This window comes from Canis aureus, chromosome 22, assembly GCF_053574225.1.
Source record: "Canis aureus isolate CA01 chromosome 22, VMU_Caureus_v.1.0, whole genome shotgun sequence".
Taxonomy (NCBI): domain Eukaryota; kingdom Metazoa; phylum Chordata; class Mammalia; order Carnivora; family Canidae; genus Canis; species Canis aureus.
The window spans coordinates 6,221,789-6,365,967 of NC_135632.1; the positions used below are offsets into that span (position 1 = coordinate 6,221,789).

Below are 144,179 nucleotides of genomic sequence, written 5' to 3' on the forward strand. Positions count from 1 at the left end.
ATCATCACATTGTATACTTTAAATATATGACAGTTTTGTGAATTATGCTTCAATGAAGTGAAAAAAAAAAACTATTTCCTTAACTAGTAATCTCACTTTAAATACTGCTCCTGCCCAGATCCTAGAAGGTCTTTGTTATTGTTGTTGCCATTTTTGTTCCCTATTGACAACTGTAATAGGTTTTCACCAATGCTCTGAAAGACAACACTTCCGTGTCCTTGTCTCCTGCTCATTAAGATTTTACTTCATAAAGGAGAGAGAAAGGGTAAGGGTGTTGGTCAACTTATGTCATTCGTCTGCAACAGCTGCTCTTCTCCTCCCAAGATTACAAAATCTGGGAAGCATTTGCAGGAATCTCCCTAAATATGTGTGTGTGTGTGTGTTGTGAGTGTGTGTGTGTCTTCAAAAAATTACAGTTTTAAGCAGGTTGTCTTTGAGATGACTTTCACAGAGTGACCTAGAAGCCCTAGTGAATCCTATCTAACTGGTCCTATGTTTCATTCACACTATACCGAGAAGAATTCAAAAGCAATGAAGAAAGAATGCTAAGGTCAATAAACTTCAGCTGGAATTCCAGCAGGGTTCATTCTTGTATTCATCGCTTTGAGTCCAATTTAATTCCAGGGTAATCAAAAGTTTGCCATGTGCCAAAGATCATGAAGCTAGAGCTCTGAGTAGGATCAAGGTGAAGAAAGCTAAATAAACTCTCTTCCGTTCAATCATAATTTATGTAATAAAAGTATTTATAGTTTAAAAAATATGTTTGGATTATGCTTACAATTTTATCTTTTTAAAGATTTTATTTATTTCAGAGAGAGAGCACCCAAGCATGACTTGGGGGGCAGGGGCAGGGAGAGAGAAGAAGCAGATTTCCTGCTCAGCCAGGAGACCGATGCAGGTCTCCATGTTCCAGTACCCTGGAATCCTGACCTGAGCTGAAGGCAGAAGCTTAACCGACTGAACCACCCAGGTGCCCCAATTTTAAAGGTAAAGTAATTGAAACATAAAATTACTAGCTGTATGATAAGGGAAAGTTCTTAGACTATTCTGGAGGCAATAATTTCATTTATGATAAAGGTATGTTAATACATACCTATTAGGGTTGTTGTTTGAATTAAACTCCTAATGAATATAAATAACTAATAATAACTCTAGGCATCTAGGAGGTCATCAATAAATGGTAATGTTATAATTGTACATATTATTATTAACATTACAGTAAGAAAGAAACACAATCAAAATTCATGCCCATATGGATCTGACTTAAGTATCCTCCATTTAAAAAAAATTTACCCCCTGATGCTGCCTGAACTGGTGGATTGAAATGTGAAGTGTAGCAAATTATTGAACGAGCCCTAAGAACTGCTCCAGTAAACTGGGTGGCAACATAGAAAAAGCCAAGACTGTGCAGTGCAGAAGATATAGATAGAAGATATATAGAAGATATAGTAGAATAAAAGTGTGATGACCATGGAGAATCAAATTGTTTACTAATGACCATTTTAAAAATGTAGAAAAGAGATAATGCATTCTGAGTGGAATCCTGTAAATTAAAGAAGTGTAGCTTTACAAAGGTATGAAAATGTTTTTGTTGATTATTTTCCCACTGTCCAACTAGACCACACTCTGTCTTTTAGATAATGCACACTATGTAAGAATCAAGGCAGTCAGGCTTCCAAAAGCAAGCTGATAGGAAAAGTCACCTCTTCATCTGTGAGCAAATATCAAATACAGAGAAGCATGCTGTGTAGGGCAAAGGTTAGAAAAGGACATTTTTCCCTTACATGGATCTAGAGAACTAAAACAGGAAATAAAAATAATAGCACATCAAAACATCATACACAACAGCATTGTAAAAATACGACATAAGAGCTTGCCTCTTATGTACTGGGTGATTTTTTCTGATAATTTCACTCATATTCAAACAAATTTCACCCAGGCAGGAGACATGTATAACTTCCAATGTTGCAGCTATGAATAAGTTTCCAAAACAGTAATGGAAATGCTTCTAAACTTTAAATAATAACTAAGATCTAAGATCTTATTTTCTATGACCCAAATAAGTGTTAATATTTAGCTCTGTTTCTAATAGCAAAATTAAGGCTTTTCTCACATGGTTAGTAAATGGTTGCAATTTGAGAGCTTATGATTCTCACCAATTCACTTCATATTACATATTTATTCAGCTTTTTAATTAATACCTATCTTTCTTTCCAAGGATTCAAGAATCTTCTCAGGCACTTGAAATGTTATTGTGGATATTGTAAAAGATCTTAGAGAGAGGAAAACATAATGCAAATGGTTGCATTTACTCCCCTCAGTTTTCAACCCCATCTAGGAAAAACAGCTGATTCCGCGCAATCTGTTTATTCAATTGCTCTAATTAGTTGTTGATGGACTAAAGGGATTTAACTTAATGAAGGCAATTTATTGCTGTAGAAATACACAAAGCCAACACTGACATAAATCTTGAATCATGCACATAAGCCATTCAAAATAAAGCAATTGTTAATATTGCAATGCAGTGCCTCAAACTGGCAGGGTCACTAGTTGCATGATGGGAAGCAGGAGAGAATCGGACTTGGAATTGGACACATTGGCTACTTCCTTTATGGCCTGACCCACTTAACTGTAGGTCAGGAGCACAAAATAATGTTGGGGAACTTAGACCCCACAGTTCTATCATGCTGCAACCTCCGAGTGCTGAGATTTTGAATGCTTGCACAAGGCTAATGAAATGGCTGATGTCATTACTTTTTTTTGTGATTTCCTCAGTATGAAATTTTTAGTTTTGTAGTTTAGGAAACATTAGAAGTACCATAGGATTTAGGATATGAGTTAGCATCTATGCCTCACTGAAGAGAGCGTCAAAACAGGCTGAACTGTGATCCATGCACCCATACATTTACAGGAATCTCTATCATCTCTTACAAAGTACATGTCCTGTCATCCCTTTACATCATACGTTGGTGTTCCATCATATACATATATCAAAATTTATTCACCAGGTGATGAATAGTTGTTTGGGTTTTGACCATAATGACTAAAACTCTTTTGAACACAAAAACAAGTATTTATGAAGATATATATTTTCATATTTTTTTGGAAATGGAATTTCTGGGTCATATAATAGGTTCTGTTTAACTTTATAAGAGATGGATAAACTGTACTAATGATTAACATTGCTAAATTTTTGTTCATGTGCTTATTGACCAATCATGTATTTTCTTCAGTGAAGTAGCTGCTTGAATATTCCACCCATTTTTTTCCTTGTATATTTTGCTTCTTGTTACAGAATTATAGAAGTCCTTTTTGTACTCTGGACTCAAGTTTATTATTACATATATACTTCTCAGATATGTTCTCTCAGTCTGTGGTTTGTCTTTTTATTCTCTATATCATGCCTTTCAAGAAGTAAAGGGTTTGAACTTTGATGAAGTCCAATGTATCTTTTTTCTTATTTTTACTTTTTAGTTATTTATTTTTTTAAAGATTTTATTTATTTATGTGACAGAGAGAGTGAGTACACAAGCAGGGGGAGCTGCAGGCAGAGGCAGAGAGAGAAGCAGGGAGCCTGACATGGAGCTCAATCCCAGGACCCTGGGATCATGACCTGGGTAAAAGGCAGATGCTTAACCGACTGAGCCACCCAGGTGCCCCACCCCCTGCTTTTTTAAATGTCTGGCACCTTTTTTCTGTCCCAAGTCTCATCTAAGAAATCTTTACCTAAAAAAAGTTGACACAAAATTTTTTTCTTGTGTTTTCTTCTAAAAGTTTTAAAGCTTTAGGTTTTTGCATTTAGATGTGAATTACAAAGAAGAGATGAAAAAATGAAGTGCCTTAGACTAAGGAAAAAAAATCCCACCTCCCACCTCCAAATGAGAAAATACACCCAAGAGGTGAACATTCTGTATATGAGTCATAGTGGATCATAGAATTTACTAAAATGAAGAGACTTAATAAAATGTGTACACTGCTCATTGGGAGGGTATGGAAAAGAGAGAAGCTCTACAGAGACAAGGGAACAAAGTGAAACAGAAAAGAGAAAATTTGTAAATAGATTCTAACTTTCCTTCTAACTAGTTGTTTTTTGTGCAAAATATAACAATTTTTACTTCCTAATTTGCTAAACTGTCACCTTTCTGAATATCTATTATAATGGCTTGATTATCTTAAATCATCCAAGTCATTTGAAATAGTGATCATTTAAGTCCTTTCCAATTTTTTACCTTTTAAATTTTATTTTCTTGCCTAATTGAGATAGATAGTATCTATCTAAAACAATGAAATATAGTAAAGGTGATAATGGATATCCATAATTTCTATATAATTTTAAAAGAGATTAGCATGAGGCAAAATTTTATATGGCAAATATTTATCCATATAGATATCCTTCTATTTTTTAACCCTTTATTTTTTAATTTTTTTAATAATAAATGTATTTTTATTGGTTTCAATTTACCAACATACAGAATAACACCCAGTGCTCATCCCGTCAAGTGCCCCCCTCAGTGCCCGTCACCCATTCACCCCCACCCCCGGCCCTCCTCCCCTTCCATCACCCCTAGTTAGTTTCCCAGAGTTAGGAGTCTTTATGTTCTGTCTCCCTTTCTGATATTTCCCACACATTTCTTCTCCCTTCCCTTATATTCCCTTTCACTATTATTTATATTCCCCAAATGAATGAGAACATATAATGTTTGTCCTTCTCCGACTGACTTATTTCACTCAGCATAATCCCCTCCAGTTCCATCCACGTTGAAGCAAATGGTGGGTATTTGTCATTTCTAATGGCTGAGTAATATTCCATTATATACATAAACCTTCTATTACTCTATTATTACTCTATTAATAGAGCATTATTACTCTATTACTCTATTATTCTATTACTATCACATAAGGATTATTTAAATTTAAAAATTGAATATTAATTTTATCTCTTTAAGATATTTAGAAATAAACATATGATTTTTCTCATTATTGCTAACAAAAATGTTGAATGATCCTTTCATTCCTGACATAAACACTTCTTAGTCATGAGGAATTTTTAAATGCTGGTATAATCCAAGTATTATAGAAATCATAAGTATCGATGGGAATGACCTAAAAAGACAGCATATTACAGTCAGTAGCCTACTTAACATTGAGATTATTGGAGTGGAATTTTTGTTTGTAAGAAAGTCCAAGACGTGATAATAAGGGCAAATAGTTTATGCAGAATGGAGGGCAAGATCATTAGGGGAAGCACAAGTCAAGTAAGTCCATGTTGCTGGTTGTGTTACCTACATAGATTCTGAAATCCCCAATAGTAATATTGAAGTATTGACAATGAGCTGAAAGGTGAAATTTTTGAAGCATGAGAGCCAGTGACTCAGGGGTCAACAGTTGACTACAAAATGGAAGGGTAATTGGTGATACAGTCTGTTACTATGATTCAGGAAGCCAGAAGGAGACAGAACTGTCTGGCAGCAGCAGCAATAATCAAGGAAGACATTTAGCACATGTTCAGCTACTATGGTATGACGAATGTGGGAAGAATAGAGGAAGCATGGTCCTAAGTACTGCATCTCAGATGGAAGTTAATGCAAGATAAAAGCTTCTGGATGCTGCTCATGATGATCCATGAGTTCCAGAAAACAGAGTGGAAAAAGATAATAGAAATTGGGAAGAGACTGGGGAAAGGACAGAATCAGAGACAAGGAATGTCTCACAGAAATTAAGGTGTGGAATGAGGGCAATTGGAAGTGATGGCCAATGTAGAGAGGGGTAAAGAGCAATTAAAATAGCCAGTCCTGGCAACTTCGGATCCAAGAAACCACATGGTAAGGTAGGAACACCTATAATTATTTACCTTATTTTACGGCATAAAAAACAAAGTAGGTAGCTTTAATAATGTATATTGTGTCATAACTTTTGTCCATGTTTAAATGAATCTTACAATTCCAAATTAAGACTATATCCCCACCTAGTTATTAACATAGATTACTTTTATTGATCGGCAGGTGGTTTGAAAAAGGTAAAAGAATGAGGCATAGAGATGCAAAAAAAAAAGAAAGAAAGAAAAGAAAAAAGAAAAGAAAGAAAAGAAAAGAAAAGAAAGAAAAGAAAAGAAAGAAAAGAAAAAAAGAAAAGAAAAGAAAGAAAAGAAAAGAAAAGAAAAGAAAAGAAAAGAAAAGAAAGAAAAGAAAAGAAAAGAAAAGAAAAGAAAAGAAAAGAAAAGAAAAGAAAAGAAAAGAAAAGAAAGAAAAGAAAAGAAAAAAGTCCTCTCCAACTGAGTATACAAATGACCCTATGATGCTCCACTGGAAATCATAGGTATGATTGATTTGTATACATATCTCGTGTAATATATGACCCTAAACATTTCTGTTTTTCCACTTTACTTAAACCATTTGAATTTGTGGCTTGCCAATTGCCTATCCACTTCTCACTTATGGTTTTACTTGAAAGAATACTAATTTTGTTCAGGAGGATGTGCCCAGGTTAAAAAAATGATTCCTCAAGCAACCCTGACAGTGTCTACAAGAAATGTAGTTCTATAAAATGAGACATAAAATGAGAAATATATTGGCCAGGCTTCCAGGACTACTCTGTTATTTTTCTTGATAGAAACAGAAATGAAAGTTTGTGGTTCTCCCATCCCAAGACCAAAACCTCTTTCTGCCTGATAATAGTTGAGCAGAAAAGTAAAGACTTGATTTCTGGTGGCTTCGAGAAACCACCATATTACTCCTAGGCTGAATTCTTCAATGCTTCCACAAGATCATCAAGATTGATAATTACAGTCACTACAATTTATTCTTCATGGTCTAGAGTGTAGACTAAATGTTTGTGTCCTTCTAAATTTCATAGTTGAACAGAAAGGTGTAGGGTATAGACAATGTTTGTGTTCTCCTAAGTTTCTTTTATTTATTTATTTTTATTTGTTTTTATTATCCTCCTAAGTTTCATAGTTGGTCATAGTATATACTATAGTTCATGGTCTAGGGTATAGACTAAATGTTTGTATCCTCCTAAATCTCTTACATTAAAGCCTACGCTCCCATGTGATGGTATGAAGTGGTGCCTCTGAGAGATAATTAGGAATAGGTGAACTCATAAGGAGTTAGTGCTTTTATATGAATCATGAGAAAGCTTGCTTCTCCTCTCTGCTTTCTGCCAAGTGAGGATACAGTGAGAAGCTAACATCTGCAATCCAGAAGACTCACACCAAAACCTGACCATGCTGACAACCATGCTGAGCCTCCAGAATATTAGGAGCACATTTCTATTGTTTATAAGCCACCCATTCTATGGTATTATGTTATAGCGATCCACACTAAGACAGCTCAAGAACACAACTTAATTTCAGGTTGCCTTCTACTATGCCCACATGGACATAAGAACTTTTAGAAATTCAAATTTTTGCCCACATGGACATAAGAACTTTTAGAAATTCAAATTTTTCTATTTGGTTTTATTATTTCTCCCATATTTCAAGCTTCGTTCACCACTACTACATTGTGGAGCTATTGTCTCCTACCTCAGTGTCCCTAATTTTTATAAGTATGGAGCTGCTTTTCCCCAAAGTGCCTAAAAGATCATTGGCATTAAATTTGGTAACTAGCAGAGGAAAAGCTTGTATTAAGAAATGATTTTTGTAGTGATAGAAAAATGGCATCATATTGAGGCAAATGCTTTGAAAGACAATTGGCACATAATTCATATTAATGCCTACAAAACAGCATTGCAAGCCTCTAAATCCATGCTGGGTGAAGCTCTGGCATTTCACGAGCTAAATGTGTTTAAAACTTTCTTCTCAATAGTAATACTGTAGGCAATTTAAAAACCAGGGCTGTGAATTACAGCTATAAGAAATGAATAACAGAAGCAGAAAAAAATATACAGGAAAGTAGATAGTTTCTAAAGTACAGAAGTGAGTAAACAGCATTTGGGACAAGAAATAAAGAATCCTCTGATTTAAAAAACTAAACCACATGATGGCTATGAAGACTTAGAAAGGTCACAAATGATAAACATCAACCCAAACATAACCCTTTGATTCTCACTAGTTTGTTTCCTATTTGAAGTTTACATACTTTTATGAACCCCTTCCTCAGATTTTTACTATAGATTTTCACTTAGCCAGTTCATATACTGATTTTCTAGTCTATCTGCAATTTTAAATCCAGAAAAGGAAAATGCTCCATGGAATCCATCCTCAATATGGTTATGGGTCACCTGAACCCCGGCATTCTGAAGTCGGGTGACATACATAATTCCATCATCTCTTAAGACATCATATTGACAGGTGATGACATAGGTCAAGGGTAAACTTCGCAGTTTGTTGTCATCAGCCAACAAGGGGGCTGCTCTCACATCTAGAAACCCCGGATATTTTTTAGCCAGCTCAGAACTACCATAAGTTGGACTTTTATAAAAGTATCCTTTCTTAAACTTCTCAGGGAGCAAGGAACTCCAATTAATAAATTTGTACAGATGGCTTGATTCCACTGGTACATGTTGATTGGAGAACATAGCTTTTACAAGAGATTTGTCCACGGTAAAGTATTCACTCCAGAACCTGACCATCAATGATTTGGGCAGAATTGGAAAATGTGAATTTTCCCGATATGATGGTAAATCCATATCAAGAGTCTGAAGGGCAGGATAAATTAAACACTGGGTCTTGAGGTTGATCTCCACATCTGGGTCGTCTATGAGCTGAAAATAATTTAAATGAGTTGCTCAAATAGTAGTTTTCATTGAAAAAATATTTTTATTTAAAAACAATAGATTGATATAAATCCAAAATCTCAAAAAGATAATCAGAAACAACAAAAATACATCTCAAAGAACTTTCTAATTTTCAGTATTATATTGAATATTAGATATATGTCTATACTTAAATCCTATGAATATAAACAAACTGATTTGTACGATTTTCCCCATAGATGGAGAAAGAGACCATCTAATGTGTGATTAAAATGCAAAATATTTACTCTGACAACTAGGAATGGCAATCAGAGGAAACATTTTTTGTAAGTAAAAAAAAAATATGTACATATATTATTATATCAACAGGCATTAACACTTAAAGGAAAAATCACATAATTAGGAACTCCAATTTGGCTCTGATACTAAACAGATAAATCCTGGGCAAAAGTCTAATTCATTTTAATATTTATGTTTTTAAATATTCAAACTACATTAGTGAATTAACATATTTATCTATAAAATGCATATATTTGGGGTATACTAGAAGTTTTTTATTAATAGGATACATGACCAAAAATATCTGGAGACCAATAATCTTGAGGATTACAGTCTAGCAGATGTTTTTATGTACATTATTTGGTCTTACAACATTGGAATGGCCCATTGTGTCTCATACGTTAATTAATTCCTCAAGTGTGGCCCCTGGACCACTAGCATCTGCATCACCTGAGGATTTATTAGAAATTCAAATTCTTGGGTCCTCAACCAGATTTACTAAGTCAGATAGGGAGGAACCAGCAATTTGTGTTTTAACAAGTCTTTCATGTTATTCTCATGCATGCAAAAACTTGAGATCTGCTAGCATAGGTCACAAATAGTAATTATCAAAGCTGTAGGTACTCTGATGCTTCTCAGAGTAAAGTATAATGTCTAAATTGAAGTCTATTTCTAAAAACTTAATGTAGAGTTAAAGAAGGAGAGCATTGTGACATTTTTTCCTTTGGTATACATTGTACACACACACACACACACATACATACACACTAGCAAAAGCAAATGGCAGCTCTGCTTATTTATTTCATTGCATTTTAAGCACAGCTAGTAATTAGATCTAGTTACTAAAATAAAATATGTATAAATCCATTACCAGATTGTTTTATGTAAAAATAACCATTTTATGTTGAAGAAAAAGTAATGAATTTAAATAATCATTTCAGTGTTTTGTCTCCTGTAAGATTACCACATTCCATTTAGCTCAATACCTAGTATGAAGAACACTGTTTACATTAGTAGAAGTGTGGTAATAAATAAGGGGGGCTGATTTTAGATTGAGTTAAGAAGAAATACAAAAATATTTTATATTTGACCAATAAATTCAACTCAACAGGTAGCTAAAATCTTTGAACATATAGATTTTAAAAAACTATCTTTATAGCTAATACACATAAAATCAAGTAAAGAACTTCATAATAAATATAAATGTAACTATGTTTAAGGCTCAAGATTTTCCCATACACCCTGAACTGACCACTCATCCTTCTTCTTCCCCATCCTTCATTCTGTGGAATTCAATATTGTATACTTCTTTAAAATTATATCATTTAATCAAAGCAGTTTATCTGATTAAGGACATTCCATCGATTCTTAGTGAACCAATAATTATTATTGTGAATTTTACTAAATCTTTTTCTGCAAGATGATCTATGATTCTGCTTCCTTTATCTATTAATGTGATAAAATTCACTTATTATTGTGTCTGCTTGCAAGTTATATTTTTATAACTTGTTATATTTTTCTCAGAATTTTTCCATTGAATTTAAATATTATTAGATATTTTTTAACTTCAAGAAGTTTTTCAAAATGTCTTTCAAAGACTACAATGTTCACTCATCAAAGACAAATTCTTTTTCATATTGAAGGCTCTGCAGTATTGTCCCTTTATCAATCCTGATGTTCATTACTTATGCCTGATTTTGCTTTTCCTTTTTTGTCTTTCCAGAGACTTAAAAATTTTATTAGTCCTTTTAAAGAATTAACTTTTTGCTTTTTGTTCATATTTCTTATAAGCCTTGGTTTTGAATATCATAATTTCTGTTCTTGCCATTACTATTATCTTCCTTCTATTTTTTTTTCTTGAGTCAGATGCTTATTTCAGCCTTCCTTTCCAATATATGCTTTTGAGGAAATACAATTTCCTAAGAGTATTGTTCTAAATGTGGGGAGCATATACAAGATATATATTCTATTAAATAGTGACCCATAAGTACTTAATGTATTTTTTAAATTTCCATACAAAGAAGCATATTTTCTTATTTGCCCTTTCTTGTTGATTTCCCAATCATTGCATTGTGGTTAAGAGTCCAAATGTGTGATTTAAATTCTGTGATTTTTTTTGAGACTTGCTTTATGGACCAGTATTTGGCCAATTTTTTAATATAATCACATGTACTTGCTTGTTTCCCTATTTTTTATAGACCCATCAAATTAAATGTACTGATCAAGTCCTGTATACCCTTATTATTATTTTTGCCTGCTGTCTTAATTACTGAAAGAGGTAATTTAAAATCTCTCATTGTGATTTTGAACATTTGTGTTTTTCCCTGTAGCTCTAGTATTTTCTTCATAAAATTTAAGGCCATATTATTAAATCCATACAGATCTAGAGTTGTCATACTTTCTTGGTGGTTTAACCTTTTTTTTAATGATATGATCTTCTTAATATAGTAGTAATTCTTTAATTTTTTTTTTATTTATGATAATCAGAGAGAGAGAGAGAGAGAGGCAAAGACATAGGCAGAGGGAGAAGCAGGCTCCATGCACCAGGAGCCTGATGTGGGATTCGATCCTGGGTCTCCAGGATCACGCCCTGGGCCAAAGGCAGGCGTCAAACCGCTGCACCACCCAGGGATCCCAGTAGTAATTCTTTTAGATGTTACTTTAGGTAACATCCATATATTTTCCATACATTTACTTTCAAATTTTCTGCTTACTCATATTTCTAATCTGACAAACTTGATCTTACAACCAGATTATTTAGACTACTAATATTTACTCTAATTACTAAAACAATTGATTTTGATCTACCTTATTTTGTGAATTTTCCTTCTTTTCTCTTTTCTCTAGTTTTGACTTAGATGAGTTGACATTGAAATTATTCTATTTTTTCCTTTTATAGTTTATAAGTTTTACCCTATTTCTATTCTTTAAATGATTACCCTAAGAATTATAATGTGTATTTGTAACCTCTCAAAAACAAATGAAACTATTAAAGGCCAATCTAAATCTTTACTTCTTCTTAGATAATAAAAAGAGCCGGTAAGACTTAAAATCTGCCCTCCCCTCCACTCTTGAACTGATTATTTGTCTTTCTTATATCTTATTATTTTAAACTCTCCAGGTTTAAGATTTATCCACATTGTAACCACATTCTTCCTCTTTGCTCCTTCCTCTATTGTTAACTTTTATCTGCATTTTCATTTTGTCTGAAATTATTTAAACCACCTTTTAGTGTGTTCCATTTATAGCAGTTCTCTTAGTTCTGGTTTACCTGAATATGCCTTTTCTCTTTATTTGTATGTAATATTTTTGTGCATCAAAGGATTTGGTTGCCAGTAATTTTTGTGCTGTTCTTTGGTAACATTCCACTAACTTAAAAATTACATTCTCACTACTGAGAAGTAAGCTGTCAGTATGACTTGCACTTCTGTGAAGGTACTCTTTCTTCTCTAAGATTTTTCTCTATTTCATTTTTTTCCCAGATTTAAAACAATTTTTAAAGTAATCTCTACACCCAACATACAACACCAAGATCAAGAGTTGCATGCCTTACCAACTGAGCCAGTCAGGCACCCCTCTATTTCTTTTTGTTTGATTTTGTATTGGTGGTTATCTAAACTTTTACTTTGCAGTGTCTATATATAGATTTCTCTCTAGCTACTTATTTATTTTTAATCTTTTAAAAAATATGTCTAGGGTTCATGAGCTTCTTTTATCTGTATCTTGATATCTTTCATCAGCTCTGCAAAATGCCCTATTATATTTTCAAACATTCCTTTCTCCCATTCTTTCCCCTCTCTTCTAGCATAATATTTAAAAGTCTATTGGATTTTCATACTGTGTCTGCTATATTTCTTCTCTTCTCTTCTGTATTGTCTATCTTTTTGGGGTTTCCATGCTTCATTTTGCATAATCACCTATGAGTCATATGACCCATCTGTCAGCTCATAAATGATTTCTTCAGCTATGTAAAATCACTTAAGCAATTCATAAAGTTTTTATTTTGATAATTTTATTTTTTAGTTTTGGCATTTTTATTTGTTTTTCAAAACTACTTTTCTGCTGAAATTTGCAATTATGGTTGTGAATTAATTGAAGAAACTAGGATAATTATTTATATTCTGTGGCTGATAACTGCAGTATCTGAATTTTCTAAAATGTCTATCTGTTGTCTGTTAATTCTGCATGCTTTCCTTCATGGTTTCTTGTTTACTTGTTTTCCTCGATATGTTTTATTCTGTGCGGGATACTGAATTCCAAAAATATTTGCAGGAATAATTTGAAGTCCATAACAATACCATATTTCTCCAGTGATAAGTTTTATACATTTCTATCAAGTATACTTGAATATTAACTGTTCATACCAACTTAAGTTCAAGGATTGAGATTTCTCCAAACCATCCAGGTGATGTGAAGCAAGGCTTCAAATGAATATGGGTCTTGTTTTACAACACATTCACCCCAACAGTGAGACTGTATCTCTTCAGGGCCTCACTTAAAGTCAGGAGTACTTCATAATTGTCCCCATTTTTTGGAGGCCCAGGAACTTGACTTCAATCTCTATCTAATCTTAGTCAAACAGTTTTTGTTTTTTTGATAGATATATCCCATTAGAGCAGAGAGGACATCAAGTACTAGAGTTATCTTTGTGTGTGTGTTTTGTGTGTGTGTGTGTCTTTAAAAAACTTTTTGGCCTAGAAGCTTCTCCTACCTTATTAGCAGTTTAATGCTTCTCAGATTAGCACAAGATATTTTAACTAGATTTTTCATAATTATGGGTCAGAATTCATTGGTTCACCATTATAGAAGCCTGAACTCCACGAGAGGAAGGGATTACTATGCAACGCAATAAAAAGGAACTGATGCTTGAAAAGATTAGGTAGCTTGTCCAAGGTCACAGAGCTAGACATTTCTTTAGCTCCAAAACTACATGTCTCCTGGTGTTTCCCTTGTACTGCATCAAGATGCCTCTCAGGGTGACAATCGTAGGCAATATAGAGGTAGCAGATATCTGTTCTGTAGTATATTTATAACAAAACACAAAATTTATATCTTTTCTTTGGCTATAAATCATGAGAAGGTATTTCTGAAGGTATCAATAGCCAAAATTTATATACTTTAAAATACGTGTACAAAAATGAATAATACAATCAACAAAATAAACAGCAAGGTTTGATTGCAAAATAAATTAATATGCAATATTTATGATTAGAGTTAGTTATTAAATTGCAGACATTCATTTATAAATCAACAAGGAATTCTTTTTTCAGACAGGAACATTGCTTCTAAGCCATCAGAGCCTGGTTTATTTCTTAGGTCAGATAACCAGCATCAAAAACACTCTCACTCATTACTAAACTAATCATGATCATATATCACTTTAAATTGATAGCTAATTCTCCAGTTTTAGCTAAATGTCTTAATAATAGTGTAATGGTTGATATCTGAAAGTTATAATTCCTTCTGCAAGGAAAGTATCTATAAACCTGCTATCATTTTTTGCTTATAGGCAAATTGAGTATTCTGATAATAATAGTTTTCATGTAAATTTTAGTATATTCCATGAAAGATACTGGAATAATCTGATTCTGTAGCTATGGTGACTGGTATCATTGATTGATTTCAGAAATACCAGCCCTAATAAAACTAAATAGTGTAGCACTTAGCTGACCATATTAATTATGTTTAAACCAATGATCTAGGAAGATCATTTTATTTTTAAAAATCTGGCAGAAGGTATGGGCACCTGGATGGCACTGTCATTTAAGCATCCAACTCTTGGTTTGGGCTCAGATTGTGATCTCAGGGTCGGAATCCTAGGGTCATGAGATTGAGTGCCACATCAGGCCCTGCACTCAGTGCAGAGTCAGCTTAACACTCTCTCTCCCTTGAGACGCCTTGGTGGCTCAGTGGTTGAGCATCTGCCATAGGCTCAGGTCCTGATCATAGGGCCCTGGCTGGGGTCGAGTCTCCCATTGGGCTCCCTGCATGGAGCCTGCTTCTCCCTCTGCCTGTGTCTCTGCCTCTCTCTCTCTGTGTCTCTCATGAATAAATAAATAAAATCTAAAAAAAAAACAAAGACTCTGTCTCCCTCTCCCTATGTTCCTACTTCACACCCACCCCCCAACAAATGCCCTCTCTCAAGTAAATCAATCTTAAAAAAGAAATCTGCAGAAAGTAGAAATAGAAGCACTAAGGATATAAATGTTCTTTAATACTTATCTTTATGTATCTCTGATTTCTAACATATGAACGTAACATAAGTGCTTTGATATTTTAATGTTTGAAATAAATATTTAAGTGTAAAATGTTTTTTAAAAGGAGCAAATCTAAGCAACATACCTGTTGAGCCACTGCTGCCGCCAAATTCCCTCCAGCACTGTCTCCAGAAATACCAATTCTTTCAGGATCCACACCATATTTATCAAGAACATCTTGGCGCATGAACCCCTTTAATGCATTATATACATCTTCAAACTGATTTGGAAAGTGATATTTAGGTGCTAGTCTGTAGCTGTAAGCAGAATAACAATATTCTTTAGCAATATTCTTTAAGTCAATTATTTTTCATTGAAAAATGTGCATCTGTGTGTAGGAGAGGGCATACTCTAACCGTAAAACCGAAAGTAAAAAAATTTTCTTTAGCAAACCTGATATTTACGGTCATTTTGAATCCAAACTTCGTTTTTATGATAATGTTGATATGAAAGCTTTTACAAATTTTTACATTTTGATACAAGTAACGGCTTGAATGTAAAACTTGGATTAGATTTAAGAAAAAAAAAAGTGATCACTTCTCTTAAGCTTTTACCAAAATGTGATTTTCTTTGTAATCATTATGCTTTATTACTAACCAATAAGTAGCAAACAAAGCTTAGGAATTATTCTATTTCAACTTAATCTAATAATCAAGTTGACATGCAGTCACTCTTATGGGATTTTTTTCATAGTTTCTTCATTTTTCTATTTATTCCATTGGGTTTGTTTTCTATTATTAATTATTGATCTAAAATGTTTCTTGAGGGCAGCCTGGGTGCTCAGCAGTTTAGCAGCACCTTCAGCCCAGGGCCTGATCCTGGAGTCCTGGGATCGAGTCCCACGTTGGGCTCCTTGCATGCAGCCTGCCTGTATCTCTACCTCTCTCTCTCTCTCTTTCTCTCTCTGTGTCTCTCATGAATAAATAAATAATTTTTTAAATAATAATAATAATAAATAAAATGTTTCTTGAGAATAGATTTGCTTGTATTCCTGTATGTTATTTGCTGACTAACTTCATTTAATGAAGGATTATATCATGAAATACACTATGTTAATTGTTTTAAATGCATTTTATCACCTAATTTTTAAAATAACTCTGTGATATAGAAAATATTATATGACTCCCAGTTTACATCTGAGAAAACTGAGCTAAAATGATATTCAGTGGCCACAGTCATCCAATTAATTCTAGAACCAGGCTTTGAACCTGATTCTCTGACTCCAAAGCTCCTATCTTACTCATTTTGCTAGTTAAGAGTAGGCTAGGGGTGCCTGGCTGGCTCTGTCAGTGAAGCCTCTGACTCTTGATCTCAGGGTTGTGAGTTCAAACCCCATGTGGAGCCTCTTAAAAAAAAAAAAAAAAAAGAGTAGGCTAGAAGTCCAACAGAGGTCATTTGTCCCTTAGATGCAGTAGTTTAATTTTATTGTAACAATTTTTTGACTTCCTGTTTTTGAGCCCCGTTTGACCAAACTGTATAACTCTTTTCTCTCTTACTCGTTTCTGGTCATGTCAAGATCACTTTAGCCTCATCTTCTTAATTTCTTTGTAACACTCCCAGCGTAACCAAAGAACAACCAAGACAGCTGAGAGCATCTCACTATATAAGGTATCTGGCTCAAACTCAAACAAATCAACAGTGCTCCTTACTTGGTTGAAATGACAACAGCATCAAGTCTATCAGCTGTCCGTCTTGACAGAGAGTCATAACCAAGAAAAGCTGAAATAAAGGAGAATAAAATCAAAATATGACAAATGAATTGGTGAGTGTTTCTATCAACAGAAAGCTTATCACTATACCTTATTCCTCACTGAAATGTTCTGGGAAAATTTTTTTAAGATTTCATCATAGCTATAGAATATGAATTCTTCTGCTCAGGGATCCTTTTACTATGTCGTCAGCTTTCTTGTCCTTCCCGATACATTAGGTGTTGAAAGAATAAACACATGCATATTAAATCCCTGACTTCCAGTAAGTCACAATCTACTAGGGACAGGAGTAGGGAGGGGCAAGCATATAAACAAAAAGCAACCATGCAAAATTTTAGTGTTTTTTTTTTTTAATTCGATTTGCCAACATATTGGCAGTGCTCATCCCATCAATTTTAATGGAGAGGTACACAAAGGGTTGTGTGGAAATAGCACTAGACTTTATTAAAACTGCTCCCGAGAGGGGCGCCTGGGTGGCTCAGTCAGTTAACTCCCTGTCTTCAGCTAAGGTCATGATCCCCACCCTGCATCAGGCTCCCTGCTGAGCCTGCTTCCTCTGCTCCCCCTGCTTGTGCTCTCTGGCTCTCTTTCTTTCTCTGTCAAATAAATAAATAAAATATTTTTAAAAAATTAAGAAACTGCCAGAGAAAGATAAAGAAAAGATGAAGTAGGGAATGCTAAAACCGGATTTATATATTCATATGTTCTAGGCAGACAAGAAGAAAAATGTGTTTTCTGGGGGTTTTTTTGGCCATGTGTATAGAGTCGGGATGAGTCACACATGTTTGCTATTGGGCTTGGGCAAGTGCTCCCTTTCGCAGATAAGAAAATTGTAAGAAGATAAAATGGAATTTGCCAGTAATGACAGGAGGGCCAAATCGTAAAGTGTTATGGGGGAAATCTCAGAATATATAGTTGTCACAAGCATTAAATCATGTGGACCATGAAGAGTAGATACTATCTTGAAATGATTTCTGAAGTAAGGTGCTGAATATTCCTAAAATATCACATACATACTAAGTTGTAAGCTTTTATTTAACATTTGCTGTAAAAAGTCATTCTTATATTTGGGATTAGAATATACATTTTCATGTCTTTTTAATAAAAATACAAAAATCAGGAAAATATCATTTTGTTTCAGAGCTCATTCTTATTTAGTTCCTTTATCCTGATAAGCTTATTCCCATTCTTCAGTAATACTTTGATGAGATTTTAAGGAAGTGCTTTGGGCAGCAGGGACTCATGGAAACCAACTGAGGCATAGCATAGTCAAATTTTGCCTTAGAAACCTCACTTCATCGCCAGCTAATGACTTCACTGCCTGTATTTATAGAAAGTGACAGACAGGATCACACCCCTTACTACTCTGATTTACATTTCCAGTCTACATCAATACCATCGACATCTCTTTTCCTCCTGTCACAGAGAAAGTGTTCCTCCTTCTATGTTTTGTTAGTACTTCTCCTCCAAACTAAGTCCAGTTTCTTCTCATATCCCCAAGATCATGCAAACCTCATTCCGTCCCCCAGCTAACCCCCATTCTTCCAACATACTTCTATTAACTGCCATCTTTACCTTCAGCTTATAGCCTCAGTGTCCATCGAAAGATGATGGATAAAGAAGCTGTGGTTTATGTATACAATGGAATATTCCTCAGCCATTAGAAACGACAAATACCCACCCTGTGCTTCAATGTGGATGGAACTGGAGGGTATTATGCTGAGTGAAATGAGTCAATCAGAGGAGGACAAACATTATATGTTCTCATTCATTTGGGGAATATAAATAATAGTGAAAGGGAATAGAAGGGAAGGGAGAAGAAATCTGTGGGAAATATCAGAAAGGGAGACAGAACATAAAGACTCCTAACTCTGGGAAATGAACTAGGGGTGGTGGAAGGGGAGGAGGGCGGGGGGTGGGGGTGACTGAATGATGGGCACTGAGGGGGGCACTTGACAGGATGAGCACTGGGTGTTATTCTGTATGTTGGTAAATTGAAACCAATAAAAAATAAATTTATTATAAAAAATATAAAATAAAATAAATCTGCTCATAGATCTTTCTTATGTAAATATAAAATGCATATAATATAAAAATGTACTTACACATAAAATAAGGTATAAGCTTTTATATAAAGGAACATTATATACAATAAAATATATATTTCATGGATTTATGTAAACATTAAAATGCATAAAATAAACTAAAATATCTATTTCTTTATATCAAATAAAGATAAAATACCCTTACTCAACTTTGGCTGCTTTTCCATCTAGCACCTTTTTCATTTCTTTCTTGTCTAAGCTGAATGAAAGACTAGAGTCATCATCTCCATTTCCTCATTTCATATCCACTAATCCATGTACTTCATTTTGGTTTTCATCATAACATTCCATTATTTCTGCAATTAACAAGTTAAATAATAAATGCTTATGAGACACTTTTCCTTCTGGCCCGAGATTTGCTATAGCAAATCATTATTCTCTTTCAGAAAGAGATCTGAAATAATTCCTTTAAACTAACATAGATCCAAAGAAAGGGATTTCAGACAGTCTAAGTGTTATATTATCTAGGATGTTTAACAAATATATCTTCCTGATATGCTGAAGTTAACATCTTAATAAAATATATGCTATATGGGGATCCCTGGGTGGCTCAGCAGTTGAGTCCCTGCCTTTGGCCCAGGGCATGATCCTGGAGTCCCAGGATCAAGTCCCACATCGGGATCCCTGCATGGAGCCTGCTTCTCCCTCTGCCTGTGTCTCTGCTTCTCTCTCTAGGTCTCTCATGAATAAATAAACAAAATATTTAAATACACACACACACACACACACACACACACAATATACAATAAACTAAGATTTTCAACAAAGGGCACATACCAGCACTCCCCAGACACCAACCACCACCATGAATATAAAATAAACCCCTTCTTAGTCTCTCTGGCTTTCGTTTTGGTATGTATACACGGACAGGAACATTGTTGAAAGTTGTCTCCATCACAGTGACATTTTCATCAGATGTGGGTGGAACTTCTTGAAGGTTCATAAAGAACATAAAAATGTTCATGAAATGGTTGACTCCCAGTAGTTCAGCAAACAGACTCTAAAGAGGTGGGGGAGAGTACACCAGGTTACAAACATCAAAGGTCAATGTTGTTTACAGACATAGAAGTATGTTGCATGCTCCCAATGGTCCTGTGTCAGATTGTCACAGGTGAATCTGCATGACACAATTAGAAATACTGGAGATTCAGACTTTTTACCACAATAGTTGCCTCAGATTAAAAAAAAAAGTAAAGAATTATCGAGGTATTACAACTTGGAAGGTTCTATGCTTCCTACTTTGAGTACAAAGACAAACAGGGTATGTTCCCTACTCTAAATAAGCTCAGCCAAGTGGGAGAAATGATATAGAGCAGTCATGAAGTAACATAACTGCATGTATCATAAACATGTACAATGAACTTTGGCAAAGGTCAATAGGAAGATAAACTCTAATTGCCTGGACATGAGACCTGGGGAGAAGTTTTCAAATAGTAGGTGAACTCTGTTATGCAAGAGTTTGGCCAAATAAAGGAGGAAATCTCACTTTGGGCAAATTTAAAGATTCCTACTGCAATTGGAGAAATGCAGGTAGCTTAGTAAAGCTATTAAATCAGGTCCACCCAAGGATGCATAAAAGACAAGGGACCCCAAGAGGTGAGTGTGAGCCAAACCATGAAGAATCTATCATGTTGGAATTCCAAGAATCAAAAGATTTGTTTTCCAATCCTAAAGTGGAAACATGTGGACTATGGTCCTAGGAGATCGATTAAAGAGTTGGGTCAACCCCTTTCCCATCATATGAAGATAAAATAGGTACAAAAGGAATAAGCAAAATTATCTGTTTTCAACACTGAATCATCTCCACCTTGTCTGTAAAAGGCATGTCAGGGAAATACATTTCCCAGACCTCCATGTCAGGTGAAATTATGCCACAAAGAGGCACTCCTACAAGACTGTGAGAGCAGAAATAAAGAAAAAGCCATTATTTTCTCTGAGCCCCTGTCGGTATTTATATGCATACTGACAAATACGTGGCTTTCCATGCCTCTGGTTGTTCTGAAAATTACCAGTTCGGTGCTGCAAGGTTGTATATCTCACATTCCATAATCTCAATGTATTCCTACTGATTATATATATATATATATATATATATATATATATATATATATTCTAACACAATGATAATTGGTAGAGAATATAGTCTAGAAGGAGAGTTCTCAGAAAGGAGAACATTTAAGACATGTGTTGTAATTAGATAACGACCTGGTTAGCTTTAAAGATACTAAATGGGGACTCCTGGGTGGCTCAGTGGCTGAGCTTCTGCCTTCGGCTCAGGTTGTGATCCTGGGGTCCCAGATCCAGTTCTGCATCAGGCTCCCTCCAAGGACCCTGCTTCTCCCTATGTATCTGCCTCTTTCTCTCTGGATCTTTCATGAATAAGTAAACAAATAAAATCTTTTAAAGATACTAAATGGTCTCATTGCCAATGTAAAATAGAACCAGTTAATGAACAAAATGTAGTAGCAAAATAGTTATTAAATGAATACCTGTAACAGTTCCTATTAAAGGAGAGTTTTGAGAGACCAAGTAGCTGTTGCAATAAAATGTTGTGAAGAAAATAATAAGTCAATCGGAGGACAAACATTATATGGTCTCATTCATTTGGAGAATATAAAAAATAGTGAAAGGGAATAAAGGGGAAAGGAGAGAAAATGAGTGGGAAATATCAGAAAGGGAGACAGAACATGAGAGACTCCTAACTCTGGGAAACGAACTAGGGGTGGTGGAAGGGGAGGTGGGTGGGGGTGGGGGTGACTGGGTGACGGGCACTGAGGAGAGCACTTGATGGGATGAGCACTGGGTGTTATTCTATATATTGGCAAATTGAGCACCAATAAAAAATAAATTTATAAATAAAAAAATGAGTTCAAGCACTGACTGAACTTGAAAGGTTACTGAAAGAAGAAATACATTCTCAAGGCTTTAGTTGATCAAATCAGTCAGTAAAGCGGATACTCTGTAAACTTTCCCTAAAAGAAATCTCATCTCTTACCTCTCTGTCTGAAAATAGAACCAAAGTTTGAACTTGCAAAGTATAGAATTGCAATGCAAGGTGAAGTCACTGTCTTGCCAGCTATTTTAGTTGGAAGTTAAAGCTTGGTCTGGCTTTCATTTGTAAATGATATTCTGAGTACTAGACTGGAAACATCTACAGGAGTACTGAACACCCTAAACTCCCAAATCCTATCAGGCCTCCCCTAGCCGAAGCAACAGAAACCAAGCCCATCAGTAGAAGCATTTGAGGAAAATGAGATGCTGAATTTCCCAGGTATTGTAAGGGAGGAAAGCCAAAGGCTTAGGGAAATAGTAATCTTGGATGTAATTTATTATTGCAGCCTACAACCCACCCCCATATTGTGTATTTCAGCCAAGTCCAGAAAATAATCTCTATACTAAGACACTGAGAAATGTATTGGTGAATGGAACTCTAGAATCTCAGTAAAAATACTTGCAATGATTGTCATCTATCGCCCAGAAATGACAGTGGAAGATTGTGATATTGATATGGATCTTCTGATTTCAATAGAAAGGATGAAATCCCAAAGTTATCACCCAAATAGCAGTGATAAACTATCAAATACAAGGCCTATGTAGTTACTGGAATGAGCAGCAGTGATGAAGTGAAACATAATTTCGGAGATCACTGCAGCAATAAAATGATCTTGATGTCTGAAAACAATGGCAGGGCAATCGACTGAAGTCTGACTTACTCTGCATTATTATGGTTTCTTACCCAATTTCCAGAGGTGAGACATTTAAGGACTCAGACTCGTTGAATGGAGGAAAGGCAGGGTCTCCTCAGGAGAGACTCACGCAAAACTATTACAAATATGTACTATACATCTTCCTCCTAGCATTCCCCAGGAGAACCAAGACCTTTGGTTTGGATGAGTTAATATTGAGGGAAAGGGGAATGCCCAGACTTTGGAAAGAGAATACTAGGCACTCATTCAGAAGTGCTATTAATTCCTGGGGACTCCAAAGCCACCGTGGCCTACAAGCAGAGTGGAAGCTTAAGGATATTAAGTATGAAATAGTGTTCTAGATTGATTCCAAATTGAAATGGGTCCACTGGGTGTATATATCCATGGCGGTGTTTATTTCCCCAGTTTCTCTCAATGGATAGTTGAAATAGACATACTTGGCAACAGGCAGTGTCCTTACTTTGGCTCCTTATTCCACTAATCAAGATTAATCAAGAGGGGATCCCTGGGTGGCGCAGTGGTTTAGCGCCTGCCTTTGGCCCAGGGCACGATCCTGGAGACCCGGGATCGAATCCCACATCGGGCTCCCGGTGCATGGAGCCTGCTTCTCCCTCTGCCTGTGTCTCTGCCTCTCTCTCTCTCTCTCTCTCTCTCTCTGTGTGTGACTATCATAAATAATAAATTTAAAAAATTAAAAAAAAAAGATTAATCAAGAGGCCCTCCATGGAAGTGAGGGCCAGGTAGAGACACCTTGAACTGCTCCTCCCTACTGAAATAGTAAAACAAAAGCAGTTATACGTCCCAGGGAATCACAAAGATTACTGCCACAATTAAGAGATCTGAAAAATTTAGAAGTCATCATTTCGGTTGCAAGTCTTAAAATGACAAAGATTCTCTCTCCCTAAGTACTAGCCTGACTCTTCTGAGCCCCCTTCTCAACTGGGCCTCAATGTTGTCCTATGAAAACTAGGATTTCATCCACTAAGGACTAAGGACTTCATCCACCCTCTTTCTTCTCATATTAACAAACCTAAAACATTAACTAGGTCAAGCTCAAGGTCCATCCCTAGGATAACTCTAGATTTCCTTAAAGGGCCTGCCTGAGAAAGCTCAACGCTATTGCAAAAATGTACTGCTGTTCTTAGCCAACACCCTAGAGACAAGCCCCTGATCATCCTTTCTGAGAGTATTTACTAAATGGGTTTACAATGGTGAATCCTTTCTCTGCCTCTTTGAAATGTATCTCCTACAATTTAGGAGTGTCTTTCTCAAGGACCTAAAAGCCATTCCTGTGGGATGTAATCAGTAGTAAGAACTGAAGGATAGAATTCTAACTTCCATAATTGCCAGTGCCCGGAAATGCATGTATAATAAGCAACCTCTTGTCACTTCTCATTTCCTGATCCCTGAGCCCTCCCTTGCTCCCTTCACTACTCCCATTCTCCCTTTAAAATACCCAAATCACCTCTGTGCAAACTGAAGTTGAAATTCAAAGCATGCTGACTCACTATCCTGTTCTAATAATATATTACTGATTAAAATCTGACCTTACCCCTTTTAACTGGTGCCTGGTTTTATTTTGTCAAAGAGTGTATCAACTATATGATATATACAGAGGACAGGCGACTATTTGAGAAAGACATAATTATCTTAATCAGGTAGTAAATCCAATTGTAGCTGCTACTCCAGATAGGATCTCTTTAACGGAACAAATCCACAGAGCCCCTGGCTTCTAGGACACAGCTATTCATTTGAGTCTGTCTCCTTCTCTACCAGTTAGCAAGGAAGACAGTGCACCATCACTGTCTTGTTTCAAGTCTCTAGGAACTCTCCTGCTCCCTGCATTATCTGGTCTACAAGGATTTGACTGTTTCCATATATTCCAGGACATCATACTGGTCCACAACACTGTGTCATCAAGCTGATACATCTGGTGATTGGGAAACAGCAAATACTATGCATGCCTTGGTAAGTCATATATGTGGCAAAGGACATGTAGTAAACTTCATGGAAATTTAGGGACTTGCTACTTTGGTTTCTAGGTGTTCAGTAGTCTGGGACTTCTTGAGATAGTATCTCCGAAGTGAGGAAAAAGTTGCTATATTTGTATCCTCACCACTAAAAAAGGGGCAAAATGCTCCATGACTCACTTCAGATTAAGGGAGCAAAATACTCTCAATTACTTATCAAGTAAGGCTGATAACTCAGCCCATTGGATTTTAGTGGGAACAAAAGATAAGGAAAGCTCTGCACCAGGTCCAGGCTCTGCTGCAAACTGCTCTGTCCCAGAGCAGATCCAGTGGTGATCAAAAGGTCTGGGGCAACTAGGGGTGTGGTAGGGAGGTGGTGGCAAGTTTTGTTAGGAATTCAGGAACTTCTGATTTTGAGCAAATATATTCCTATTCCCCTTCTACAAGTAACTATACACTCTCTGCGATAATGATCCTGACTTGCTTTTTTTTTTAGGCAATGGCAACACTTTGTACAAATTCCCAATGAGAATGCCTTACTCCTTCGCTAGTCATCTGCACCACTTTTGTCCTATAAACTTCTCATGTTTGCCTCTGCTTAATAAACATGTATTAATGAAATAGAAATATATTTGTATTTAATCATATATGTATATATGGTGTGTGTTTATACATGAGCATATATATATGACTGTGTATATGAGTAAAAATATACGTGTGAGTATGAGTATATATACATCACACACATACACACAAACACATATTTAAGTATATCATACTTTGGTGTGCTTTGTCTGCTTCTCCCTCTGCTTCTGCCCCTCACCCTGCTCAGGCTCTCTCTCTCTCTCTCAAATAAATAAAATCTTTTTTTAAAAATTCCAGGAGCAACAATCCCCCCTGGGGTCCCTTAGAGAAGAAAGCATAAAGGAGTCAGGATGCCAATGAAGTCTGTGCAGGGACCCAGGCCCACATCAGGGGAGTCCCTGGAGTGCAAGTTTCTTCAGTGCAAGTGAACGTAATGTAATTTCACAAAATATCCTGCATTGGTTCAGTGTGTGCAAAGTACAGTGCTAGAAAATGTATTGATGCAAGATGCCTGTGATAGAATTTTCACCTTCATGGACATTGGAAAAAATGGACATTCACATAAAGAACCTATTATAGAAGACAGAGTAAAGAAAGACTTTGAGTAGGGTGGTCAGGTAGGAAGAGGAGGGGGATCAATATGGAGACAGTATCTGATGGGTGCTTTTAATCTGTTAAATCTGTACATTATGAGTGTTTAAAAATTTTAGGTTTAGTAAGAGAGTCAAGACAATTTGATCAAAAGCCTGAAATAAATGAATGACAGAGTATTTACAAAAACCTAGAAGTTATCTCGAAGCTAACTAACCTTCTTAAGCTTTACGGTTGAATTATACTGAGTTATAGTGGGAATCTCTATTGAGGCTGCATTGTGGGGAGCTGTTTTCAGAACATGGTCTCCTTTCTTTATAAGAGTTTTAACAAGCAGCTTAATGTGTTCTAACTAGCTAACAACAAAATAAATGGTTTATATCATATATCATTAAATATAATGACCAAAGAAATTATTAAAATTAAAAAATTTTTAAATTGTAGGCATTGTGAAATAGCTGTGAATTGCACTGATAATAATCCATTTCTAATTTTCTAATTCACGTATTGAAGGTCATTTCCAGTAATTATCCTGTTTTATTTAGTCTAATGTTGCAGTAGAATTTGATCCAAAATCAATGTTATGATATTGTGGAATTATTAGATTTTCCTGAAGTTAAAAAGTTAGTTTTAAAAAAGTCAGTTATAATCAAAAGAAAGGATAAAAGACACCATGCAATCAACTAACAGATTGATGATAGATTGATAAATACTAACAGCTTCATAATACATATATTCACATGTATATAATGTATTATATGTATTTATATAGATCTTATTAATATCTATGTCTAATCCAAGTCCAAATCTGTATTCATATGCATATCCCTAGCTCTGTCTGTATCTATCTCTATAAAATTTACAGGTATTTTTACAGAAATTTGACTTGAACATGATTCACCATATTTATTTTATTCAGTATTGCCAACGTTCAGCTGGAAACTTTTTTCATGCAATTGTATCCAGCTGTAAAATCGCAAACATCCAGTGATACCAAAGGCAGTTGAATGGAGATAGATATAAATAACACTATACTTGTTGTTTTTTAATTTTTGCCAGATTTGTGCTTGTACCCATTCGATTCTTAGTAAGACCTGGTATGTAGTACTATATCCCCAGATATTCAGTTGAGTACACTGAGGTAGGGGAGGTTAAAAGATCTGTTCACGTCCACCCAGGCAATAAGTGCTGGATATGGGACTCAAGCCCAAGTCTGACTCTGGAGTCGAGTGTCACTCATGATTAGCTAATATTCTGTCCCTTAGTGAGCATCATTGCAAAAGGCCCATTGAAGACAGAGGGTGACAGCAGATGAGCCCTCCAAGATCCCTCAGTATTCATGGAACTTTTCATGGTATAAGAAATTGGGCAGAAACTTAACTCTCTGGTCACCTTGGGTCTGGCCCATCACAAAACATATACACTTCCAACAAATGACTGCCCTCATGTTACAATTGCAGCCAGGAGGGCAGTATTTCATGCAGAGTGAACTGCAAATGCCTAGTCCATGCTTATTTTTTAAATATTTTATTTATTTATTCATGAGAGACACAGAGAGAGAGAGAGAGAGAGAGAGGCAGAGACACAGGGAGAGGAAGAAACAGGGTCCATGCAAGGAGCTCGATGTGGAATCCAGGATCACACCCTGAGCCAGAGGCAGGTGCTCAACTGCTGAGCCACCCGGGCGTCCCACCTAGTCCATGTTTAAAAGGCTATGGGAGACCAATCATTCTTGCTACAAGTATGCTCAAGCCTTGTCCATATTCTGCATATACTTCCCACACAGACAGTGTCACATATGCTGACCATGCGCCCCAACACTTTGCTCTCTCTTACCTGCTCCTCCCTACAACTATGCAAGGGATGGAGACTCCTGCCTCCAGTGTACCATCTTCTGTCTTCTTTATTTCTACATTATTTATACAGAGCATTGAATAATATCCTCCATGTTTCTGCTGGGTATGATTTTTGTACAGCATTCCAACCAATTAACAAAAATGTTTGAAGGAATCCCATAAACATCAGGGCTGCTGACTTTAAATGTCAACATAGAAAAGTAATAGATTATAAGCATATATTTATTTAATTTTTACAAATTAGAACTTAAAACTTTGTACAACCTATGACACAAAGTAGTTGTCACAAAAGTAAATGATGCTAATTTAGTTGGCCCTCTGGCTTTAAATCAAAGTCAAATAGAGAAAATATAAGTCCCTCTTTTAAAACATAAATCACCAGACCCAAGTATTTTATCTGCTAAGAATGAGACTGGTTAGTTCAAATAAATATTTTTAAAATGATAGAAAATGATCTATGTTATACAAGATGAGAATTGTTAAAAAAAAAATAGTAATTATACCATGCTGTGTAAGACAGTACTAAGTATAAAATTTTGTAAGATGAGACTTTATAATCTTACAAGCTTTTGGATCCGACTAGGAAGTGTAATAAATATATACAAAAAACTATGGGGCCCCTGGGGGGGCTCAGTGATTGAGCATTGGCCTTCAGCTCAGGTCGTGATCCCAGGGTCTTGGGATCGAGTCCCACATCGGGTTCCCCACAGGGAGCCTGCTTCTCCCTCTGCCTGTGTCTCTGCCTCTCTCTATCTCTCATGAATAAATAAATAAAATATTTTTTTAAAAAATGAAAAGGACTAAGAAGTTACCAATGTGTTAAAAATATTGTACAGTGTCCCTGGAGTCTGAGTTGAATCACAAAGGTTTTATGGTTTCTTTAATTGTCTTTCCTTTAGTGAACTGTGATGAATGAGAGCAGTAGCTTAACAGACATATCTTCTCAGATCACTTACTCTCTTTGTATAACTCTATACCCTTAAAAGGAATTTTTTATGTAAATTTGAAATATCAGATAACAAAGAAGGAAAATTCTGACCAACTCTAGAATTTATATCCTTCAATTTATGGACAAAATTATTTCTTGTATCTTAATCTGTCATACAGAGATAGATCTAGCTCCTGAAGGAAAAATAATAAAATTGAATTTCTGATCATTCAAAGTTAAGAAACAGTACCTATGTCATTGGCTGCACCCAAGTTAGGGTTTTGCATAGGAAGGATACGCATTTGGCAACTTGGAAACTGAAATGACCATTGGTCCTCACCCCCTAAAGGCCAACTAGGGTTATCTTTGAGGCCACAGTAGCAAAAAGAAGTCAGCAGGGCTAGAGGAATCAATGCCAAATATAGACAAAGAACAGAGATGATAAACCTGGTATTTTTAAAAATGGCCTCAAACCTAGGAAGCTTCCAGTTGTCTCAGTGCAGCTAAGGAAAACTTTACATTCTGGTATAATGGTGGAAAACACTTTTCACAAATGCTTGTAATCCCTCACCCCAGTGGGTCTGACAGTATTATGTTATTTGACAATAATGTTATTTATTACCAAGACTCAATGCAATCTCCTAGTCCTTTCAAGGTAATGCTGAGAAATCTATTAGAGTTGGCATATTAGTTAACTATATTTGATATTTCTATTCCAGGACATAATGCTTCACCACAAACAAGTTGACAGTTGATTGTATTCAATGGCTTCCATTTATCTTCATCTCCAAATTATCAAAAGTTTGAATTACTACTCTTTATCTTAAGTTCAAATTGATTGGCGAAGCACAAAATATGACCCGATGGCATTAAATTCAACTGATAAACTGTTGGTTTTTTTTTCTTTTTGGTGGAGGAAAAGAGGATTGGCAAAAAACTGGCTACTTCATCAATGTGTGATGGACTTCACAGAGGTTTGGAAAGATGTCACATTCTATGGTAATCTGATGTATTTAATAAATAAACTCATTTTTTTCTTTAAAAAAAGGGAGTGAAGGCTTTAAGGTAAATCTACATTTTTCTTCTGTAGAAAACCACATAGAACAAGAGAGAAAACAACAAATCAATAATGACAAAGATACCGGTTACCTCTAAACCTTCCTGGGTAATTTCTGACTTTCTTTACTTCTCCCACTGTCAAGCCTTATAATGTTTTAATCCTGCTTGTGGGAATCTCTGATTTGGTGAGACTCTTTCATTCTTAAGAGAATAAATATATATGTATAAACTTAGCAATTTTGTGTCATAGCACAAAAACTGAAAGAAAAAAAAATATATTAACCCTACCTCTGTTCTCCAGGACACTCCTGTAATAGTTTGTCCAATAAAAGCCATCTCAGTCAAATAGAAATAATACAAAAGTTGTATATATATGATATTCATGCAAGGTACTAGGTACTATAAGAAAAATAACAGTTTCCAACACATGAAGAAAACAAATTAGAAACAAGTTGCTTCAAAGTGGATGAAATACATTACACAATATTGCAGAATGGATTTTTTAAATTATGTAAGAAGAAATATCACAAAGGAGAAATACACATATTCATGGAAGATATAGAAAGATACTTGGAGGTGATCACTTGTCAAAAGGAAGGGTGACTAAAATCTGGTACTGGTAGAAATTAGAAAAGGAATATAAGAAAGATAAAATAATTTCAGAAGTAAACATCAAATTAAAAGAAGCCCAAGGTATTATATATGATAGAAATGAGAAAAACAAAAAGAGGGGAAAATGTAGAAAAAGATGAAAAAGTACTAGGAGAAAAAAATGACATCGTTTTAGAAATATACAAAGACGACCGTATATGTATTTGTATGTGTAAGTATATATGTACATATAATTAATCTAAATAATAAAAGAAAACAAAACTATGAATGAAAATATTCTATTTTTCGAAATTCTTTTCCAAAATAAATATTTTAAATATAATTCAAGAATAATTTAGAAAAAATAAGACTTGAAACTCTATTCCAGTGAAACTGACCCAAATCTAACAACATATGTGCTAGCAAAATTATTACAAGTGATCAAATCACTAAAAAGAAAATGAAAGTAAGACATGCCTTGCACTTATTCAGAGCTACACTCAATTCCAGAAGAGAGCTTAAAAAAACAAAAACAAAAACAAAAAAAAACTTAAAAAAAAATATGCAAGGAAAGAAATAATGAGCCAGAGGTTGAATACCCAGGCTGTCCTTACTTTTATTTCATTTTATGTTTTATTTTGTTTTGCTTTTTGCCACAGAAAGCAATTTACTACAGAGATGTCTAAAGGAGAGTTTAAAGAATGGTTTCAATTTCACAGAATGAGCGTTGTTAGAAAAGAACCACAGATCTTCGAGGGGCAGCTTGGACACCATGGGCAGTCAGCCAACCAGCTACCCTGTTACCTTAGTAGCTCACACTTTTACAACTGGAAATTGTGTGCATCCAGTTTCCCTTGGCTTTTTACCAGCTGACTTGTTTACGAATATTTCAATACAAATGCATTTTCATGTCAGAATACAAGATTATCGCATAGAATTCTGTAGCTAATCACAACACTATTCAATCTTTTTATTTCTGAAGTTCATATTTAAAAAAAAGCACTGCATTGTGGCCCAGAATAAGATTTTTTTGTCTTCCTGTCTTTTAATATTTAAATGATTATGTCTTTTAAAATTTTCAATGAAAGCTACTTGACTACTTCCTCTATACTCATTCTGTTAGGGATCTGCATTAAATAGTTAAAATTAAAAAAAAAAGGTGTTAGCATCAGCAAGCAAGCAATAAGAACAAAATTTCCAAAACAGTAGAAATTTTTATAAAAACGATAATGCAAATAATTATTTTCTCCTGATTAAAATGTTAAATATTCAGAGCCAATAAAACTCTATACTTACCAAATCTGTTAGAATTTTCAAATACGTGGTCATGCACAGTAGTTTCCATGACTCTTCAATATTATCTGGGAGAGGAATATATATATAATATGCCCAGAAGACCCCCATGATCAGAAGCAAAATAGTCTTTCTTCCCATGATGGTTCCCTTCTGCTCTCTTGACTTGGCAACACACTAGATATACTTGAAATATTCAGCTCCTGAAATTTACACCCACGTTTGGCACCATCGTAAGGTGTTATCTAACTTCCCAAACACATATTTTACTGCTCAGGCTATCACTTCATTGGCTGGCCAGATACGATTATACTTAGTAAAAGTACAAAGAACTGTATTGTCTGCAAATTTTGTCATATCCAACAGCCTTCTTATGCTACCAGGCAGTCAGTGAACAGACACTTTTTGCACAGTTACTAGGTGAAGAATACTTTAACTATTAAAGAAAAGGCCATAATAAATTACAAGAATTTCAGGATATGCTTCAAATAACAAATCTCAGAGTGGAGGAGAATCAACAAATATTTTGAAGGTACTGAGAGCTTTTACAAAGTAAGATAGATATGGTCATGTGTATTTTATATTGCTTTTATTATCTTGCTACAATTGAACTTATCCATGAATAATGCCAATTATGTTAAAATTATACAATAATCACGGAGAGAGCTAATAGTTTTTGAGCACTTACTCTGATCGAAGCAAGTGGACTAAAAAAAAAAAAAATTAAATCTTATTTAATTCCAAAGTATTATTGTCACACGAGAGAGAAAAACTGAGGCAGAGGAAAGTTCAGAAACTTGTACAAGTTCATTCAATAGGATGGAGTGAAGCCAGTAGTCCTCCTCCATAAGTACATGTTAAATACTCACTTATCCCTGTCTTCAGGTTACAGGTAAATAATTAGGATTAAAAAGATTAAGTAACTTGCTACGGTCATACAAAATCAAAAAGCAGTGTCAAGAGACATTCACTGTTCACTAGGCATGTGCGCTTGCAATTTTTAGATCCCTTCTCTTGAGGTTAAGCGAGGTTATGGACCTAGTGCTGGCAAAAGGACGCTGATAGAAAGTCATGTGTTAGTACCACACAGAAGTAGTTAAGATCCACGAGACCTGGAAACTATCTTTTAAAATGAGAGTATCATAAAATGTGAGTTGTTTGGATTGCTAAGGGACCCAAGGTTTTAATTGGTCAAAGGCCATAAGAGTCTACTTCTGGAGCAAGAAAATTTCATGCTGAATTTAAAATGTGTGACTTCATCATCATATCACTTTAAATACATTGCCTCACTTGGTTCTCATACTGACACTAGAACATAGGAACCAATATTACGAAAGGTTTCTTTCTTTCCCAAGGTCACACGGTTATATATTTCCAAAGCTATCATTTTAGCCTTGATTCTCTGGCTCTGAGGTATATATATATATATATATTTTATTGGTGTTCAATTTGCCAACATACAGAATAACACCCAGTGCTCATCCTTCCCGTCAAGTGCCCACCTCAGTGCCCATCACCCAGTCACCCCCACGCCCCGCCCACCTCCCCTTTCACCACCCCTAGTTCATTTTCCAGAGTTAGGAGTCTTTCATGTTCTGTCTCCCTTTCTGATATTTCCCACTCATTTTTTCTCCTTTCCCCTTTAAAGGGGAATGGCTCTGAGGTCTTTATTCTTAAGTCGGCAAATCAATGAGAAGTAGGAATCCATAGGAGCTGGTTACATCCATAGAGTGTCACCATTTATTTTATTCAAAAAAATCTCTTGAACTTCCAGGACTTGCATCTCTTTTTACCCACCTGTATCTGTCCTTTTCTAACTATTCTCAGGGAACGTACTGACATCAGCTTGTCTTTCCATACTTAGTTCCATCTGGGACACAGATTTACTTTGGGCATAATAAATCATTCAAGAAAGCTGAGAGGACTTTGATAAATAGTGCATTTGGGTTAAAGTATAATCAACACTTCAATTACTTGATAGCGCATCAAGTCTGTCTATTGTCCATCTCGACAGGAAATCATATCTAAAGAGTTAAAAGAAAAACCACGACAAAATCAAAATATTAATCAGAATTAACAAATCGTGTGATTTTTTCTTCATGAAATCCCCCCATGATAATTTTATTTTTCTATAATTTACATAGAATTTCCAGGGAGAAAATAAGAGTGGTCTCAAACTTCCACTAATACTGCTCAGTAACTTGCTCCCGATTAACTTTCCTTTCCATTTCCACATTGGTTATTCCAAACAAGTTGCATTCTCTCAAGACCCAACCAAATCCTCTGCCAGCATTCAACATCAGGGTAGCTGCCTTCATTCAATGTGAATGACATGGTGATAGGTGCTGGGAATGCAAAGATTAAAATGTTTTCTGATTTCAAAGAGCTCATCTCTGTGGGGGCCATATGTTCAAGTCAACACTCCCCATTGAGGAGGGGAGGAGACTAAAGGAATTCTGTAAGTTTTGAAATATTTATGAAGGAAGATAAATATAAGAGTTACATAATATGCAAATCATAAAGGCTTGTGGCAAAGATTACACTGAGTCACTTGTTTGGGAAAGAGTGATGTGTTGGTGTGTCAGAGAAAGTAACACTTTCCAGCCCAAATTCTTTTCAAATAAGGAGCCCTGAAGAAGAGTCAGTAAATACACTTTTAGAGAAATTTCTGTTTAATATGTAACTATTCTTTCATACAGGTTTTGTCTTAGTTAATATACAACTTTAGCTAATGGAATTTTGTCCTATTTGTTGATGATTAATTAAACTGATTCAGAGCCGATGGACTTTGGGTGTTTGTGTTGGATAAGCACGTCCTTCTGCATTACTGAGGGGATTCCTGCATAGATAGAGGGGGAATGTAAAATGAACACTTTGGATTTATAATATCACTAATATTGCTTGCTGAACGTTGTACTTCACATCAACTGTTCTAACACTAATGCTCTGAAAGAACCATGATCTTAGTAATTGTGCTAAGTCAGATAGTTACTGAATGTAAGTGAAGATTTTTTTTTCTAGGCCAAAGAACAATGAGACTTGTTTAACCAATCATGTACAGACCTATAGATTCATTTGCCCTACACTTTGAGCTCATTTTCAGTCATTATCTAATCATCAGTTGCTATTACCTCCATGAACAATTCTCCTCTTCCTTTCTAGCTCTTAAAATTTTTGACTTTGACTTTTTCCCCTCAGGAAACTACTCAGTGCAAATCTTTTCTAGCATGTGTAATGTTGCGTGGCAATAAAGTGATCTTTTGAAAAATTTTCTGTTTATGTGTGTTCACTTGGGAAGACGAGTCGACAGGATGAAGTGACTATTTGAGACCCAGCTCAAACAGAAGTCATGTTGAGTGCCTATCCATGCTGGCAAATTGAACTCAAAAAAAAAAAAATAAAAAAATAAAGAGTGCCTATCCATGCTCTTCCAGGTTCTGAGCTAGGAGTTTCTAAAGACTGTTTTCATTCAGTTTTTACAACTATTTTATGAGCTGTGTATTAGTTTACCAATTCTTACTAATGGGGAAACTGAAGATCAGGGAAGAATAAGGACTTTGTCCATCATCACATAGTGATAAGTCTGTTAAACAAACATGATGCTTCCTAGGTCTTGACTTTCCTACCAAGAGCCGAGGTCTAAAATTAGATATGTTTGACTAGAAGACTTCTGCTCTTTCTTTTACTTTGGTGATTTCCTACTCTCCTCCAGCCTCAACAGAGTTAAGGAACATATTCCTTAACTAACTTCATTAGTAATGATGACTCACAGTGGGAGTTATATTCATCTGAGATGTTCAAGTGCCCCTTGAGCAAAGCATCAAATCCTTAAGAGGGCTGGCAGTGTATGTGGGGAGGGGAGGTATGTGGTATAAGGGGTACTATGAAGATTAAAAAAAAAAACTCTTAAATTATTCTGATATGGTCTTCCTTAGTATTAAGAATCCATGAAATATTATATTGTCCTGCTGCTATGAAAATGTTTAAAGTAACATATATATTAATAGGAGGAGGATGATGAAATACTCCAGTTGATAAAAGTGATAATCTAGATAAGTGATTGGGAAATAGGAGGTTGTATTTATGTTTACATCTGAGTCATATGTTTATATGGGTCAAATGTTTTTAAATGAGAATATATTATTGCAGACAAAAAAAAAAAAAAAAAAAGCTTTAAAAGTCTTCCTTAAACTTGCCAAAGGAGTTTCAAGAAAATAGAAGCTCCCAAGCTTGGACAGTGGCTTGGACAATCTCTTGTTTCCTAATCACCTAAAGCACCATGAATATATCTTATTTTGTTTCTAGGTGTTTCTACAAATGAAAAAAAAATGTAGGATACAGTTTTGGAAGAAACGAAATAAATATTAAAAATGTGAAAAAAATGTAGGATACAGTTTTGGAAGAAACAATAAATATTACTCATATATAAAAAACATAAAAGTAGAATACAATGCAAACCACCTTTTTTTCCTATCCTCTTTATGACTGATTTTAAGTATATTGTAAACAAAATTCAAAAGAAACCAAAATAAAATATCCATAATATACTATAATTACCAAACATCCCTTGTTAGCTATGAGTTTAATTCTATCAAGAATACCCTGTTTAGTGAAAATGTATACGTGAAAATTTAGTCCTTCATCTTTAAGGTCTATTTTTTTGTTTGTTTTTGCTACAGCATTACTAACTTAGAAACATAAGGAGAAGAAGGTTTTTCACCCAAATCTGTAAAGATAAATTCAGAAGCAATATGAAGAAAGAACTCTAAGATCAGCAACCTCCTACAGAGCAGCTCCAGAAAGCAAGCTCATCATAAATATCACGTTGTGGCCAGGCCAATGCAAAGTAGCAGTTGAATTATGTTAGAAAGCAGGGATCTTGAGTTTTATCTAAGGAAAACCAAAACTCAAAGAACCAAATAAAACTTCCGTTCTATCTCATTCTGTGTAATACATGTGCTTGGCATTCTAATCCAAAACTCCACAATAGGATACCTACTGTCATATTATGTTGAGCATTTTATGGATGAGGTAACGGACACTTACATAATTGCTACCTATGTGATATAATGAAGATTCCTGATGCAAGACTCTATTCATCTAGAATACAGGCATGCTAATACTTAACCTTCACTGGCTAGGTTCAAATTAGGTAATGAAGTTGGGGAACTTAGCATAGGTTTTGACACACAGTCAACAATAAATGGTAACACCACAGTTAACCGTTATTACTGTTGTTCATGTAATGACTATTATTGTTATTGTTATTACAGTGAGAAAAGGACACAGTCAAGATTCAAGCCCAGATGCGTCTGCATCCGTACCATGTATTTCCTTCCCCCGTGCTGCTGCCCAGACTCAAGGACTGGAGTAAATGGAAATTCAGCATTTTAACGTAAGTCATTTATGGATCTCTCAGGGCTCAGAAGTCATTATAAGAAGAGGAAAAGCCATGTCTGCACAGCAAAGAAAGAGAGGAGGGATAGAGGTATATTGACTAAAAGGTGTCAAAACCTTATTTTCTTTGTTTCTTATGAAGCAATCTTTTTTTTTTCAATAATTTTTGCCAATGGATAAAAGAGACCATGCACAAATTAGTTCTTCTAAGCAGAATTTTAAGATTTAAAGAAGTGCAGCTTGCATATAAACATGGAGAATTGTGTGGCTAAGCTTTCCCAGCATCCATCAGGGTCATATTCTTCCTTCTAGAAAACAGATGATATAAAAGACAAAGTAAGCCAGGCCTCCCAAAGGTGCTGAAGGGAAGTACCTTCTTACTCTCTGATGGGAAATACTGAGTAGAGATGGCACAGTGGGGAATGCAAGTACCTGAGGGAAAGAACGGTGCATTCCACGGCAAAGTAGCACACGTCTTTTCTAGGGGTCGGTTTCATGCTTTGTGTCTGTTTGCAAGATGACCCCATCCCCATTCCCCCCACCTTCCTGGAGGTACCTGTCCAGGAGTCTAAGACATCCTTTCCCAGAGTTCCAGAATGGAGACGGAAGGGTACTTAGAGAGACACAAAGAAATAAAGAAGTCCAGAATGATAAAATAGGGTCACCTTCAAATGAGATGAAGGCTGAGGACCTAGAAGTTGTCCTAATATCAGCTTCCCAGGTCCAGGCCCCATGAGAGCCTGCCGGTTTCCACCAGAGAGCCTCGATGAAGACTCTGTACTCCTCACCATAGGGTCGGTCACAAATTGTGCAAGGGGAAGCAGGGAAATTTGCAGACTAGGAGGGAGACAATTTGCCTGCTGGTTTCATGGACTATCCCCTAGATGTGAGCATTGAATAGACTAGAATCTGGCCTATGTATCCAACACGGACAGATAGATTTCTATTAAAGCTATCAAAACACGCATGATGTTTCATCATAATTATTCCTCTGTCTCCACGTGTTTATGTCTCTGTGTCTAAACTGTCTCAGATTTAACACTAAAAGTCTTGCATCCCGAGGAACTCCTCAGCCTTCAGAAAACCAGGATGGTTGGCACCCTAATAATGACTTTTCACAAGAGCCTCTTTCATCGTTATTTGCCTAATCCCTAACCTAGACATTTGGTACTTGTTTTCTGAATAAATTTGTATTTAAGGGTGAGAACATTTTGATGCCCTTTTCATTGAGAAAGATTTTAATTCTCTTTGTCTGTGTTACTGCGTGGTTACTTTCTAACAGCCCTTTCAAAAAGCTTTAACTGAATAGAAGAGATTTCTAATTATGCAAGATAATATTTTAAACATATTCTCCAAAGGCCTCTCCCTTGCCAGGGGTAAATAATTTGCTAGAAATCCCCCATGTACCTGACAACAAAATATATACTCATTATTTATAACCAGTTGAATAATTAAAATAGGCTTAAAGAAACTTTCTAATGAATTACAATAAATAAAAGAGACATCTAGTTCATTTTCTAAGGCCACCTCTATCAAAAATTTTCATCTAAAATTTGCTTCAATGTTTGATAAAATGCTATTTTTAAAAAGATTAAGTTAATGAAAGTATGTTGCCAAATAGGGCCTGCAAGATACTGACAAAATCTGGAAATTAAATGGTCTAGTGACTTTATTTCCATATGATCATTATCATAAAGGATATTATTTCAATTAAGAATAAATGCTTTGGGTCTTCAATTAGATAAAGTCTGATTAAGTGGTTAAAATAGTCTATTATTTTGATTGTTGGAACCTGCAAACCCAAAGCATTAAATGAGTTTGGTGCTTAGGGTTTTGCACCAGTCTAACACTTTGCTTCCCTTTGTTCATGTCTCCTCCAAGGTGGTGCATCCTCACTTTCTTTTGCCCTTCCCAATTCCCCCTCTTGTAAATCAGTTGAATTGAGGTAAATTTTATGTCAGATAAAATTCACATATTTTAAGCGTATAGTCTGAGGAGTTTGGCCAAACATATACAGCCTTGTTACCAACACCATGGTTGCTATCATCTCCCCTTTGCTCGAGGTATCAGTAGGCACCGAAATGCTTTTTGTCACTATAGTGTTACCTTTCCAAGAATTTTACATCAGTGAAAATCTACAACTGGTATGTATTCTTTTGCGTCTGGCTTCTTTCATTTAGTAAAATGTTTTTGAGTTTCATCCATGATATTTCATGTATCAGCATTTTGAGTTTTTTATTGTTGAATATTGTTTTACTGTATAAATATACACAATTTGCTTATCCATCCTTCAGATGATGGGCATTTGGGTTTTCTCTAGTTTGTAACTTTTATGAATAAGACTTATGTGAACATCTGTCTACAAAGTTGTTTTTGTTTTCAGAGAGAGGATGCAATCTGGCAGCAGAAGGAGGTGTTGTAGAAAGAGGAGGAGAGAGAGAGAGAGAATCTTAAGCAGGCTTCACACTCAGCATGAGCTCAATGCAGGGCTCAATCTCACAACCCTGAAATCATGACCTGAACCAAAATCACGAGTCAGATCCTTGACTGACTAACCCACCCAGGTGCCCATGTCTACAAAGTAGTTTTGAGGACATACTTTCTCATTTCTCTTGAGTAATTTCTAGGATGTTACTCCTGGGCCATACGTTAAACTTTATAAGAAATCTCTAAGGTGTTTCCCAATATGACTGTACTTTTTTCCAAAAAGTTTTAACTGCATAGAAGAGATTTCTAATCATGCAAGATAATATTTTAAACATATTCTCCAAATGTACAATTTGCATTCCCAGTAACAACATATGAGAGTTTGAGTTGCTTGCTCCGTTATCCTTTTTGACACTTGATATTGTCAGTATTCTTTTAATTTTAGCCAATCTAATGCACATGTAGATAGACCTCATTGTGGTTTGAGCATGCGTTTCCTTAATGACAAATGACAATAATTTTCCTGTATTGTTTTGTCATTTGTATGTTTATTTAGTGAACAGTCTCTTCAAAAATTTTGCTCATTACTTTATCTTTTACTGAGTTGAAGAATTTTTCACATAGTCTAATTACAGCTCTTTCTCAAATATGTGTTTATCAAGTATTTTTTCTCTGTAGCTTACCTATTTTTTAACACTGGCTCTTGAAGATAAAAATTTTAATATTTTTTCTTCTTTAGTTCATGCTTTTGTGTCCTAGTTAAGAAGTTTTGTCAGGAAAAAAAAAAAAAAGTTTTGTCGGGAAGCCTGGTGGCTCAGCGGTTGAGCATCTGCCTTCGGCTCAGGTCATGATCCCCGGGTCCTGGGATCAAGTCCCACATCGGGCTCCCTGAAGGGAGCCTGCTTCTCCCTCTGCCCATGTCTCTGCCTCTGTCTCTCATGAATAAATAAAAATTTTTAAAACCTTTGTCAGAAATCAATTGGCCATATATGTGTGGCATCTATTTCTGGACTCCCTTTTTAGTTTTATTAATGTGGCAAAACTAGCATTTTGTCCTGAAACTTCTAGCTGTTTTGTTCTCGGTTTCTCATATCAGGAAGATGATTAGCATCCACCTGGGTTTCCCTTCCTTATACCAAAGCTGTGTAGCCCTCACAAGGGAATAAGAACACATACAGGGTTCACCTCCTTTGTTTATGGCCACTCAGAGATCACCGTCCTTCATTTTCTGACCTCCAGTTTCTTGAAAACCATGGTTTCATATGTTGGGTCAAGTTGTTGTTTAAGCTATTTCAGGCACTGGTATGAATCCAGTCTCTGTTACTGCCATCTCAATAATCTACACAACTTATTTTATAGCTAAAACATGGTCTACAATGGCAAATTACCAACACATACTTGAAAGGAATGAGTATTCTGGTAATATCAGCTGGAGTCTTTCCTAAATGTAGTTAAGTCAAAATGGTTGACAATATTCAAATCTTCTATATTATTATTTTCTGTTTAATTTTCCAGCCAATTACTTTTTTAAAAGTGTTGAAATTTCCAACTATAATTATTTTTTGAACTATAAATGACAAATAGCATTTAGCTTCAGGTATACAAAATAATGATTCAATATTTGTATTATTCTTAAATGTCTTGTTAACATCGTCACCATATATAACTATACATGTTTTTAAAAAAGTAAGTTCCACACCTATCATGAGCCCAATGTGGGCCTCAAACCCACAACCCTGAGATCAAGACCTGAGCTGAGATCAAAACTCAGATGCGTAACCAACTGAGCCACCCAGGCACCCCACAAATTTTTTTTATCTCATGATAAGAACTTTCAAGATTTATTCTCTTAGCAATTTTCAAATATGTGATACAGTATTGTTAACTATAATTCAACTATAATTTTGGATTTGTCTGTTTCAGTGTTTAGGGTTTTTTTTAATAATAAATTTATTTTTTATTGGTGTTCAATTTGCCAACATACAGAATAACACCCAGTGCTCATCCCGTCAAGTGCCCCCCTCAGTGCCTGTCACCCATTCACCCCCAGCCCCCGCCCTCCTCCCCTTCCACCACCCCTAGTTCGTTTCCCAGTTAGGAGTCTTCATGTTCTGTCTCCCTTTCTGATATTTCCTAGTTGTATTATTTTTCCTTTCTTCCATTTGGAAGCTCTCTTAAGTGAAAAAAATATTTATGATTGTCATGCCCTCTTAAAGGATTAATCCTTTTAGCATCATAAAATGTCTTTCTGTATTTGTGGTAATTTTTTAAATGTGAAATCAACATTGTCTGATACTAATAAAACCAATCTAGTGTTTTAAATTTATGCTTCATTAGGGTTCCCACTAGTTACTGATGTGATTGAGTTCAAATCTGTCATCTTGCTAAATATTTCCATTTGTCATCTCTCTCAGATTACAGAAGTTTTTTTTCAATGACTCCATTTTTACCTCCATTAATAGCTATATCTCTGTTTTATATTTTACTGTATGCTGTAGGCATACTCACCTTTCAAACAATATTACACCACCTCAGAAGCTGTGTAAGAACAACACAATAACCTGCTTCCATTATTCCCCATCATACACTGTGCCAAACTTGCCATATATCTTACTTCTAAATATGTTTTAAATCCAATTTGCTTTTATAGTCAATTGCCTTTTCGTTGGATTATAAATAGGAAGAAATATTTTTAATTTATACACATATTTCCCATTTCCAGGAATCTTCGGTCCTTCATGTAGATCCTAATTTCCATTTGCTAGGACATTTCTTCTATCTGAAGAACTGCCTTTAACAATTTTTATAGTGCAGATTTGTTGGCTATAAATTCTCTCTCATTTTATCTGGAAAATATCTTTACTTTGATATTTTGTCTTAATTTTAAAATAATTGTTTTCCTCCGTGACGAAGTCTACATCGACAGTTTTTGTTCCCATTCAGTTTTTTAGTAATGCCATTACATCATCTTTTCCTTTCATATTTTCAGATGACCAGTCTGCATTCACTCTTATCTTTGTATCTCCCTCATGAGCCCTTTTCTCTGTGTTTTAAAGATTTACTCTGTTCCACTGATTTCCTGGAAGTGATCTTGATATAGCTTGCTGCAATGTTCTTTACATTCAAATTTGAGTCTGTGAGCTTTTTGGATCTGTGAGGTCTTATTTTTCATATTTGGGAAGATTTTCAACATTTTTTCTCTAAATATTTTCTTCTGATCCCTCTTTCCACTTCCACTTTTGGGAATTCAATTACATTTACATAAACAGTTTGATATTACTCCTGAAGTCACTAACTCTTTCTTCATTTTTCCTATTAATTTTGTCTGTTTCATTTTGGATATTTATGTTTCCATATTTTCAAGGTTATGGATCTTCTCTTAATCTGTTAATCTTATCTATATATTTTAAATTATAGATGCTATAATTTTCAACCTGAGACCTTCCACTTGAGTTTTTAAATATGTTTTTATATGCTTTTTCCACCTCTTTTTTCGTCATGCTCGTATTTTTCTCTAACTTCTTGAACATATGGGACATATTTATGATAGCTGTTTTAAAGTCCTTGTCTATTAGTTATACCATCTGTCATGATATCCAATAGGTCAATTATATAATTTTTCTTCTGATTTGAGTCATATTTTTCTGCTTTAAATACTTTCTCATTTTTTATTAAATGACAGGCATTATAAATTTTATACTGTTAGTTGTAAAATATAGTTTATGCCTTAAATAGTGTGGGGATTTTTGACATGTAGTTAAATTAGATTGCCTTCTTATACTCAGCATAATCCCTCTGAGATTTTTATAAGTGTCGTCTGTATCTAACAGGCTTTTTTAGATAACAAAGTATCTAAAAAACAAAGTTTTTATTGTGTTTCATCAGTGTGACAACTTCCTCAGAGTAGAATGAAAGGACTGTTTTTACAACAAATACTATATAAAAATAGTTGAACAGTAAAGGTATAGGAGAATGCTTATTTCTTCAGCAAATTCTAGCAAACAAGTTGTTTTTACTTTAAATAAAATTGGTTACTAGTATGAACACCATATAGTATTCGTATCTGCAAAATATAATACCAAGAATTTCTTTGTCAAATTTCCATTTAATAAACAGTTTTCACTGCTTTGTCTCATTTGAATTATTGTCCAAGCTTGTGTCAAAGCCATTGCCATTATTCATACATCATGTATTTTTCCCTAACTAAAGACTGATGATCTATCTTCCTAATGAAGGTCAGTAGTATTGTTACCTTACGTTGTGCTACAATTATTTTTTGTACAGGAAACTGAAAGATGTTAACATTATACTCTTGTAATTATTAAATCACTTCTATATTCATCATGAGATCTATAAATCACTTGGCAAAGAAACAAAATCTATTATCATGAAAGAATTCCTCATTAATCCACATTGCTGTCAAACTTTAAAAAGTTGAAAAGTTGTTTAGTTGATTCTGCACATCTAAATGTATGATATATGTTTAAAGTGTTCCTTTGGTAGTATTGCTCAAGATGAAAATCAATGATCCAATCACGCACTGCAAGAAATTATAAATAGTAAATAAAACTTAAAGTGTGCAGAGAAAATTATTAATAAAGAGCATGAATTAATAAAAATAAATATGAAATAAAGATCAACAAAAAGTCCTAACATCTTTGCAAATGGCATAAAGTGGTAAATCCTTCAATGGCCCATCAAGAAAACATAACAGAAATAAGAAAGAAGGCATCACTACAAAATCTACTGGCATTTGAAAAGATAAAATATTATAAACAACATTATGTCAATAAATTTAAAATCTCGGATGATATGGATAAATTCTTTGAAAAAAGTTAAGAAAGTCATCCAAGAATAAATTCAAATCTGGATGTCAATATAACTATAAAAGAAATTTAATCTCTATTAAAAAAAAAAACTACCAACAATGAAAACCATAGGCAAGATAGGTTCACTGTTGAAGTCTTCAAAACATTCTAAGAAGAAAGAATATCAGTCTTACACAAACTTTCCAGAGAAGAGAAAAAATATAGAGTGCATCACAAATCTTTTTTAAAAAATATTTTTATTTACTTATTTGAGAGAGAGAACACACATATCAGCAGTGGTGAGGCGGGCAGAGGGAGAAAGAGAAGCAGACTTCTCACTGAGTAGGGAGCCAGATGCAGGGCTCAATCCCAGGCCCCTGGGACCATGAATTGAGCTGAAGGCAGATGCTTAACTGATTGATCCACAAAACATTTTTATGAAGCCAGGTAAATTGGCCTCAATGCCAGGTGCAGGTGAAAAAAAAAAAAAAGAAAGAAAGAAAGAAAAGGGAAGTAAAAGAAAAGAGGAAAAAAAGAAGAGAAAGGAAGTGAAGAAGGAAGGAAGAAATTAACAGATGAAAATTTCTCATGAGTGAATACTGCAATTCCAAACACAAGGTTAGCAAATAGGACAAAAAATAGGACAAACTACTATGTGTATGTGTGTGTGTGTGTGTGTGTGTGTGAGAGAGAGAGAGAGAGAGAGAGATCACAAATGGGATTCATTTTGGTTATACATGTCGGCTTAGCATTTGAAAACCATACTAATGGAGGAAAATATAATAATAATAAATTACAGAAAAAGCAGTTGAAATAATTCAACATGCAGTAATAATGATAATCATAGTAATAATAATGAATCTCACCAAACAAGCAATAGAAAAGAACTTCCTCAAGGGTATCTCTGAAAGGCACTTGGATGGCTCAGTCAGTTAAGCATCTGCCTTCAGGTCAGGTCATGATCTCGGGGTCCTAGGATCAAGCATCCACATTGGGCTCCCTGCTCAGTGGGAAGCCCGCCTCTCTCTCAGCAGCTCACCCTGCTTGTGCTCTCTCAAATAAATACTTTTTTAAAAAATGTCTTTTTAAAGAAGAGTATCTATGCAAAACTCAGACATAATATATTATCATATTTAATAGTGAAATACGAAATACTTTATTCCTAAAATCAGGGGGAAAAAATTAAGATATTCACTCTCACCACCTTAACATTGGAGGTCTTAGCCAAAGCAGTAAGGCAGGAGAAAATTCAAAATCATACATATTGAAAAGGAAGGAATAAACTGCCTTTCTTGGAAGATGACATGACCATGTGAGAAGAAATTGCTAAGGAATTTACAAAGTCACAGTTTAATAAGTAAATTTAATGAAGTCTTAATATACGGATATTAAAATATCAAACATCGTCCCGTACACTATGACAAAAATGGGAAATAAAATTAAAACATCAAGACCATTCATAATAGCAAAGTAAAATATCAAAACCATAATTAAATTAACAAAAGATTTGTAAGATTACAACACTGAAAACATTGTCAAGACAAATTAGAAAAGACTTAAAATCAGTTGAGAGATATACTACATGCATGGATTGAGAAATGTACTAATTTTAATTTACCAGTTCTTCCAAAATTGATCTACAGATTCAACAAAATCTGACTTAAGATCTCAAATTTTTTTGGAGGAAAAATTGACAGGCTTATTATAAAATTTGTAAAACTAGATCAACATCTTTCTGAAGAAAAATTACACTATAATCCTATTCAAAGCGAAACTATTCTCTTAAATTCAAGCAAAAGAAAAATGTATTCAAGAAATAAAAACTGAGAGAAATCATTGCAAGCAAACATGCGCTACAGAAAATAATAAAAAACAGGTCTCCAGAAAGAGAAAAGTAAGATAATTTTGACCTATATGAAAGAATGAAGAGTTACAGAAAGATAATCATTTGGGTCAATATAGATGTTTTTTCTCATCTTCCAAATGCTTGAAAAGATAATCAACAATTAAAAAATGATTACTAGAGTGTTGCATTCATGACATATAGCATTGAAATATATGGTAACAATAACCAAAAAAGATAGGAGAGGAGATGGCGGCATACAGTTGGAAAGTTCTTCCAACGTACATGAAGTAGTACATTATTTGAAGTTAGATGTGATAACAAAGATGCATATTGTAAATTCTAAAGCAACTAACAATAAAACCCAGAGGTATATCTCATAACCCAATAGTAAAGAAAACAATTAAATAAAAAAAAACCTGAAATAATTTTTAAAAAGAGAAGGCAAAGGGTGGGAAAAAATCAAATGTAACAAACAGGAAACAACTAGCAAGATGATTTCATCCCATCCCTCTATGTTTCCAGATATTGTCCTATATATGTAATTTCCATGTTATCAAAAAGGATGTCTCTCTGACACCTCACATTATACAAAAGGTGTCTCAGCTCTTAAGATTAGCTACTGGACTTCTGTAACAGAAGATGGTTGCATCGGGGCCCAATAATAGACTAGCAATTGTTCACAAAAGTAATACTTTGCTACCGCATCACGTAGATTTTGAACCCAGAATCCCAAAAGACACCACTTGGTGGCAGTGCTTGACTTTATCTGCAAGTGTTAGGGACTATCTCCAAAGTCCGATATATCATTGGGGCAGGAGAAGAGAGAATAAATTACTTGAATGTAAGAGTCACATTTTTTTTTCCAAATTTAAAGAGAACTGTGAACTCAATAATCAAAGAAACTCAATAAATTCCAAGAGAATAAAAATATAGATGACAGCATCACATTTTAATCAAAATGCTAAAAAGGTTTTTTAAAAGAAAGTCCTCAAAAAAAAAAAAAAAAAAGTCCTCAAACTATCCAGAGATAAAAAGAAATATTGACTACAAAAGGACATAAATAAGAATGACCACGTGTCATGTCTGCAGGCTAGTTTTTGTTCTAGACTCTGGCCAAATTTATTAATTTAATGTACAGGAATTAGCAGGGTGCCTATGTTGGTATATACATCTAGCCATATCCAAACAGTCTGCAGGGACTGTGTTTATTTCCTAGTGTTCATCCAGCAGAGACTATTCTGTGCCATGTATCTCGAGATTCTGCATCAAGTTATTCTTAGAAAATTTACTGATTAGGTAAGTTCCTGTATTTTATCTATTTTTAATAACCGTCTTCAGCTAATCATGAGCATCAGTAGAGTCTTTGGCTTTCTCCCCAGTGAGAAATGATCCTGATACACTACTATAATGAAATACCTTTCTTTTAATATTCACTAGGCTAAAATTGCCCCTAACATAGTAGTGACAGTTTTTGAGAGAGGTCAGACCTCCGTGAGGGGAGATGATAAACATATAGTGGAGTCCCATCCAAGCGAAGGTAAATTGTGTCTGTATTTCTTCTCCAGTTGGTATACACAAGTACTAGGCCTTCCGCCTGGATGAACCACAGCTACTCCAGACACTACCTGAGCAAAGGTACCTCTTACCTTATCAAAAAAATTCAGAATTTGGGCAGGCCAGGTGGCCCAGCAGTTTAGCGCCGCCTTCAGCCCAGGGCGTGATCCTGGGGACCCGGAATCGAGTCCCATGTCAGGCCCCCTGCATGGAGCCTGCTTCTCCCTCTGCCTGTGTCTCTGCTCCCCCCCTCTCTGTGTCTCTCATGAATAAATAAAATCTTTTTTAAAAGATTCAGAATTCTATATATGCATATGCCTCTGTATAAAGATATATGTGCATTGCACAATTAGAAAAAAATAAGCAATGAAAAAACAAGGAAAACACTTGAATACATACCTCATGAAAGAGAAACACTTCAGACCATTAAAGCACAGAAAGATAACCAAACTCATTAGTATTTAGAGAAATGCATTTAAAACCACAAAAAAATACTATGTTACACAAATTTAATTGGCAAAAATGAAGAAGCTTAAATTACTAGAAAAGATGCAAATCAATGGAAATAGTCATACTCTGCTTTTGAGAATGTAAACTGGTACTGCTATTTTGAAAATAATACAGCACTAAATTTTCCATGAGTCAGCAATTCTGTGTGTGTGTGTGTGTGTGTGTGTGTGTGTGTGTGTGTGTGTATCTGAGAAAAACTTATATATGTGCACCTGGAGGCCTAGAAAAGCATATTTATAACAGCGTATTTTGTAATAGCAAAATAACATCCCCAAAAAATCCTCCCAAAACCTGGGGAAAAAAACTAAATACTCCAAAACAAGATAATGCTTAAATAAACTGTGGCATATTATCATTATAGAATATTTTATACATTGGTGAAAATGAATAAGCTTACATTTCATGCAATATCTATGGCTACTATACATACAACTGAGGGAAAATCATGTCTTGAAAGACTACATAATTCCATATTCTGCCCCTATAACAAGCAAATCCAAACATATTGTTTAGGACTGCTTATACACATCTTTAAAATATTTCTAATTTAAAAAAAAAGAGAGAGAATTTCACACCCCCAAATCAGAATTTTACTTGTATTTTAAGAGAAACAGAGACTGGATAGGAGAAACCTACAGGTAGATAAAACACATTGGTAATATTCGGTTGAAGTGAACATAATAGTGACTTCATGGTGTTTTATTATTAAGAGTTTCAAAAGAGAGAAGATAAAGAAGTTAATTCACTCTTGAAGGGCCTGGGTAACCTCTAATACATGTAAGCCAGATAGAGAGTCCATTTAAGGCCGTCCACACTTTCATAGGCTCTACCCCGCCCCAAACCCCTGTGCTGCTCAGCAGATGATTGCCCTAGCTCCTCAGGAAAAAGAAAAAGGAATTTTTTAAAATATAACTTCTTAAATGAGATTCATGTTCTCTACACAAACAATCAAAGTGTTACAGTTACCGATAAAAGTCTACAAAGCAAAAATGGAGGCTGGACACAAGTAGTGGCCAGGATGGTCTTCTAAGGAGAGGGGTATATATGAGCACAAGTCCACAGGTGTGATAGCCTGACGTGATCATAGGGTTGTAAGGTATTTTGATGATTAGACTGTGAAAGGCAGAAGGGACTCTGTGAAATACAAGCTGAAGGCTTCATCAGATTGATCATTTAGCTAATTGATAATTGACTTTGCTTTTCTAATGTATGCGCTAGAAATTGTGTGTTATTAATTCCCTTCTGAGACCAGCTTTACCTGCATCCCACAAGCCAGGATATGTATGTGTTTTCATTATCTTTCAGTGCAAAATACGTTCTAATTTCTATGAGTTTTTAACTCTAAGTTATTTAGCAATACATTTATTACTTTCAAACTGATGGGGATTTTCAAATTATCATGTTGTTATTAACTTTTTGCCCAATTCCAGGACACCTGGGTGGCTCAGCGGTTGAGTGTCTGCCTTTGGCTCAGGGCATGATTCTGGGGGCCTGGGATGGAGTCCCTCATTGGCCTCCTTGTAGGGAGCCTGCTTCTCCTTCTACCTGTGTCTCTGCCTCTTGCTCTGTCTCTCATGAATAAATAAATTTTTAAAAAATCTTTAAAAAAATCCTAGCCCAGTTCCATTATAGTCAGAGAATATGCTGTACATGGTTTCCATCATTTTAAATTTGGCAATTGCTTAATGGCTAAGATTTTTTAATGTTCATTGTGTACTGGAATGTGTATTATGACATTATTTCCTACTCAGTTCCATATGTGTAAATTATAAATCATTTTTATTAATTATGTTGTTGAAATCTTGTCTACTTCATAATTTTATGAAGGTAGTGGGGGTTTTTTTATATCATTTATTGAAAAAGGACGAGTTCAAGTCTTCCACTATAGGTCCTTAATTTTTGAAAATCTCCAAATCTCCCTTATGAGACCAAGTCTTATATATATATGATTTTTTAACCCAGTCAAAATTAATTTCAAATACAAAGACTGAATCTTACCTCCCAGAAAAAATATGTTGGGGTCCCAAACCCCACTGCCTGAGATTCTGACGTTTTTTGGAGATAGGGTCTTTATAGAGGCAGTCAAGTTAAAACAAGGTCATTAGGATGGGTCCTCATCCAATAGGATTGGTGTTCTTATAAAAAGGAGAAAATTCAAAAAAAAATTGAAGAGAGAAACACACATAGAAGGCCATGTGATGACAGGAGTTGTGCTGCCACAAGCCAGGGAATTCTCAGAGGCTAGGAGAGAGGGCTGGAACACATTCTTCCCTAGCAGCTTCAGAGGGAACATGAGCCTTTGGTCACATGATTTCAGAGCTCTGGGTTCCAGAACTGTGAGACAACCCATTCTTGTTGTTTAAACCACTTTGTTAAGTAATCCTAACATAAAACAATGCTGGAATGGGTATTTGAGAACACCTCAAAATTTGTTTACTTGCTTACATGTTGGTTATGTGCTTTGGAAGTCTATGCCTTATATGTTTCCAGGAGCACCGGACAGATTACCAATAAAAGTAACAGAAGACTCACAGAGCTTAGAGATGAAATCAATAATTTCTTTTATATAATTTCCCCAGGTACTACAAAAATAGATTACAGAGATATATCCACAAAACTTGGTCTAAGACACAAACTACAATGTGAACCTTTCTCTCGGTATGTAGAGAATATTTACCCTGATTATCATGTTCCAGATCACTATTTCTCTTTGGGACAAACTGTGGAAATTAATCAATGTCTGGATAACTTAGCTAGAAAGGAGAACAAAAAGCTTGGAGATTTTAGGAGACATGGTATGGGATATGATCAGATCTCCCCTTATATTAACCAATATAGAAATTAGAGTACACGACTTTTGCTTGGATGTTTCCAATCTTCTTTTAAAGATTTGAGAGAAGGAGAGAGCTCATGAGTGAAAACGAGGAGAGGGGCAGAGGAAGAGAATCTTCAAGTGGACTCCTCACTGAGCATGGAGCCTGACTGAGGAGGGCTCGACCCCAGGGCCTGTAAGATCATGACCTGAGCCAAAACCAAGAGTTGGATGGTTCAACCACTGAGCCATCCAGGTACCCCGATGTTTCCAATCTTGATGGTTTTGTCACAGTACTCAAATACCACCACATAAAAGGCAACCAATTTTGGGAATATGGCCCAACTAACCTTGTAGCGTGTCAACAGTCATCAATGCTGGATAAAGGCACTGAGTAGCCAAGAGCCCAGTGTCAGAGATTACAAAGGAAGCCTGTCTAGCAGTGGCTTTTACAAAATGTCTGTCTTTTGGAAATGTTCTGAGGCCAAATCTACAAAATAAATAAATGAGGATTGACTGGGCTGCCTTAGCATACATTTCTGCCACATTCATAAGTATCCAAAAAAATAACAATAAAAATTAGAATTAAAACCATAAAGGAAAAGTGCTTTCCTACTCTGCAGAATGTAAGGCTTTTCTGGAATTAAACTCCTTGAACTTTTCTCAAGCTGTGAGCTAGCCTTCCTGTGCAAGGATATGAAATTGCATGCTAGTGAGACTACACACTCATGCTCACAAAAGCTTAAAAGAGGCTTTCGGCTAGAATCACTATGAAGAATATTCAGACAGTGGACAATCAACAAAATGAGCTTTCTGGAGAGCTGCACCTTCTGTGGTTTGCTTGCATATCAGTTCTTTTGGTTGAATGTGCTGTGACAGTAAAGAGGTTTCCAAGAGGTTCCCCCCCCCTCATTAGAACTGGTGGCCAGTATAGTAAATGGTGAAAAAGAATTGGAATCAGATTCACTGTTATAAATTTTTTTACAATAACTTAAAAAAATATTTTAAAAGAATTGAAAGGAAATTAAATCAGAACTATGACAATATAATTTGTCATAGGATCAGCTTTCCATATAGATTTTATAAACCTCAAAGAAGAAATATAATGGACTCCAATGAAATTCACTTTGTTCTCATTTTTGATAGCCATAGAAGTTTTCCTATCCTTTGGGTGCTGAAAGTAAACTGAAGACAAACTGCTCTTTGCACATACTTAATTTCTTTCTACATTAAAAAAAAAGTATGAAAAATATGTATGAGTTTATGGACTGCTGAAATTGTCATTGTTAATTGCCTGCTGAAAAAAAAAATGTAGGTTTGACATAATGCCTGGTCTCGATTGAATAAGTCAGATATCTCTGTTGCTCTTGGGTCAACTGGCTGGGAAATTTGCACCATACACACAGACATACACACAAATTTCCTTCTATATTTTTAACTTATTTTTTTCATATATATTTTTATTGGAGTTCGATTTGCCAACATATAGTATAACACCCAGTACTCATCCCATCAAGAGTGCTCATCACCCAATCGCCCCAACCCCCCGCGCACCTCCCCTTCTACTACTCCTTGTTCATTTCCCAGAGTTAGGAGTCTCTCTCCTCACTGATATTTCCCACTCATTTTCTCTCCTTTCACTATTTTTTATATTCCCTGACTGAATGAAACCATATAATGTTTGTCTTTCTCCAACTGACTTACTTCACTCAGCATAATACCCCCCAGTTCCATCCACATAAAGCAAATGGTGGGTATTCATTGTTTCTGATGGCTGAGTAATATTCCATTGTATATAGAGACCACATCTTCCTTATCCAGTCACCTGTCAATGGGCACTGAGGCTCCTTCCACAGTTTGGCTATTGTGGACATTGCTGCTAGAAACATCGGGGTGCAGGTGTCCTGCCGTTTCACTGCATCTGTATCTTTGGGGTAAATCCCCAGCAGTGCTATGTCTATGTTTTCCTCTGTGAAATGTCTGTTCATGTCTTTTGCCCATTTCATGATTGGATTGTTTGTTTCTTTGCTGTTGAGTTTAATACGTTCTTTATAGATCTTGGATGCTAGCCCTTTATCTGATATGTCAATTGCAAATATCTTCTCCCATTCTGTAAGTTTTCTTTTAGTTTTGTTGACTGTTTCTTTTGCTGTGCAGAAGCTTTTTATCTTAATGAAGTCCCAATAATTCATTTTTGGTTTTGTTTCCCTTGCCTTCATAGATGTATCTTGCAAGAAGTTGCTGGGGCCAAGTTCAACGAGGGTGTTGCCTGAGTTCTCTAGGATTTTGATAGATTCTTGTCTCACATTTAGATCTTTCATCCATTTTGAGTTTATCATTTTGAGTTTATCTTTGTGTCTGGTGTAAGAGAATGGTCTAGTTTCATTCTTCTGCATGTGGCTGTCCAATTTTCCCAGCACCATTTATTGAAGAGACTGTCCCTTTTCCAGTGGATAGTCTTTCCTGCTTTGTTGATGATTAGTTGACCATAGAGTTGAGGGCCCCTTTCTGGGTTCTCTATTCTGCTCCATTGATCTATGTGTCTGGTTTTGTGCCAATACCACACTGTCTTGATGACCACAGCTTTGTAGTACAATTTGAAATCTGGCATTGTGATGCCCCCAGATCTGGTTCTCTTTTTCAACTTTCCCCCGGCTATTTGGGGTCTTTTCTGATTCCACACAAATCTTAAGATGATTTGTTCCAACTCTCTGAAGAAAGTCCATGGTATTTTACTAGGGATTGCATTGAATGTGTAAGTTGCCCTGGGGAGCACTGACATTTTCACAATATTAATTCTTCCAATCCATGAGCATGGAACCTTTTTCCATCTCTTTGTATCTTCCTCAATTTCTTTCAGAAGTGTTCTGTAGTTTTTAGTGTATAGATCCTTTACCTCTTTGGTTAGCTGTATTCCTAGGTATCTTATGCTTTGGGGGTAATTGTAAATGGGATTTACTCCTTAATTTCTCTTTCTTCAGTCTCATTGTTAGTGTATAGAAATGCCACTGATTTACGGGCATTGATTTTGTATCCTGTCACACTGCCAAATTGCTGTATGAGTTCTAGCAATCTTGGGGTGGAGTCTTTGGGTTTTCTATGTATAGTATCATGTCATCTGCAAAGAGGGAGAATTTGAACTAGTCTTTGCCATTTTGAATGCCTTTTCTTTCTTTTTGTGTCTGATTGCTGAGGCTAGGACTTCTAGCACTATGTTGAATAGCAGTGGTGAGGGTGGACATCCCTGTCATGTTCCTGATCTTAGGGGAAAGGCTCTCAGTGTTTCCTGATTGAGAATGATATTTGATGTTGGCTTTTAGTAGATGGCTTTTAAGATGCTGAGGAATGTTCCCTCTATCCCTACACTCTGAAGAGTTTTGATCAGGAATGGATGCTGTATTTTGTCAAATGCTTTCTCTGCATCTCTTGAGAGGATCATATGGTTCTTGTTTTTTCTCTTGTTGATATGATCTACCACATTGATTGTTTTACAAGTGTTGAACCAGCCTTGCATCCTGGGAATAAATCCCACTTGGTCATGGTGAATAATCTTCTTAGTGTACTGTTGTATCCTATTGGCTAGTACCTTATTGAGAATTTTTGCATCTGTATTCATCTGGGATATTAGTCTATAATTCTCCTTTTTGGTGGGGTCTTCATCTGGTTTTAGAATTAAGGTAATGCTGGCCTCATAAAACGAGTTTGGAAGTACTCCGTCCCTTTCTATCTTCCGTAGAACAGCTTTAGTAGGATAGGTATTGTTTCTTCTTTAAACGTTTGATAGAATTCCCCTGGGAAGCCATCTGGCCCTGGACTTTTGTGTCTTGGGTGGTTTTGATGGCTGCTTCAATTTCTTCCCTGGTTATTGGCCTGCTCAGGTTTTCTATTTCTTCCTTTTCCAGTTTTGGTAGTTTGTGATTTTCTAGAAATGCGTCCATTTCTTCTAGGTTGCCTAATCTATTGGCATATAGCTGCCATGATATGTTTTTAAACCATTTGTGTTTCTTTGGTATTGGTTATAATCTCTCCTCTTTCATTTGTGATTTTATTGAGTCTTTTCTCTTTTGTTTTTAATAAGGCTGGCTAATGGTTTATCTATCTTATTAATTCTTTCAAAGAACCAACTCCTGGTTGATCTGTTCTACAGTTCTTCGGGTCTCTATTTCATTGAATTCTGCTCAAATCTTTAGTAACTCTCTTCTTCTGCTTGATACAGGTTTTTGCTGTTCTTTCTCCAGTTCCTTTAGGTGCAATGTTAGCTTGTGTATTTGAGCTTTTTCCAATTTTTTGAAGGATGTTTGTATTACAATGTATTTCCCTCTTAGGACTGCTTTTTCTGTATCCCAAAGTCTTTGAACTTTGTATCTTCATTTTCATTAGTTTCCATGAATGTTTTTAATTCTTCTCTAATTTCCTGGTTGATCCTCTCATCTTTTAGCAGGATGCTCTTTAACCTCCATGTGTTTGGGTTTCTTCCAAATTTCTTCTTGTGACTGAGTTCAAGTTTCAAAGCATTATGGTCTGAAATTATGCAGAGGACAATACCAATCTTTTGGTATCAGTTGAGACCTGATTTGTGACCCAGTATGTGGTCTATTCTGGAGAAAGTTCCATACGCACTTGAGAAGAATGTGTATTCAGTTGTGTTTGGATGTAAAGTTCTGTAAGTATCTGTGAAATCCATCTGGTCCAGTGTATCATTTAAAGCTCTTGTTTCTTTGGAGACGTTGTGCTTAGAATATCTGTCATTTGCAGAAAGTGCCATGTTGAAGTCTTCCAGTATAAGTGTATTATTATCTAAGTATGTCTTAACTTTGGTTATTAAGTGATTGATATACTTGGCAGCTCCTACATTAGTGGAATAAATATTCATTATTGTTAGTTCTTCTTGTTGGATAGACCCTTTAAGTATGATATAGTGTCCCTTTTCATCTCTTACTACAGTCTTTGGGTAAACTTTAATTTATCTGATATGAGGATTGCTACTCTTGCCTTCTTTTGAGGACCATTTGAATGATAAACAGTTCTCCAACCTTTCATTTTCAGGCTGTAGGTGTCCTTAGGTCTAAAATGAGTCTCTTATAGACAGCAAATTGATGGGTCTTGCTTTTGGGGGGATCATTAAGCCCATTTACATTTGGAGTTACTATTGAAAGATATGAATTTAGTGTCATCGTAATACCTATTCAGTCCCTGTTTTTGTGGATTATTTCTTGGGGCATCCTCTTTCTTTTACAGGGTCCTCCTTAATATTTCTTGCAGAGCTGGTTCGGTGGTCACATGTTATTTCAGTTTCTGCCTATCTTGGAAGCTCTTTATCTCTCCTTCTATTCTGAATGACAGCCTTGCTAGATAAAGTATTCTTGGCTGCAGGTTCTTCTCATTTAGGACCCTGAATATATCCTGCCAGCCCTTCCTGGCCTGCCAGGTCTCTGTGGAGAGGTCTGCTGTTAATCTAATAGTTCTCCCCATATAGTTTAGGGATCTCTTGTCTCTTGCTGCTTTAAGGATTTTCTCTTTATCTTTGGAACTTGCAAGTTTCACGATTAAATGTCAAGCTGTTGAATGGTTTTTATTGATTTTGGGGGGGGGGAACCTCTCTATCTCCTGGATCTGAATGCCTGTTTCCCTCCCCAAATTAGGGAAGTTTAATTCTGTGGCACAGAGTACTGTTTCTGATTCTTTATTTTGTGGTGAGTTCTTCTTTCTAGTCATTTTTCTCAGTGCAGAGTGGCTGTATGAACAGGCTATATCAGGAATATCAACCATGACCTAGGTAAATTTCACCCTACATGATTCTGCTGAGGTCAGAAACCAGAAATTGAAAACAAAGATCAGAATGCAATAAAACAAAAGGACAACTAAAATGAAAAACAAATTTTAAAACAAAGTAGTAAAAAATAAAAAGCCAGGAATCCTAAAGCAGAGAGAAAAAAAAAAAGAAGAAAAAAATTGGGGGTACTGGGAGATGGTGGTGGTGATGAAGTTGTAGTGGAGGGAGAATGTAGTCTACCTGAGGGGTCCTAAAGGGTTATCCTCTTGTTTCTGAGTATATTAAGTTCTGTATGTTAAAAGATGCTCAGTCCCAAATTTACATAAACCAGTACTTGTAGAAGGCCCCAACATTGACCACCAAAACATAAATGAGATAAATGAGGGGGGGCAGAATGGGAATGGGGAATCTCACAGAATGAACCAGCATGGTATACTACTTGGTTATGGGTGCATGCTGGTCATGTTTTAACTTCTGCCATTGTAGAACAAAATGAGGCAGAGAAAACAAAACACACACACACACACACACACACACACACACACAAACATATCTTGTATAACTCCCAAAATTAAGTTGAGTATGTTGAAGGGAATCTAGAAGTGGAAAATAAATCTAGGACCTGTAATTGTAGAAATAGGAAAGTCAAAAAGGAAGCATCTTAAAAATGAAGAGATGGTAAAATATTGTAGTGAAGGTGGGAAAAGAGAAAAAAATAGAAATTTACAGTCTGATATCAAAATGAGTTGTACTGGAAAAAGGAAGAGAAAAAAAAAGGAGGGGTACCCTCTGGTTCCATATACTGTAAATTCCTTGACTTCCCCTGGAGCTTTCCAGTGCTGCTCAGTCCAGAACTTGCTCTTCCCCCGTCCTTCCAGCTGGTCTTCTGGGGGAGGGGTTGCTGGGCTCTCCCCAGGGTGCCCCTCCTCTCCTAGTGACCCTGGGGGACTGGAGGCCCCACTGCCCCTCCTGGGATCCTGCCCAAGTTCCCTGATGAGTTCCTTTCCCTCTGGGAAGAATCCGGGGTGGGTTTTTTAAAGTTCCTGTTTCTCCAGGGCTGGGCTCTCCTGTCAGGGGCTCCTCATGCCCCCCCCCCACTGGATTATTATTTTTTTCCGCCTTCCTACCTTGTTAGAAGTGAGAACTCTTCTCCCTGTAGGGTTCCTGCTGTTCTCTCTTTAAATCTCAGGTTGAATTCATAGGTTTTCAGGAAGGTTTGAAAGTCATCCAGGTAAGTTGGTGGGGCCAGGTGACTTGGGGACCCTACTTCTTCGCCCTCTTCTCCAACACCTATTTTTAACTTCTTAACCTGATTCAATTGGTTATATTTAATATCCAAGATTCATACTACTGTACTACAGATTGTTTTCACAGCAATGAATCTTTAGTTTTAATTTATGGTTTCACTCAACAAATGGCTTGTAGAAGTGATTTCTTATTTTGGTATTTTGAAATGACATATTTGACAGTTTAAAAAAAAACTGTTCACTCTATACTGAGCTGGGCTACACTGTTGAGTACATATTTAGATTAGAATGAATTATAATGTTGATCTGTTGCCTTTTTAAAATGTAACATTTGACAGAAAATGTGAAAAAAAAGGTCTTCCAAAATATATCTAAATTCTAGTTCCTATAAATGTTACTTTACATGGGGAAAAAGACAGGTATTTGCAAATGTAATTAAATAAGGATATTGAGATGGGGATGTTACGTTGGATTACTTTGGTGGACCCTAAATGCAAACACATGTATCTTTCTAAAAGGGAGGCAGAGGAGGCCACGTAAAGATGGAGCAGAGAAAGATTTGAAGATGCTAACTTTCAAGATAAAATAATCTGGCTACACCAAGGAATACTGGCAGATGAAAGAGGCAAACAGCCTCATCTAAAGTCTCCAGAGGGAGTGTGGCTCTTGGTGGCAGCTTGATTTTGTGACAACCCCCCCGCCCCCCCACCCCAGGACACTTAAGAGAAAATACTTCTGTTGTGTTAAGCCATTAGATTTGTAGTAATATGTTACAACACAGAAAAGTAATCAAATTACCTCATACTTTTTTTTTTAATTTTTCCTCTTCCCACTCACTATTGTATTTTCTGCGTCTGCCTGGAAACAATCTTGTCTAACTTGCCAGTAACCATTCTTATTTCTCAACTTTAATAGGTGCCGGTCCCTACTGGGATCAACATAATCAATTATAAATGAAGGGATTAAATGCATTTTACACATGCAGATTCTGTGAATCTGAAAAATCAACCAGTTCAAGGACATACAGTAACTTATAACTAACTTAAATATAGATTCAGATAACACAAATTACATTATTCTTGACACTACAACTACAAAAAAATCACAAATTACAATCTGTTACCTGATGGCCAAGTATATAAATATTTATAAATATGTATATGTCATGCATATTTATAAATTCTTATCTAGCCAACTAATATACATATCTCTTATCCTGAGACCTACATGTAAATACAGTGGTGGTGTCATAAATGATAAAGCTGCATGGATTCCATTCTCAATATGGTCATGAGTAACTTGAACTCCAACATTTTGAAGTCTTGAAACATACATAAGTCCATCATCCCTCACAATATCATATTGACAGGTAAGAATATAGGTTGGTGGCAAATTCTGTAACAGGGAATCATTGGCTAGTAAGGGTGATATTCTAATATCCATAAGTCCTGGAAATGAAAAATTATGTTTTCCAAGAATTGGTTCAGTATAAACATAACCCTTCCTATACTTCTCGGGTAAAAGAGTGCTCCAATTAACAAACTGAAACAGATGTCTTGATTCCTGAGGCATATGTTCATTTCTTCTCATCGCCTCGACAAATGTTTCATCCTTGGTGAGATATAAACTCACAAGTTTTATGGCCAAGTCCCTTGGTAGAATTATACCATGCTCATTTTCTTGGTGAGATGGCAGATAAGAATCAATTATCTGTAAGGAAGGGTAAAGTAAAGCTTGTATCTTGATTTTATGTTTAAATCCAGTGTCTGTCTGGACCTGAAAAAACATAATGATGTCCTATAAGCAAAGACCTCTGAAACACCACGAGGAAGGAATTTAATAATTTAAGCAATCTCGTGATAAATCTATACAAATTGATGTGATATTATAGCTATTTTCACAATATTTATAATGTCTTTCAGTGGTATGGAAAAATGTCAAACTCATTTCAACAGTAAAGTCTTAAAAATGTTGGTTACGTGTGCGAGAAAGGGAGAAGATACAAACTCTCAGTTACAAAATGAGTAAGTCCTGGGGATGTAATGTATAACATGGTTGACTAGTCAATTATCCAAAGTTCGTATATTTGAATGCTGTGAAGATAGTAAACCTTAAAAGTTCTTATCACAAGAAATACAATTTGTAGTCATACATGATAATAGATGTTAACTAGATTTACTGTGCTGCCAGTTTGCAATATGTACAAATATCTAATTATCATGCTGTACATCTGAAACTAATATGTTATATATAAATTATATATCTACAAATTTTTTTAAAAAAATAGACATATGGGCTGTACCCAAGAGCAATTTGAGAGACTGGGAACAATGGACATAGTGAGCTCCTCAATCTGAGGTAGTGACAGAGGTAGTAGTTGTGACAGTAGTGGCTTCATAACCACTAACAGCATAAACCCTCCTAGATTTGCTTTAGCAAATTGATGATTTATTGTCAATTGGGTTGGTACATAAAAGGGGTTCAGTACAGTGAGCAAAGGAGAATAAAATAGAGGGATGGGGGAGAGGGAAATATATACATATAATGTTGTTTTTGTCAAAAATCACCAATGCAAATAACCCAAGTAGTGTCTTCCTGGGGAAATTGACAGTATATAGAAGTTTGTGAAAATTCCTGACTCAAAAAAACCACAGTGAATAGAAGAAATAGATGTAATTACTAAATAATATTTTATCTTTATCTTAAAGTTTAAAAATTAAAATTAAAAATTAATATTACAATGAAAATATTTTAAAACTTTTTAAAGTTTAAAATAATATTTGGCTATTAAGTATGTTCCCAACTGTACATTTTAAGAAATATATTTAAGTGCAAAAGTACACAGACAAAAAGAAAAAGAAAAAAAAAAGCCAGTTAATAGGTAACTTACCTTCTGAAAAAATGGTAATACTTGGAAAACAAAGGGATAAAATTGATTTTTTTTTAAAAACTTGTTGATATTTACAGTTTGACATGCAAGGAGAAAATGTGTAATATTTGACAAGGAGCCCTTTTTTCTTTTTCTTTCTTCCTAAGATTTTATTTACTCATGAGAGACACAGAGAGAGGCAGAGACATAGGCAGAGGGAGAAGCAGGCTCCCTGTGCGGAGCCTGATGCAGGACTTCACATTCTGGGACCCTGGGATCACAACCTAAGCTGAAGGTAGATTCTCAATCACTGAGCCACCCAGGTGTCCCAGGAGCCTTTTCTAGAGGTGAAGGGTGTCCTGAGGTTCACCTATGACCCTGTGGACCATAGGCAAAACTTTGAAATAACCTCCAGGGAGCAAGTGTCTCAGCTAGAGCATGGCATCTGAGACAATGGCATCTGGACAAATGAAAAAACCTGCTGCTGCCCTAAGTGCAACACACCTCAGGATCCAGTCCTATGTACCTACAAGTCAATCTTTCACCACAGCAGCCAGCTAAACCCAAAAGAGTGAAAAAACTGAACTGTGAGAGGTACCTCAGAAAGGGGCATTGTATCCTATCGCCTCCAGGATGCTTTCCCAAAGTGCTAGAGGTTTCACAAGTTTAGAATGAAAATGAGCCAAAACAGTGTTTTCTGAATGAAACTTCTAAGTCTCTCCCAAGTGCCCTCAGGTCGATGATTTACTGAGCAAAAGTCCACCATTAACATCCCACTGCCAAAATCCCAAACCTAGACAAACAAACAGCACCACATACACAGGGAGAGGGCAAAAAGGAACCTACCAACACCCTTATCTGGCTCTCACTGCCCTCTCTGGAATGTCAGATGAAATAAGTTTTCCCACAAAAGTGACACCACTTACCACCTCTATGTCCCCATTACATCATTTGTTGCTTGGCCATTCACTGCCGCTTCCCATCCCCTGTCATCCTTTGAAGCTCATTTCAAAGTTAACCCCCTTCATTATATTGAAAGAGCACCTGCTGGTCAGATTCTCCAACTTTGGCAATTTTTCCCTGTTATCAGTCTGGTATGAATCTTCTCAGATGTTTTCTACACGTTTTATGTACATTAATAGTCACATATGTATGATTATGCCTGTGAGTACCTGACCAAAGTTCACTTCTCTTTCTCTAAACTCCTCTCAACTTCCAAAAAGCTCTCTACCTCTTTAAGGTCAATGATCATTTTCCCCTTATATTACAAAAATATACATAATGGATCTTTCTGCTGGATTTTGAGTTCCACAAGTGCTGATAATATCTAACTTATCATTGTATCTCTTACTGAGTCTAAAATACTGAAATGTTCAATATAGTATAGAAAAGGCAGAGAAATGAATAAATCAATATCGCTGCTCAGTTTATAATGCTCTGAAGAGGACACTATCCTTAGAATCAGAAATCAGAGGCTGTAAGAAGCAGTAAGAGACATATAACAAATAGGTCCCAACAATAACACTGAATTATTGAATTATCTATAGCTCTGTTCTTTCCTTCTTAGACCCATATGGACTCAAAGACAACTAGCTGATCAGAGTGCAAAAGTGCAAATGAGCATTGATACTGATCCATAAACATTACTACCAAAAGCCCTGAGTGGACCGTCCTTTAACAGAAAAGTGATTCTTACATGAATGGATATGAATTTCTCATTTCATATGGACCTAACTGCAACTCATATGTACCTGAATGCAGAAAATGTATAAGACATTTATCTCAGGACACTATTATTATTTTGAAAAGAACAAGAATGAAAATACAAAGTCAAAAAAAATTGAGAGAACATGTCTTGCTTGTTGCAGTATCCTTTGAGGTTTAAACACTGGTAATGTTTCTTGAATTGTCCGTTTAAATTTTTATTTTTCAGTATAAGAAAGACCTTTGGTAACTCAGTAAAAGGCTATGGAATGTGCTCAACAAAGCCCATCCTTATTCTTAATCCTTTTCAATAATTAACAGTATTTCAAGGAGAACACAATGGATAGGATGCATTTGAACTTCCCTTTTATACTTAAGTACCATTAATCCTAAATTCATGAAAACTACAATAGAATTCTCCCACATATAAACTATTCCCTCTGCCCTTCTTTTACTAAACCATGCAATTTGAGTCTCTAACTGGTTTTTCAAGTTACAGTTCATGCCACTGATAGGACTATCATGAGAGTAGTTTATTACCACCATGGTAAAGACTGATCTCCTAAGTCTGCATATTTGGGAACAAAATTTGGAACCAGTTCATAAAAGACTTCTCATCATGCTAAAAAGCTTGGAGTGACATGTGGGTCAGAGCTATTTTCACTCCTACATGAAACCTACTTGTTATATGTCTCTTACTGCTTCTTACATCCTGTGATTTCTGGTTCTAAGGATAGTGTCCTCTTAAGAGCATTATTGATTTATTCATTTCTCTGCTTTTTTAATACTACACGTTGAACATTTCACTACAACCAACCCCTATGAGTTGGGACCGGTGGCTGAGTGGTAGCCGATAGCAAAGTCAGAGAAAAGATGCTTCATGACTTTATGCCCTGTGCACAGAGGCCAATATCAGTCTACGGACTCAATGGCTTTGAAGCCCATTCAGAGCAGTTGTCTGTCAGATACTTATATCTGACATAAGGCCTGCTCCAGATAGTGTGAAGCATTACTGAATTCTCTCCCTTTCCCCAGATGCCCAAAGACCATCTATTAAGGCATGGCGCTTTCCTAGAAAATAGTAGGTTCTTCCTGCCAAGGGCACATACAAGAGTTCCTGACTGAGTCCCTCATTATCCACTATCCTTTTCAAACCAGTCACTGGTTTTGCAAGGGTCCTTACTATCTCCTCCCTGGTCTGGATGTGTGTTATTCAAAGTCCTGCATGTTCACAGCAACTTATCCATTGCCTGTCATCCACAGAAGGAGAGATGTGTGCAAAATATTAACTTATACATAGAATTCCTACACCGCTAGTACTAAGTCTTATTCACCAAACTTAGCAGATCTACTATTTTCAACCAGGTAAACCCAGTTCCACAGCAACTATGATGTTCCTCCCACTAATTTTCCTTTTCATTGACCACCCCCCACCCTACCTCACACCCAATTTCACCAATACACAGACAGCCAGTGAGTATTTGTGGGAACAATGAACCATTATGAAGGAATTCTGATATGAGAGGCCTTTTGGTCTCATTCTAGGGCGCATGTTCCAACGATACTGGGAGCTGGAGAACTCCCACGTGGAGCCTGCTATAGTCTGAATGTTTATGTTCCTCTAAGTTCATATTTTGAAAAATCTAATGACCAAGGTGATGGTATTAGTCAGTGGGGTGTCTGGAAGGTATTTAGGTCACTGGAGTGTAACTTTCCTGAATGGGATGAACATACTTATAAAAGAAGGCTCAGAGAGTTAGCTTGCCCTTTCCACCACATGAGGATATAATGAGAAGCTTGCAACCTGGAAGAGGGCCCTCATCAGACCATCCTGGTGCCCTGATATCAGACTTCTAGCCTCCAGAACTGTGAGAGATAAATTTCTATGGTTTATAAGTAACGCAGTATCTGCTATTATTTTTGAGCAGCCCAAATGGATTAATACAGAATCCTTCAAAAAGCCCAAAATAATCAACTTGCTTTCCTCCTTAAGGATTTATCCATATTATTATCTCAAATTAAGAAGATGTTTATGACTCGAATAAATAAAAATAAGGCATAAGTTACTTTAAAATTAAGTTGGATGAGATGGTGATGAAATTGCATTTAAATGCTATGATTAAAATTTTAATATTTGTTCCTTTAAATTAAAAATTAAGGGACTATGTCCAGAAAAGTTTCCTTGATTGTAGTGATTATTCAGATCCTTGTGACTGGCCACCAACTTTAGTGATTTTAGGACACATTATGTGATATTGCCAGAAAGTCTTCAGGAGAAATGTCTTCATTTCCTTTTCAATAATTAAAACATAATTGAAAAATAGACAAAGTCCACAAAACAAAATTATAGAAGAATCTATTTGACTTCTTAATCCATGAGACCAGCTTTTTATATTGTGAATTCTATATGTTTTTTTTTTCTTTTTTGGTATACATACTGGAAAAACAAGTTGAATATATCCTCTTGAAGTCTTCTCAGAGTACAGAACAATATTGATCTCTCAGTGATAGATTCTTATTGAAACTGAGTTTTTCAGGCCATCAATCTTTAACATATTATTAAGCACAAGGTCATGAGACTTTGGGGGGAAAAAGGTTTATAATATTTACAAAGTAAAAGTTGATTTTGATGACCCAGGTAAAGAACCAATCTAGTATGGGGAATAAAACTTTTGGATTAAAATATAACTCACATAGGAAGTTTAGCAGACTGTGAATAAGTAGCTTAAAGTATGATCATAAAAATAAACAAGAAAGCGTAAAGGAAGTCACCTTTTTTATGTAATTTAAGCTTATTGAGTTCTGACACAGCATTTCCAGTTGTAATAATCTCTTTGATCAGATATATCAGCAAGTTAAACAGATACTATATTCTTGTATAATTATCTAATTCAAAGAAAGGAATAATGTCAAATTTTAATTCACTGTAAGACAACTTGTACTGTCCACAAATTTTACTGAGAATTGCATCTGGTTTTGGTGGCTATGTTAATATTTAGGATTGCCCTGCTGGAAAGCAATGAGAGGTCTTCACATCTTGATGAATCTCTAGGACTATACCTGTCTTCATTTCAAAAGCTTTCCTCATTTACTAAGCCTGGGAAATATTACAATATGTAAACAGAAATTAGAGGTGTAGCAAGGTGCTTCTTGATTTGGCAATTACTGGATAGTTTTCAGAATTTCAAAGTCCATAAAACCAGTTTTAGGTGAAATTCAAGATTAGATTGCCAGGGGCACCTGGGGAGCTCAGCTGGTTAAGCACCTACCTTCAGCTCAGGCCATGATCCCAGAGTCCTAGGATCGAGCCCTGCATTGGGCTCCCTGTTCAGCAAGAAACCTGCTTCTCCCTCTGCCTGATGCTCCCCTGCTTGTGCTCTCTCTCTCTCTCTGTCAAATAAATAAATAAAATCTTAAAAAAAAGATTAAATTTCTATATGATGTGTCATAGCAATTAATAATGTAAAAAAGGGGATAGTCTGCAATTTTCATTCCCCACCACACGTCCCACCCTATCCCAGCAAGATCTTTCAAATAAGTGATATATTATTTCAAATACACAGAAAATTAGTTCAGGTCAGAAGAGGCCTCAGGAATCAACAAGTCTAATGGTATGCAACTTTTCTTTTTGGTAATGAAATTCTCTTTTATTTTTTTTCCCCTAAGAAAATGTATATAGAACTCTAAACATGAAGGGGATTAAAGTGAAACATCTTGGGCTGAAGGGAAGCCCAGGGTGCAGATTAAAGGTGAAGCCTTGCTAACAATTGCCATTCTGGCTCTACAGTAGGGCTTTGTAAATGTATGTGGTAATACAGAGAAATATATATGCATAGGTATATGTACATGCTCATACGTATATACATATATATTTGTATATGTGTATATATAAAATATTAATATGTGTGTGAATATAATTTTCCTGTAAGTAGTCTAACTTGATTATTTTATTTTCATTCTTAAAAGGAAATAATTTTTTTTAAAAGAGGGATATTGCAGGTTTCATGGAAATTTGGGAAGATAATCTATTCCCTGCTTGTGTTAAATCTAACTTTTATCAACCTACCTAGAGTAACTAAAGTGCTCACAGGAGATCAGTCACCAGATAGTGAGTATCCAATCAGAGAAATAATTAGGCAGTTCATCATTCAGGAGAGCTGACTTTGGCTGTTGCCCTAGCCAATATTAACCTTACAAACTCAAATCACTGAAGCCAGCTAAAGATGCTGATCATCAAGGTCTGAGAACCCCTGGAATCATCACCAAACTAGACCTTACAGATGAAGAAAGAGATGCCAGGGGTGTCCTAGAAAATAAGATACTGCCTCTTCACAGGGGTTACGTGAGAGGGTAAACAGAAGCTAAAAGAACATCATATGGTTTCACTCATACGGGGAATATAAGAAATAGTGAGAGGCAAAGGAGGGGAACTGAAGGGGAAAAATTAGAGAAGGTGACAAATCATGAGAGACTCCTAACTCTGGGAAACAAAGGGTTGCGGAAGGGAATGTGAGTGGGGGAGATGGGGTGACTGGGTGACGGGCACTGAGGGGGGCACCTGGTGGGATGAGCACTGGGTGTTATACTACTGTATGCTGGCAAATCAAATTTCAATAAAAAAAAAGAACACAGGTAGAAAGAAGGACATAAAGGCTGCCATATTGACAGACAAGAATCTGCTTCTCTCACACCCACCTCACAAACATATTGCTGATCAGATGGAGACCCCATACCTGCAGAAGCCCCTTAATCACCAAAATACCAACCACATTTGAGATACTCTGCCAAACTTCAGAAAGAAATGATAAGGGCAGTTGCTTTCCACACAACACAAAGTAGAAACCTAAAAAAAAACTTCGAGCCAGAAAACCCTATCAGGAAGACCAAAGCATTGCTACAGGTAGATCAACAATTTGCTGCAGACTCTGAGAAGAGAATCAAAGGGTTAGGGGATCAAGTAGATACTCTGGAACTCTCAAGAAGTGCTAAAATAAATTGTATTTTTATGAAGGCTTTTCTTCAAAGATTGTAAAGATGGAGTTCAAGTAGAAAGAATTGTGAAGAGGAATATCCTATGCAATCAAAAACATACACTGTATCAGGACAGGGTTGTTTTCTACAGACATGGCATCCAAGAAATAGTCAAAAGACGAATTGCAAAGCTGAGAGGGCCTTCCTTGAAGAGTGTAGATCTGGTAACACAAAAATTAATCAACACTGTCAAGATACCCCTCAAAATGGCAAACTTTCCCAGACCCTGAGAGGAAATGGAAAGGCTTGTTGCTAACCACATTTGACAGCAAGAAGTCAAGACAAAGCATTAGGTACTACTATTGATTGACACCCAAGTCTCCTACATCAACGCCAAACAGGAAGAGATTTCATTAACTTTGCAAATGCTCAGCAGAGGAGCAGTCAAGTTAGCAAGAAAAATACAAATGGAAATTAGGGTAATTTGCAGGGAGTAGCTAGCCACCAGCATCACTGGCATCATACAGGGAGGCTCTAAAGGATATTGGTTTGTCCTTACCACTGAGTTTTTCCTCATACAAAGATGACAAGGAAAAAGAAAAGAAGTATACACTTCCCCTGGGAAACCTGGAAGTTTGGGATGTGGACTTTTTGTCTAGCAAATACATGTTTCAATTCTTTAATAAAGAACAAAAGAATGTATACAAAGATTGTTGCTCTCTTGAGCTGGCCTGTGATTCACTGGAGGATGTAGGCAGCTAGAAGACCTCCCTACTAAGAACTGAAGTTTGTGCTTATGAATCTTTAACTGCAAATAATGAGGCTAGCCAAGCAGAAATCTTTTCCATGGATGCACAAGTGGAGAGACAAGTGAGGACCTTTCATAACCTAGTAGACTTCTACATATCTGCCATCCCAACATGTGATGACATCAAATTCCAAAAGTGAAAATATACCTTATAGTCAATAGTGTTAAAGCATTTATAACTTCAGAGCTCTTAGCACAGTTATACAGTTATATTCTTCAGAGGACCTCTGATGGAGGAACCTGCTGAGCATGCTCAGCACTGAGATGAGATGTTTCAAATGCACCAAACCCTTATAGAAGCGTTTGTGAGCATTGATGACATCAACATAGCACTCCCTTCCCCCCACCTCTGCTTCCTGTGGATGACTTCTGGAAACAGCAGTCCTGCAGTTCACCACCTCCAAGCCTCACAGCCCAAAGGAGGCAGACATCAAGTGCTCCCCTCACGTGGCCTACATGGCCCAATCCAACCAAAGGTCTGCTCCTGTCATTCTGTTCCTAGACCCTGGTCCCACTGGGGAGCTCTCCCAGTTCCATTCCAGTGGGCCCCTCACCTCTTTTTCCCAATAGCAGCAACTCATTGGAACATCTCTGCAAATTCCCTCTCAGCTCACAGGGGCCCCTCCCAGTGTCCTGAATTAGTCCCCCAAATTTTGAGTGAGGACAAACCCACACACAATTCTTATGAGTGTCTCTTTGTGTACCTAACATCAAGCTTTGGTGTCATGAATGAAGAAGCTGCCAATCCTTGGAGACTTGGGCTCAAGAAACATAGATGATAATTGACTTGTGTAACTAGCCTGTGTCTGAATTCTCTACAATCACATCCTGGAAATGACCTAACTTATTCCCTCCTTCAGAGCCCTCTAAAAGTTTGACTTTAACCAACTGTCATTTGAACAAATGATGAATTTATGTTGTGATTTCTGACTTCAGCTGTGAGCTTTCTGCTTTCCTCACCATTCTTCTCCATTAAAGAACAAATAAATTTATGATTAGGTATTCTGAAAAAAAAAAAAAACAGAGAAGTTGGAATGCTTCCCAAATGATTGAATGAGGCTGTGACAAGAACTTTTTAAAAAAAATAGGTATCAATCCCTCAAATCTTTAATTTTAGCAAATGGAAACCAGTAATATATAAAAATTTGTCATCATGACCAAGTGAGGCTCATGTCTGGAATGTAAGCATAATTTTACATCTGAAAATCAATTCACATAATTTACCATGTTAAAAGAATAAGGGAAAGAAATAACAAGTCATGTGTGTTTCACAGTCATGCATCAATAGATGCATTAAAAACATTTAGGAAATTGGGGGTACCTGGGTGGCTTAGTTAGTTAAGCATCCAACTCCTGGTTTCAGCTCAGGTCCTGAACTCAGGGTGCTTAATGCTCAGCATGGAGTCTGCTTGTCCTGTCCCTTTCCCTCCCATTCTGCTCCTCCCTAGCCTGTTTACTCACTGGAGATCTCTCTCTCTCTCTCTCTCTCTCTCAAATAAATAGATAGATAGATAGATAGATAGATAAATATCTTTAAAAAATTAGCAAATTTAATACCTATTTGTGCAAACACCATCTGCAAACTAGGAATAGAAAGGACTTCTTCAATCAACAAAAGCCAATTATGAAAAGCCTTCAGTTAACATCATATTTATTAGTGAAATATTGAACGATTTCCTCTTCAGATTTCCTCCTAAGCTATCAGAGCAAGACAACTGTATTCAATATCATCCTGAAAGCCCTAGGCAGTGCACCAATTAAGAAAAGTATAAAGGGTGGAAAGAAGGAATTAAAACTATTTCTAGTAGTGGAAGATAAGATTATGTAGAAAATTCTGGAAAATGTTTTTTAAAATATTGTAATTTATAAGTGGAACTTATAAAGATATGACTGTAAAAGGCCAATGTAAAAATCAAATTTCTATATACTGTCAAAGAAATGTTTGAAAAATACTATTTTACGTGAAAAATTTCCAAATAACTCAGGAATAAATTGAAAAAAGATTTGTAAGATATCTACACTGAAAAAGTAAAATAGTATTGAGGAAATTGAAGAGAATCTAAATAAAATATGAGCTATACCATGTGCTTTAATTGGAAGTATTAATATTATATTATTATTATATCAGTATCAATATTATCCTCAAATCTATAGATTCAATGCGTTACCAATCAAAATACAATCAGCCTTTCTATTTTAGAAATTGACAAGATATCCCAACATTTTGGTGGAAAAGATTTAGAGTAGTCGAAATAATTTTGAAGCAAGAACAAAGCTGAAGTCAAAGTAATACCAATGGAACAGAAGAGAGGGTTCAGAAATAGTCATATTATGGTAAATTGATTTTAGACTCAAGCATCACTGTAATCCAATGAGAAAGGATGGTCTTTTCAACAAATGTTGCTGGAAGAACTGGTTATCTGTATAAGAAAAAAAAAAATGCGTTTTAAACTTAACCTCTCAGAATAAAGACAAATAAAACATACCTGTTGAGTCACTCCTGCTGCCAAACCGGCCCCAGAACTGTCTCCTGAAATACAGATTCGTGTAGGATCTACTCCGTATTTTGCAAGAATTTCATCTTGGAGAAAAAACTTGACTGCAGCGAGGCAATCTTCAAACTGAACTGGAAAGTGGTGTTGAGGAGCTAATCTATAACTTAAAAAAAAATTCATTTTAAAAGTACCATTTATGGTTAGATCTTTCCAAGTAGCTTTTAAATACCAAATAAATGCAATTTAACACCAGTCTCTGTTGTTTAATCTTCCAAATATCAAACCTGAATTTTTCCACTGGCTCCTTATTCTTTGAAAAAAAATGAGAATTGGTATAAAGGTTTTCAACCTTGTGTCTAAGTTCCCTGGATAGCATTGTATGTGAGGAGTAGGGGATATTATGAACTCTCTAAACTGTAAGCATAATTTTTAGTCCGAGCACATTTTGGATCAGAGATACTCTACAACTTATATCATCTTCTCAATGTAACTGATGATCCAAACATTAAAAAAGCACCATGGACTTTTGAAGGCAGCAGATCTAAGAGAATATTCTAGGCAAAATGTTATATTTTTTCAAGGTCACTTAGGTAAAAATTCTACATGCTTACAATGTACAGACCTCACTATGGATAATGCCCAGGGTTGATTTTAGATGAAAATTTTGAAGTATAAATAATATTTTAAATATGCCAGGGAGGTTGCTTGTTTCTGATAAATACATTCACAAAGCAAACTACCACACCATTCTTTTGATGGATATAAGTGGCTTTTTCCCCCTCTATATGTGGAGCAGTAAAAATAGAATAATTCTATTAGCTATTATCTATCAGGACTTTTTCTTTTTGCTCTTCAGAATAAAAAATTTGTATTTAATATTAAATGTTGATGAGATAATACTTAAAATTTTATGATAAATATATTTAGAAAGTCCTAAACAAAGTATAGGTTAAACACATCCCAAAGATGTTGGTATCTATTACTTTCAATGCAGTAGGTTTAGACTTCTTTAGGGCAAAGAACAACACAAATTATAAGGATTTAATAGGATATATATGTCAGACACAAACATATCACTATATTAAAATAGATTTAAAGTGAGAAGGTTTAGATTACTTCAAAAGCTATGAAGGTAAGGGGTGTCTGGGTGGCTCAGTTGGTTAAGAGTCTGGCCTTGGATCAGGTCATGATCTCAGGGTTCCAGAATCAAGCCCCATATCAGGCTCCCTGTTCAGTGCAGAGTCTGTCTCTGCCTCCCCCACTCAGCTCATTCTCCCTCTCTAATAAATAAAATCTTAAAAAAAAAAAAAAAAGAGCTATAGAGGTAAAAAAAGAAAAAAAAATGTAATGTCCTCGTATTATAAATTAGAAGTACCCTTGAAAATAAGAAGTGTAGGAATGCCTGGGTGGCTCAGCGGTTGAGTGTTTGCCTTTGGCCGAGGGCCTGATCCTAGAGACCCAGGAATGAGTCCTATATCAGGCTCCCTGCATGGAGCCTGCTTCTCCCTCTGCCTGTGTCTGCCTCTCTCTTTCTCTCTCATGAATGAATAAATAAAATCTTAAAAAAAAAAAAAAGAAAAGAAAAGAAAATAGGAACTGTAGGTACTGAAAGTGGCCAAAATGACAACATTGATGATCACTCTTTTGGTGATCAAATTGTCACTTTAGTTGTTTTTCTGAACATTCATAGCTTCCTAGCTACAAAAACAAAACAAAGCAAAAAACCTGTCACTATAGCCTTTAAGAACTATTAGATTGGAATTCTCTAAGTATGTTTTTGTTACTATGGACTAGGGGAGAGGGGTAAGAAAAAAATTACTCTTGGAGATGTCAGCTTCAGAAATTTATACTGTACCATTCTAAGAAAGTAATGAACTGTCCTGAGACATTCTGATATTTTCTAGCAAAATCCAGAACGTAAGATCATTTTTCCTGAGAGTGGCTCAAGATTCTTAGCTGATCCCAATCTTTATCCCCCACATTACTCCAAATAAGAATTATAACAAAATAATTTTTGTTTGCCAACCCAAACACAACCTACCATCCCAAATGTGTAAAAATTCATTTATTTCTATCTGTTACCGGAGATACAAATTGGGACTTGAATTCTACACATCTAAAGCAACAGTGTTTCCACAAATGCTCACTCAAGAATGTCACTCAGAGATTCACATAATCCAAGAAGAATATGAGATACTGGATTCTTTTGGGTCCAAAAATAGGGGTAATTTAAGTTAAGCTTAAATTAACTTAAATAAATTTAAGTTAATAATTTCATGGTCTATGTTGCAATGGTGACAAATAAAATAGATTAATTTTTTAAAAGTTATATCTGAGTATAGTTGACTTGATTTGGAAATCAAACCTCTACTTGATAAAGGCAAAAAAATCATAGTAACCAAAGAAAATCAATCTCTTACTCCACTCCTACAACAACAGAATCGAGTTTGTTTGCAGTCCATCTGTTCAAGGAGTCAAAACCCGCATTTTCTGAAATGAAAAAATAAATGTCAAAGTACTCTCTGTAATTAAACAGCAACAGAAATGCTTATAGCTGTGAACTTGGAAAGAAATGCGATTTGGGTGTGTTATATAGGAACTTATATTTCCCACCCCATTTCTATGCAGAGGGACCAGAATCAGCATGAAACACTCTGCAGGAGTTTCTTCTCAGGCACTGTCTCCAGAGATGGAAGGATGTCTAGGCAGAGTGGTGGTTTTGAGGAAGAGAAACTAGGCTAAGCCCATTCTAATTTTTCTCTTTTCATCTGCTACCTATACACAAGGAGCCTGACCCCTGAGAACCTTCTGTGGCTTGTTGCATTTTATTCTGCTTGTTCCTTCAGGCAGCAAGTTTCATAAGGAGGAGGTGCGTGATTGATCAACAGGGCCAGCCACTATAGATGAGTTAATCTAACTCAAGAGTGTCATAATACCTAAATACACATTCTCCAAAACCTTCTTTGGAAATAATGGTTATGCTTTGACTGTCACTCACTCGAATCTTGTGTATGATCTTCAAGCTCAGAATTCAGGGGAGAAATAATAGATGTACTGATTCTCTAAAACCACAGCACTCAGTAATATGGTTCTTTGAATCTCCAAATTCTTTTAGTATGCCACATTATAAAATGTTGCAATAACCTTAGTATCTGAGACAGAGTCTTAAGGAAAAACAACTAAATTTTGGGAGAGCCTCTGGCAAGTCAGTATGTGGACTTAAATGTACATATCCATTTTGGCACACATGGCACACAAACCATAATTCATCTCCCGAGTACACACGCATATCTCATCCCAGGTACTTCCAAATCCAATTTCCCAATGCCCTGGCCACAAAACATTGTCAACTCTATGACATCTGCTACATCTGCTATTACTTTAGTTACTACAAGACCCTAGAAATTCAGAAAATTCTAGAGCTGTGATCAAATTCCAGACTTTTCCAAGATGCTTCCTGCACATTAACAAAACTTCAAATTAAAAACTAATTAAATACTGGGAGTGAATACCATGAAAACAGAAAAGTAAGTCAGCGAGTCTTGTAGGTAGAAAAATAATGTTTTCATTAAAGATTTAGTTGATGATTTGCAAGACGAAGCCATGGGTAGATGAACACCAAAATGTACAAGAACCCTCTGAAAGTCCCTCAATGATTTATTTCAAACCTGTCTTTATTTTTTATTTCCCAATACTTTCCACTTATCTTGCAACAAAGTCAGTTTAAGTGTTTTGTTTCCCATTCTTTATCTCCAACTGTCTTAACTCACTATATTTCCTGATAAAATTTGTTGGTTCATGTTTTTCTTTCTTCTATGTCCAATTATTGAATTTATATCACTTGAAGAACCCAGGTAGAAACAAAAAGATATTAGGATAGATGTCAAAAACAACAACCACAGTTCTATGTAAAAAAAAAAAAATCTACTAAAGAAATATCTTCTTATACTTCTTAGCTTTCAGCAAGTCTAATGGAGAAAAAAAAATAGGAAGCTTGGGAAACAAAGAAAGGAAACTGAAATTTATAAATACCAGACAATAGTTAAAATGTCTAGTCCTGACCTGTCACAAAATAGAAAGTTTCTCAATCTACAAACAAATAATGTGCAAATATAAAGCCAAGACCAGAAAAAATACACAACTGAAATTCAGCTGAGCAAGAAATTGGAATGTGTGTCCTAAATAATAATTCACATATTTTTAGGAATTGCAGATCACAATCATTGCATATGTCAATGAAGGGGTAATCAATCTGATATTCAGAAGCACTTCTAAGTATGTTTCCAACAAAGTATTTTTCCCATCTGTGAGCATTTCTCTTGTGCTCATTGAAGTTCCAGGTAAAATATATATATATATGGATACTTGGATATTTCATAGACTTTATAAAAGCTCTAATGGCACTAATACGTCTCTTTAGAGAAAAATGAGGTCAAATTGATATTTATCTTCTTATATATCTTATAATATCTTATAATGTATTTTATAAAGGAAGCAAAGTATTCCAACCACCCTAATGTCTGATATAAATTAAATTACAAGTGAAATCTAATTTGTTGAAAAGATTAAGGAGGTGAAAACGATATAAAAGGACTGGGAAAACATTTTGACTAATAATCCCTCTAGTGAACAACCACAGAATTTCCTTTTAGTAATCTAGTATATTTTTTTTTTCTCAAGACATTTATTTTTTGAACATTCATTGTATGGAAAATGCTTTGGTAGATGCAAAGAGGTGATTCTACTTCCTGGAGAGATGCTAACTGAGCACGCAACACAATTATAAAACAAAACAAAACAAAAAAGATTGTTGCCATCAGGTAAACACATGATGCAATGGGCCCCATAGCAACATTACTAAAACCTTTTAAAGCCAGGGAAGACTAGGGGCACCTGGATGACTCAGTCAGTTTAGCATCAGCCGTGGGCTCGGGTCATGATCTCAGGGTCTGTGATCAAGGCCCTGTCAGGCTCCATGCTCAGCGGGAAGTCTGCTGCTTCTCCTGCTCCTTCGCCTACTCGTGCTCTCTCTCTCTCTCAAGTAAATAGATAAAATCCTTAAGGAAAAACAAAAAAAGCCAGAGAGACTACATACACACATACACACACACTTACCTACAAAATGATACTTTATCTGAACATAAAAGGGTAAGCAGAAGTTTTATTAAAATAAGCTAGGAAGGATATTCTAGAAAAGCATACCAGAGATCAAAATAAGAATTCACAGAGAGTTTGGGAACTAAATATAGCTTAGTATGGTTGAAACAAAATTATGAAGGGTAGCGTTAGTAAGAAAAGTTAAAAATGTAAGAACCTGGAAACCTGAACAATATGCTAATGGTCTAGATATATGATGAAAGTCACTGAAGAGTTTAGTCAAATAAATCATATAACCATATTTGCACATTAGAAAGATCCAGCACACTAAGTGTAGAAAATGAACTAAGATTGAGCAGGAAAGAGACAGACAGAGACATCAAAAGGAATGTATGTAAAAGATCATGAGGTACTAAGTTGTGTTAAGGAAGTCAAAATGGAAGTTCAGAAGTGAAATAAATAGGATATGGTAATTTGATGTGAGTATCAAAGAACTATAAATAATTAACCATAACTGCTATTTACTGAGAGCTTTCAGGTATTGGTTTAGATGGATGGTGTTTTTTTTTTTTTTTTTTCTGAAGCCATTTGGACATAAGACAATAAATTGTGTATGGTCCTATTGAACTGAAATGTCTGTGATTTGTCCAGTATGTAAATGTCTAAGTGATATTTGTATATATGGGTCCAGGACTCAGGAATACTATCAGACAAGCATATTCAGGACTGGATGTCAGCAGAAGAAGAGAAGGGATTAGAAAAGAGGGTGTGTAGAATCGAAACCCAAAGGTAGGGAGAGAATTCTGGGAGACAAGAATATTTATGAAGAGTAAATATGGAAAATCTCTTATTTTCTTTGGTTTGTTTTTAAAGATCGTATGTATGCATGTATTTGTGAGAGAGAGAGAGAGAGAAAAAGCATAAGCAGGGGGAGGAAGAGGGACAAACACACTCCAAGATGAGCACAGAGCCCAATGTGGGTCTTGATCTCATGACTCTGAGATCATGACCTGAGCTGAAACCAAGAGTTGGAAGCCTAACCAACTGAGCCACCTGGGCACCCCTGCCTTGTTTTGAGATGAGAGACGAGAGAGAAAGATGAGAAAACAAGGAATGGCAGAGGAAATCGAGGAGATACTTTGTCAGAGAAAAAGGGAGGACCACTGCATGTCAAAGAGAAAAGACTAGTCTTCAGCCAATGTAGTGGATTGTAGAGATCAAAAAATTAATTAAAGGTGGGAAAATAAGAGGATAGGGAAGGACTAGAGCCTATAGGGCATAGAAATGGGAAGTGAAAATGAGACTGATTAATTACACTGAAGAGCATGTTCTGGGGCATCTGGGTTGTTAAGCGCCTGCCTTCGGCTCAGGTCATGATCCTGGGGTCCTGGGATCAAGCCCCTTGTCGGGCTCCCTGCTCAGAGGAGAGTCTGCTTCTCCCTCTCTCTCTGCCTCTGCCCCTGCTCATGTACCCATTCTCTCTCTCTCTATCTCTCTCTCTCTCTCTCTCTCTATCTCTGACTCAAATGAATAAATAAAATCTTAAAAAAAAAAGAGAACCAAATGAGGCTTAGAGAAAGGCAAAAGATTAAAAAAATCATTTATTACCTGTTTATATTTTCTTCAATTCTATTCAGTTTTTAATTAAATAGAATAGTGACTCCTTATGTATGAGCACCATTGTATCACAGGGTTTTCCAAAGTTCCATAAAAGAAAATACATTTCTGTTTTCTGTTTTGGACCTGCTATATATGCCTCTTAGAATGATCACCAAAGGTAAATAGGGAAACTAGACTTCATCAGGAGAATTTATTATACCATAGGTCTATTTTGTGTTTTCCTTTAAGAATCAAGACTAGCTACCATTCTAAGTTTCATCACTGTTGGCATTACTGTTATCAGCAACTGCAAATTCGACCTTGTAGCAACCAACAGTGTATGACTCTGATTTATCATTTAAAACATCTGCATCCTTTCAATGTTTCTGCTCCCAAATATATTCTTATCCCAAAGAAAACAAGTTGTATTAGTTGACTCATTCATATCCTACTTTCATCTGATATGAGCTATGCAATATAAAAGCTGATAAGAAAATGCTTAGCAAAACCAAACCAAACCAAAACTGAAATAACCATCTCCATGTCTTTTTTTTTTTTTTTTTTTTGCCAAACATATGTCTGTGTCTATCTCTCTACGGGATATCTAATACTTACAGCTACACTTATAACTATTGTATATAAGTATTCATATATGAAACAGTTCTTATATCAAAAATACACAGCCAGTTGTAGTTTTTCCTCATATGATTAACTTACTGAAGCTTCCAAAACAAAATGCACCACCGTGAATATAGATTACAGCTCGTCTTGGGGCGTCTGACTTTCTCTTTGGCAAGTACACACGCACTGGAACGCCAGAAAATTCTGTATCCATCACTGTGACATTTTCATCTGAAACTGGTTGGGTTTCATCCAGTCTGAATAACATGGAAACAAGCTCTTCATATTTTATAATACCCATCCGTTCAATACACATACCCTGTAAAGCAAAACAACATTGAACATTTTCATCCTTAAGTAACATCAAAAGCACCTGAAGAGAAAAGAAAAAAGAAACAAACAAAATAAGCAAATAGAATGTTTGTAACATTTCCAAATAATACTGCATGGATCTTATTCCATAATCCTGTCGAAAATCCCACATATTCTATATTTTAGATTAGTAACTGGTCATTCAAAAGCTTTCAGTTTACTGGCATTTTTTTTTAATGCCAGTTGTAATGATATCCTAATTGTAAAAATTCTTGTCTGAAAAATGTCCAGGTCTTGTACCACCTTTTCTTTTTTTTGTTGTTGTTGTTGTTTTTTGTTTTGTAGGCATGTTGCATTTTTCTTCTTTATGGTTCACTTTATTTAATCTGAAATTTTAAAGGTTGTCTTATGACCACACTACTAATTATTTAAATGCCCTGGTTTTCAACTCCAGATAGATTTGTGTCCTTTACCCCCACTCCCTGTCCCTCAAATCTCATATTTGAGATCACTGAAGAAAGCTCTTCCGGTATTTCTGACAACTTTTCTAGGATCTTTGTGATGTGTCAATGGACAGTTTATTCAAAAGAAGAACCTTAACAATTATATGGTCAATAAATAGTACATTAAAGAGCCTTTATTCCTACAATTATTTCCCAGAGTTTAAGGTATGACAGGGTCTCAGAGAACGCCTAATGCCTATACTTTGGTGATAAGAAAGTATACAGAAGCTCTTAAATTGCAGCCAAGAAATGTCAAAACCAAATCTGCACCCATTTTTCTAGACCAGCCTCTTAGACTATCACTTACTGACTATACAACGGGGAGCAAATTGCTCTCTACTTCAATTTTTCTAATGTCTACAATAATAAAAATAACAACAACAAATTCCTCAGTGGGTTGTAGGATTTAAGTGAATTAATGTACACAGAGGAGGGCCTAGCACATGCGTGCATTCAATAAGTGTGTCTTACTTAAGTATTCTTCACTAATAAAAATTCTTTTTTTAAAAGATTTTATTTATTTATTCATGAAAGACACAGAGAGGCAGAGACACAGGCAGAGGGAGAAGCAGGCTCCATGCAGGGAGCCCGATGTGGGACTCGATCCCGGGTCTCCAGGATCACACCCCAGGCTGCAGGCAGCGCCAAACTCCTCGCCACCAGGGTTGCCCAGTATCCCCATTTTATATGTGTATTTAAAAAAGGAAGTTAAAAAATAAAAATAAAAAATAATAAAAAAGGAAGTTTTTCAAGGTTGGACATGCTTTCTTCAACCAAACTCAGCCTTCCAATTTAGCATATGAGGGACATAGCAATGCATTTTATTTATCAAGGTTACTTTCTCAAAAACTTTAATTTTCACTTCCCTTTTACACATTAAAGAATTCATTTTTCTTCCAGGTATCCCAACTTTGATTTATGAAATTCGATACTGAGAAGAACAGAACTCTTTTCTCTAGAACAGCCAATGACTGTTAATTTTACTAGAATGGTCTTTAAATACACGGATGATTTTCTTGTTATCTTTTGAAGAAATAAAGAACCACCCATATACAATATAAAATCTTTAAAGTGTTTAATTTTATTGTAGATGGGAAATGGTGAGAATAATCTGTAGCTGAAAAAGGAAAAGCCTTCATGGAGCTGTTACTTGCTTATCCACACCTACTTTCATGTTACATTAAGTCCAGGGGGAAGAGCATTGGAGGAAGAGACGGTTATGGCAAAGTTCTGTGCTGCTACAAGTGATCAGAGAGGTACATATCAGGGCTTAGCAGACACAGGCAGGAGTTGGCCATGATTTCATAGAACTGCTGTCTGCTATAGGAAGTACCAGGGGATGGCTTCTCCCTCTGTTATCATCGATGGCTCTCTCTTCTCTAATCATTCACTGCTGCTAGGTTCTCCTTTCAGCTTCTTATTGTTTCTGTCATCAAAGAACCTTTTTGGGAGCCTTTTCGTTCTGCAGAAAGAGTATGAGCTTTGAAATGAGGCTTTTGTGGGTTCAAATTCTGAATGTCCCTTTCTAGCTGCAGGAGCTCCTCTGAACTTTTTCTTCCTCTGTGAATGGGTATAAATAATCAGAAGATGGGATGGGGGATGCACAGAGGTATATATTATAGAAACCCTATATATTCCAAAAGCTCAAAAATGCTAGCTTCTAACTATATCTCGCCTTTACCAAGGAGCTATTTTAGCTCAGATTCATAATCAACCTCCTATATTTCAAGTCAGACAATCTCTGAAACCTAGCAATTTAGAATTAAAAATAGCCAATGGAAACATTGAAATAGAGCCCTAAATTAACATCAAGTAACTACAAACACCTATACTATTTATCTGTATAATATATCTAAGTAAAACAACCAGAATCTCAAATGTATCAAATATAACTCAAACACAAGTTATCAAGTAAACTTCAAAGCTTTTCCCTTTAACAATACTACTTACACGTAACACAATATACACAATCTTTACAGTTAGATATAAACTCCTCAGAAGCAAGAATTCTATCTCTGTTTGCTCAGATGTAGATGCAGCAAGTTTATTTAGTTAAATTTATGTAATTGATGTCTTCTAACAAAGAAGCAATGGTTATTTATAAAACAGCAATTACTAAAAAGTTCACAAGCACAGATTTTTAGTCAACAAGGCATTACAATATCCAGGAAGAAAAAAAAAATGTTAATCTTACCATAAATGTGAAGGTTTTAGCAATTGTAGCTAAGGCCACTACTTTCCAGTACTCTTCAATGTCATCTGGTAGGGAGATATACAAATGAGAGGCGAAGAGAGCACAAAACAGCCCCAAACAGAGAGCTTTGAATCCCATGCTAGTCCTTTCTCCAACCTCCTGACAATGCTGAGGTTAAAGTACTTCCATTAAATACTAATAAGTAGCAGAACAACTATAGATTGGAAACCCCTTTGGGTATATGTGATCACCTTAACAGCGTGTATTTTTAACTCAAAAGTTATTGCATCAGTGGTGACTTGTTTTTGAAATAAACAGATTCTGAGACAGATTTTGTAATATCGTAGTCGGTGCTTATTTTGTTACCAAACAATTAACAACTCCCACAGTGTTTCTTCATCCTGCCATAATGTCATCATTATCAAGTAACTTAGTTGTGAAATCAGAGCCTATATGAGAGCTCTTAATACACCATAAAGTGAAATTTTGTGAATGGTTGTTTGCATCATTTTGTAGGAAGAGGCTTTAAAAAAAAATTAGTGGACACTTAAGTCAAAGTCCAGGTTTGTTCAACTAGCATGGATTACCACATTAATAGACCCTGTGTGCTATGGTAGATCAAACTTTGAGCCGAAAGATAAGGCATGTGAAGGCATGTCCATATGCCATTGTTCATCAGGTTGGAACTGTATAGTCTTAGGTAACACAAGGCTCAGTATAAACATCTAGGAAACACTTCTTTTTTTTTTTTTTTTAATGATTGTTCAGTGACTTTGTTCTTATGGTGGTAAATTTTTAAAATCAATCTAGACCAAGTAGCCTAGTGTAGCAGGCAATATTGAGTGCAGATATTGGACTTCTGCTTGCTGCAACCAGAGAGAGACCCTATCCACAAAGCTGATCACTTTGACATTCTTTAGAGATGCAAGTAATTGGATATTTTTTGTCCGTTATGTCAGGACTTAGGAAATAAAAGAATAGTCACAAATCGATAAACCTGCAATTCTCAAACTCATTACCAAAGATTGGTACTTAAAGAAAGTGATTTTTAGTAGAAGAATAATCAGGGGCCTAATATTAGTATATATTGGGCCTCTTGAAAGCATTAACTCCAAAGTCTATCCTAAATTTCTCTATTAAAATTTTTATTTAAAAAAAAATAAAAAAATAAATTTTTCATTTTTATTCACTTACATTGAAGTCTTCCCTGAATCCCTTGGGCATAGCTTAGTAATATTATTTACTATTCAATCTGCAACACTATTACAAGTGAAAGAGAAACTATTAATAACATACCTAAACTCAAACTGTCCTGGATAAACTAATATTAATAGATTTACCCTAATTATATAACTCTTGTATCAAGTTGAATTTAATTTGTGTGCCTGCATTTCCGAGTAGACTGTAAGACATCATACTTTTTTTTTTTTTGTCTTTGCAACCTGTAAGTGCTCAGTGCTTTGCAGGTAGAGGTGCTAAATACATATTTTGATTAAATTAATGGATAACCAAGTTGATTGATTAATTAATGCCTAAGGATATTAGGAAGGGGGAAATCTCAAATCCACCAGCAACAATGAAGTTTGAATACTAAAATCTAGAGTGGTCATTGATGACAAAGACTGAGAGAAAAATAGAGTTAAGGTTAACAAAGTTTCTGCCCTCACACTACACCTCTCTCTCTCTCTTTCTCTCTCTCACACACACACACACACACACACACACACACACACAGAAAGGGGAAAGGGATGGGGAAGAAAGAGAAATAACGTTATCAGGCTGCAGCTGTGTAAAGATGAAGGCCCTAATCAGAAGTTTTTAGGAGAAATAGTCAAGGTAACATATACCAAGAAGCTTAGAAAAGGTATCTGGAATCTTTCAAAAGCCAGATACCATGTGTCTGACATGGGTTTTTTTTTTTTTTTCATATTTGGAAAGATAAGCAGAAGTATCTGATATAATGACTGAATTTCTTTAATCAGATCATAGCAATTTGCCTAACACATGGTAAGCAAACATGGAACATTCCCTGTTGCAGTTGTCATTCTTAGTATTATTATCAACATTATTGCTGGGATCAAAGAAAAGAGGCAACTTTAGAGTATGGAATATTTCAAAAAAGATCCAGGTCTATGTAGTGAGGCTACAGGGAGACTTTAGATCTCTGACTGGAGTCAAAGGTTAAAACATCTGAAGAGCTAGAGAGAGAGAAAATATCCTCAAAATTTGTCCCATGTTGTATTTCTAGAGGTACGGGCCTTGGTTTCTGAAGATCTCCAACTTTCACAATTTTCCATGCCCCTTGGGTCATCATTGTTAAGCATGGAAGGAAAACAGATCAGATGCATAAAACTGGTAGGAAGAAGGATAAAACTGGTAGCATCTTCTCCCAGACTCAATGGCTGTGGGTCTTTTCCTACTTTATAGAGCTGTCAACAGCACCGCTTTATGTCTGTCTTTAACCTTTATCTTGTTTGACTCACTACATGAAAGAAAGGTAAGACTTTTATTCACGTCATAGTTTGGTTTGGCAGTTTTGGGCCTTTGGCTTGTGAAGTTAGAAAACACCATGCAGGGATGCCTGGATGGTTCACTGGTTGAGCATCTGCCTTTGGCTCAGGTCGTGATCCCTGGGATAGAGTTTCACATCAGGCTCCTGCACTGGGAGAAGGAGGAGCCTCTGCCTATGTCTCTGCCTCTTTTTGTGTGTCTCAAGAATAAATTAATAAAATCTTTAAAAAAAAATAAGAAAGAAAAAAAAAACACTGTGCACTCAGTTCAGAACAAAATGCACTCAGTTTCCCCGTAAGTTTCCATCACATGATACCATTTTCAGTCAACTGATACCTGTGGAGCCTTGGATGCCCTTCCCATGCCTCAGTTCTGTCCAAATCAGACCATCTCAAGCATCTTTATTTTTTTCCCATTCCCTCCAAGATAAAATTCACATTTCTCAGTAGTGCATTGTATGTTTCTAGTCATCTTCACAGAGTCTCTCCTTTGACCTTACAATCCAGGCCAGCTTCAATGGCTGGAAGTTATCCTATAGCAAAAAGCCATATAAGCCCTCTAGAGCTTTCATCATATTTCTTTTCCTAGAATGAGCTCCTCAAGTTCTCTGATCCTACCTGCTTATCAAATACTTTTCCTGCTTTTAATTTCTAGCTCAGTCACTTCCAGGTTGTTTGTTGTGATCTCTCACAAATAAGTTGATCAATTTCCCTTTCTTTACACCCTCCTAAAAAGAAGTATAGACTTGGGGATCCCTGGGTGGCTCAGCAGTTTAGCACCACCTTCAGCTCAGGGTGTGATCCTGGAGACCCAGGATCGAGTCCCACATCAGGCTCCCTGCATGAAGCCTGCTTCTCTCTCTGCCTGTGTCTCTGCCTGCCTCTCTCTCTCTCTCTCTCTGTGTGTGTGTGTGTATGTGTGTGTGTGTCTCATGAATAAATAAATAAAATCTTTTAAAAAAAGTATAGACTTATTCCATACTCCTAGAAACACCAGACTGAATTTACATAGTGGGCATGAATCTCGATCTTTTTTTTTTTTTTAAGATTTTTTATTTATTCATGAGAGACACACAGAGAGAGGCAGAGACACAGGCAGAGGGAGAAGCAGGCTCCATGCAGGGAGACCGATGTGGGACTTCATCCCGGGACTCCAGGATCAGGCCCTGGGCCAAAGGCAGACACTCAACTGCTGAGCCATCCAGGCATCCCTGAATCTCGATCTCTTAATGGTATGTGCACACAAATATTTCTTTAAATCCTATTATGGACTGAATGTTTGTGTTCCCCCAAAATGCAGATGTTGAAAACTTAATGATCAAGTGTGTTGTGAAGTGTGTTAGGAAGTGGCTGTGTTAGAAAGTGAGCTCTGGGAAGTTGATCGGGTCATGAGAATGAAGCCCTCTCATGAGTGGGATGGTGCCCTTGTAAACAAGACCTCAAACAGTTCCTTTGCCCCTACTGCCATGTGAGGACACAGTAAGGAGATGGCTCTCTATGAGCCAGGAAGCAGGCCCTTGCCAAACAGCAAATCTCCTGAACCATGATCTTGGATTTTCTTGACTCCAAAACTATGAGAAATATGCTTGTTGCTTCAGCTATTCAGTCTATCATTTGTTTTTGTTTTTGTTTTTTAACAGCAGACTAAGACACACCACAAACAATATTAGCATTAATGCATTATACCAGTGAGGTGTTGCAAATAAAACATAAATAAATCAGGGACAAGACAAAGATCCTACTTTTAATGCTAGTGGTTAACATTGTACTGGAAGTTCTAGATAGAGCTACCAGATAAGAAAAGAAACTAAAAGTCATCCAAATTGGAAAGGAAGAGGCAAAACTATACTGATTTGCAAATGACATGATCTGATTTATAGAAAACTCAATAAACCTACAAGAAAGATACCAGAACTAGTAAAATAATTCAGCAAAGTTGCAGAGTAAAAGATCAACAAATAAAATAAGCTGTTCACTACCAGTTACAATCTGAAAACCAAGAAAGTAATTCTATTTACAATAGCAACTAAAAGACTTAGATACTTAGAAATACATCTAACCAAGGAAGTTGAAAGGCTTGCATGCTGAAAACTACAAAAAAACTCCAGAAATAAACTAAAGAAGACATTAAAAAATAGAAAGACATCACCTGCTCATGGATAGGAAGACTTAATGTTATCAAGATGTCAATACTACTCAAAGTAATCTATAGATTGAATGCAATTCCTATCAAAATTCCAACAGCCTTTTACACAAAAATTGAAAAGCCAATCTTTCAACTTATATGGAATTGCAAGGGGCTCCAAATAGCCAAAACAATCTTGAAAAATAATAAAGTAGCTCCAAATTCCCTATTTGGGGCCAGTGGAAGTTACTACCCAATCAGAAAATATGTGAAAACAAGCCATTCTATTTTTCAACACTTTATAAAAACTAAAGAAGGAACCCTGTGATATTAGAAGCAAATATCTGAACTGTCTCTTTCTACAAGTTAAAAAAAAAACAAAAAAATGGTAAAGAAAGGTATCAAGGTCCCAAGCCTATACAAAATAACTATACAACGTAGACAAGGAAACTAAATAGAAGAAACAAACAAATAAAAGCCATTTATATGAAAAAATGCAATGTGGAAATAAAAAAGGAATAAAAATTTAAATATCAAAAAGAAATAAATAGTATTCAAAAGAATATGACAAATATTAAAGATAGGCAAAGAAAAGACAAATGTGGACAATAAGCAGTCATTTAAGAAAATTAAAACAAGGTAACAAAAATATTAAAAACTGTAATCAAAGAAATTTTCCTGAAATTAAAAAAAACCTTGCAAACATATAATGAAAGATTGTTCTGTGAATCTGAAAATGTTGAACCAGAATAGCCAACAAGTTATATTCTTGTAAATTACTGTACTGTAAAGAACAAAGGAAAAGAAATTATTTATATGTTCAGGCAAAAAGACCATTTGGCTTATGAGGAAAATAAATTAAATTATTATCAGATTTAATGATCATCTTTATGTCAGAAGAAAATATAATACATATGTAGCATACTTAATGAAAATATGTGAGTAAATAATTTATTATCCAGAATTTTTCAACATATAATGACTCCGTGTATTGCACCAAGAGTGCTTACCCTAAGGAATCTCGAAGAGAATGAGCTTCATAAAACTAAAATTTAATAGACATTATATATACTGATTAACATTATTGAATATATTGTTACTGTAAAATTAATGTTCAGGGATGGTTACAAAGGGGGAGGATATAGTAGGTAAGGGCATTTGTAATACTGTAGATCTATAAATAACTTATTAAACTCAACAGCAAAGAAACAAACAATCCAATCATGAAATGGGCAAAAGACATGAACAGAAATCTCACAGAGGAAGACATAGACATGGCCAACACGCACATGAGAAAATGCTCTGCATCACTTGCCACCAGGGAAATACAAATCAAAACCACAATGAGATACCACCTCACGCCAGTGAGAATGGGGAAAATTAACAAGGCAGGAAACAACAAATGTTGGAGAGGATGTGGAGAAAAGGGAACCCTCTTACACTGTTGGTGGGAATGTGAACTGGGGCAGCCACTCTGGAAAACTGTGTGGAGGTTCCTCAAAGAGTTAAAAATAGACCTGCCCTACGACCCAGAAATTGCACTGCTGGGGATTTACCCCAAAGATACAGATGCAGTGAAATGGCAGGACACCTGCACCCCGATGTTTATAGCAGCAATGTCCACAATAGCCACACTGTGGAAGGAGCCTCGGTGTCCATCGAAAGATGAATGGATAAAGAAGCTGTGGTCTATGTATACAATGGAATATTCCTCAGCCATTAGAAATGACAAATACCCACCATTTGCTTCGACGTGGATGGAACTGGAGGGTATTATGCTGAGTGAAGTAAGTCAATCAGAGAAGGACAAACATTACATGGTCTCATTCATTTGGAGAATGTAAAAAATAGTGAAAGGGAATAAAGGGGAAAGGAGAAAAAAATGAGTGGGAAATATCAGAACATGAGAGAATCCTAAGTCTGGGAAACGAACTAGGGGTAGTGGAAGGGGAGTTGGGCGGGGGAGTGGGGGTGACTGGGTGACAGGCACTGAAGGGGGCACTTGATGGGATGAGCACTGGGTGTTATTCTGTATGTTGGCAAAATGAACTCCAATAAAAAAAAAAAAAGAACCCATTTGCCACAAAACAAACAAACCAAAAATAAATAAATAAATAACACTGTAGATAAAGTCCAACCAGATAAATGAAGGAAGAAAAAAAAGAGTAAAAAGACTGTCGTTAGTAATCAAAATTAGTGGTGATGGTGTTCATATTGTTATTCTAAAAAAAATTGTATACAGTATGGTTATCTTTATATATTATTTAGTTAAATAATGGCATGCTTCATTTAAGGCAAGATAAAATATTTATTTTCTTTTATTTAATACCACTTTTCAAGATAATGAATTGATTCCTTGTTATCTTCAGAATGTAACCAATTAATTAAAAAATATCAATATAAAAAAATATCAATACAGACTTGAGAATTCAAGCTTATTTTATTCATTAATTTTTTTGAAGAGAAAGAGCGCTTGAGCTAGTGTGGGGGAGGGGTAGAGGGAGAAGGAAAGAGGGAATCTTAAGTAGGTTTCATGCTCAACGCAGAGCCTGATGCAGGACTTGATCTCACATCAAGACCTGAGCAAATTCAAAACTGGATACTTAACCACCCAGGAACCCCTGATTAATTTCTTTTTTTTTTTTTTAATTTATTATTTATGATAGTCACAGAGAGAGAGAGAGAGAGAGGCAGAGACACAGGCTCCATGCACCGGGAGCCGGACGTGGGATTCGATCCCGGGTCTGCAGGATCACGCCCTGGGCCAAAGGCAGACGCCAAACCGCTGCGCCACCCAGAGATCCCCCTGATTAATTTCTTATTAAAGTAGTTCACTATTCCCTCTTTGGGCCAGTGGAAGCTCCTTTCAGTCTTCTTGATATGACTCTGAAAGTCATTGAGATCTTCCTTACAATCTGGTATGTCAATATATTCCAAGCTCATCTTACACATTCCCTGAAAGAGATCTGGAATTACCTATTCACCCCAAAATCCCTGGTTTTTCTTCAATATCTTATTTATTTTAATGACGGTGATTTTTCAATACCACAATCTGAGGACTAGATTTCTTCAGTGGACAAAACTTGGAATTTTATACAAAACAACCCAAATGTCCAACAATAGATAAATGGATGATGAAATCATATATATTTTTTTCAAATATTATGCACCCCTTAAAAATAAGGAAATTCTGTTACATGCTACAATATGGATGAAACTTGATGACATTATGCTAAGCAAAATAAGTCACAAAAGAACAAATTGTGTTAGATTTTACTCATATGAAGTATCTAAGGTAGTCAAAATCATAAAAATAGAAAGTAGAAAACTATTGGCAAGGGCTAAAGGAAGAGAGGGAATTAGTATTTAGTTGGTATAGAATTTCAGGCCTGCAAGAGAAAACAGTTCTAGTGACCTGTTGCACAACAGTGTAAAGATATTTAACACTACTACCGAACTGTACACTTAAAAATGGTTAAGATGGTAAATTTAATGTTATGTATTTTTTACCTCATTTTAAAAAACAGGAAGTAGTTCTCATAAATAGAACCAAAATAAAAAGTTGTTTTAATGTAGCTTCAAAAGAGTGGCACCTGGGTCACTCAGTCACCCAGTTTGGGCATCTGACTCTTGATTTTGGCTCAGGTCATAATTTCAGGGTTGTGAGATCGAGCCCTGTGTCAGGCTCTTTTCTGAGTGTGGATCCTCAAGATTCTCTCTCTCTCTCTCTCTGTCTCTCTCTCTCTGCCCCTTCTACCTCCCCCATCCCGTGCCACTTCCAAGTTCTCTCTCTCTCTCTCTCAAAAAAAAAAAATATATATATAGATATATATAAATAATATATATTATATATTGTAAATATTTAAATATATTTATAAATATATAAATATATAATAAAATATATATATTTAGAGAAAGATGATAGAGATAGTATCAAAATAAAATAAATATAGTCTAATAGGATTCTTAAATATCTATCCATATATTAGTCACAAAAATAAAATATAAAATATAGTACACAAAAATTATGGCATTCAATATGTGACAAAGATACTTCAGGAAATTATTAAGCTGACATAGCTATATCACTATTAATCAAAATAGACTCTTTAAAAAAAAATAGACTCAAGGCAAAAATCATTTCTGTACATAAAGTCACTACATAATGATACAAAATTTATGCACCTAGATGATAGATCAGTTCCATACTCTAATAAACTACCTCAAAATAGGAAAGAAAAAAACTGAAGCAGAACTCCAAAAGAAACTGACAAAGGTATAACATTAATATAAGAGAATTCTAATACGCCTTTACTATAATGAAGAAATCAGGTTGAGAAAAGTTTCAGGAAACATGTGGAAGATTTTTACAGCACATTAATAAGCTCAGTTAATGGTATAAGTAGGCTGTTTCATCCAACAATTAAAGAATATGTACTCTTTTGAAGTGCATGTGGACATATACAACGAATTGATTACATGCTATGCAATAACTCTAATTTCAAGACATTTTATAGGATTGTAACATCATGACCATATTCTCAAACCTCATCACAATTAGGTTAAAAACTTAAAAATCTCTAAACAACCCAGATATCAAATAAGACTCAAATAAAACAGAAAATATTTAGAAATAAGGAGACATTGACAAATACAGAAAGCCTTTCAAACGGGGAAATCTATATTAAATTCTTATCTAAATGAAAACAATCTTAAAATGTAGGAGTTATGCATATGGTGAACTCTCCCTTTTTTCCTAGCCACTCACCATTAAGGCAATAAATGAATAAATGGCTATAGAGAGGCAATCTATGCATAGGAAGTTACATACATGTGCATTCATATTTACCTTTTTCTCTTTATCTCAGTGGTGAATTCACAGAGCAGTTGAGTAATTCTTAGGAAGTAAATCAAAAGCTGAATGTGTGCTTCTCTGGTGTGTGTTTGGGGAAGGTAAGAGGTAACACCATCCCGGCAGAAGGGAATCAGGCATGTGAAAGATCTTGGTTTGGTTGCCTAATTATGCACAGCAGCTAAGGACACAGAGAGAAGCCTGGAAACAAAGACAGACAGGCTTCATAAACCAAATGTAGGAGTGGGAACTTTATCCTAAAGGAGTTGGGGGAAACACTGCGTGATATATAAGGTGATCTTATGTTCCTCTTGCCTGAGGTCATCACAGCCTATTTCCCTTCACCTTCACAGTTACCTTGGTTTGTACAATAAATTATTTGGTCCACCACTACCAAGGGGTTTTGGGTAAATAGGTCTGGCCCAGTAAAGTTAGGCTGATAGGGGAGAGGGGAGAGGGGAAAGGTACTGAAACAAATACTCAAACACCCACAGAAGATCTGATGATACTGAATGGTGTGTGATGCAAACCCCAGCAAGAGGGCAACTGCTCTCCTGTTGCATCATAAACGTGAAACCAAAATGCAGAAATTTCAAACTAAATCCCCACTGTTACTTGGAACTGTAGAACCATACCTGGAAATTTATTATTTATGCGAGGAGGAGAAACAATAAAAGCTAAAGCCAGTGGAGGGAAAAATTCTCTAAAGGCCTGATATTTGAAGGAAGCCATTTTGGATTTCTTTGCAAGTCAGCAGGACTTTACATAAACTTTGTTCAAACTGAAAGCCTGATCTATGCCTCACCAAGAGAGTGTAGGTTGTATATCTGCTTTGCAAAAGAGTAGCCTGAAGGAAAACCATCCTGTCCTTAAGGTATCACTCAATGCCCCAATTCCCGGCATTCCTTGATGTTAAAACATGTGATTCCCGTCTATTTGTTAATCTAAATTCTTTTGAACATTTTAAAAATGTACCAATTGCGCATTCTCTGTAAAAACTTCATTTTCTGTGAAGATCGTGTTTCCTAGGCAGCTGTCCTAATAGGCTCAAAGAAAACTAACTTTCTCTTAGAAATTCTAAAAAGTTCCTTCATAGTGGGTCAATGGGCCCATCATAAAGCTAAGTGGCTGAGAGCTTGAGCCAATAGGAAAGATGCTCCTATCCACTGAGAATGGAGTGAGGAGGGGTCTGCTCTGTGTCTTTCTCTAAAATTGGCATAGGCTGCCTGATGGAGCAGAACAGCATCTGGGGCTCAGCCACAGAAAGCTACAAAGTTGATCGAACACTACAGTTGTCTTCCATCCCACTTTCTGCAGCCTCTCCCCCAGGCACCTTCAAAAGTCTGAAGCCTCCCCTCTTCCCCCTTCCCATGACCACCCCTTCTCAGACCTTCCCTTCCCTATAGGACTTACACACTACCTAACTCATCTCTAATTCTCTCCTTCTAATCACAACCTCCTTTCCTTTAGAGCAGCTGATATGATGTGTTATGAAAACATGAACACCAGGCAAAAGAAAAAAAAAAAAGAAAACATGAACAGCAGCAGCAACAACAAACTAAAATTGGATGAACATGTACATGTGTCAAACTGGTGCATTTTGATTGTAGCAAACACAATCATCACTTTGCATATCTCCCATCCTTCTAAATATCTGATTGTTAAGCCTCAAAAACATGATACCCTATTTTTGAGATACTTCGCTTCTGACTGCTAATTTTTATTATTGTTGTTGCTCTAACTGTATCTACTAAAGCTTTCCAATTAGCTCATCCATCCACCTCTATATACCTACAGATATAATTCACCTTATGGTTTGAAGAGTAAAGAACTTTATCTTCACCCTGTCTTTCCTTTCACTCTAGAAAAAAATATTCACTTCACTTAAAAACAAAAACAAAAAACAAAAACAAAACAAAAACCTGTTATATAGCCTAAAAGACACTCTTCAGGTCATCTGCTTACACTTCTAGTTTATCTGAGCCTAGTCTTTAATTGTCTTTGAAATATTTTACAATTATGCATTGCCTACATTCAGCACATTCTCTACTGCTCGTCTTTGAGCTGTTTTTATTATATTGGTCCTTTGGATTCTCTACTAAAGAAGTTGTGATGTGTGCCTGGTGTCTTCATTGAATTAATTAAAATATCGTTTTTAATAGGTACTCATTTTGTATCTGCATGAGTCATAATTTTAAGATATCTAAAAGTTATCATCAATGGCATAGACCTTTCCAAGCCCTGGTTAATCACCATAATATTTACGCATCAATATGGTGGTTTATAATACTCATAGCTACAATGCTTTTATTTTATATTAAGCTTTGTAATGAATTCTGATGTTTTAAAGAGCTTTATTAAATTCTTATAATATCAACTTCACTTTGACCCTACCCAGAGTTTCATAGGCTGATTACCTGTTATGTAGATATTGTTACATTATTACTCATGATGGTATACGCTTGAAAATGATGGAACAATGAATATATTTTCTAGGTTTTGAAGCTTAGTCAATAAGGATAGAACATGGCCGGTAGCTCTAATATCTGAAAAGATTCTGAGAAGCGACTATGGGAGAAGTCTCTCTCTTTCCCTGTCTTTTGGTCTGGCTCCAAAAAGAATAAGTCTTGAAATAAGATACAAGGTCATCTGCTATTTTATATCAACATCAAGTGGTGCATTAGTTTTAAAGTTTTATCTCTAACCCAGATGAACCAAATTCAGCACGTGATGCATCCTAAAGCCATATAAGTTTCTGTAACCTTTGTTCTTTAGCCCTCAGGACTCCGTAGAGCACTGCATCAGTGATTTGTAATTGGCTCCGACAATTTGGCAATATTTTAAAATCCTTGAAAAAGCAACAGAATGCCTTTAGCTAACATTCATTTTGTTGCTATGATTTTCCTCAGTTCAGTCAATCTTCTCTGCTCCCTCACTCCTAAAAATAAGAGACTGAGAGTTTAAGTACTGATGAGTTGACGGCTTTCAGGGGCATTACGTAAGGTATCCCTTCCTTCTGGCCCAAGCTTTTAACCAGATTCCCTTATATTGCATTCCCACCAACAGTGCAAGAGGGTTCCCCTTTCTCCACATCCTTGCCAACATTTGTTGTTTCCTGTCTTGTGAATTTTAGCCATTCTCACTGGTGTAAAGTGATATCTTATTGTGGTTTTGATTTGTATTTCCCTGGTGACAAGGGATGTGGAGCATTTTTTTCATGTGCCTGTTGCCCATCTGTAGGTCTTCTTTAGAGAAATGTCTGTTCATGTCTTCTCCCCATTTCTTGACTGGATTGTTTGTGTTTGGGGTGTTGAGTTTGATAAGTTCTTCATAGATCTTGGATACTAGCCCTTTATCTGGTATGTCTTTTACAGATATATTTTCCCATTCTATAGGTTGCCTTTGAGTTTTGCCTGTACCATTGAGAAAATGAGATTTGTGCCTGCTGCATAAGTATAGTACTGTGCTATTGGTACTCTACTGGAAGTCTCTACTGCTTTAGGAGGGAATACAAAATGAAAAAGAGATCAATCCTTCCTGTGAGGGTCAAAAAGGCAACATGAAGGTAGGTAAGGTTTGAGCTGAGAAATTAAAATTCCACAGAGGGAGAAACAGATGTGACAAAAGTTCCAGTGGCCTCGTGTTGTTGATGCCTTACGGTGCCTTCAGTAGGTGAGGCTGGCCTGGATTATAGAGTTGAGACAGGAACTCCATCGGGCCGGACAGATGTAATGTGTCTGATATTTGTATTTATCATGGAGAAAATTGGGAGAATATAACTTATTACAAACTTGTTTGAAAACCCCTGTGTGTCTCGGGAAAACTCCCAAATCTCCATGGATATTTGCTTAACACAGTTTCCATGCGATGGAAACATCTCAGAGAAGATGTAATAAACACATTCTGCCCGTACTGGTTTTCATGTTGCCTCATTAACTCGCACACACCAAAAAAAAAAAAACTGTCTACATGTTCCAGAACACTCTTGCCCTTCTCGTTTTCAGGGAGAAGAACAAGTTAATTGTTAATACAGCCAAAGAACAATGATGCTGGAAGCTCCCAAGTGAGATGGGGGGCCTGGGAGAAGATGAAATGAGGCTTAAGCCTTCTATATGTCATGCATGTGATCCTTTTGCCCTCATTTCCTCACCATGTTATTTACAGGGACGTGTGTCATTGTCAGAATAAAAGATCACTGACATCAGACCTGAATCTCAAGAATGGCAAAATAAAGTTTGTGCATCTTGCCCATTCTCTACTTTTCCAGCTCCCTAGATCCTGGTGCCCTGACACTGCTCTCTGGCAGGCACCAGAAAGCTCTCAACTGAGGGACATGCTTCAAAATAACTGCCTTGCACTCCTCAAAACCACCAAGGTCATCAAAGATGAAGTCTGAGAAACTGTTATAGCCAAAACAAGCCTAAGAAAATCTAATTAAGAAACACAAGGCATTAGCCTGTGTATGATCCTAGAACAGAAAAGAGGCATTAGGTTAAGAAGTAAGAAAACATGAATAAAGTATAAACTCCAGTTAGTCATGTTTCAATACTGGCCTGCAAATTTTTAACAAACATACAGGAGATATTAGTAAAAGGGATTACTGGGTGTGGGGTATATGACAACTCTCAGTACCATTTTTGCAGTTTTTCTGTAAATCTGAAGCTCTACAATTTAAAGGAAGTTTTAAAATTTAAAAAAAAAAAAGTGCTGGAGTCAGGACCTTGGCAAATACCACTGCCCCCCATGATAAAACCGCAAAAATTGTCAAAAAGAACCATAAACCAAAAGTCAAAAAAGTGGCATATTGAGTGTCGGGCTTTGGAAAGTCGCATTCTTCTCTCACCTCCCTGAGTAACACAAGGTGAAGTTTAAAGCCATCCGTTGAGCAGCGCTGCTCCTGGAAAATGGCTTGGCAGAGGATGGGGTCAACTTTATTGCTCCTTCAATTCATACAACTGATTTGTTCTCCCCTTACACTCAATACTGATGACCTGAGGGACACATGTCATTGCCAGAAGAAGAGAAAATCTTTCCAGACACACAGCAGGGTCTAAATGGTGCAAAGAAGAACAAGAGTTTTGTGTATCCTCTCTTGAGCTGCACCCCCAGAAGTCCCCCACGGGTCATTTACTAAGACCTGTGCCTCATGGAGGACCCCGCACTCCTTGGTTTATTACTTGGTGTCAACTGCAAGACCTGATAACATTTCTAATTATGAGAATAAATAACAATCCCAGGGTGCTTACTATGTGCCAGGCAAACACATGAATATGATTAGCATGATTCAGTCATCACGTCACGCATATTTTCTCCTCTTTCTAAATGAAATGTATTTGGTTATTCTCTACCTTTCTTAGGGCAAGAGATGAGAGTGTGTTGTAACAATAATGCTGGTGAGTGTGTCACTTATCACACTAACTGCTGTTATAACTGCCAGTGGGCATGTGTGTAGCTGGTATAACAAGTTACCACCAATTTAGTGCCTTAAAACAACGCAAATCCATTACATTACAGTCCAGTAGATCAGAAGCCTGAAATGCCTGTCCCTGGGCTGAAATCGGTGTTGGGACAGCTGCCATTCTTCACCGGGGTTTCTAGGGGAGAGTCTGTTTTCCTGCCTTTTTCCTCTACTTTCTAAAAGTTCTATGTACTTGGGCTTCACAGTGCATCACTCTGACAGTGATTCCCCTGCCTCTGTCTTCCATTGTTTAGAGAACTTTGTGATTGTATTGAAACTACCCAGATATCCCAGGATAATCTCCCTATTTTAGGTGGGATGATTAGCAACCCTAATTCCTTCTTTTTGTGTAACACAACGTGTTCATAGCTTCTCAGGCTTAAGAACATGAACATCTTTGGGGGGCCATTATTCTGCCAACCACAGTAGTTCATTCCAAATTCCAAATCTATTTAAAATTTGAGTGAATGAGCTTCAATCATTTCATGTCCCAGTTTGGAAAGTTCTCAGACACCTACCCATAATTTCTTTTTATAGATTGGCCCTTTCATCTCTACATACCTGCGACTGCCATTTGACCTCACAAAATCACTCTCTTTTCCTTGCCCTCTAATTGGTAAGGTGGCTTCAAGACAGGAAATGTGTTTACTATAACCTCTATTTCACTTCTTGGCCTCTCCTAGTGTTAATTCCAAATGCTAATGCACTGGGTCGATTTAATATGGTCCGTGTCTTTGTCCCTTTAGTGAATTAATTAGCCATTTTAAAATTCATCTTAAAATAAAAAGCACATACTACATGCAAAGTACTAAATGTTTAGGTGTTAGAAGAAAAAAACCTTATAATGCCTTCCGTCAATGAGTTTATCGTCCATTTGGAAAGACACAAATAAAACATGGTAAAGTGTCATGATTCCATAAATGGCATGAGTACTGGTTAGTTAGATCTGTAAAATATTATGAATACTATTACTAATAGTGCTTGTTTCACTTGCAAAAGTGCTCTGGTTTAAATGATAAATTATGCTGCCTACGTCAATCTAAATTCCAAACAATAATATATGACCATGCCCCATGTCCTTTCTTGCAATGAATTGTTATCAAAAGTTTTATTCTTTACCACCATTAACAGGTGATATATAGTTTTTATTATAAATTTAATTACATTAACTATATTTCTTTTTTTTTAATGTTTTTATTTATTTATGACAGTCACACACAGAGAGAGAGAGAGGCAGAGACACAGGCAGAGGGAGAAGCAGGCTCCATGCACCGGGAGCCCGATGTGGGATTCGATCCCGGGTCTCCAGGATCACGCCCTGAGCCAAAGGCAGGCGCCAAACCGCTGCGCCACCCAGGGATCCCCATTTCCCTTTTTTTGAGTCTGATGATTTTTCATATATTTTAAAATCAGTTTTATTTTTTTATTTTCCCATTCCTTTTGTCAATTTTTAAAAAGGGGATTTTTGGTCTTTTTTCTCACTGATTTTTGATAGTTCCCATATGTAATACGTAAGTCAGAATTTTATTTATGATGTAAGTAGCTCTGTTTTGCTTCAGCAGCTTTTTTAAAGTAGTATTTAAAAATTGTGTTTACGTGCATGTATTTATGTTAGGTTCAGCTGAGTTTGACAGAAAATTTATAGTTTGTCTTCATGAGACCAATTCTTTTTTAAAAACTTTAATTCCAGTCAGTTAACATACAGTAGTATATTAGTTTCAGGTGTACAATGTAGTGATTCAACATGTCCATATATCACCTGGTGCTCATCATGACAAATGCACTCCTTGATCTCCATCACCTATTTCACCATCCCTCCACCTACCTCCCCTCTGATAACCATCGGTTTGTTTTTTTATAGCTAGAAGTCTGTTTCTTGATTCGTCTTTCTCCCTTTGCTTGTTTCTTAAATTCCACATATAAGTGAAATAATACCGTAGTAGTTTTTCTCTAACTTACTTCACTTAGTGTCATACTCTCCATCCATATCATTGCAAATGGCAGGATTTCATGCTTTTTTCATGACTGGATAATATTCCATTGTGTATTCTATTTCTTCCTGTTTCAATTTTGGTTATATATATATATATATGTAATTTATATGTTGCCAGGAATTTATTCATTCCTTTCAGATTGCCCAATTTGTTGGCATATAAATGCTCATAACTGTGATCTCTCCTTTTTCATTCATGATTTTATTTGTTTGGGTCCTTTTTTCTTTTTGATAAGTCTAGCTAGAGGCTTATCAATCTTACTAATTCTTTCAAAGAACCAGTTCCTAGTTTCATTGATCTGTTTTTTTTTTTTCTATAACATTGAGATCTGCTCTAGTCTTTATTATTTCTCTTCTTCTGCTGGATTTAGGCTTTATTTGCTGTTCTTTTTCCAACTCATTTTGGAATAAGGTTAAAACATGTATTCGAGACTTTTCCTGCATCTTGAGAAAGGCCTGTATTACTATATATACTTCCCCCTTAGGACCACCTTTGCTATATCACAAAGATTTTGAACTGTCTGTCGTGTTTTCCTTTTGATTTGCTTCCATATATATTTTTTTCATTCCTCTTTAATTTCTTGGTTGACCTATTCATTCCTTAGTAGAATTTTTTTTAACCTCCATGTATTTGTGGTCCTTCCAAATTTCTTATTGCAATTGACTTCAAGTTTCATATCATTATGGTCTGAAAATAAGCATGGTATGATCACAATCTTTTTGTATATCCGTATTGATTGAATACCTGGCAGTGAGTACTACCTCCTGTTCTTTCTTTTGGGGGCTGAATTTCTCTGTCTCATCATCTTGTCCAGAAAATAAAGGAAGAAAGTAAAACAACAATAACAACTTCAGGAAGTGTTTCTGGTGTATGCTGTGTGTACACTCTACTGTTGCATTTTGGCTGTTGTTTTCCACTGGTCCATCTTCTACAGAGTTCCTTCTTGCTTGTAGTGGGAAGTGTTGGGACCTTTAAATAGGTATGTTTTGATTCATTTGTTGAAAAGAAAAAGAAGAAGAAAACGAAAGAAAAATTCATCCAATTTTAGTTTGTCATTGCCGTTGTCGTTCATGTTTTCATAACACATCATATCAGCTGCTCTAAAGGAAAGGAGGTTGTGATTAGAAGGAGAGAATTAGAGAGGAGTTAGGTAGTGTGTAAGCCCTACAGGGAAGGGAAGGTCTGAGAAGGGGTGGTCATGGGGAGGGGGGACGGGGGAGGCTTCGGACCTTTGAAGGTGCCTGGGGGAGAGGCTGCAGAAAGTGGAATAGAAGACACCTGAAGTGTTCAACCAACTTTGTAGCTTTCTGTGGCTGAGCCCCAGATGCTGCTCTGCTCCGTCAGGCAGCCTATGCCAATTTTAGAGAAAAACACAGAGCAGACCCCTCCTCACTCCATTCTCAGTGGGTAGGAGCATCTTCCCTTTGGTGGAAACTGTCAGCCACTTTGCTTTGTGATGGACTTTAGCTTTCATTGTGTTACCTTCTTGATGAAATATCAGGGTGTGACTCTACAGTTCTAAATACAAAGTCAGGCTTTTATGATCCTGGGAGCCTAGTTTGTGAATCTCTTACCTTCTGGTTTTAAGCTTATAAAGCAACAGGAGGACAATTGTTGCACTCTCTCCCAGGGTTTGTACAATTCAGTGTCATCTGATCTTCTGTGGGTGTTTGGGTGTTTTTTTGTTTTTTTTTTTCCCCCCAGTACCTTTCCCCTATCAGTCTAGTTACAGGTCAGAGATATTGTTATCCTAAAGACCTTCATAGATGAATAACCAAAAAATTTACTGTACAAGCCAATGTAATTATGAAGAGGAGAGGTTGTTGTGAACATGGATGCAAGCACAGAAGGAAGAAATTGTGACAACCTCAGGCAGAGAGAAACATATAATCACCCTGGATAGCATAAACCATTACCCCAATTCCCACAAGATAAAGCATAAACTTCTACTTATGGCCTACACAGTTTCTGTGCCTCATATCGATTTATCTATCTCTACATCCAGAATTACACTTTGCAATTATCTAGAGTTAGGCAATCAAAATAAACTTTCACATGTTGACAACTACTACTTCTTACTCTCTCTCCATAAACACATGGGAAACACTCAGCTTTTTTCACATCCAAGATGTACTTGCCTACTCTGTGATGCATTTTTGTGATATTCTCTTAGAATTAACCACTTCCTGCATTTGGTCTACCACTGGAATAAAGGGAGAAAATACATAAATGCACAAACTTATATATTCATTGACATAAATTGTTTATATCTGGGGTTTCATTATTTCAATAGTAGTGGTAGAGAGGGAGGTTGAGTGTGCCATAAACCCCTTTTTATCTTTCAAGTTGCATTGCATATGAGTTAACGTCGTCCTCAACTGAGTGTTTTGAAAACATTTGAATCATGCTCAAGGTATTTCCAAGAGCCCTTAAGATTTTCATAGATTTAACCAACTAGTAAAACATCACAACCAAGAGCCAACTATTTTGTGTATTTTATATACATCTTGATTTGAATTGCCAACTATTTAATATTTTTGCATCTATGTTCATGTGTGATGATTTTCTATAATATTCCTTGGAATGTCTTTGTCAGGATTAGATATTAAGGTTATACTGAACTCTTAAAATTAAGAGAAAATCTTCTTCTCATTATATCATGTGGAAGAGTTGGTGTAGTATTGTTCTTTTTATTTAAATGTTGGTCATTGGCATGTGTGCCATAAGCAGTGTTGTCCAGAAGCAAATCCATAGACAAAGTTACATGTCCCAATAATATCTTCAAGAAAATGTTCTCAGAGAAATCTGTAGGATAATGCCAGAACCAGTGAAAGAAAGGTGATCAAGCCATGTAAGTATATGGTGTTGGGCTATGGCCCTTACAATGTAGCTTCAGCCTGACTCTACACAAAAATTCTGGAGTGTATGTTGCACTGCAGAGCTGTCTGGACTCCAGGCAGTAGAGCTTCCATAGGACTTTTCTTGACAAAATGCAGCTAAAGCGTAAGTGGTGGTTGTTGTGGTATGGAATTCAAGGCAATATGATTGTTTAAATTTGATGTTTGTCTATGTGTACTGGTTCAGGATTCCACAGAATGTCTTCAAAATGAGTCACAGGTGGATGTCTGAAACAGAGCATACTCAGCCCAGGATACACAAAAAGGAATCTAAGTTCTGAACAGCTCACCTGCACAATCCATTACTGTACACACATTGCACTGCAAAGATCACCTGAATCCCAAATTTATCGTCTTCAGCTATAGAGATTATTCAAGAAAGTACCATGTTTTGAATGATTCCTATTCTTTTAAATTTGTTAAGGTGTTTCACGGCCCACATTGAGGTCATCTTTTACATGTGAGCTTGAAGAGAATGTATTTTGCTGCTGTTGAATGAAATATTCTATAAATATCAATGAGGTTCATTTGTCCGATGGTGCTGCCCAGTTCAACTATATCTGTACTGATTTTCTGTTTGCTAGATCTGTCAATTACTAACAGATATGTTAAAGGCTTCAGTTATAATAGTTGATTTGTATATTTCACCTTACATTTCTACCATTTTTAGATCATATATTTTGACTCTTTATTGTTAGGTCCATACATGTTCAAGATTCTGATATCTTTTTAGAAACTGACCACTTTCTTATTACATAATACTTATTATCCTTGATAAGTTTCCTTATTCTGAAATCTGCTTTGTCTAAAATTATAATAAATGATAAATGATATAAGTGATAAATATATCATGATAAATGATCAAGGATATGATAAATAAATAACAAATCCATGTTTCTTTTGATTCCACATTAGCATGATGTATCTCTCTCTCTTTACTTTGAATCTGTGGCTTTATAACCAATGTGAGTTTCTTGTAGGTGACAAAAACCAAGTCTTATTTATTATCCACTCTGACAGCTTTTTTGTTATTTAGTCTATTGATATTTAAAGTAATCCCAGGTGTAGTTTTATTAATATCTATCATGTTTGTAATCATTTACTGTTCATTACTCTTATTCTTTGTTTCTTCATGTCTTTTCCCTCTTTCCTCCCTTCTCAAGATTTAATCAAACGTGTTATATGATTCCCTTTTCTCTCTTCTCTTAGCATATAAATCACATTTCTTTTACAAAAACTTTTAGTGGTTGCTCAGAATACATATTCATAACTATATGTTTTCAAACAACACTATAGCATTTCACTTTTTATATAGGCACTTTATAACAATGTTCTCAATTATTCCCTCCCATCCCTCATAACGATATCACTCATTTCACTTATCCAAAGTTATAATGATAAAATATATTGTTTCTCATTAATTTGGACAGTTATCTATTGATTGATTAAGAATAAGAAGAAAAAAGTTTGGTATTTACTTTATCCTTTCTCCGACACTCTTCCTCATATAATTTTCCTTATCTTTGGAGAACTTTGAACATTTCTTTCAAGGAAGGTCTACAGATGATAAATACCTTCAGTTTTTGTTTGATGAATTCTTTAATTCTTCTTTACTTTTGAAGAATACGTTTGTTAAATGCAGTATTCTAGTTCTTTTTTTTTTTTCCTTCAATGCTTTAAATATTTCATATGACTTTCTTCTTATTTACATAGTCTGCAAAGAGAAGTCTGGTAGAATTCTTACCCTTGTTCTTCTTTGCATGGTGTTTTTTCCTCTGACTTCCTTCAAAATTTATTTTTTAAATAAACTTTTAAAAATATTTATCCCACTTCATGTTTGCTGAGCCTTCTGGATATGTGGTTTTATGTCTACTATTAATTTTAGAAAATTATTAGCCATTATTATTTTTTTTTTTTTGCTTTCTTTTCTTCTCTTTGTATACCCATTAAGTATATGTTCCATCTTTTATAATTGTCCCACAGGGCTTAGGTATTCTCTTCCATTTTTTTTTAATTCCTTAGTTGTCTTTACTTTTTAGTTTAGGAACTTTCTATCACCATATCTTCAAGCCTCCTGATTCTTCTTTTGGCTTTGTGCAGTCTACCAGTAAGCTTTCAATGCATTCTTCATTTCTTTTATATTGTTTATTTCTTGAATTTCTTTTTAATTCTGAGTGCTTTCATTTCTTTGTATATATTATCCATCTGTTTTTGCATGTTGCCTACTTTTCCTTTAGATTCCTAAATATATTGATCATAGTTATTTCAAGCTCCCTGATAATTCCAAAATCAGTATTCTATCTGAATCAGGCTCTGATGCTTTGTCTCTTTAGACTGTAGTATTGGATTTGTTTTTGTTTTAGTGACTCTGAATCTCTGAGCTGTTACCTTTTGGTTTTTTAAAAATTTTTATTTAAAAAATATTTTATTTATTCATGAGAGACAGAGAGACAGAGACATAGGCAGAGGGAGAAGTAGGCTCCGCACAGGGAGCCCAAAGTGGGACTTGATCCCACAACTCTGGGATCAAGCATGCCCTGAGCATGAAAGCAGATGCTCAACTGTGGAGCCACCCAGGTGTCCCTGAGCTGTGACCTTTTAAGATATTTTTTAGCCTTTTCTCTTTTCTCCCTTTCTACTTCACATGAGAAGATTAAAGGGAGCTGAAGTTGGCTAATTACTCTTCCTCAGGTGAGAGAGGTCTTTTTCATTGGAAAGGAGGTTTTTCCAGATATAAAGAATAATCTGAGAAAATTTCAAAAAAATTTTCTTCTCCCCCTACTCATGATTGGAATAATTTTTTTTTCTACTCTTTATCACAACAACGTACTGAGTGGCGCAGGGTAAGGGGGGTGGAGTCCTGAATGTGACACCCATGAAAGTACCGTGAACCTCTCATCTCTGGATCCCCAGATGGTTTCAATTCCCCAGTTTGTCCACAGATCAAGCCATTTGTCAAAATCAACATTTAAGTCTTTCTACCAGTTCCTGGCTCCAGGGTCTTCTGCCTCCGATAATCTGATCTTGGCTGTGATTCTTTATACTTGCATGTGTGTCCAGATTTAGGAAGCTGTTTTGCTCTGTGATCTCAATTCTCTGGTGCATCTAAGAAAAAAATTATTGGCTTTAGGATTGCTTGGATTTTGTCTTTTTGTAAAGATTGTATGATGACTTGCAAGCTCTTTACATGTTGGAGCTTACTCTACAATTTTTTTTTTTTTTAAGATTCCATCTTGATAAACTGAAAAATGTTTTGAGTGTATCTTCCACGATGTTCTGGAAGAGTTTGCGAATATCATTTTTAATCATCGGTTCCACTGGACAGGGGAAAGGTGGGCCATGAATGAATGGAATCTGCGGAGGCACAGACCAACATGCTCCCTCGCCTTGTTGGGTGAACTTGGACTTTCCACTCCTGGGACTTGGTTTGAGGATCAACTTCACACACAGGGAAGTCCACACAACTCCCAGAGTACAGCTGGGAAGACTGAGGCCCCATCCCAGAAAACTCAATTTACCCAATGTTTATAAAAATGCATTTTAGATGCTTTTCAGAGTCATAGAAGTATTCCTTGAAGGAAGGAAGGAAGTCTATAGGGTATATTGTCTGAGCTGGGGCTGGAATGAACTTACCTGCATCATCTTGTTGCCATGCTGCTATTTTTTTTCTCTAGTCTTGGGGTCCCTAATCTGCTCACTCTCTTCTTTCCAACTTTTAGAGTTTTCCTTTGTTTACTTCTTGCATTGTTTCCAGAGTTTATAGTTGTACTTAGAAGAAGCAGGAATAAATGAGTCTATGCCATTTTGTTCAGACTGGAAGGTCAATTTGGCTCATTTTTATATCTTCCATGTTTCTATGTAACCTATAGAACATTTCGGTATACAGGTATGAATACTCTCCTAATATCTTTGGCTGCTAATTCTGACATTTGTGCCAGTCTGTTCAGTTTTGACTCATTGATTTATTCATTATGGGTTTCTTTCCTCAGTATATCTGCATGCTAGGTTATTTTTTTATTGGGTGCCAGGAATTCTAAATTTTACTTTTCTGCATGCTGGATATTTTTGTTTTAATAATTTGACTCTTTCAGTTCTTGCTTTTAAGATTTGTTGAGCAGAACCCACACGATGTTCAGGGTAAAGCTAATGATTCACTGCTCCTGAGGTAAGGCTCCTCTCTGTTTTCTACCCAGTGCCCCACACATCTTCAGATTTTCCATAGGACTCTTAGAACAGCTATGATTATTGGCACTCTGCGAATACTAATCACTGTTAACCCTAATTTTTTCAAGTGGTTCTTTCCTCTGCCTCTGTTATTCTCCCTATAGGCATGTGTCAGTCAGTACCCAAGGAGGACCTGCTGTGGATCTCAGAAACTATTTTGCTGTGCAGCTCTCAGCTATGGTCTTCTGTCCAGTGAACCACAGCCACAGTGGTGTCTAGGGACACCTAGCTCTGTATCCTCATCTTTGGGTATCATCAGGTTTCTCCTGGTTTCCCTTCTGTATGCCACCAGAAACTCTCCCAAGGCAGTAAGCTACAGTAATAATTGGACTCGCTTGGCTTATTTTTCACCTTTCAGGATTTAACACGCTTTCTTTTTCTGATGTTCAGAGTCTTGAAAACTATTGCTTCAAATATTTTCAATTATTTTGTGTTAGATTTTCTTCTACCTGTGTTACGAAGTTTATATCTGCCTATTATTCCATTTGGGGCAAAAAACTAATAGATTTTTAAGTGTTTGCTTTTAAAATTTATACTCAAATTCTTTGTTACTAGCATGTGAACATATATGGGACCTGTAATATTTATATTTTATTCAATGATGTTGCTAAATTTACATTTCAGTTCTAATGGCTTGTTTACATAGTCTTCAGGATTTTCTGTATGTATTAGTGTATCACCTGAGAGCAAAGAAAGATTTGTTTTCAGTCTTGATGCTTTGTATTACTTTGTCTTGACTTATTTTACTGGATTCAGCTAATAAATAACCAATAAACAGTAGAATAAAAGTAGTGGGAATGAATATACTTAATATGTTTCCAATCCAATTTGATTTCTTCTTGCCAGATGGCATTATTCTCTGGTATAATTTTTTTTCTGGTATTATTTTGGTTTTTCTTTCAGGATTTCTTGCAGTATGAATGTGCTGGTGACAAATTAGCTTTGTTTATTTTTCCTCCATTGGAGGATACTTTTTAGATGTATAGAATTTTATTTTTAAATATTTTATTTGTTCATAAAAGACAGAGGCAGAGACACAAGCAGAGGGAGAAGCAGGCTCTCTGCAGGGACCCCTATGTGGGACTCGATCCCAGGACCTCAGGATCACAACCTGAGCCAAAGGCAGACATTCAACCACTGAGACACCCAGGCATCCCAGATGCATAGAATTTCATATTAGCAGTTTTTCTGATTCAGTATTTTAAAGATATCATTTATTGCCTTCTGGTATCTATTGCTTGGTATGTAATATCATCCATCTTTATTATTGTTTTCTTTAGTAATATGATGTACCTTCCCCCTTAGTTTCCTTTAACACTTGTAGGAAGGCATGCAAAATTAAATTGATATTTTAAAATGTTGTCTTTTCCATTATGCACATGTTGGATTGTTCATATTTAGCTTATTTTCAGTCTTTTCTTCCTCTTCCACTCATGTGACTCTTATTCTTTAACTATTTTAGAATGATCATTTTTCCTGTCAGTCTGATGCTTAGAAATACAACAAAGCTGGGTTGCAGTAAAAAATTATGGCATGGGAAATAATATAGCAATTACAGTAACAATAACAACTTCTGTTGCAAAATGAGCAGAGAAACAGGAAGGGTCCTAAATAAACTATTCTGTGATAAAATTCCAAAAGTGGTCTTAGGAAATGGAAGTCAGAAAGATAGAGAAAGCTCCACAAAGGACTGGACAAATGTCAGGTTTTGCTCGATTTTGTATCCATTTTGTCTAATATTGAATTTAGTATTTATAAGGCATACAATAAATATTTGCTTAATGAATGCCTCTCCCATGATCATACAACAATATGGATCTAAATTTTTCATGTGTAACTTTAGGTAAACATTCAAATAGTTCTGTACTGGATGATTTAATTCTGGAACTTGGACTAGAATATCAGGTTCTTCTCTTCTCGTGCAAAGCTTAGTGGCTCACCCTGGATTTTAATTTTGTTAATGATCGATGCTACAGGCATTAGCTTTGAGGTTGACTAAACATTACCTGACAACTATTTTTTCTTAAGCTTCTTCTCACCGATCTTTGCAAAAAACTAATGGGAGAAACAGACTTCATGGCCTGTCTTGTGTTCTGCAAAGACTCTCTGCACAATTTGTTGTGCTGGGATGATTACAGGGTCACAGAGTTAAAAACAACCACCAAAAAAAAAAAAAAAAAAAAAAAAAAAAAACCACTTCTGCAAGCATTTTAAATTATTTACTATTCTTACTATTCTATCAAGATACTTAATTGGATCTACGGTGAATTGTGTTTCAAATATACTGCAAAATTGTTAAAAAACAATTGCCACTATCACTGTCAATGCTGAAACCAAAAGTTGGAGTGCCTTGTTATAAGTACATACAAACTGCTTTCGATTAGTATTTTGAAAGAGACTTTGGTTTTCTTTTAGGACAAACTAGCCACATAATACTAATTTAATTTAATTATTATTTTAAAAAATATTGTATTTATTCTTGAGAGACAGAGAGAGAGAGGCAGAGACACAGGCAGAGGGAGAAGCAGGCTCCATGCAGGGAGCCGGACGAAGGACTCGATCCGCGGTCTCCAGGATCACGCCCTGGGCCGAAGGTGGCGTTAAACCCCTGAGCCACCTGGGCTGCCCTGATTTAATTATTAACAAACCAATTTAATCTCTAGTACAAAGCAGAGGGCAATAAAATTCTTGCTGATAAGAAACGATATCTAAAGATATATAAAGATAAATATACCATATGTTGTGCTAAGAATAAAAGAAATAAGATTATCTAAATGGAAAATTTGGAGATTGTTAAATAACTTGATTATTTTTGACATTTCTGAGAGAACCTGGTTTCATATATTCTCTTAAAACTTACATGTATATATATTGATCATGCTTATATTTTGATATATTGAGTATCTTTACTGTTTTAATGTCTTTCTTAGTAGTTATCAAACTTTTTGATCACAGGAACTATATAAATTATTAAAAACCCTAAAGAGCTTTTAAATAATATTTATCAATATTTACTGCATTAGATACTGACTTCATAAAAAATTCGACTTACTAATGATGATGGTGATAATTTAATTAAATGTTAATAAAGATAATAATTTTATTAAAATTCAATGTTTTTAAGACAAGAAAAATTAGTTATGATAATGACACTGTTTTCCATTTTTGCAAATCTTTTTAATGTCTCGCTTTATAGAATATAGCTGGATTCTCATATCTGCTTTTGCATTTAGTCTGTTACAACATTCCATTTCTTATTATAGCCTCTGGAAAACTCCACCACTTATTCATGAGGGAATCTGATTGAAAAGAAAAGGCAGGAAGTGTCAGTATTATGCACACTCTCTGATCAGGTTTTAGAGAACCACAGGGATTCCAAGACCACACCTTGAAAACCACTTGTTTATCTTGAATCCTAAATTGCTGGATTTGGGATTTTTTGTGATAATGATAGAATTTCAACTCAGATCTACCTCATAAAAAAATATTTGCTCCCCTGTCAAAACATGCTGCTATCCGGAGGTTTGTGGGTGACAGTGACAATAGGAAGTTTTAGGGAGAATGCATCAACAGGCAATAAATGATCAGAGAGCAATGCATGGTATATGTGTGAGGCTACCTAGTGTGCTACACAGGGAATAGGAGAGATCTGTCAAACTAGACAGCTGGGATATCTCCTGCTCAAAATCCAAAGTATGCTAAGTCATTCCTGGCCCCATTTTCCCCCATTTTATTGCTAATGCTTTATCTTTTCATTCACTGTATGAGGAATAGGTACATGAGCAAGTGCTAGCCTTATAGAGAAACTAAGTTAGCTTCTCAAATAGCTCATATTTTCTTTCAACTTGAGTAAACTAAAGCTTATTTCCTCATCAAAGTTAGCACATTCTGAAAGCAGACAGCTGTAGAATTCAACTTTTACTCTATCATAAGCAAAACAGAAATAAGACATTGCACATCTAAAATAGAACTGTCTACAATGTACACACAGACATATGAATTATGCTAGCAATTGATCAGCTTCTACCTGTTAAAGCCATAACCATTTTGTCACTGTCCTATCTGAGTTATAGTGGCTCAAGTGATTTCCAGAGAGAAGTTTAATTTTTTAATAGATGCCAGGAAAGCAGACAGTTCTTGCTTGATTAATTGGTGTGCAATAAATATAAGACTGTGCAGTTACACATTCAAATTATAGAAGAAGAAAGTAGAAGAAAGAGCATGAGCTTCAAAGCCAATCAGATCTTGACGGGATGAGCACTGGGTGTTATTCTGTATGTTGGTATATTGAACACCAATATAAAATAAATTTATTAAAAAAATAATAAAATTATATTGTGAAAAAGAAAAGAGCCTACTTAATCCTTTCATGGCTCGCTTCTTCCATTCCAAAATAAGAAATGTAATCCACGTGCTGCAGCTTGACTATAACAATAAAATTTGTGTGTTCTAAGCATCGCTTAGTAATGTCTAAATGGTAGTTGGTTATCACTCATTAGAGAGCTAGTCAGCATCTACTCCTTGGAGCTGTGAGAGATGAAGAGCCAAACTTTATAAAAGTTACTTTTAAAATGACATATTTACTAAATTGAAAGGATCTTCACTATAATCGTTTTCAGCTAGCAATGAAAAGATTTAAGAATACTTTTAATATACATTAATAATGAAAAAAGCTAAAATGTGTTGAACATTTAATGTACCCTGACCAACTTTGCTTTCCTTAAAAGTATTTAACATTTACAACTGCACTTTGAAGAAGTTGCTTCCAGTATCCTCTTTTAAAGATGAGCAAAATGAGGCACAGGGAATAAGTAAAACAATGACTTACAGTTAATCATTTGTGGAATTGGGACTCAGACCCAGACTGTCTCACTTAAGATGCTATTTTTTTTTTATCATTGTGCCAAATTTTACATTTAATTTTAACTTTGCGTATAGTAAAATCTCATCTGTTCATTGACAGTTTTATGAGATCTAACATATGTGTAGACTCAAGCAATTACAACAATGAAGTTAAGAAACACAATCCTGCAAAATCACCTCTATGCTGCATTTTAGTAAACGCTTCCTCATCTTATTCTCCTGGTAACCACTTGTCCTTGTATGTCCTTATACTTTTTTATTTCCATTGCATCATATAAATGGATTCAAACTGCATGTGGCCTGTTGAGTCTGACTTAATACACTTCACTTAGTATAATGTGTTAGAGATTAAGCCATACTGTTGAGAGTAAAAAAAATCAAATCCTTTTTAAAGCTGTGTAGTATTCCCTCATACAAATGTATCAGTTTGTCCACAATAAATAGTTGAAAGATATTTGGGTCATTTTCACTTTGGAGTGGATATGAATAAAGCTGATAAATCATTCAAATACAGGCTTTTGTGTGGACAAAAATTCCAGTTTCTGTTGGGTAAATACCTAAAACTGGATGTATTGGGGGATATGACATAGTGTGTATTTAACTTTACATAAAACTACCAAATTGTTTTCCAAAGAGCCCATCCTGTCTTGTATTCGCATCAGTAGTGTATGAAACCACTAACAGTTCTGCACCCTGATCACTTAGTATTTTCTATTTTTCTTTTAAAAATGCTAATTTTTTTAAAGATTTATTTATTTGAGAGACAGAGGAGAGTGAGCTTGGGGAGGGGAAGAGGGAGAGTCCCAGTCTCCCCACTGAGCATACAGCCCAATGTGGGGCTCCGTCTCACAATCCTGAGATGATGACCTGAGCTTAAACCAAGAGTCTGATGCTCAACCAACTGAGCCACCTGGGTGCCCCTCTGAAAATCACTCTAATATAATGGTACAGAAATATCTCATTAATATACATTTGCATTCCCTTAATTACTAAAGATGATGAGTATCTTTTCATGTACTTATTTGCTGTTTCATATTTTTGGTGGTGATGTGTATGTTCCAATCTTTTCCTTATTTCAAGAAAATTGGCTGTTTTTTGTCGAATATTGAGAATTGTCCTATTCTGGACACAAGTCATTTGGCAGATGATTTGCACACATTTTCTCTTAGTCTGTTCCTTCTCTTTTTATTGTCTTAAGTTACATAACAAAAGCCATTAATTTTGTTGAAATCCAATTATTTTAATAAAAACTTTCATGTAGCTGAGTGAAGTAAGTCAGTCGGAGAAGGACAAACATTATATGTTCTCATTCATTTGGGGAATATAAATAATAGTGAAAGGGAATATAAGGGAAGGGAGAAGAAATGTGTGGGAAATATCAGAAAGGGAGACAGAACGTAAAGACTGCTAACTCTGGGAAACGAACTAGGGGTGGTAGAAGGGGAGGAGGGTGGGGGGTGGGAGTGAATGTGTGACAGGCACTGGGGGTTATTCTGTATGTTAGTAAATTGAACACCAATAAAAAATAAATTAAAAAAAAAAAAACTTTCATGTATTATTTTTTAGTATTGTACCTAAGAACTTTTACCTAACCTAAGATCACAAGGATGTTCTTGTCTTCTAAGAGTTTTGTAATTTTACATTTTACCTTTAAATATTGGGCTTTGTTCTTCATTTTCAAAATCATTTTGTCTATTATAATTACTCTTCCTTTTCATAAAAATACTTAAATTTAGCTTATTGGTGATCAAAAAATCTGATGAGATTTTGACTGGGATTAGACTGATTCTATAAACCAGGTTAGAAGGAATTGACGTTTAAACAATATTAAGTTATCTGATCAGTGAACATGTAATTTTCAATTTAATTAGGTCTTTGGTTTCTTCCTTCCGTGTTCTACACTTTTCAGCAAATGAATACTGCATGTATTTTGTTATATTTGTAACTAAGTATTTTAATTTTTGGTGCTGTTGCAATTGGTATTTTTAAATTCTGATTTCCATTTACTCATTGATAAATTTGAAATAAAATTGATTTTTATATTGACTGTGTCCTTTGGTTTAGCTAAACCTACTTATTCATTTTAAGAGTTTTTAAAATGTATATATCTCATAATATTTTCTACCAAGATAATCATGTTGACTGAAAACAGAAAGAGACTGTTATTTCTTTCTGATCCATATAAACTATTCTTTCTCTGCTTTAATGCACTGTTTAGGACATCTACCCAAAGCAATATACAGATTCAATGGAATCTCTATCAAAATTCCAATGAAATTGTTCATAGAGATAAAAGAAACAATTCTAAAATTCAGCGAACCACAAAAGATCCTGAATAGTCAAAGCTATCTTGGGAAACAGAGTTGGAGGCATCATCCTTCCTGATTTCAAACTATATTACAAAGTACAGTAAGCAAAACAATATAGTATTGGCATAAAAAGACACAGACTAATGGAGCAGAACAGAAAATCCATAAATAAATGAAAGCATATACAATCTACTAATTTTTGATAAAGGCACTAAGAATAAACCATGGAAAAAGGGTAATCTTTTCAATAAGGGTGTTGGGATAACTCGATACCCATATGAAAAATAATGAAACTGGATTCCTATTTTATACCAAATACAAAAATCAACTCAAAATGGATAAAAGACTTACATGTAAGATCTGAAACCATGAAAAATCCAGGAAGAAATCATAAAGAAAAAGCTCCTTGACATTGGCATTGGCAATCATATTTTGAGGTGACACCAAAAGCGTGAGTAACAAAAAAAGCAAAAATAGACAAGTAGCATTACACATCAAACTAAAAAGTATTTGCACAGTAAAAGAAACAAAATGAAAATGTAATCTACAGAATAGGAGAAATATTTGCAAACTATGTATTTGATAAAAGTCAATATCTAAAATACATAAAGAACTCATAAGCTCAATGGCAAAAAAAAAATGTGTTTTTTTTTAATTTGGAAATAGGAAAGGGCTTAAATACACCCAAAGAACATGAGATATACGCCCTTTCAAGTTGATTGCAGTATTTTTCACAATAGCCAAAATATGGAAACGACTTAAATGTCATCAGTGGATGAATGGATAATAAAATATGCATTATATACAGTGAAAAATCTTTCAACCTTAAAAGAGAAGGAGATCCTGCCATTTGCAATAACATAGATGAACCCAGAGGGTGTTATGCTAAGTAAAATAAGCCAGATGAGAGAAAAAATAAGAACTACAGGAATTCACATTTATATGGAATGTAACAAAGTTTAGTACATAGAAGCAGAGAGAATGGTGATTACCAGAGGTGGGGTGGTGGAAGCGAAGATATGCTGGTTATGTAGGATGAATAATCTAGAGATCTAATGTTCCATATGATGACTACAGTTAATAATATCATATTGGATACTGGAAATTTGCTAAGAGTAGATTTCAAGTACTCTCACTATGTACACAAGAAAAGATAACTGTAAGGAGATAGATATGTTAATTAGCTTACTAATCATTTTGCTATGTATATGCATATCAAGTCAGTATGTAGTACACCTTAAACATATACAATTTTTATTAAAAATATTTTTTTAGTTTTGTAATATCTGGCAATTTTATCTTTTGTTCTTGATTCCTAGTTTAATTATATTATAGTCAGACAACATACTTTCTGTGATTTCAATTTCTTAGGTTTGTTTAAAGACTCATAATGGGGTATATTTTAAAGTATGTATGTATATATGTATTTATTTACTTACTTACTTACTTATTATTTGACAGAAAGAAAGAGAGAAGCAGGCTCCTCGCTGAGCAGAGAGTCCGACAAGGCTCTTGATCCCAGAATCCTTGGGACTAAGACCCCGGTGGAAAGGAGACACTTAACCAACTGAGCCCCCAGGCGCTCTTCCTTCTGAACTTCTAAGGAAATAAAGTACTCGGGTAACGAAGTTGAGTGTTTTCTCAATATATTAGGTTTTTCTCCCATTGCTTGGGAAATACGTCTTCCTTAGTCCATTTTATTGCCAAGTAACTCATCAAATGGAATATACTAATTTTCTAGGTGAAGTGGCATCTAAGTCCAACTTCTTTGTGAGCCAGGATAAATTAAAGCTTGTTTCTTTTTTTTTTTTTTTTTTTTAATTTCAGGATTACAGTACCTGTGCAGAGGCTGCCAAAAACAGGATTGAAAAAGGTCATTCCAAACATAGATTAGCTACAGCATAAAACTACAAAAAGTATTATAATACTTATTAATATTTTTATAATTTTGATGAAGTCTCTCAAGTACATGGAAACTATCATAACTCTAATACTATTTTTATAGATTTTCTAACTAAAATTATGAACATATATACACATATGTATATATGGGATCAGGGCCCCCATTTCAAAGTATATGTATATTTTTAACATAAATAAATATAATAATAGAATATCATGATCATGGAAGCTAAGGAGAAATTCCCAATTTCTGATATATTCCAAATGCAAACTGGATTTCCCACACCCAGAAATATTATATAATAACTTCCCTTCTTGAGAGAGGCTATAGTGTGATAGGAAATAAGTGGCATAAATCATAGGGGAGAAAACTGGGACATAATTCCCATACTTTTGCCACTGATACAAAGTCCCTCTTACTATTGAGTATCCATTAATTTTGAAGGTAGTGCATTATATTTAGAGCCTTTTCTCCACTTTTCAGAGAAGGAAAGGCTTATCCTTAGCTATTGGGTAAGTAGAGCTTCCATACATTCCCCTTCCTTTCCCCCTGTAAGATTGGAAGAGGGAACTGAACCAGGTCTGTAGTCTCCAGTCCAGAATAGCATCTGCAACAATGGATTCTAGACACATTGATCTACTTGCTGCAGCTCTGAGCAAAAAGCTCAACATTTGGAGGATGTGTCTTTTAGTTAAACTCTCACCACAGGTACTGGCTACTTCCAAAAGAGGGAAATAAAGTGAAATCCAAGAGGCACCTCAAGAAGAAATGGAAACCAACCACCTCCACTACACTCTCCCAACATGACAGAGATTCCACAAGTTTACATGAAAATGCACAAAGTTTTCTGACAGCATTATCTCCTGGGTTCCTTATCTCTCCCCTAGCATTCTCAAGCAGGTGATTATCTGAACTAAGAATATTAGCCATCAACTTCCATTTCAGAAGCTATTGGGAAGAAACTCAGTGAATATACCAACTGACAAAAGCTAAAGAGATTTTATTTACACCCTTCTCGGGCAGATTCTGTGGCTTCAGAGGTATAAAGAGCATTCATTCGATTTCTTCCTTTGCCAAATCATTTTGAAGTAAAGATGGAAGTTGTGCATTTGATCTAATCCTTAGCAGGGTTGAGGGGGGAAAAAGTAACTAAACTTTTATTACAGTAGAAGTTGAAGAAAACCTTAAACTTTAAACCAAAGAAACCTAGAAGCAATATCAGTCTATCCAATTATTAAAAAAAAAAAATGGTAGAAAAGAAAAAGGAGCAGCCTAAAGTACCTCTGTTACCATGATGCATTGGACAACTGTGTTCCTTTCTGTGCCAAACTGCTGAGACTAGTTTGCTGAGATGGTGAGAATCTCTCCCCTCTGGAAACACATGGTAAGTACACTAGTCTCCAAACAATGCTGCTTAGCATTCAGACTTTTCCAAGGGTGGACACCAAACTCTTCAGAGATACGTGGGAAACCATGAGTGGTCATCGTTTACTTGTCCCATGAGGGCTACCCAAGGAGGCTTCCAATTGTCTGACCTAACCTGAGCCACTGGCAACCTAAAGAAAAGCAATGGAAGTTCCTAGCTGGCTCCCACCATAAGGCAAGTCAGAAGATTGCTGAACCAGGACCCACCTAGAATCCTGTGATAGTGTCCAGCACATTCAACACGGCCAGCTGCCAGTGAAGTCTGTGGCATGTTCTAGGACATCTCACATCTGACGGTCTTTCGGCAAGGAAGTAGTTTTGTTCTTCATCACCGGCGCCTCAATTCAACTCTTCTAGTAGTTCAGGGAATGTTTTGTCCCAGGCCAGAACTGGTGGCAGAGCCATGAAAGAACTCCAGTTTGCATATGGACTACTGAACTGTTATTTCCTCAAAAGCAATTTTTCCAGAGCATAGAGAGAAAGAACAGTATGAAGGTGAGCCTACAAAGTCCATTTCATCAATTAGAATTAGCTTAAAATGTTGTAGGCAGTATAGGAAGGACATCAAAGTTCTTTTTTTCTCACCAACAGCCACCAGGATGAAGGACCAGCGGCGGCCCAAGGAGGCAGCAGCAACCCTTTACCCTGGCTGCACATTACCAACCCTGGTGTAGCTCACAAAGCAGCAGCCACAGCCCAGGAATCCTCTCGTGGGGGGGAATGTTGACAGGGAGAAGGTCACCTAACAGATGGGGATAGTCATAACTGCAAGGCCCCTTAATGGTTCCAGAAAATTGCCTTCAACGCACTTAACTATCTGATTAATATCTGGCTCTAACCTTCCTTTAGGAAACTGAATGCAATAGCTTTCTTTTCCCAAAATTACTTCATTTTTCCTGACTCCACTATATTGCCTGTTATCCCAGTGCTCAATTATAAGACTTATGCTTTCAAAAGAAAAAAAAAAAGTCAGAGAAAAACACAAAGAAACCAAAGATTAAGACTGTAAATGCATATGAAAAAGAAATAAATGAAATAAAAATATATTTTATGAATATTAATTCCAAATAAAACTATAGAGACATCATTGCATAAATAGTGCCTTATCAGAATCTTAAAAAATTAGCTAAGAGTAATTTCATTAAAAAAGTCATCATTATGCTGGCAGTTTCTTTGATACCTGGCCTAATTATTTTTTAATTGTAGGCTACCTGAAAAATAACAGATTTTATAATTCTGTTTTATTTTCTTAATAGGCTTACTTTAAAAAATTTCATTATTTCATTTAAATTTTTGAAAATTATTATGTTAATTAAGAGGCCAAATTCTCTATTTTTCACTAAAAAGTGTTCATTTCCTTCCTTAAAAAAAAAAAAAACCTAGAAAAAGGATATAATTCCCATACTTTTGCCACTGATACAAAGTCCCTCTTACTATTTTTGCCCAGGCTTTTTAGGATTGTATGATATGTCATTGCTGAGTACCCACATAAAGGAAACTTAAAAAACTTTGTGGGAATTTATAAGTTATACCATGCTTGTTTTATATTTTTGTATATTACCTTGTTAGTATTTTTTTTTACCTTGTTAGTATTTTATAGAGTATTAAAAAACTATGTAACCCCTCTGCTTTAGAGATAAGAAAACTGAAGCCCAGGAAGTTTGATTGAACAAATTTGCAAAGCTAGGAAATTGCAAAGCTGGATCTAACACCATTTTTTAGGTCAGCATTCTATCTGCTTTAAAAAAACACAATTAACTTCTAAATTTTGTGAAAGAGCCTACAGGAATTGAAAAAAAAAAAAACCTATAGGAATTGAAAAAAAAAAGATTAATGAAGTCAAGATAAATCAGAAAAGGCTTTTCAGAGGAAAAAGAACTTGACTTTTACTGTGAAGAATTCTAGGATTACAGAAAAGTGAATGAGGTATAATGAATGTGAATGACAGGCTATGTAACCTCAAAGGAGCCATGTGTCACATTGGCACTTGGAGCCCAAGATTTTCTCATGGCAACATTTTTTTGGTAATGGTGCCCTGGATTGATTCAGGGAACTACCACTCCTCCCCTTGGATGGAGCCTTTGAAAGGGCTGTTGATAAAGAAGCTGCCCTCCTTCAGTCAATAGATGGGAAGGTAGCCCAAATGTTCAATCAGGTGCTCATTCACTGGGATTTGGATCTTAGACAGAAATACAAAGTACAAGAAAGTTTGAAACTGGTTTATCCCCACATAGCTGTGGGGGAGTGATCCTGGAAGTCACTCTAGTTACTGCTACTGAGTGCTTATTGCCTTAGCATTCTAGAAGGCTACCAGCTCCCACACATTTTAAAACGTGGCACTTTGGCTCTCCTTTCAGTTCTGTGCTATTCCCCAAATCCTACCAAGATGTACTATTACTTTTTCCTTTCAACTAGCCATAGTCACATGCTAGCACTTGCAACCAATATAATCTACTAGATACAATGTATGGGGTGGGAACATGTTCCCATTTTCTTCTCAGGTAAAGAAACTGGGCCACACAGGGATTAGTTTACACTGATTAGATCCAAAGTCCTATTGTATATTCTGACAAAGTCAGTCTACTGTAGTCACGCTCATCTACAGCTTTTCTTTCCATGGTTTCAGTTACCTGTGGTCCACTGCAGTCCAGCAGCAGAAGATCCTCCTTCTGATGTTCATCAAAAGATCATAGTAGCCTAGTGCTACGCCATACTGCCTACCCCATTCACTCACTTCATTTCATCATGAGTGCCTTCTATCATCCCCCATCACAATAGGCAGCATGAGTACAGCACAATAGTTTGAGAGGGAAAAACCCCATTCACATAACTTTTGTTATATCATTATGATTGTTCTATTTCTATTATTAATTATTGTTGATGATCTCTTACTGGGCCTAATTTATAAATTAAACTTTCATAGGTATGTATGCATAGATTAAAAAACATAGTATATGTAGGGTTTGGTACTATCTACAGTTTCAGGCATCGACTGGGGATCTTGGAATGTATACTTAGTGGATAAGGGGGAGTACTGTATAAATTAAATATGTCACTGAATCTTTTTGTTTTATTAAAGTTTTTATTTATTCAGGGGCACCTGGGTGGCTCAGTGGTTGAGCATCTGCCTTCTGTTCAGGTTGTGATCCTGAGTCCTGGGATCGAGTCCCACATGAGGCTCCCCATGGGGAGCCTGCTTCTCTGCCTCTCTCTGTGTGTCTCTCATGAATAAATAAATAAAATATTTTTCTTAAAAGATTCATTCTTTCGTTTGAGAGAGAAAAAATCCATGAATGAGTGGGAGGAGTAACGGGAGAGGGAGAAGCAGACTCCCCACTGAGCAGGGAGCCCATCGCAGGGCTCGATCCCAGCACCCGAAGATTATGACCTAAGTTGAAGGCAGATACTTAACCAGCTGAGCCACCCAGGTGCCCCTGACATTGCATCCTTATAAATATTTTTCAGGAACTGTGATTATTTTCTTTATTTTCTGACATAGTAAAAGATATAATTTCTCTCCTGGAATCACAGGGTGCTGCTATAAATCCATCCTGTCAGAAAAAATATATATATTATTTTGTCCTCAGTAAGCAAAAGCCATTCATTTATTAGACCAATCCTCCAATTAATTTTCTTCTTGTCTCTGCTTTTAGAAAGTCCTGTGCACATACAAAAGCATGAAAATGAAATGATTTTAGAAGGATAGTTAAGTAGGTTTTTTAATTAAGAAAATAAAAGTAAAATCTTAGATTTGTATATTCTGAGACTTATATTGATAATGAATTAAACATCAGAAAATATTCAAAACTATGAGAATTTTCCCCAAATTAATGTCAGACACCAAACCACAGATCTAAGAAACCCAAAGAATTCCAAACAGGAAAAATGCCCCCAAAATTACTCCTGGCGTATCATTTTCAAACTACAGAAACCGAACATTACAAAAAAAAAAAATTCCTCAAATAATGCAGAAGAAAAAAGGCTTTACCTATGGTGGAAAAAAAATGAGAATTACTTCTGACTTCTCTTCAGATGTAGGTAAAAAGAAACCAAGCAAATACGAAGAGAATGACATGAAATACTTAAAGTTTGAGGGGGAAAAAAAAACCCACCACCCTAAAATTCTGCATGCTGTGTAATTTATTCTTCAAAGTGAGATTAAAAAAAAAAGTGGTGAGATAAAAATTTCTGCAGAGAAATAAAAATCAAAAGAATTTGTTGCCAATAGACCTGGCTTGTAAGTAATGCTGGAAGAAGTTCTTTGAAGAACAAGAAAATATAGGTCATAAACTCAGATCCACATAGAGAAAGGAAGAGCATCAAAGAAATAAGTGAACGGAACATCAAAACTTCTTCTTATTCTTGACTGATTTAACAGTTTATGACCTGTTCAAAATAATAATAGCAATGTATTCAATCATGTATGCTTATAAATATATCTTATGTATATGTATGTTTGCAAATGGTTATGAGAAATGAATGACAGCAATTATACGAAGGACAAGAGAAAACAATTAGGATTATTTTGTTAATAAGTCTATAGTGACTATAAGTTAGTCACACAACCTGTGAAGAAGTACAGTATGATCTGAAAGTGGATTTTAAGTAATTGTAAATGGATATTGCAAACTCTAGGGTGACCACTAAAAACAGTTTAAAAAGTAGAAGCAGCACTAATATGCTAAGAAAATACAGAAAATAAAATCATATAAAATCCTCAAAACCAGAGGATTCTCAAAACCAGGTAGAAAAGGGGCATGAAGCAAAAACAAGAATAAAATAAGGGCAACAAATAGAAAATAGTACCAAATACAGTAGACATGAATCTAATTCTATCAATATTCACTTTGAAAACCAATGATCTAAGTGTGTGAATTAAAAGACCAAGAATGTCAGAATGGATCAAAAAAACAAGACTCAGTTATATATTGCCTATAAGAAAACCACTTTAAATATGAAGACATGCAGAATGACAGTAAATGGATGGGGGAAAATATACCACCATTCAAACAAGCAAACAAACAAAAAAAGAGGGGTAGCTATATTAATTCCAGACAGACAGACAGAGCAGACATCAAAGCAAGAAAAGTTAGCAGGGATAAAGAAAGGCATTACATAAGTAAAGGGGCCAATTCTCCAAGAAAACACAAAATCCTTAACATGTATGCATCTCACAACAGCATCCAATTACATGAGGCAAAAACTTAAAGAACTACAAAGAGAAGTAGATCAATCTACTACCCTAGTTGGAGACTTGAATACCTCTTTATCAGAAAGAAACAGATGCAAAACTAAGTATGTCCGTATCACACAATCCAGTAATTACATTCCTTGGTAATTTACCCAAAGAAGTTAAAAACTCATGTACATATAAGCACCTGCACACAGATCTTTACAGCAGCCTCATTCGTAATTATCAAATCTTGAAAGCAAACAAGATGTCCTTTAGTGGATGAATCGCTCAGCCAACTGGTACATCCACACAAATGGAATATTATTCAGCACTAAAGAGAGATGAGCTATCAAACCATGAAAATACACAGAGGAAACTTGAATTCATATCACTAAGTGAAAGAAGCCAATCTGAAGAAGCTACGTCCTATATGTTTCCAACCATACGACGTTCTGGAAAAAAGATGGAGACAGTAAAAATGTCAGAGATTTCCAGGTCTGATGAAATCATTAGCATCCTAGAGACCGACTGGAAAGCAAGGCCTTTTGGTGAATGCACCAACCTCTGCCTCTAGACTTCTTCCCAACCTACTCTTACCTATGGGATCTGGGCCTGAGCTGTGGCCTCCAGCTCAGCCATCCCTGCAGCAGACTGGCTGCCCCTACAGCCCACATCCTTCCATCCCTGCCATTTCTCCTTCCTCATGGAGTTTTGTGCAATTCAGAGTTTTTCCAAAAACTGACCCTTATGTTTGTATAGCCTTCAGGAGATTGTTGTAGTTGAGAAACCAAGGACCTCCCTCCCTTCAGCCCTGAACATGTTCTCCCTCTGATTCCAACCCAAAGTTTTATAAACCTTTCTAGTTTACTACTCAATAAATGTGTGGATGACTTCACCCCCTTTACTATTATACATTCCTTTTTTTATTTTTAAGATTTTATTTATTCATGAGAGACACAGAGAGAGAGGCAGAGACACAAGCAGAGGGAGAAGCAGGCTCCATGCAGGGACCCCAATGAGGAACTCAATCCCAGGACCCTGGGATCACCACCTGAGTCAAAGGCAGATGCTCAACCACTGAGCCATCCAGGTGTCCCACTATTGTGCATTCTTAGAGTCCTATTTCAGCTTTACAACACAGAAATGGTGGGGGCAAAAGTATCAGTGATTGCCATGAGTTGGGGTAGAGGTGGGGGGAATGAATAAGCACAGCACAGAGGAGTTTAAGGGCAGTGAAAATACTCTGTATGGTGTTATAATGATGGGTATGGGTCCAATCCATTCGTCCGAACCCATGGAATGTGCAACACCAAGAGTGAACCTAACATGAATCACAGACTTTTGGCAGCAATGATGTGTCAGCATAGGCTCACCAACTATACCACTCTGGAAGGGGATGCTATTCATGGGGAGGCTGTGCATTTGTGGGGGCAGGGGGTGTATAGGATATCTACTATCTTCCTCTTAATTTTGCTATGAACCTAAAACTTCTCTAAAAAAAACATAAAAACCACAATCTTTTTTTAAAAATTTAAAAGTAACCATCAGTCCCTCTAAGTTGAAGGGCCTATGAGATAACCCTTGAAAGCTAGCCTACCAGTTCCTCTGTGAGAAAGCCACTTATCCACTTCTTCCTTCACTCCCCCTTAAATCAAGGTGTAGTAGCCTCAATGAAATCTCTGGATAGGGAGAAGGTAAGGCATTCAAAGTGATTAGAAAAAAAAGGGGGGGGGGACTCAACAAACATGGGGCTTTCAGCAGAAGGTGCCTAATGAATCTGATTGATAGTGTCAACTCTTATGGGAAGCAGACAGGATGTAAAGGAAGCAGCTCATAATGGCTGTCAAGAAATGACTGTTCAATGTTCAGCTCTTTTGTAAGCCAGTTGTTGAATCCAGCCATTACAAAAAATACTGACGTACAACTAAATTATATTAAAGATAATACTCAAAACTGATTACCTCCTGATTAGCTTTATTACATTTACTATTATCTATGCCCATGGGGTATTTATGGCTCTAGTATCTACATGGCAGAAAAAATATATGATGGTGTGTTACTGCACATCTCATCCCAACTTTGTGTTCAGTTACTTCACTTTGTGTTCAGTTACCTCACATCTATCATTTGTACTCAGCCAGGATTGTGGTATTTACAGCACTGAGTCAGCCAATACCACTAATCAGGACTTTTCTTGCAGAGCCAGCTGTTCCGTGTTTACCGGCACACCACTCCCCCTGCTTTACCTGCAGGTGCTGATCCCCACTCTTAACTGGCATCAACCATCCACCGCTGACTCCACCTAGTTTCTTGTTATCACTATCATAAAATACAAACCCCCTTAGGAATTCACTTTCTAGGTTGTGACTGCTTCTGAATCTCAGCTTCTTCCTCTATAAACTTTCGAATGTATTGAGAGCGTAGTGGAAAATGAAGTGAGATACATCAAAAACTTCAAAGGAGCTCAAAGGAGCTCAAAAACATTACTTCTTGCCCTATCTCCCCCTTTATGGGTATCTACTTTGAACTCAAGGAACAAGAGGACGACCCTGAATAGTAAGGACACTAAACAAATATCAAACAGAATAAACATAAATAAGCTACAGACGTATGTTGTAGGGGAATATTAACGAAACTTTGAGCATGATGAAGATATTTAACAACTCACAAACTGCCCCTCAGGCAGTTCCTTTATGCATGTCACAATATCTGTTATCTTTCTACATGTGTTTATACACCATAGGGGGCAAGGATTCTGCTGAACTCTTCCACACAACACCAAGTAAACATATGTAATTTGCCAGATTTATCCTAAAAGAGACTCTTTCAAAATGCAAATCATTATAAAGACTGCACATGTTCACTTGTGGTCAACAGGGACTTCCATGCCTAAGGCGGCAAGGGAGGAACCTTACCATAAGTGCGCTAGTATTTAAATGAGATCTATGGCCGTCACTTCCAGCATTCTGGAATGTTATCTAGCCTGAATGCATAAACATCATAATCAAAGAGAACTTGTGAGTCAGTGCAAAGCACTCAGCTTGGCACTGTGATGGTCCAATCTCTCTGGCACAGTGATTCGTTTGACATCATGCCATGTACCATGAACATTGACTAGCAGGTCAAAAGTAAAATCCTCTCAGGTAATATCATCATCTTAGTAACCTAGACCTACTGTTCAGTTCCAAGGCTGACAGTGACAGTAGTAACTGCTTCTGCAATTTTACAGACTCTCCGAAATGAAGTGCAAACCAAGTATGTGCCATTAGCATGTAATCAGTACTCCTCGCAGCAGGCTTTCATCCTGGGACATGTGCCCAGGAAAACTTCTTTATTTCTGGGAAGAGAAGTAGAGCACTGAATAAACCAAGAAGTCTAACTGGATGACTGGTTTGTGGCAATTTTTAGTGAGAAGAGGTTAAAAAAAAAAAAATCTGTCTCTTAAGATCTAGTCGACTTCAGGCTAATGTCATTGAAAAGAAACATTAACAGTCAAAAAACATTGCTTAAGTGCAGTGAACTGAGCTATGGATAAGAAAATAGAAGGTTCATTCTTATCCAAGCTCCACCATTCATTCGTTTAAATCTGAAATATTTCTTCAGCACCTACCGTATGCTGGGCAGTCTGTGCCTCTTAGAAAGTTTCTCTATAGGAAAATCAATTATTCTATAAGCAAATAATTACTGTCTATTTTGCACTAAGCTCTACATTAAGCAAAGGATTACAACGGCAAACGACAACTGGTACAGTCCACACCTGCCTAGAATTTGGTGTGCTTGTCTTTCTGAGTTTTACTTCCCTAAGGTGAGTTTTTTGGGTTCTGACCCTATAATTTTTCATTTAATTGGCGCCACTCCCAGGTTTTCCTACTAATTTTGCAGCCAAATCTGCTGCTATTGTCACTCCTCTTTCTGTTTTTACCCCCCACCACATAATTCCTCATTGAAAGCCTGCTTTCTTTCCCTCCTTTGTATTAGTTATAAAGAAGTAGTATCACTGTTCTGAGACATTTAAGGAATATAATCAACACATGCAAAATAGTCAACACAAATGAACAGATATTTTTTAACTAACCAGAATATTACTGGTTTTGTGTGCTTTCCATTTTCCCTGCTTTACCCAGCACCCCCTCTTCTTCAGTGGCCCTGATCCTTTTCCCATTTAGTCAGCTAAGCTCTTATTTTCCCACTGTCTCAAAGATGAGAAATTCCTATAATAATTACTTTTCGTTCTATAGGTCAGAAAACCAACGTGAGAATTCTATCTGCTAGGAGAGTTCGTCTATATTATGCATTCAAAAAAGAAGGTAAAAGCAATGGGAGTAAATGAATCCATTAAATTCACTGCGAAGACAGCCTTGGACCAAAACATCAATTATCTTATTTCTGTGTTTTCTCGCTTTAATGGGGGAATAAGCAGAGGAAGGGAATGTCATGATGGTGCTTTGGGTCCTCAGGGATGTGTGTGGATTCAGAATCTGTCCCAGACATCCCATGAAAGAAGTGAGTATCTTCCTTCACTCCATGCAGCTATTCAGGTAAATGGCCATATGTCCCTTTGGACAAGGGCTAGAAGACTCATTATTCAACACATACAACAACTGTGGCACTGCAGGAACCTTCCTAAAATTGACTCCGTCTCTCCTTCGGTATGTAGCTCTGAGTCTAAAAAGTGGTTAGGCTAACAATATTGGGTCAGGGATTGGAGCAGCTGACAGTATCTGTTCATCTTTATCTTTTCTGAAACTAGATAAATAAATACATAATCAAGAAAACCCCTATGAGCTAAGATAAACATATAATCAAGAAAACTCTTAAGAGCTGCCCACAAATCTTGTCCTTCATAGTTCTTTTTTTTTTAAGATTTTATTTATTTATTCATGAGAGACAGAGAGAGAGCGAGAGGCAGAGACACAGGCAGAGGGAGAAGCAGGCTCCCTGCGGGGAGCCCGATGTGGGACTCGATCCCGGGTCTCCAGGATCATGCTCTGAGCTGAAGCCAGGAGCTCAACTGTTGAGCCACCCAGGCATTCCTGATCTCTTGTTTTTGAGAGCATCACAGGATAGTTTTGTTCATCTGGGGAAGATAAATCCTTTTCACAAACCTATAGCCATAGTTTTGGTAGAAAATGGCAAACATAACTCTTTTTCCTGCTAATCAGGGATAGACTTTCTCCCCATATCTGCTTACCTGGAGACGCTTCAGAGCTAGGGTGAATTGATTATTTCCTGTGTTGATCAATATATGCATGAAGCTCATGACACCAAAAAACACAGGAGACTTCCAACTATGAATGGAATCTTAAACATCACAAATCATGATGCTGCTGCGCCAGTTTGAAATAAAACTTTTATGATTTAGGTGAGTTGTAAAATACTTGAAGGACTTCTAGGTTGGAAATTAAGAGAGGTAGCTCTGATTTACAGAGGCCTCTAGGCGATTTTAGGTTTTACAGCTGCTATGCCCTTGGATTTGGCTATGGTTTCACCACCTGTGGGGCAAAGGTGCTTTCACCATATGGTCTGCCCTCAAGTTTAGCCTTCTGGGAGAGTCTCTCCTTCATCTTCCAGACAGGATTTAAACAACTTACACATGCTCTGGTTACCCTTATAAATCAGGAGACCACATAATCTTTCTCAAAATAGGGACATTATTAAGAGTAAAAATGGTTAATCATAGTAGGAAAAATGGGCATGAGGCAGGACTGATCTGGACAAATCAGGACTTTTGGTCATTCTAATTGTAAATTGCTTACTTGTTTCTGGACCTGCCCTTCCAAAGAAACAATATTTTGTTTGTACTAGGCACTTGTAAATATTGTAATGATTTAATATTAATTAAATTAGTCTGATTAATTAGTCTAAGGAGACTAAGCAGGGCAAAGGCTCAAATCCACCAACAATAACAGTAGGTGGAAACTAGGACAAGCAGAGATCAGTGACAAAGACCAGGACAATTGGCAAGAATAGAGAAGTCAAGAAAATTCTAAACAATATATGCACCTGACACACACACAGACTGTAACAAGTTAAACCATGGTTGCTTTCTATAGAGATAAGTGGGAGAATAATAAAGCATCAGGAGATGTGGTCCAAACAATTTAAGAAATTAAGAGAAAAATTTCACAGAAAATTTATCATGTAGTTAGTGTTTGCTTCACCTTGTATTTCAAAGAGTGGGAAACAATATGTAGAGAATGAGTATGAATTAATCAGATAACACAAACTGACTCATATCACAAAGCATTGATTATTAATATCATCGAAATTAGTGCTAAGGCTAGCTACTCTGAAAACAGGAGATTTTGATTATATCAAGAAGAGGGGAGATAACTGGGAGCACTATTGGAAGAAGGGGTAGGTGTCAGTTGGGTGGTCGTGAGGAAATTCTAGAGGCATCCAAATGTACCAGCACCTGGGAAGCAAAGAGAACCAGGTACCAAGCCAATGAATGTCAACACAGGAAGGTAACCAAAGTGCCATATAATACACATCTTTGCCTTAATGCTGGGAAAACCAGACCTTCCTATCTGGAGTGTCAGCAAAGCTGATGTCATTGAGAAGCTACCCGGACTCCAGGGTAACTCATGTGCCTTTCTCACCAGCTATATTACTATTCATTGTAAAGACCTCGTTTCCCTGTGTGCCAGCAGTGTGCAGAATATAAATGTTTGGTACCTATCACACAACAGGGTAAGTTTCTTTAAATAGAGGATTTTTAATTTTGATGGGAACCTAAATACCTCATAGAAAATTGATAGTGCTTTGCCAGAGGCTTTATGATTGCCTAGTCAGGTTATGAGTGATTTACCGGGGAGCTCACACAGGGCAGAAGGATAAAATTTCTAAAGGCAATAATTGTGCTCACAGGGTTTCAAAGGCTGCTCTGAACCCATAGCAGACCCCAAACTTAGAAGCCCCACTTTTGCTACTACCAGGACTTTTTGTTTATTTTCAAAAATAGGTTTCACAAAGGAAAATAGACAAATAGACTATAAAAGGGGCTAAAAGAAATTTGACCGGGTTATGGGAATTACATAACAAAACAGTTCCCATCCCTATTTGTCTAGTTAGTATTGTGTCATCAACAAAATCTTCTAAATTAAAGATTTTAAAGACATTAGACTTTTACTATGCCTAATAAACAGATGAAATTATTTAAAATATTACAGAGATGTGCTGTTAGCAAAATTCTTTACAAGTCACTTCCAAAGTCAACGCAGGAAGATTTCCCTAAATCCACCCTCCAGGAACCAGTTAGATTTTGGAGAATTAAGGGCCATGAAAAGTAAAAGATTTTGTCTAGTTACAGTGTCTATGATATCTGAATGGCTCAGGCAGTGGTAAAGCCTTAATATATACAGATATAGGGGTAAAGCCTCTTGACATACATAATTCTCACGTTGGCACACTGGAGGATTTAGTTCTAGAAAGTTATTTCTACTGTTGTCCAGGAATTATACAAATGTTTGCAGATTCCTAGGTCTCCATCCTCTAGACAAGTAGAACAAATGAATCAAACCATAAAACTAATCATTGGCAAAGACTCTGCAACTTCCTATGATAGGAAAACGTAGAGCTCTACCAAAAGCCTTATTAAAATTAGAGCAACCCATACCTACAAGCAAGCACAGATTCCTTCCCAGTGAACTCCTATATGGCAAGCCTATGGATTTTGGTCTGAGACTATGTCCTGTGCCTACTTTAACTAAATCCTCTTACAATCATTCCGGTACTTAAAAAGGCATCTCTCTTTTCTAGAAAGCCTGAAACAAAGTCATAAACACTTGGAATGACCCACTGGAAAAAGACTGCTGCTCCTGTTGACCAAAAGATTTCCTCTACATGATGATGTTCCAGAGAAAAGATGTCACTGTCCCGATAAGGACCCGTTCGAGTGCTTCTGATCACTGACAGCTATCAAAGTAAAAGAAAAACTCAGCTAATTGGTGTTTCCCATGGGAACAGGATCCTTAGGAGGACTGGACTGCACATCCCACCAAGGACTTGAAATTTTTTAAACTGTTGATACTGAACTCAACTGAAAGAAGGTATTCTGGCTAATTTACTATTATTCTAGAACTTTCATGAAAGTGAAATTGTGAAAATTTGACTAGGATAATCCTTTCAACAGTATTGCAAGCATTCAGTTTACTTAAGTTTGTTTGGAAACTCCTAACCATTGACAATCTTGAGTGAACCAGGCCTGCAAGACCATAAACCAGCTAAGCCTCTATGATCATAAATCAGTTTGAACACAGAGGCATTTCTTAGAAAACCTAAATCAGATAGCACACTGTGGGTCCTTACCCAATAGAAAATAGCCCATAGCATTTTGAAACCTGTTTTTCTCCACATTTTTATCACTATTCTCAGCATAATCCCTTCTAGAGAACTATAAATTACACCATAAAAAGAATAGTTGACAGCTTTGAGTATTCAGTCTATCAACAAATGGTCGGTAGTGTCAAAAGGAAAAACAGGAAGTATTTTCCTTGTTATAATAAAGGATCAATTTGTCGATCACAAAAACCACATTGTATTAGTCTCTGTCTTTCTGGAAGTTCCTGGCATAGTCCCCTCTTCATAGGCACACACACAAATTCTCAAATTTGAATTTAGCTAACTTATCAGGGAGGGGTTATAAAGTAAACTTTTAACCATCCAACTTTTAGGATTTAGTGTTAAGGCACCAAAATATATATTAAAAACAAAGAAACAAAACTTAGTAATGCCTGGACACAGAACAATGAACGTTCAAAGATGAGATTTTTCAATCTAATCATGTCCTTGTCTTCAGCCTGGCTCGACTTTCTATCATATTATGTCAATCCCTCTTTTACATATAGACTCTCATTTATTGCTGCTTTACGGAAAACAAGACCATGAAATTCTTTTCGTAACACATCATGTCTTCTGCATGTTCAACCAGTGACGATATGCACATATAACACAAGATAATTTACATTATAGTTATTTTAGGAACTCAGTGAACTCAAAGTATTGAAAAATCTGTTCGCAAACTTTAGATTTCTTGTTTTATGAAACATTTTGTAATTGAACTAAATATTAAATGAACCACTGAGAGGCAGTGTAGTACCAAAAATTATCCTTTCTTCCCAGGAAAAGATAGGTTTCAATTTTTGTTTTGAATCCGGAGCACACTAATATTACTCTCAAAGATTTTAGTGCACATAAGGGATGAGAAAAATCATCTGTGATATCTCATTCTTCCTACTGGCTCTCTGTACGACCAAAAAACAAGTTATTTTGGAAACATATCTTGGAAAATTGAAAACTGTGCCATTAAGAAAAATGGTTTCACAGCAAGATCACAAATGAGTGAATACTCATTACCAATGAGGACAGGAAAGGGAAGGATCTCACATTTGTTAAGGAACTTAATTTGAACCAAGCATCTATTTTTATCAAGTACTTTTACTGAACCAATTCAGTTGAAAAACCCTGAAGTGAGTAAATGATCCACAGTGAAGGTAAATGGGAAGATCTGTGAAACTAAACAAAACACAATCAAAGTAAAACGTTTTAGTGTTAGAAGATCATTCGTTTAGTTTCTGCTCTGTCTGCAGGCGATACTGTGCCACTCACTACATGGCCTCTGAAAAGAAAACTCAGAGGGGCACAAGCACCAACAATAATTTTTTTCCTCTTGCAATGTTTTGCAAAAATTACTTCAGAATAACTTAACCAAAAAACAAACATAGAAGGTACTTAAAAAACAAAAAAATGACCAAAGCTATCGTCTGTTCAAGATGGGAAAATAGTAGTTTGCTCACTTGATTTTCATACCTGTAAGTGTCAATGATCATATATTTATAGTCATCGGTATTTCAAAAGTCAAGGAATTACCACTTACAGTAATGACTCAAGTTTTCACTTAGAGGCTAGTGCTCTACACACTGTTTTGCCTTATCTATTCACTTATTTAGAGAAAGAGAGAGAGAGAAGAGAGAGAGAGAGAGAGAGAGAGAGAGAGAGAGAGAGAGAGAACCCAAGTAGGGAGGACAGAGGAAGAGAGAATTTTAGTCACAGAGCCCATAATGGGGCTCAATCTCACAACCCTGAGATCATGACCTGAGCAGAAATTGACAGATGTTCAACCAATTGAGCCATCCAGGTGTACCATGTGTTTGCTTTTTAAAGTTTATCCAAGGACACAAATTGCTTTTTTTCTACTGTTATATAAGATGCTGGGTCAAAATGCTGCAGGGCAAGGCAGCCATTTCACTTCTCAGTCTTCGCTTCTGTTCAAATCTCACTCCCACAAAGTGAAGTTTTGGCCATATACGTTTGTTTAGCTATTTTCTAATTCAGTATACATAATTGGATGTTTTGTTTATTTGGCTGCGGTATTCTTTAATTGTAATAAAAATATCCTTACATATTCTTGTCAATATGGTAAACATAACTAGATCTATATAAAATTAGAGCTTCCTATTTGATTTCTCTGAGACTTTGTAAAGCTCTGAGGCCCATAGTTGATCACTTTTATTTGTCAGAAGTACTTTTCTTGCTTTCGTAACAATGTATTTCAAGGCTAGTGTTCAGAAAAATCTAATGCAATGCACCCCAAGTTTTGCCCGCAGACCTCACAAATGTAGAATTATTTCTGCTTCTCTACTATCTCCAAGACTTCTGTCTTTCCAGAAAGTTACTCTTTTTCTACCTGTAAGTCTGGAAATCCATAAGTGATACAGCAGTTACCAAAAACTACATTTTGGCATCATTTCCATTTGAGAAAATCCTCTTTGTTCCTCAATAGTGAACTTATCATGCGTCACTAAATAAGACTCTTATTGAAACTATGCAAATAATTACAACATAATAAAGACCAACAGAACGTAGTAGAGATACTTTGCCTTATATTTAACCACTATTCTGAGCTTGTTCTGTCAATAGGGCCAATCACGGGCCTTCGATTTTTATAAAATCTTTAAGTTTTTCCAATTATGTGTTATTTTGTTTATTAAGTTTTTATTCTCTAGGACTTTTACTGAATTCTAAAGAGTCAATTTCTTCCAGGTTGTAATAGTAATTGGTTGTAAACAGCCTACTAAAATTGATAGATCACAAAGAAAGGTAAATGTTCTCATATTTTTATTTAAAAAAATTAAGCACAATTAAATTTCTCATTCAGTCTGAGGTAATTAATTCTTATTCATTTGATCTTGAGCTTTTTTGTAGTATACTATCACAAAATCAACTGCATCTACACTAGGAGTGTGGGAAATCTTATTTGACAGGCATCTTGCTCCCAGAACAAGGACACCCAGATGCCTAAGGCTGTGCCATATAGAATCAATAGTTAAGAGTGTGTGGTAAAGTCCTTTACTGAAGTCATTATTCTTTTGATGTTTCTTCCAGGATACTTTAAACCTTGTGGTGGGAAACTTGAGGCAAGTGGGAGGAAGAAGCAGAGAGCATTTTTGGATTATAAGACTGAAAGGCTCTAGTTATTTTATTATAGTAATGAACAAAATAAGAATGGAGAAGAGTTAAGTCTCCCACTGAAGTTTCATACAAATTAATTTTTTAACAATTTAGTAAATGATTACTTTGAGGATAAGAACATATTATTGACAGTGAGGTCACTGACTCTAGAGTCCTTTAATTTATTCTATAAGATGTGTGCCAGGATTGTCATCAACTGGCAAGCTCTTTTAAACCTAGAAACTAGCTCTCTTGACAATCAACTTATTGATAGTTACTGTGGCAGTCTTTGCACATAAACTTGACTGTTTCCATTCTTCCTAAAAATTGCAAATACGCTGAAACATTCAGTTTGTTTATAATTACTGTAGAGAAAATAAGCTTCTCTTTTTGATTTGTCAGTTCTTCATATATCTTAGGCTTGGCAAACAGGACATTTTTGACAGTGGTGCAGGGCTAATTAAAATTATGTCATGATCCTAATATACAGGCACAATTATTTCTAGCATTTTCCGTTTTATAAAGTGAAAGAGAAAATTATTGATGTTGTTTAGTAGTCTTGTGGGTATAAAAGACACCTTGATGGTTTTATTATTCTGGCTTTGATGGCTAAATTTGTCACTCTTAAAAGGAGACAAAGTATGTCATGAAATTTTTAAGATAATAAAGGGTTATAGGAAAGAGCCGTAATCTTTAGTCTGAAAATAGTGAGTAGCAAGAAATATTAGAAAATATTCTTTTCACAAGTGAAATCTTGTTAAAAATTTATTCAAAAGCATGAAAAAAGCACATAAAAAAGATAAGTAGGCTCTTGAGATTGTTTTGATGATTATAAGAAATCTTTGCTATTCAAGAATAGAAAAATGTAGAGCTCTCATCAAGAGCTACTTGTAGATTCAAAGATCAATTTTCCTTTGAATGACATTTTTTTCTCTTTATTATCTGCAAGCTTCCTTTAACAATGTTAATATCTTCATATTTAAACATATACCAATGTGTATATATATATAGTCAAAGGCTATTTTTCTAGATTACCCAAAGATGCAAATTGCTTTTTTCCTTTCTCTGTGACAAACAATAGACTTGCACAAAATAGCTAAGAACAAGAAGTCAATTTTTCTTCTCACTTGAGACACAGGGAAGAAAGGGTTTGAGAGGAGTCCAGCATACTTTCTTATCCAAGGAGGATCATACATGTGAGCTCCTGACTGAAGTAGAACTTTCCTAACCAAAATGAACACAGCAGGCTTACCTTCCTCTTGATATGGCAGATGAAGAGACCATAAACTAAAAGTGCCATCTAGGCCGGATTTCTGAACTATACATTCTATTTTTAAATGGTGAGAATCAGAGGCACCACATAAGTTTCTAGTAACATCTATTGTTTAAAAAGCAAACAGTTAAGAAAAATGACCTATGTTAAATATCCCCAAGGAAAGATCAAGAATACTTATTTGGTACAATCTTTATGCACCAGTACGTAAGGGCGCGTCCTTTGAAATCATAACAGGGAAAATATGCTGAAATAAGCCAACTGGCTTAAGAAGGGTTATAGAACTTTGGAAATGGAAATTTCAAACATGCTACTTGCAGACTCTATACTTTGCTAATTAGCCATGCTTTATCTTTAAAACATCCCATAGGATTTACCCCAAAGATACAGATGCAATGAAACGCCAGGACACCTGCACCCCGATGTTTCTAGCAGCAATGTCCACAATAGCTACACTGTGGAAGGAGCCTCGGGGTCCATCGAAAGATGAATGGATAGAGAAGATGTATACAATGGAATATTCCTCAGCCATTAGAAACGACAAATATCCACCATTTGCTTCAACGTGGATGGAACTGGAGGGTATTATGCTGAGTGAACTAAGTCAATCGGAGGACAAACATTATATGGTCTCATTCATTTGGGGAATATAAAAAATAGTGAAAGGGAATAAAGAGGAAAGGAGAAAAAATAAGTGGGAAATATCAGAAAGGGAGACAGAACATGAAAGACTCCTAACTCTGGGAAACGAACTAGGGGTGGTGGAAGGGGAGGAGGCTGGGGTGTGGGGGTGACTGGTGGCGGGCACTGAAGGGGGAACTTGATGGGATGAGCACTGGGTGTTATTCTGTATGTTGACAAATTGAACACCAATAAAAAATAAATTTATTAAAAGAATAAAGAAAAGAAAAAAAATAAAATATCCCATAATGCTATTGCTAGGGTTTTAAAAAAGGGAGGAAAGGAAAAGGGATGTAACCACTTTGCGTGATGCAGTTGGGTATGCACAATAAATTTCGATTCTTGTCCACTCCACACCATCACAAGTACATAACTGATCATGAAAATAAGCTGGTAGTTTCAACAAATCATTCGAAGTGGCCCACGTTGTGAGAGAAATTGAAGCACACACATCACCAGTTTATGGTAATTTTTAAGGTCTTCACGTTCCTTGGGGGAAAAAATGAGGGAGAGAGAACTTAACCATAGATTCATAAACATAATCACCAAGATGATTGTCTGAAAGAACATTGAATGTGACTTGTTTTAATAGGGAATCTTTAACGAGATCAAATTACTTAAAGGGCTATCTGAAAATTTTTAATGCAAAGGAGAACGGCTTTCTTTCACCTATTCTTAATTACCAGGTTAGAGACTTGCACAAATGGAAGCAATATAGCTTCATTTCATAAAATGACCTTTGGAGTAAACACACAACTCCAAAAAATAAAAACTCATAAATAAAAATAAATATTTCATGTATCTGAGGCAGGCCCAGGCCAAAGTGTCTGTCATCAAAAGAGAAAATGTTGAGAAGTAGTATCAATAAGACAATAGAATAGGGGGTTCTCACTCTGATATGCCCACATAAACATTCATTTAACAATTCTGCACAGTAGAAAATACCTTCATGAGAACTCTGGAATCCAGGTAAGAGGTAACAGCATACAGGTGGAACACAGAAACAAACAAAGGTGCACTGAAAAGAGCAAGAGCAGGTTCCCTGTACCTGCATTGCCCCCTCAGAATGCAATATCAAGAGAGATCCTGTTGGTCTACAAGCTCTCCCAAGGGGGAGAGGAGAGCAAAGGGAGCAACAGACTTTGCTGTGATTCCTGGCACCTGACCTGCTCACCAGCGGCCCCCATCAGCCAGCCCACCCAGAATCTCTGGCTGAGCTGACTGGTGAAAGGCTTTCCCTGCCAAAGCCAGTTTGCAAAGGCTGGAAGAGGGATTTCTTCTTCCAATAAGCAGACACCAACACAAAGCCACAAGGTCACAAAGAATCAGGGAAGCATGACACCACCAAAGGAACAAAATAAAGCCCCAGTAACTGGCCTTAAAGAAATAGGGAGTGAGGGTGGGGGCTGCTTGTCACAGATGAGCTGGTCCCACCTTGTTCAAAGAGGCCTGAGTGATTTGGAGCTGACTCTGTCTAGTGTTTCCCCACGGCTGTGAGAAGCCCAGGTATTACACACACACCCCAGATCTGAAGAAGTGAACCTACAGGTACCTTCCAAGTGGTGAACTTTAAAGATGGCAAAGGAAACCAGAACACCAAAAAAAGAGCAGGAGTCAGAGCATCCAAGGTGATGTAGTGAAGGCTCTTGCGCAGCCACATGGGTCTCACAAAAAGGCTGGGACCCTATTCTCAGGGCCAGTTGAGAGGGTAAAGAGGCAGGAGACTGTGGTTGGTAGAGCACCCAACAAAAGCCTGAGCTGGACACTCACTCCCACAGCTAAGAATCCCACTCCCGAAGAGAACAAAAAAAGGGTTAAAGTTAACGCCTTCTGCTAGGGTGAGAGGTGAAAGTGAAAGATCTAATTTAGAGTACTGGGGGGGAAAATCACCCCATCACGGTGATTTTGCACAATTTTTACTCTCCATGTTTTGTCTCCTATTTAAGTTCCTAATTGTCAAAGTCAGTCCCCAATTTCCAGTCACAGATATGATATGAGAGATCGTGTACAACATACAGAGTGGGAGGGGATGGGTGGTGTGGAAAGAGCAAAATTATCAATGGCTAAGACTCTGGGCTATGAGATTATGAGTGATTTTTATTTTCCCTTACATATTCTGTATTTTTAAGTGTTCCCATGTGACATGTAAATATGCTTCTATGGATGTATGTGCGTATGTGTAATAAATAGGTATTGCTTTAAAAAAAATAGAAATCTGGGGCACCTAGGTGGCTCAGTGGTTGAGCATCTGCCTTTGGCTCAGGGCGTGAACCCAGGGTCCTAGGATCGAGTCCCCCATCGGGCTCCCTGCATGGAGCCTGCTTCTCCCTCTGCCTATGTCTCTGCCTCCCTCATGAATAAATAAAATCTTTAAAGAGAGAGAGAGAGAGAAAGAGAGATATCTTACTCCCTGACAAAGAATTCAAAATAACTGCCTTAAAGAAAGCTCAGTGGCTAGAATAGAACACAGATAGACAACGAAATCAGAAAAACAGTATATTAAAAAACTTTACACACAAAAGAAGAAATCATGTGCCATGTAGATGGAAATCATCCATGCTGCTCACAAAACTGTCTTATTTCTTTGTATATTATATTATTGTACATTTTAACATGTTTTCAAAGACTATATGACTGTTTTTGAGATACTCCCAAATCAGAGTACTATATAAATGGAAACAAATTTAGAATTCTTTGAATAAATGTTCAATAATAACATAAGTTTATATCAAAGTATCTAGATTCTAAAAACTTACAGTATTAATTTATAGTGTCTTAAATTCTAATTTAAAAACAGCTTTGCTGTTATACAAATGGGAACTTCCTAAAAACATCTATCCTCATGTGTTCATACTTTCAGTTTGATCTAGTTGAGAGCTTGAGAGAAACAACATGAGAACTTATGGGGCATAAATAAAAACAGCAGGACAAAGGAGGCTCAGATGATCAGAGCAAAGATCACCATGGGAGATAAAATGTGTTTAACTGTTCTACTCTTGGTAGGACTGGGGTGTGTGTGTGTGTGTGTGTGTGTGTGTGTGTGTAGGAAGGAAGCACTTACAAAATCATAGTAAGAGGAAATGTTGTTATAAAACCACAATGTATTTAATCTTTAAATGTAAATAATTCATTGTGCATGTACACATGTAACATTTTAGAGTTGTCTACTAAAAGAGCCTAGGAATGATCTATAATTACCAACTCATGAGCAATAAGCATCTGAGTGTCCCGACTATGATCCTGAAATGACATTTCCAAGTAGAAGAAACATCTTCTTGGAAAATGACTGATTTCAGTGCAAGAAATGGACTAGTTGAGCCAAGAGTACCTTGTCTTACCAGATAATAAGGAAGCTATCAAATGCAAGGGTCCCATCAAAGGACAGGAGAGCCAATGTGAAGAGGCTCCCACTGACTAAATATGGAACAATTTAAGCTTTAGTATGGAGAATTGCAATGGGTTGAAGCATATTAATAACATTTAAATTCATGGGTTTATAAAAATATTTTAAAAGTAAGTCAATAAACTAGTCACCTACTGAGAATGACAATGAACTAATTCATTATCCTAAAAACTTACATAAAGGGAAAGAATCAAGAAGCTATTCTTTATAAAAATCATACAGCTAACAAATTAAAAAGAAGTAATACAACTAGAATATCACATGTAAGCCCAACTGAGGTTAGCAGGTCTAGGAACTAAGCATCAATGTTGCTAACAAGAATAAAGAGCAAAAACCAAACAGTATGTGTCTTCTGATGGAAGAACACAACCTGGCCAAGGAGATGGAACCCAAGTATGATTAAGACTTTTAGTCAGAAAAAAAAAAAAAAAAAAAAGATGTTTAATTTAGCTGCCCATTTGTAGGAATTACGGAAGACGGAGGACCAGGTTGAACTACACTGTGAGTCTGCAAGATGAATATATAAAAATCAATTGTATTTCTGTATACTAGTGATGAACAATTTGAAAATTAAGAAAACAGTTCCGTGAACAACAGCATTAAAAAAAAAAAAAAAAACAAAACAAAACTCCACAAGCATGGGGAGGGGGAGAGGGAGAAGGAGAAGGAGAATCCTCAAGCAGACTTTCTGCTGAGTATAAAGTCCCATTTGGAGCTTGAGTCCAAGACCCTGAGATCATGATCTGAGCCAAAATCAAGAGTCAGCCACTTAACTCACTGGGCCACTGAGGCACCCTAAAACTTCTTTTAATATAAAAGAGTTGAAGATGGCGGAAGAGTAGGGTCTCCAAATCACCTGTCTCCACCAAATTACCTAGAAAACCTTCAAATTATCCTGAAAATCTATGAATTCGGCCTGAGAATTAAAGAGAGACCAGCTGGAATGCTACAGTGAGAAGAGTTCGCGCTTCTATCAAGGTAGGAAGACGGGAAAAAAGAAATAAAGACACAAAAGGCCTCCAAGGGGGAGGGGCCCCGCGAGGAGCCGGGCTGAGGCCGGGGCGAGAGTCCCCAGGACAGGAGAGCCCCGTCCCGGAGGAGCAGGAGCTGCACCGACCTTCCCGGGCGGAAAGGGGCTCCAGGGAGGTGGAGCAGGACCCAGGAGGGCGGGGATGCCCTCGGGCTCCCGGGGACACTAACAGACACCTGCGCCCCGGGAGAGTGCGCCGAGCTCCCTAAGGGCTGCAGCGCGGGCGGCGGGACCCGGCGGGACCCGGAGCAGCTCGGAGGGGCTCGGGCAGAGGAAGAGGCTCCGTGCGGAGGGGGCTGCGCGGTTCCAGTAGCAGCTCGGGGGGCTCGGGGGCGGCTCCGCGGAGGGGGTTGCGCGGCCCGGGAGCGCGAATCTAACAGCGCAGGCCCCGGAGCACCGGGCGCCGGGACACAGCCCAGGATCCCGCCTCCCCCGGGACAGGCAGAGGCCGGGAGGGCCCAGGACAGCGAGGACGCTCCTGCCCCAGCTGAGCACATCAGCGGCCCCGCCCCGGATCCTCCAGGCCCTGCAGACCGAGAGCTCTGGAGCTACTGCGGGGGCTGACTCCAGGGCTCCAGAGCTGCCCCGCCACGGGGGCTGTTCCTCCTGCGGCCTCACGGGGTAAACAACCCCCACTGAGCCCTGCACCAGGCGGGGGCAGAGCAGCTCCCCCAACTGCTAACACCTGAAAATCAGCACAGCAGGCCCCTCCCCAGAAGACCAGCTAGACTGACAACTTACAGGGGAAGCCAAGGGACTTAAAGTACACAGAATCAGAAGATACTCCCCCGTGGTTCTTTTTTTCTTTTTCTTTCTTTTTTTTTTTTTTTGTTTTGTTTTGTTTTGTTTTGCTTTTTGATTTGTTTCCTTCCCCCACCCCCTTTTTTCTCCTTTCTTTTTTTCTTTCTCTTTTTCTTTTTTTTTTTTTTCGTTTTTTTCTTCCTTTTTTTCCTCTTTCTCTTTTCTTTCCTTCTTTCTCTCCTCTCTTTTTCTCCTTTTCCCAATACAACTTGCTTTTGGCCACTCTGCACTGAGCAAAATGACTAGAAGGAAAACCTCACCTCAAAAGAAAGAATCAGAAACAGTCCTCTCTCCCACAGAGTTACAGAATCTGGATTACAATTCAATGTCAGAAAGCCAATTCAGAAGCACTATTATACAGCTACTGGTGGCTCTAGAAAAAAGCATAAAGGACTCAAGAGACTTCATGACTGCAGAATTTAGAGCTAATCAGGCAGAAATTAAAAATCAATTGAATGAGATGCAATCCAAACTAGAAGTGCTAAGGACGAGGGTTAACGAGGTGGAAGAACGAGTGAGTGACATAGAAGACAAGTTGATAGCAAAGAGGGAAACTGAGGAAAAAAGAGACAAACAATTAAAAGACCATGAAGATAGATTAAGGGAAATAAACGACAGCCTGAGGAAGAAAAACCTACGTTTAATTGGGGTTCCCGAGGGTGCCGAAAGGGACAGAGGGCCAGAATATGTATTTGAACAAATTCTAGCTGAAAACTTTCCTAATCTGGGAAGGGAAACAGGCATTCGGATCCAGGAAATAGATCCCCCCCTAAAATCAATAAAAACCGTTCAACACCTCGACATTTAATCGTGAAGCTTGCAAATTCCAAAGATAAAGAGAAGATCCTTAAAGCAGCAAGAGACAAGAAATCCCTGACTTTTATGGGGAGGAGTATTAGGGTAACAGCAGACCTCTCCACAGAGACCTGGCAGGCCAGAAAGGGCTGGCAGGATATATTCAGGGTCCTAAATGAGAAGAACATGCAACCAAGAATACTTTATCCAGCAAGGCTCTCATTCAAAATGGAAGGAGAGATAAAGAGCTTCCAAGACAGGCAGCAACTAAAAGAATATGTGACCTCCAAACCAGCTCTGCAAGAAATTTTAAGGGGGACTCTTAAAATTCCCCTTTAAGAAGAAGTCCAGTGGAACAGTCCACAAAAACAAGGACTGAATAGATATCATGATGACACTAAACTCATATCTCTCAGTAGTAACTCTGAATGTGAACGGGCTTAATGACCCCATCAAAAGGCGCAGGGTTTCAGACTGGATAAAAAAGCAGGACCCATCTATTTGCTGTCTACAAGAGACTCATTTTAGACAGAAGGACACCTACAGCCTGAAAATAAAAGGTTGGAGAACCATTTACCATTCGAATGGTCCTCAAAAGAAAGCAGGGGTAGCCATCCTTATATCAGATAAACTAAAATTTACCCCAAAGACTGTAGTGAGAGATGAAGAGGGACACTATATCATACTTAAAGGATCTATTCAACAAGAGGACTTAACAATCCTCAATATATATGCCCTGAATGTGGGAGCTGCCAAATATATAAATCAATTATTAACCAAAGTGAAGAAATACTTAGATAATAATACACTTATACTTGGTGACTTCAATCTAGCTCTTTCTATACTCGATAGGTCTTCTAAGCACAACATCTCCAAAGAAACGAGAGCTTTAAATGATACACTGGACCAGATGGATTTCACAGATATCTACAGAACTTTACATCCAAACTCAACTGAATACACATTCTTCTCAAGTGCACATGGAACTTTCTCCAGAATAGACCACATATTGAGTCACAAATCGGGTCTGAACCTATACCAAAAGATTGGGATCGTCCCCTGCATATTCTCAGACCATAATGCCTTGAAATTAGAACTAAATCACAACAAGAAGTTTGGAAGGACCTCAAAAACGTGGAGGTTAAGGACCATCCTGCTAAAAGATAAAAGGGTCAACCAGGAAATTAAGGAAGAATTAAAAAGATTCATGGAAACTAATGAGAATGAAGATACAACCGTTCAAAATCTTTGGGATGCAGCAAAAGCAGTCCTAAGGGGGGAAATACATCGCAATACAAGCATCCATCCAAAAACTGGAAAGAACTCAAATACAAAAGCTAACCTTACACATAAAGGAGCTAGAGAAAAAACAGCAAATAGATCCTACACCCAAGAGAAGAAGGGAGTTAATAAAGATTCGAGCAGAACTCAACGAAATTGAGACCAGAAGAACTGTGGAACAGATCAACAAAACCAGGAGTTGGTTCTTTGAAAGAATTAATAAGATAGATAAACCATTAGCCAGCCTTACTTAAAAGAAGAGAGAGAAGACTCAAATTAATAAAATCATGAATGAGAAAGGAGAGATCACTACCAACACCAAGGAAATACAAACGTTTTTAAAAACATATTATGAACAGCTATACGCCAATAAATTAGGCAATCTAAGAGAAATGGACGCATTCCTGGAAAGCCACAAACTACCACAACTGGAACAGGAAGAAATAGAAAACCTGAACAGGCCAATAACCAGGGAGGAAATTGAAGCAGTCATCAAAAACCTCCCAAGACACAAGAGTCCAGGGCCAGATGGCTTCCCAGGGGAATTCTATCAAACGTTTAAAGAAGAAATCATACCTATCCTACTAAAGCTGTTTGGAAAGATAGAAAGAGATGGAGTACTTCCAAATTCGTTCTATGAGGCCAGCATCACCTTAATTCCAAAACCAGACAAAGACCCCACCAAGAAGGAGAATTACAGACCAATATCCCTGATGAACATGGATGCAAAAATCTCAACAAGATACTGGCCAATAGGATCCAATAGTACATTAAGAAAATTATTCACCATGACCAAGTAGGATTTATCCCTGGGACACAAGGCTGGTTCAACACCCGTAAAACAATCAATGTGATTCATCATATCAGCAAGAGAAAAACCAAGAACCATATGATCCTCTCATTTGATGCAGAGAAAGCATTTGACAAAATACAGCATCCATTTCTGATCAAAACTCTTCAGAGTGCCAATCCATGAGCATGGAATATTTTTCCATCTCTTTGTGTCTTCCTCAATTTCTTTCAGAAGTGTTCTATAGTTTTGAGGGTATAGATCCTTTACATCTTTGGTGAGGTTTATTCCTAGGTATCTTATGCTTTTGGGTGCAATTGTAAATGGGATTGACTCCTTAATTTCTCTTTCTTCAGTCTCATTGTTAGTGTATAGAAATGCCACTGACTTCTGGGCATTGATTTTGTATCCTGCCACGCTACCGAATTGCTGTATTGTGAAAATGTCAATGTTACCCAGGGCAATATACACGTTTAATGCAATCCCTATCAAAATACCATGGACTTTCTTCAGAGAGTTGGAACAAATTATTTTAAGATTTGTGTGGAATCAGAAAAGACCCCGAATAGCCAGGGGAATTTTAAAAAAGAAAACCATATCTGGGGGCATCACAATGCCAGATTTCAGGTTGTACTACAAAGCTGTGGTCATCAAGACAGTGTCGTACTGGCACAAAAACAGACACATAGATCAGTGGAACAGAATAGAGAATCCAGAAGTGGACCCTGAACTTTATGGGCAACTAATATTCGATAAAGGAGGAAAGACTATCCACTGGAAGAAAGACAGTCTCTTCAATAAATGGTGCTGGGAAAATTGGACATCCACATGCAGAAGAATGAAACTAGACCACTCTCTTTCACCATACACAAAGATAAACTCAAAATGGATGAAAGATCTAAATGTGAGACAAGATTCCATCAAAATCCTAGAGAAGAACACAGGCAACACCCTTTTTGAACTCGGCCATAGTAACTTCTTGCAAGATACATCCACAAAGGCAAAAGAAACAAAAGCAAAAATGAACTATTGGGACTTCATCAAGATAAGAAGCTTTTGCACAGCAAAGGATACAGTCAACAAAACTCAAAGACAACCTACAGAATGGGAGAAGATATTTGCAAATGACATATCAGATAAAGGGCTAGTTTCCAAGATCTATAAAGAACTTCTTAAACTCAACAGCAAAGAAACAAACAATCCAATCATGAAATGGGCAAAAGACATGAACAGAAATCTCACAGAGGAAGACATAGACATGGCCAACATGCACATGAGAAAATGCTCTGCATCACTTGCCATCAGGGAAATACAAATCAAAACTACAATGAGATACCACCTCACACCAGTGAGAATGGGGAAAATTAACAAGGCAGGAAACCACAAATGTTGGAGAGGATGCGGAGAAAAGGGAACCCTCCTACACTGTTGGTGGGAATGTGAACTGGTGCAGCCACTCTGGAAAACTGTGTGGAGGTTCCTCCAAGAGTTAAAAATATACCTGCCCTACGACCCAGCAATTGCACTGTTGGGGATTTACCCCAAAGATACAAATGCAATGAAACGCCGGGACACCTGCACCCCGATGTTTATAGCAGCAATGGCCACGATAGCCAAACTGTGGAAGGAGCCTCGGTGTCCAACGAAAGATGAATGGATAAAGAAGATGTGTTTTATGTATACAATGGAATATTACTCAGCCATTAGAAATGACAAATACCCACCATTTGCTTCAACGTGGATGGAACTGGAGGGTATTATGCTGAGTGA

The 144,179-nt window shown here is 36.4% G+C and overlaps 2 protein-coding genes, 2 long non-coding RNA genes and 1 pseudogene across 8 annotated transcripts; 3 read left to right on the forward strand and 2 right to left on the reverse strand.

Annotated features, from left to right (window-relative positions):
• Positions 1–5,042: 5,042 nt before the first annotated feature.
• On the reverse strand, positions 5,043–31,901 carry AADAC (arylacetamide deacetylase). Its single transcript, XM_077864681.1, has 5 exons — positions 31,628–31,901; positions 19,822–20,044; positions 16,880–16,949; positions 15,316–15,487; positions 5,043–8,703 (listed from the first exon to the last, which is right to left on the reverse strand). Exons 1-5 carry the CDS (start codon positions 31,763–31,765, stop codon positions 8,107–8,109), a joined length of 1,200 nt encoding a protein of 399 aa, XP_077720807.1. The 5' UTR covers positions 31,766–31,901; the 3' UTR covers positions 5,043–8,106.
• Positions 24,330–29,973, forward strand: LOC144293689 (uncharacterized). Of its 2 annotated transcripts, none has more exons than XR_013360932.1 (2): positions 24,330–24,719; positions 29,401–29,973. It is a non-coding gene; the product is annotated as an uncharacterized LOC144293689 (long non-coding RNA). The 2 variants fall into 2 exon arrangements; XR_013360933.1 differs by lacking the exon at positions 29,401–29,973 and adding an exon at positions 25,218–25,363.
• Positions 31,902–58,792: 26,891 nt separating the features above from the next.
• On the reverse strand, positions 58,793–81,487 carry AADACL2 (arylacetamide deacetylase like 2). 2 transcript variants are annotated; one of them, XM_077864683.1, is made up of 6 exons: positions 81,423–81,487; positions 81,172–81,236; positions 78,259–78,481; positions 73,266–73,335; positions 70,837–71,008; positions 58,793–59,774 (listed from the first exon to the last, which is right to left on the reverse strand). In XM_077864683.1, the coding sequence occupies exons 2-6, from the start codon at positions 81,172–81,174 to the stop codon at positions 59,172–59,174; spliced, it is 1,071 nt and encodes a 356-aa protein (XP_077720809.1). In that variant the 5' UTR covers positions 81,175–81,236; positions 81,423–81,487; the 3' UTR covers positions 58,793–59,171. The 2 variants fall into 2 exon arrangements, with proteins under 2 accessions (XP_077720809.1, XP_077720808.1); XM_077864682.1 differs by having other exon boundaries at positions 81,172–81,484.
• LOC144293578 (dynamin-3 pseudogene) lies at positions 61,388–68,992 on the forward strand (annotated as a pseudogene).
• A 42,347-nt stretch (positions 81,488–123,834) lies between the features above and the next one.
• On the forward strand, positions 123,835–134,248 carry LOC144293694 (uncharacterized). 3 transcript variants are annotated; one of them, XR_013360937.1, is made up of 5 exons: positions 123,835–124,709; positions 125,143–125,211; positions 127,510–127,597; positions 128,666–128,955; positions 133,999–134,248. It is a non-coding gene; the product is annotated as an uncharacterized LOC144293694 (long non-coding RNA). The 3 variants fall into 3 exon arrangements; XR_013360936.1 differs by lacking the exon at positions 127,510–127,597 and having other exon boundaries at positions 123,836–124,047; positions 124,134–124,709; XR_013360935.1 differs by lacking the exon at positions 127,510–127,597 and having other exon boundaries at positions 123,836–124,709.
• Positions 134,249–144,179: the final 9,931 nt, after the last annotated feature.

Excerpts from the sequence above, each read along its gene's own strand:
- AADACL2 (XM_077864682.1), bottom strand. The coding sequence starts at position 81,309 with ATGGGATTCAAAGCTCTCTGTTTGGGGCTGTTTTGTGCTCTCTTCGCC. Across the intron at positions 78,482-81,171 it reads CTAAAACCTTCACATTTATG|GGTATGTGTATTGAACGGAT; the intron begins GTAAGATTAACA and ends TTTGCTTTACAG. Across the intron at positions 73,336-78,258 it reads ATTTTGTTTTGGAAGCTTCA|AAAATGCGGGTTTTGACTCC; the intron begins GTAAGTTAATCA and ends TTTTCATTTCAG.
- AADAC (XM_077864681.1), bottom strand. The coding sequence starts at position 31,765 with ATGGGAAGAAAGACTATTTTGCTTCTGATCATGGGGGTCTTCTGGGCA. Across the intron at positions 15,488-16,879 it reads GCTGTTGTCATTTCAACCAA|CTACAGACTAGCACCTAAAT; the intron begins GTAAGGAGCACT and ends TTCTGCTTACAG. Across the intron at positions 8,704-15,315 it reads CGGCAGCAGTGGCTCAACAG|CTCATAGACGACCCAGATGT; the intron begins GTATGTTGCTTA and ends AATTATTTTCAG.